The sequence below is a fragment of the Arvicanthis niloticus genome, chromosome 2 (assembly GCF_011762505.2).
Source record: "Arvicanthis niloticus isolate mArvNil1 chromosome 2, mArvNil1.pat.X, whole genome shotgun sequence".
NCBI lineage: Eukaryota > Metazoa > Chordata > Mammalia > Rodentia > Muridae > Arvicanthis > Arvicanthis niloticus.
In genome coordinates, this window is record NC_047659.1 from 132,088,720 (window position 1) to 132,211,511 (window position 122,792).

General features: G+C 46.4%; 3 protein-coding genes across 13 annotated transcripts; all 3 read left to right on the top strand.

Moving 5' to 3' along the window:
- Positions 1–42,678: 42,678 nt before the first annotated feature.
- Positions 42,679–46,145, top strand: Srsf6 (serine and arginine rich splicing factor 6). Its single transcript, XM_034494400.2, has 6 exons — positions 42,679–42,952; positions 43,153–43,301; positions 44,570–44,694; positions 44,799–45,007; positions 45,161–45,244; positions 45,342–46,145. The coding sequence occupies exons 1-6, from the start codon at positions 42,846–42,848 to the stop codon at positions 45,685–45,687; spliced, it is 1,020 nt and encodes a 339-aa protein (XP_034350291.1). The 5' UTR covers positions 42,679–42,845; the 3' UTR covers positions 45,688–46,145.
- Positions 46,146–46,434: 289 nt separating this feature from the next.
- Positions 46,435–83,556, top strand: L3mbtl1 (L3MBTL histone methyl-lysine binding protein 1). Of its 5 annotated transcripts, XM_034493722.2 has the most exons (23): positions 46,435–55,243; positions 56,097–56,261; positions 58,654–58,799; positions 59,150–59,364; positions 59,629–59,743; positions 59,934–60,081; positions 60,223–60,340; positions 60,893–60,974; positions 69,764–69,852; positions 70,329–70,433; positions 71,157–71,292; positions 71,641–71,732; positions 74,029–74,180; positions 74,583–74,659; positions 75,533–75,618; positions 75,785–75,895; positions 76,330–76,444; positions 76,861–76,960; positions 77,120–77,317; positions 77,427–77,476; positions 79,641–79,798; positions 80,290–80,352; positions 83,415–83,556. In XM_034493722.2, the coding sequence occupies exons 3-23, from the start codon at positions 58,664–58,666 to the stop codon at positions 83,547–83,549; spliced, it is 2,481 nt and encodes an 826-aa protein (XP_034349613.1). In that variant the 5' UTR covers positions 46,435–55,243; positions 56,097–56,261; positions 58,654–58,663; the 3' UTR covers positions 83,550–83,556. The 5 variants fall into 5 exon arrangements, with proteins under 5 accessions (XP_034349613.1, XP_076786293.1, XP_076786294.1 ...); XM_076930178.1 differs by lacking the exons at positions 46,435–55,243; positions 56,097–56,261 and having other exon boundaries at positions 57,487–58,799; XM_076930179.1 differs by lacking the exons at positions 46,435–55,243; positions 56,097–56,261 and having other exon boundaries at positions 57,487–58,799; positions 60,896–60,974.
- Positions 83,557–96,056: 12,500 nt separating this feature from the next.
- Positions 96,057–120,653, top strand: Sgk2 (serum/glucocorticoid regulated kinase 2). 7 transcript variants are annotated; one of them, XR_013108957.1, is made up of 15 exons: positions 96,057–96,189; positions 100,345–100,572; positions 101,802–101,861; positions 102,402–102,451; positions 102,962–103,019; positions 103,191–103,274; positions 104,234–104,365; positions 106,290–106,402; positions 106,685–106,721; positions 107,609–107,695; positions 111,597–111,692; positions 112,596–112,755; positions 115,104–115,193; positions 118,400–118,473; positions 119,458–119,580. XR_013108957.1 is itself a non-coding variant. In XM_076930183.1 (14 exons), exons 3-14 carry the CDS (start codon positions 101,826–101,828, stop codon positions 119,620–119,622), a joined length of 1,104 nt encoding a protein of 367 aa, XP_076786298.1. In that variant the 5' UTR covers positions 96,057–96,189; positions 100,345–100,572; positions 101,802–101,825; the 3' UTR covers positions 119,623–120,653. The 7 variants fall into 7 exon arrangements, 4 of the variants coding, with proteins under 4 accessions (XP_076786298.1, XP_034351197.1, XP_076786300.1 ...); XR_013108955.1 differs by having other exon boundaries at positions 112,596–112,751; XR_013108956.1 differs by lacking the exon at positions 118,400–118,473 and having other exon boundaries at positions 112,596–112,813.
- Positions 120,654–122,792: the final 2,139 nt, after the last annotated feature.

Here is a 122,792-nt window from a genome sequence, read left to right on the forward strand (position 1 = left end):
CAACCCACAAAGTCACTTCTCCCAAAGACACACACGCACACACATACACACACACACACACACTGGCTACCTTGACCTAGCACCTTATCCTGTATGCTCCCTGAACTTTGAGATTCTTGTTTATAAGTCATGCAATTGTCTTGCAAATCATTTGTTGAAAAAAACCTGGTCATTTGTCCTGATGTGTCCCACCATATAGATTTCATGGATTACATCTCTGTGATATAATAACAACAACAACAACAATAATAGATACGAGGTTGAGAACTGTAGGTAGATGTGGGATGTGTAGAGAGATGGAGGCTTAAAGCCAGGTCCTTGCTAACGTAGCCCAGTTTAGCCCCAAACTCAAGCTCCTCCTGCCTCCATCTCCTGAGTGCTGGAATTGAGGAAGTCCTACCCCATACAGCCTTAAAACACGGGGGGGGGTGGGGGGGGGAGGAGGACGAATTCAAGTTTGGAACCCAGTGTAAAGATCACAGCTTGAGATAGAAATCTGAGAGTCATCAGGATAATCCTAGTTCTTTTTCTCAACAGTCAGCTGGGGGGTGAGTATCCACAGAGAACAACACAGGGCACAGGTTAGCTTACCTAAGCCTAAACCTAGTCACAGACCCCAGGATGTGTGAGATGCAGACATGCAGCCTCTGACTAACGAGCTCGTGGAAGTCCTGTGTGTAAACCAGAGCAGCCAACAAGGACCATAACTGCCACCTTGTCCCCACCACTTTCCATGCCTGCTCATGGAGTCAGTTATCCAACATCTCGTGCCGGTGATATGACTGCCCTGTTACATGGGAAGGCAGAGGTTCAGTGAGGCTTGGTTACCCTGTCCAGCCAAAAGACTGTTGGCCCCCTTCTAAGAGCCGCCCTTGGGTTCAGAGTCCTATCACCCACATTAAACAAAGAAACAAACAAACAAAACATGCGCTGGCACACGTCTGTAATCACAGTGTGGGGGGCAGAGGTCCGAGGATCCCTGAGTGCTTGCTAGCCAATCAGTGAGCTCCAGGTTCAGTGGAAAATGTCTCCAAAAGCAAGATGGAGAGCTATCAAGGAAGACATTCAACGTAAACTCCTGGCTTCTATGTGCACGGATGCACACACCTGCATATATTTAACTTGCACATATATTTGTGTACATATATTTGTACACATACACTACACACACACACACATATGCATGCACGCACATTCACACACAAATTATACTAAAATTCTACAAAGGAAGACACGAAGAATACCATGCAAGATGCCCACCACGGGATTCAAGCCCCATTCAGTCAACCTCAGCAGGGTATCTGGGACACTCTGACTCTCAGCTTCCTTGCCTGGTCAGTGGGAGCTGCAACCCCCTATCCTGTGACCCACAGACCTGCAACAAGAGCTAACAGAAAGACAAAAATCTTTCACTGAAGTAGACGGATGTGTGCATGTTAGAACTGAGGGTACACACCTGAATCCTTTCACATGACCCCGGGGGTCCTGGAGGGTCCATCCAATCCTGCAGGCAAAATGACAGCCAGACTCCCAGAAACTTCTCCTTCTCAGTATTGCTCATATCCAGGAAAATCCCTTACACTTAAGGAAGCAGATTTAGAGACCCTTTCCTGACTTAGTTGTAAACGGGCCTCTTCCCAAACAGCCAGGAAGCTAAAGGGCCAAGAGCACATGCCTGCGAATACAGCCACACACCCCGAGATGAGGACCCAGAAACTCTCTGTCTAAATGCCCCTGAGTCTGCATACAGGCTTGCTAATCTCTAGTAATGTCTTTCCTGTCTGAGATGAGTGGGCTCCAGTGTGTGCACCCCTAGGCTCACGGGGCCAGAAGGAGGTCGGTCGTGGAGGGAAGACATGAAGGACACGGGGAAGGGAAGAAGCTATGAGATGTTGGGGCTGAAGAGGGAAGAAGACCCCAGCATAAGTAGTCACTTTCTGTTCTGTGCCCAAGATTTCTATGCCCTGTGTATTTTAAGGTTCCACAGACGTCATAACCCATATCACACCCCTCCCGTTCCCCTGGGAGGAGACAACAAAACCCAAGGAGCAGAGACAATCGTTGCTGGAGGCCTAATTATGGCGAGCAGCCTGGCGTGCTGGATATAGACTCTGCTTTGGGGGAAATGTGCTGATTTATGCAGTTTCCAGCATTTAAAGGTGGAAGGCAGACTGTGGCTGAATCAGATCAGTCTCTGGGACGAATCGGAAACCCCAGGAGGCTGAGCCAAATTTTTAAAAAGGCAAATTATTTCCTCTGCCCCCCCCATCACCCCAGAACTGCCACCAGCTGTACTTTGGGTCCCCTGGCCATTACCTGCTGCACAAAGCCCAAGTTAACCTGATAGCCACTGAGGCCCAAGTTAAATAAATATTTATGTCTGTGGCTCTAAGGAAACGGAGGCATTTCAAGCCAAGGCCTCAAGAAAACTGCAATCTAGTGGGGCATAAAGACACACAAGCAGGTCACCTTGTCCAACAGTTGTACAAGTGCCACCAAATCCTCTCTCCTCTCTGCTTTAGCTCCACTGTTGGCACCTGTTGAATTCTTTCCTCCCAGCTCCCACGTACATGCTTGGCTGAGTCATGTGATTTGTCTCAACCAATAGGATGTTAGAACCACATGCTCTCACGAAGGTTGGGAAAGGCCCTGGGCTCGGAAGGTGAGGGTCGAGGGTCGTTGTGTTTTGCAGCGCTTAAGTCGAAGGGAAAGAGTCCGAAACAGCTTACTAGAGGAAGGGAACCACTCAGAGACATGTAAAGAGAGACCCATCCCCCTCGGCTTAGATGGTGAATCCATCAAACAGCAGACAGCCCTCAGACCCACCAGAACCCTGCGGACCTGTGAGCAACCCCAGACGAGGCCCAAAAGACCACCCCGCTGAGCCCTCAGTGGAACTGCCAAACTATACAACTGCAATTTAAATTAATGGTTACATAAAGCCCGCCACAGCAAAGCAGAGGACAGAGCCATATCAGGGAGAGCAGGATTTAGCAAGTAGTCAAGGAAGAGAGAGCCAGACCTAGAGAACAGAATATGTACATACGCGGGTGGGCAAGGAAGGCCTTGCTCTTAGAGATGTGCGTGTCACGGTGATTAGAAAAGAAGGCCTCTGCAGAGACAGCGCCGCCGATGACTTAGTCGGAAGCCTTGCTGCAGACAGTGTGGATTCTGGGCTTTCTCCCCTGAGAGCAGTAGGCAGCAGAAGGCAGAAAAATGAAGCGAGCAGGAGATGCAAAGTGGCCAGGTGGGAGAGGGACCCCAAAGCAGCACTTGTGAGGTGTCCTTGCTGGAGGCAGGGACACCAGGCAAGTGCTCTGGTTCCTGGTCAGGATCCATCTGACATATGCTTGCTTGGAGGCCATACATGAGGACTTGGTGGGAACCGAGGGGAGGTTCCCGGACACCTGGTGGGGCCAACTGGACTGACCAGCTTATCCCCCTCTGCAGTCCTCGCCCCATTGTCTGTCACAGGCCTTTTAAAGAGCCCTGGACTAACACCTTGATGGTGCCCCCATCTCAGGACCTGCTATTGCCACACAGAAACTCTGCCTTCTTTATATATGGTCTCCTATCCGTGACTCTTTAATGAACCTTTTCTCTGAAACGCATCCTCCATAGCCCATGAATTCAAGATACCAGAACCCAAAGCCATCGAGCGTGGTGGTCCACATTTTAACCCCAGCACTCTGGAGGCAGAGGCAGGTGGAGGCCAGAGTTTGAGGCCAGCCTGGTCTACAGAACAACTTCCAGGACATACAGAGAAACCTTTTCTTGAAAAACAAAAACAAAAACAAAAACCACCGGCTCGATAGACGTTTTATGTGACCCTGAGCACGTGACATCCTAGATCCTGGGTTAAAGTCCACTTGAAGTGAGAGGAAAAGCTTCCTTCAAATGAAAAGTCACCCAAAATGGCCTGTATCAAAGGCAAGATGTGCATTGTAAAGATGTCCCTCTAGAAATTCAAAGGAGAGAGTCAGATGTCTCTGTCCACCCCGGCTACCCTTTCTCCTTAACCTTGACCTTGGCAGGAAGTCAAATTGAAATCTCAGGGCAAACACATTTACTGTAAATTCTAAGAATCATTTTCCAGAAAGTGTAAGCCTAAAACAACAGCAATGTCCCAAGAAGTGACAGGCACGGCCACAACCAAGTCGGTGACCAGTCAAGGGTGATTCAGTCAAGGACAGAAATGCGGCTTCATAAAGCCAACCCTTTGCAGACACTCAAGACCCAAGTGGCTTGGTCTTCTCTGATGTAGGTCTCTTTCTGACATTTCTGCAGTGACAGGAGGCTCAGCAGGTCCCTACCCCAAATGTGCCATCCCAGGCCAGCTCAACACAACTGTTCTGTCCATGGCAGCCTTCAGAGTTGGCAAGATGCCCATTGAAACCCACTCTATCATTTCCCCAGCTTAAGCATACAATTCTAGAAGGACTGATTTCCTTCTTTCCCCAAACCAACTTTCCAACAGTTGGATGGAGATATAGTTCAGTTAGTAAAGGGTTTGCCCAGCACACACAAGAACCAGAGAACCACATAAACCAGTCATGGTGGCTGACAGTTTTCTATAATCCCAGGCACTGGGAACATCAGAGCAACTACATCAGCCCTGACCCCTATCCCCCACCACCAGAAGCCTCTCTCCGGACCAGGCTGTGCTTGATACATCCTTCTTATACATCTGATTGGCTGTGACTTTCCCAGGTGATGAGAGACTTAAGAAAACAATCCCTAGAGCCACTTTGTCCATGTTCCTTCGCTATGAGGCCCAGTGTGTTAGATATCTGCTGGAAGAATGAACCTGTTTCTGACAGAGCCAGCACATGGTTGAGATGAGCATGCATCAGCTCAGAGTCTAGACTGCTCAGGCTCCAGTACTTGTTCCTTCCAACCAGTCATTCCCTAAGGACTTACAGTTTCCAAATGACATACCAAGACACCTGTTGCTCACTGTATGTTTGCCACCCCCCTCTTTTCCCAATCCCCCTGTTGCTACACCAGATCCCCCACCATCAATGTGATGATATTTAGAGATAGCCCTGGGGGAGGAGTTGTGACTAGACAGGGTCATGAGGGTGGGGCCTCTTGCCGAGGTCATGGCCTCATGAGAAAAGAAGGGGAAAAGAGATCATTCTGTCTCCATGTAAGAAATTCATAACAGAAAGTGGCTTTGTGCAAACCAGGAAGAAAGCCCTTACCAGAATGCACCCTTGCTGGTACAGGGGTCAGAATTTCTTCACTAGAAAAGAATAATTTATAATCCATTGTTTTGGGTTTTTATGTACGTGTATGCATGTGTGTTTGTGTGTGCATGAATGTGTGCCTATGTGTGGGTGTGTGTAGAGGCCAGAGTTTATGGAGAACAGAGTAAGGTGCCATCTTCCAGAACACCACCCACCTCTTTTAAGACAGGGTCTCTCCCTGGTCTTGAGCTCAGAAATTAAGCTAAGCTGGCTGGTCAGCGGGCTCCAGAGATCCTCCTGTCTCCACCTCCTCAGTGGTGGGATTACAAGTATATGCAACCATGCCTAGGTTCTCCCCTCCCCCGATTCTGGAGGTCAAACTCAGGTCTTGTTACTTACAAGGCAGGAGATTTGGCTGCCTGAGCCATCTCCCCAGACCCTAGTCTAAGCCACTCAGTCTAAGGTATTGTATTATGACAGCCCAAAACTTCAGACTGTTCAAGTAGTTGGGGTCCAAGAAACTCTGACCCAGTGAAACAAGCCCTGGACTGTCCAGCACACTCTCAGGAAGAAGGCACCAGGGCCATATTATATATTCCAGAGAAGCAGAGCAGTGTGTGCCGAGCATCCATGAACCTCAGCTCAGGGAGATCAGGGCTCTAGCCTCATTGGTGCGAGGCTGCTTTTGATGATGTCATATCTGTGCACAGAACTGGAAAGGAGGGGGGAGAGAGAGAGAGTGAGAGAGTGGGTAGTGGGTAGTCCCACACACAATGACTCTCACGACAGAAAGCCCAACAATTGTGATGGTTAGTTCACAAAGCTGATGTCTGCCATCTCATCCTGAGGCTGAAATCCAGGGAGATTCCTGAAAAGCTACTAGTTTTCAGTCTGCATTGGAATCCAGGATTAGGATTTAATATCGGCCACAGTGACAGGATCGTTGAACTTGCCAAGAAGAGTGAGGGCAAGCAGGCAAAAAGCAAAATTTCCTCCTTCTGTGTCTTTCTATGAAGGCTGCTACCAGAAAGTGTGGCCAGGACAGAGGAGGGGGTCTTCCTGCTACAAATAATCTGATTAAGAAAATCCCGAGTGCCTGGCAACTTGGGCTTACAGAGTCAACAGTCAAGTTGATAACCAAGATTAGCCATGACAGCAGTGTGAAACTGGGCGGCTAACGCTAAACTCTCAAGAGCTGCAAGGACACGCACAACCTATTGCTATGTGGCCCTAGTTATTAGACACGGAATGCAAATCTTTTTCAACTTAAAGGAGTTGATCTTTCAAATGACTGCTGGCTTTTTAGGACACAAATGCAAGCTATTTGGACCTAACTAGTTAATTTAAAAAAGAGAAAAACAAAAAACTATTTCAGGGTTAGAGGAATGGCTCAGCATCTGGGAGTGCTCACCACTCTTCCAGAGAACAGTAGTTCCGTTCCCAGCATCAACTAGCTTACAACTGTCTGTAACTCCAGCTCCAAGGGATCCAACACACATACACACAAACACACACAAACACAAAAACACACACAGAGACACACCACAAATAAATGAATAAATACCTTTAAAAAAAAAAAAAAACTTAGTAGGCCTTTGTGTTAGCCTTGGGAGCACCAAGAAAATTTTGCTAAGATGTTAAAGGTGTTGGGAAAAGAGAAACTATGGGAATGTCTAGTAGGAATTGTTACTTCCGGGCCACAGTTTCACTGTCCCATAGAAACTGGAAACAATGGTACATCATAAGACTGCTATGGGATTAACAAAAGAGTATACAGCAGTGCTAGGAATCTAGTGCATAACTTAAGAGACTGCCCTGCTTTGCTTCTCTCCTGCTATGATAAATACCACCAAAGGTGAGTTGGGGAGAAGAGGACTTGACTTATGGGTTATAGCATCAAGAGAAGTTACAGCTGGAGCTAAAGCAGGGAACCTGGGGGCAGAATGCATCTTACTGACCTGCTTCCTCTGACTTATTCAGCTACCTTTCTTCCACAGCCGAGGCCCATCTTCCTAGGGATGATACAGCCCACGATGAATTACATCAATCAGCAATCAAGAAAATACCCCTACAGACATCCCCCACAGAGCAGTCTGATGGTGGCAGTTCCCCAACTGCAATTCCTTTTCATGAATGTCTAAGTTTGTGTCAAGTTGACAGAAACTAACTATGACAGAGACCAGTCAATTCCTGGCATTGTTACAGGAAACAAATCTCAAATGCATCAGAGACTATTATATTAACAGTCTCTTCTAAAAAAAAAAGAAAAAGAAAAAAAGACTCTTCACTTATATTTGTGGGTTGTTTTGTTTTGGTTTGGTTTTTTTTTTTCTGCTTCTGGGATAGAACCCAAAGCCTCGTGAATACTAGGCAAATGCTCTAGACTGAACAGCACGCCCAACCTTTCTCACGTTTGTTGGAATGATTGTAAGGCAAGCACGTGGCCATACATTGAAAAGAGAACTAGTCATAATGACTTGTGTGAATATGTGTGTGCTAATGCATGTGTGCACACGTGTGTGCAGATGTAAGGACAGGAAGTTGTGGAAGACAGGTATCATCCTCGGGAACTGTCCGCCATCTTTGAAATGTGAGCCGGGATCTCACCAACAGGAGTCATAGAGAGCTATGCTCAGCCCTGAAACTTTGACCAAGGGCCCCCCAAGCCTCGGTCTCCACATCCATTCCTCAGCATAAGAGTATAGAGAGTATGCCAGGCGGTGGTGGCACACTTTAATCCCAGCACTTGGGAGGCAGAGGCAGGTGGATTTCTGAGTTCGAGGCCAGCCTGGTCTACAGAGTGAGTTCCAGGACAGCCAGGGCTACACAGAGAAACCCTGTCTCGAAAAACCAAAAAAAAAAAAAAAAAAAAGAGTAGAGAGAGTAAGTTTGTTTCATCCAATGTACAAACACCAGCAATGACCAGACAATGACAGAGAAGTGCACACACACCCCCATTGACAAACAGGACTGACATTAGGAGGTAGTATTTGATTCTGTGGAGCTGAAGATGATGACAAGCTTCCTTCTATCAGCTTGTCACGTGGCATCCCAGACTCTGGAGGTAAACCACTTTCTCAGCTTACTTTGTGTTGAAGGTAATGAAGCATGTCAGAGTTACATAACCATCTTTTAGAACTGACTCAGACCTTTTCACTAAATTGGACCGTCTCAGAATGTGTGGTAATAGGGAATCTTTGCTGGCTGTATAGTCAGTTTTACATTCCATGCCTTAAAGAGAGATTTGTTGATAAACCCGCCTACAGTTTTTTAAATGGAGTTTTGTGCTGGGAGTGTAAAAAATAAGAAAGCCTTTCTTTTAAATAAATAAATAATAAATAAACGGAAGGTCTGTTTCCATCAGATCAAATTTCCTTTGCCATTTGCCTCTAGGACTCCTTGAGATTCTGGGATTTTTTTTTTTTTTAATGCTGAATTTAGCCCTTTATTAGATAGTCATTGAAATCGACCTCATTCCCATAGAGAGGTGATTATGGATTCATTCCTCCTACAGAGCTGGTGGCTGGCAGAAAAGATTCTGCTGGTAGCTTCAGGGAAATGCTGTGTTCTATAAAATGAAGGCTGAAGTGGTTGTGAAGCTGGTTTTTGCATGTTTTCCTAAATTAAAAAAAGAGGGATAAGGGTGGCTAAGGTAGTGTGCTTGTCCAGAGTGCACAAAACCCTGGTTCAATCACCAACACTGCAGGAACTAGGTGTGGCGACACATACCTGTGATCCCAGCACTTACTAAAAAAACTTTAAAACTGACCTTTTTAATGCACTGGGTAAGTTTAACTTAAAAGAAAAAAAAAGAAAGGAAGGAAGGAAGGAAGGAAGGAAGGAAGGAAGGAAGGAAGGAAGGAAGGAAGGAAGGAAGAGTTGACAAGCTTAAAGACAGGGGGATAGAAATGACCCAATCTGGAGCCAGTGTGATGGCACACATAAAATCCCAGCACTTAGGAGGCTGAGACAGAAGATGGACAGTTCAAGGACAACCTGAGTTACATACCAAGCTCTAAGCCAGATATGAAGAGAGAGAGAGGGAGAGAGAGAGACAGAGAGAGACAGAGAGACAGAAAGAGGAGAAGGAAGGAGGAAACAGGAGTAGAAGGAGGAAGTTTTGCTCACTCTCAGGTTAGTTAAATCTTTGACTCACGCCCACTCCTCAGGAAGTCTTTAATATTTAAGCAACACTTGGTGAAAGTATGCTGAGCACAGTAGAACGGATCAGACTCTGTTTTTCACATCTTCTCCCACCCAGTTCCAGGCTGTTGCCTTTGAGACTCGGTTTCTGCAGAAAGCACTGCTTTGGGGCTCAAAACTTCTTAGACAATTAACCAGTGAGCAGCTCCAAGTAACAGTGAAAGTGGCCATTCCAGCAAAAAGCTGGTCTTTCCACATCTGCAGGACCTACGGGAGACTCTGGGGCCAGAGAGCAGAAAAGCTACTAACGTGGTCTGAGTGACCCACCAGCGAGTCTGTGCAGAGAGAGGAGCAGAAAGGCCTCCTGTGGGCTGACAGCCCCTCAAAAGCCATGGGTGCCAGCCTGTCTGGAATACATGGTATGGTAGAAACCATGAGAGACTCTGCCTTAAGAGGAAAAAAAAAGATGGAAGGGAAGAACCAACTCCCTAAAGTTATCTTTTATGCTACACACAAGTTCTGTGGCATATGCATGCCCAAACACACACACACACTGGGGATAATATCAACTATTATTATTATTATTATTATTATTATTATTATTATTATTATTATTATTATTATTATTATTAAAAAGAAAGTATGCCTTACCTTAATTAATGAGTAAGAGATTTCAGCTGATTGAAAATATAGAAAATAAACAACTGGACAATCTTAACTTTAAAAAAAAAACTCTTTAAAACTGACCTTTTTAGTGCACTGGGTAAGTTTAACAAGCACTTAAAAGAAAAGAAAAATAAAGAGTTGACAAGCTTGCCGGGCGGTGGTGGCGCACGCCTTTAATCCCAGCACTTGGGAGGCAGAGGCAGGCGGATTTCTGAGTTCGAGGCCAGCCTGGTCTACAAAGTGAGTTCCAGGACAGCCAGGATTACACAGAGAAACCCTGTCTCGGAAAAAAAAAAAAAAAAAAAAAAAGTTGACAAGCTTAAAGACAGGCCAATAGAAATGATCCAATTTGGAGCCAGTGTGATGGCACACATAGGAGGCTGAGTCAGAGGATTACCAGTTCAAAGCCAACCTGAGTTACATACCATAAAACAGATAAAACAGAATTTGGGGGGAAGGAGAGAGAGAGAGAGACAGACAGACAGACAGACAGACAGACAGACAGAAAAGGAGAAAGAGAATAAAGTCCCTCTTTGCAAACTCTTCTCTTTGGTAACTAGCACTCTGCACAGTAGGCATTAGGTATCAATCTAAAACCTGAGAATCAGGCAGTAAAGGACACCATCTCAGCAGAGGGGTGCCAAAGGAGGACAGGAGGGCAAGACAGGACAGACAGCACATGTTCACTGAACTGTAGCTTGACAGGACAGATCAACACTTAAATTTAAAATTAAAAACAAAAAAAAGATAGTAGGCTTTAAGAAGTTCCAAGGCCCATTGCACACATGCACATACACACAGAGAGAGAGAGAGAGAGAGAGAGAGAGAGACAGAGAGACAGAGAGAGAGAGAGAGACAGAGAGAGAGAGAGAGACACAGAGAGAGAGCTAAAGACAAGACCAAGACAATCATGCAATGATACAAAGATGCTGTTGTTGAGGCCTGAATCAGAAACCTGGAAGTATAACTATCTTAAAGCTCAGAGAAGAAAGATAATAAGATAAAAGTCATAAAGGAAAAGATGAGAGATTGAAAGGAAAGATCGGTAATCCTAACACACAGTGAACAGGTATTCCAGGTGGAGACAAAATAAAGTCAGAAGACAGACACTAATCAGACACACCACAGGAGAACAGTCCCTGAACTAAGGAACGATTTGAATAGTTCGTTAAGTCTGTGGAGAAAGGGCAGCTGCTTAGGTAAAACTCGCTCACACTGTAGATGGAGGAGAGACATTGTAGATGTGCGGGAACTCAAAGGTGAGCCTGTAGATAAGAGGCCTCATGTGAGCTACAAATGGTTTCCGCTTCACCTCTGCCCTCTGAATCTCCCACAAGAACTTCGCTTGCGGCTCGCTCCAACAAGAAATCTATAGGTAAGGCAACCCGTGCAATGTAGTTTAGCCTAGCTGAGTTCACGCATTTCAAAGCCACTGTGCCAGCAAAGGGGAAAGGGGTCCAACAGCTATTTTCAGCCCGGTTGTCTCTGGGTGACTTCAAGTCTCTGAGCAAGAGAGCAACATGGGAGCTGAGCCAATTCTGCAAGCCGGGGCCTTCCTTTACTGGGGACTGCAGCTCTGGGCTGCACCAGCAGTTGAGCAGGAGTCTTTAAATGTGTCATTATGCAGTGGCTCCTCCTGCCCCGCCCTGTTGTCACATTTCTTGGCACAGATGTCAATCTACAATAAGTCTTTTGTACCTTTCAACACATCTCTGCCTCTCTACATCTCAGAATTCTCACTGGCACAAAACAATTTTGAGGCAAATACCACATCGATTCACACTGATCTGAAAGAAAATATGGGTCAGCTAAGGGAGAAAAGGGGCTTGTTGCCCAAAGCTGACAGTCAGTGTTCGATCCCTGGAACCCACTTGAAAAGAGGAATCTGGCAGTTCAAATCTGTAATCCCAGCAATCCTCTAGTGATATGAGAGGCAAAGACAGGGGATTCGCCACGAAGCTTGATGGACATCTGGTCTAGGGCACACAGCATGGCCAAAACAAGACCCTGCTCAGAAACAATGTGGACGGAGGTAATGAACTCTTGAAAGTCCCCCTCGGATCCCAACATGGGCATGTGCATGTACACACACACACACACACACACACACACCACACACACACACACACACACACACACACACACACACACATACGTAACTAGTAAAAATAATAATTTTTTTTTTTTTTTTTTTTTTGGTTTTTGGTTTTTGGAGACAGGATTTCTCTGTACAGCTCAGGCTGTCCTGGAGCTCACTCTGTAGACCAGGCTGGCCTCGAACTCAGAAATCCGCCTGCCTCTGCCTCCCAAGTGCTAGGATTAAAGGCGTGCGCCACCACTGCCCGGCAAGAATAATAATCTTAAGAGCCTCAGGTAAGGGGACATTTTCAACTTCAAAAAATCCTCTAAAATTTAACATAATAAACAAAATTCTGTGAACACTCCTGTGATCACTGTTTCTAAGGGCTTATCAGGATGACCAAAATATCCGAGCCAACTTCCCTGTCCTAGCTCAAAGCCATTTTCATGTCTGAAGTCTACTTCCTTGTTCTAGCCTAATATTTAGATTCCTGCCTGAAATTACTTCTTTGTCCCAGCCTAATGTCAGATTCCTGTCAAGCAGCCCATTTCTTTGTCCTTGGCCCATGTCAGATTCTTGCCAAGCTGCCCCAAAGGCTCTCCCTGCCTTGCTTGTTCTTTGAGTATTTGTGTTTATTGTCTTGCTTGTTCCTTGACTATTTGCATCTATTGTATTGCTAGACCCTCAACCTAGAATTGACCTGAATACTTGCATGTAATTAAAATGGTATAAAAGCAAAAAGGAGGAGGAGGATGGGATAGGGGGTTCTACGGAGGGGAAATGGGGAAAAGGGATGACATCTGAAATGTAAATAAAATATCCAATGAAAAAAGGGAAATAAATAAATAAAATTTAACATAAGTTCTTTCCCAGATGTATATCTGTTCACTCTGAAAATCTCAAAGTTAAGATTGTGAACCTTATTTCCTGTGAAGGGTGTCTTCAGTCCCTCGTGAGCCTCTACCCTGTGGTCTTTGCTTTCATCTTTTCAACCTGCAGTCTGCATCCATTACACCTCAGAAACCACCCTAGGGTCAGATTTTTTAAAAAAGAAAGACAAGGATTGAAGAGATGGCTTGGAGATTAAAAGCTCTGTTTGCTCTTCCAGAGGACCTGTGGTCAATTCCTGAATTCACATGGCAACTCACAACTGTCTGTAACTCCAGTTCCAGGGTCTAACACACACACATGGTATACAGACACACATGTAGGCAGAACACTCGTTCACATAAAATTAAAATTAAAAAGCATTTGAATAAAATGGAAGAGAAAGGGGAACTAAAGAGATGGCTCAGCAGTTAAGAGCACCCACATTCAACTCCCAGCATCTACATGGTGATTCAAAACCATCTTTAACTCAGCTCAGGGGATCTGATGGCCTCTGTGGGTACTGCATGCCCTTGGTCCACAGATATACATACAGGCAAAACACCCCTACACATAAAGTAAAAATCAATCAATCAATCAAAGCGAAAGATAAAAGGGTGTTATTTGGAACCCTACAAATAATGTAATATCAGAAGCCACTGAACTTACCAAAGCTTAGTGGTATGTGTGTGCCTGCAGCCACAGCCACCAACCTCACCAAGGCTTGGTGGCACATGTGTCCCTGCAGTCCCAGCGCTAGTAAGGTAAAAGCAGAAGAATCAGTTCACGGCCATCCTGGGCTATAAAAAGTTTGAATCCAGCTTTGACTACATGAGAGTCAAAAAAAGGAAGGAAGGAAGGAAGGAAGGAAGGAAGGAAGGAAGGAAGGGAGGGAGGGAGGATTGGGAGGCAGATAGATGGCTCAGCAAAAGGCACTTGCCACTCAAGCCTTACAACCCAAGTCCTATCCTCAGAAACCACACAAAAGTGAACGAGTGAGCCAGCTCCATGAAGTTGTTCTCTGACCTCTGACCTCTGACTTCTGACCTCCGAATGTGTTGTGGCACATGCTACACACACACACACACACACACACACACACACATGCATGTGAAAGATTAAATACTGTTTAAACAGGAAGCAGCAGCCACCAAAGTACAGCTGTTGTCATGACTCTAGAGTGTCTTGGATGTGTACTGCTCTTTTCCTAAGTGCCCCCTCACTTAAAACCTCTGCTAAATCAAAAGTTTTGTGCCAGGGAGGTGGAGGGTGGACTCATTAATCCCACTCCTTGGGAGGCTGAGGCAGGAGGAGTACCAGCATAGGCCATACAGTCCAGTCCCCTGCACACATTAAAAACAGTTAATTAATTAAGTAAGTAAGTATATTTTGTGATAATCAGCTAGTTCATTTTAATCAGGAAGACATCAAAAAGTCTTAATTCTATCTAATAATAGATTTTCAAAATCAATGGAACCAAAACTGACAAATCGTAGGACACCTCTCTCAACAACTGACAAGATAAATAAATTTAACAAAATCATTAAAGATGTAGAAGATTAGACAATGTCATAAACCACTTCGATCTAATCTACACTTACAGACTAGTAACAGCAAAAATGCATATTTGCTTCAAAGATCTCATGACATATTCATCAAGAGGAACCATATTCTAGGCCATAAAAGCATTCTTGAGAAGTTCAATTGAAATAATGCAAATAATATGTTTTGATCACTATGGAACTAAACTGAAAATCAATAGCAAATAGTAGCAGGGGGATAGTTGAATAGTGTTTAAATGTGAACGGTTCCCCCCTCAGGTTCCAGCATTGACACAAGCTTTGTCAGTTGGTGATAGCATTTTGAGAGATACTGGAAACTGGAAGCTGGGGCTTAGTTGAAAGACATAGGTCACTGGGAGTGTGTCACTTGAGCTGAACCTTCCTGGCCAATGCTCTTCCTGCTTCCTGGCAGCCATAGTGTGAGCATGCCCAGTCCTCCACAGTACTGCTCTGTTCTCAGTGGCTCAAAAACAACAGCAAGCTGACCCAGGATGGGTACTTCTGGAACTGTGAACCAAATAAGCCCTTCCTCTCTTGAGCTGTTTCTCTCAGGTGTTTAGCATAACCACAAAAAGCCTGTCACTGATATTAAAAGACGAACATAAAAAAACCATTGAGTTGGTGTAGAGAAATCTCAAGGAAATTTTTGAGGCTGTGTATATGAATAGTAAAGACATAATGTATCGAGAATCTGTGGGATGCAGTGTTTTAGAGACTTCAGTTGTAAGAGTTCATAAAATGAACAATCTAACATCCCACCACAAAAAAAGCTAGAAAAAGAATAACGCTGATATAAAATCAAGAGAGTAGGAAGTATTAGACCAAGGGCAGAAACAACGCAGAGGATAAGACACAGGGGAAAGTTTACAAAGCCAGAGGTGGAGTCTTCAAAGAGATGAATAAAGATAATAGCTAGACCTAATGATACAACTCTTCCCAGAGACTCTGGAGGCTGAGGCAGGAGGATTGCAAGTTCAAGGCCTGCTGGGCAACAGAGAGTGAGTGTAAAGCTAGCCTGTGAAACTCAGTGGGACCCACCCGCACACCAGCTCCAAATGGGAGAAAAGAGGCTTAGGCTGTTGCTTGGGTGAGAACTGGCAGCCTGGGAGAGCGCCTTGGTTCAAGTCCCAGTTCTGTAACAACTAAATAACCTCTATTTCACCTGACCAAAAAGAGGAAAAACACCGATCAGCAACATCAGAAAGGCAGGAGAGCCTGCCTTGATTGGAATATGCTTTTGTTTCCCCTTTTCCCCAAGATTCGTGTGATCAAAACCCTGGGTCTGTAGGCTATACCTGGAGGTCGGAAAACCTTTAAGAGGTGGAGCATAGATTTAAAAAATAAATATAAGCCCAGCTGCACCAGGTCCCTTTGCTTACTGTATAGAGATCAGATCTGCTTTTACACACATACCTACCATTGTTATCCACCATGATGCCGTGTAGGTAAGGGCAACCCTCTCTGAGCCTGTGATACGCCATTTGAGCTCCCAAGCCGTGAGCTAAATAAACCTCTTTTCTTCATAAGCCACTCTTCTCAGGTATTTTACTATAGTGATGAGAATCTGACTTAAAACCCCATACCTATTAAAAGCATAAGGACAATAATTTAAATAAACACAAACAGAGCCAATTTCCCCCGAAGAGAACTCTATGTGGTTTCAACAGTGATTTTCATTAAGAAATAGTTAACACGCAAACTCACACAACGAAAAGAATGTCTCTCAACCCATTTCATGAGACTTAACATGTCTGGATGACAAGCCCAGCGGTGAAACTTTAAAAATAAATTTCTGAACCAATATTCTCTTTATAAACATCAGTGGAGCAAAAAAATCTCATTTAATCTGTCAAATAGAAAACAATAATATATATAAAGTCAAAATGCAGCATGACCAAGTCTGATATACTGTTAGATCTAAGGTGGACTTACCTGATAAAAAGCCAAAGTGATGTCATTAGCCATATTAACCGACTGAAGATCTGGAGGTGCAGCTCAGTGACAGAGTGTCTGCCTAGCACATGCAAAGGTCTTGAGTTCAGCCCCTAGGGATCAGGGGTTAAAAAAGAAACAAGCCTATATTGGCAGATAGAGGTTTTAAAGTCATATACTCACTGGACTGGAAGTAGGAAATCAGGGGCTGGAGAGCTGTCTCAATGTCTAAGAGCTGACACTGCTCTTGAGAGACCTAAGTTCCAATTCCCAGCACCCATGTCAGGTGGCTCACAACCACACCTGTCACCCCAGCTGCAAGGGCCCTAAACCCCCAAACGGTCACAGCCACCTGGTTAACACATTCGGAACTTTCCATGACCCTGACCAAAACAACTGCTAAACATAAAACCAAAATAAATGTTACAAGGTTCCCCTGACCCACACCCGAAGATGAGGCCACCAAGGGTGTTGCATTTGTAAATGCTGCATCCCCGAGATTCAGTATGAAAAGTTCTTTGTGACAGGAGCCTATTTATGGTTGCCACCTTTAAAAAAAAAAAAGATTCTTATTTGGCCTCATATTCATGGTGGCCTGTAACTTTCTCTCGTGGATTATTTTACAACAACCATTTTCCAGGCTACTTAGGAGGTTGAGGCAGGAGGATTGTTTGAGCCCAGGAATTTGAAGTTAACCTGAGTAAAATAATAAGACCCACCTAAAAATAAATAAATAAATAAATAAATAAATAAATAAATTTTAAAATTAAAAAAAAAAAAAAAAACCCTTCTACTAAGTCTAAATTAAAAGGGAACATTCTTGATCTGGTTAATGACATCATCAAAAGGCAGCGGTTAACATTATACTTAGAAGTTAAATATCAAAAGTTTTCCTGCTCTGCTCCCTCACCCCTCACCACCTGAGGCAGTCCAGAGAGCTGGCCTCCGATCATGACAGCAGTTGATCTGTCCCCTGCCCCTCACTAGCAGTAGCACCCAGGAGAGCAGGTCTTGCATTGCCTGAGCACCAAAGCAGAGCTGGCCCTTGTGATGGGGGTTGAGTGAGCCACCTTGTCACTCATCTGCCATGAGGTGGAGTGGGAGAGGGGATAATGCGCTCCTTGTCCTTCCCCCATCCCCCTATCATCCCTGAATACCTTCAGTAGTTGGGAGAGCTGGCCGCAAGACAGGAGAGCTATCTCTGCCTCTTACTGCCCCTCACTGGTAGCATTCAGAGAACGAGCCCTGAACCTCACCAGGGCAGCAGAGTGGAGCTGGCCCTGATGGTGAAGGCACTGGTGAGGCAGCCCCAAAGGGTGTGAGAGCAGGAGAGCTGGCCCAGCTCCTCACTGGCTGCAGCATTTGAGAGAGTGGGCCTTGGGAGGCTGGGCAGCACAGTGGAGTTGGTTCTGGAGGTGTGGGAATGGGTAAGCCAGACCCAAGAACATAAGAGCAAGAGAGCTGACCCTGACTCTTGCCAAGGGTGACATTGGGAAGCCTAGCTGGAGCAATGTTGGAGAATTGATCCTGGTAGTGTGGATGAGAGAGAGCCGTTGGGCTGACCAGCTCAGCTACCACCCAGGCCCAGATCCAGGGCTTTGAGTTGGCCCACCCCCAACATCTACATCATCTGTGAACTGTTGGAGCATGGGAAAGGGCCAGTCCTGCTGATCCAGAGCTGCAGGGCTTCCATGACACAGGGCAACAACAGGATAATCAAAAAGAGGTTGGTGAGAATCCAATATTGATGGTGCCACAGAAGCCAGAGATCTCAAACCAGATGAATGATTAATTACAAAGAACATCTGCAAGTAAAGATGTGTGGAGAGAGGGGTATACTGTGAAACACATTGTAACACACCACAGCTTCCACGGTGAGATGTTTTCTATGCTTAGTTTTGTTTATTTTGTTTTGGTTTTGTTTGTGTGTTATTCTCTTTTAAAGGGGAGGTTAGACGGGCAGATAGGAAGAGATGAGATGAGCGAAACTAGGGTGCATAATGTAAAACTCACAAAGGATCAATAAAAAAAATTTAAAAATAAAAAATAAAATGAAAAACATCCTGCTAAAACTTGAAATAAGGCAAGACTATCTATTTTTCCCAGTTCTGTTTATCGTTTCATCGAGATCTCAGCCACTGATGCAAGGAAAGAAAGGCGTAAATGGTGGGCGAATTAGGAGTGAAACGGTCTTTCTGCAGAGATAAAATGATCGTCCATACAGAAAATCTTAAGGAGGCTCTAAAACCATCTTTGAAAACTCATAAGTAAAAAAATAAAAAGAAAACGTGTAACTACAATAACAATATACCAAAACCAATCACATTTTATATTCTAATGGTGAAAAAAATTGGAACGTGAAATAAGAAAAACAATTTCATTTACTGTATTGTCAGAAACCATGCGATACTTAGAAATAAATATAACAAATGACATTCCCTCTATTGGAAATAAAAACTACATTAAAAACCACGAGATATTACAGAGAATTAAAGACTTGCCAAACAAATGGAGAGACATACCCAGCTCACTGACGGGAATAGTCAGGGTTTGTGATGTCACCTGCAGGTTTTAAAGCCCTCCAGCCATACTTAGCCCAACCATTTTGTAGGATTTTTCAAATTGGTTCTAAAATGTATAAAGAAATGCAGATCTACAAAATATCCTGTGGAAAGGACGCATTTGTGGGCTACCTCATCTGACACGGTCTGTGATGCTGCAGAGACTACAGCATTAGAAATGCAAGGATAGACTAGCACAGGACCCAGGCACAGACGCTGCCTCAAAGGGAGACTGATTTTTGACAAAGACAATCAATAAAGAAGAAGCTGTTCCCAACAAATGGTTCTGGAACAATTAGAGATCTGATATGGGGCTTGGGCAGGGGATTGACCCTCATCATCCTCTCTCTTCTCCTCCCCCTCTTCACCACACTCAGAAGTTAAAGTGGCTGGTGAGCTGGCTCAGCAGGTAAAGACACTTGCTACACGGGCTTAACAATACAAGTTCAAGCCCCAGAACCCACGTGAAGGCCAGAGAGCCAACTCCAGAAAAATACAACACATGCCATAGCTCAGGCACCGATCCTTGACACATACAAGGATACACACACGCATACACACACGCATACACACAGATGCACACACACATACACATATGCACTCAGATGCATACACTCACACAGAGATGCACACACGTGTACACAGATGCATAAACGTGCACGCACATATGCACACAGATGCATATGCATACGCATACTCACAAACACAGATGCATACACATACATATGCATACAGATGTGCACGCACACATATTCATATGCACACAGATGCATATACACACACAGATTCATACACGCACACAGATGCACACACATACATATGCTCACAGATGCGTACATACACAGATGCATACACACAGAGATGCACACACTCGTACACAGATGCATAAATGCACACCCACATATACACATAGATGCATATGCACACACACTCACACACAGATGCACACACATGCATATACATATGCACACAGATACAGACACACAGAGACACACAGACACACACACACACACAGCAGGGAGGGAGGTCTCTCAGCTTCCTGCTTTTACCACCATCCCTCTTGAACGAACTCTTCTCTGAGTTGCCTTAGGTCCTGGTATTGTATCAAAGCAACAGAAAAGTAAGGAATGCAATCAGCCTGGTCAAGAAGAAGGCTCTCTTAGAAGACTAAGACAAAGGAAACTGCCTCTCACCATCCTGAGCTGGCTAGAAACTTTTGTAAGGAAGAAGAAAGGAGAGTGAAGTTGTGGCTTGGGCTGAGGGCTCCCTCCTTTTGTGGGCCACGTCCCAGGAAGAGGCCAAGGACTGGAATAGGGTCACCTATGAGCCTTAAGTCCTGACCCTTCAGGTTATTCATTGTGCTACCTTGGGTATCAGACACTGTGGTGCTTGATATTATCAACTTGACAGGCTAGAGTCGCCCACAAGACAAGCCTGCCGCACATCTATGAGGAACTATGTAGATGAGGCTGGCCCAGGGCATGCCTATGAAGGAGGCATCTAGGTTGGGTTTAATTAAGGTAAGAAGACTCATCTTAACCACAGACAGAACATTCTAGGGCTGGGGTCCTGGGCTGAACAAAAAGAAAATGGAGCAACTAAGCAGCATTCCTCTCTGTCTCCTGACTGAGGACAAAAAGTGACCAGTCCCCTCCAGCTCCTACATGCTCCCAACCCCTACCTTCAACTCCCACCCTTTCCATACCTACCTCCCACCCACCCACCCCTGCCTCCCATCCCCAACCTACTCCGATGGCTGGCATGCTGGAACTAGGAACCCAAATAAATCCTTCCTTCCTTAAGCTACTTCTCATAGGATATTTTTGCTGTCAAAACTAGACAAAGTAGTGCAGTTTCCTCTTGGGTGGAGTCAAGGAAATACACCTTAGACTTGGCAGAGGGGTCTCGAGATTTCCAGAGCCCCTGTGTGGCCTGAAGATGCTTGATTCAAACTTTCCAGAAAGGTCCCAACTTGACTGTTTGCTAAAGAACAGAAGCCAAATCTCCTTCTTTGGTAACTTGCACATTTACATATAAATTGCTACCTAATGGCTCTGCCCTCCTTTATCTTAGCTCAGATTCTAATGAGCTGGAAAAATGTCCTATGCCAGGGAATAATGACACTTCCAGGCTAAGGGAGAGAGAGAATGTGGTTCCTCACTTGCTGTGCCTTGGGGAAGGTACGGGGAGGAGAACACAATGCTCCCTGCCCACTGGGACCCATGGCCTACTGTCTAAAAAGAAGAGAAAGAAAACATTTTTGTAACAGTTGAAGACGGGGTGGAAAAAAATCAGGCATGCAAGTGTGGAATCCTTGAGACCATTTGTGGAATGTGGATCATAATTCTGTTCGTCCTGCCCAGCGTACACACTGCAAATATTTCATCCAGACAAACTGAAAGTGAAGATGAGCCGGGGGCACCATCTGGGACGTCATCTGTCACCGACCTTAGCTGTTCAAAGGCAGAGCTCTCTGCAGACACTCAGAAATGCTGTAAGGGACCTTCTTCCCAAAGTTTGCATGGCAGAGGGGTGTCAAGCTGGTATATCACAGCACTTTGAACACATCTTTTGGGGTGTAGCCCAGTGGTAGAGCTGGTCTAGAATGCACCAGGCCCTGGACCCCTTAGTAAGTCAATATATCCCTTTATTTTATTCCCACCACAATAAGTGAGAATTTTAAGAGTTGAGGGAAAAGAAAAAAGAAAAAAAACCACTCGACCCCGTAAGTTACTTGGACTTGCAATCCAAGCAGTGACTATCTGATCTCCACATCAAATGTGTCCAGCAGCCCTCAAACAGGCTAGACAGGCACTGTAGCATTGTACCATGAACTGGATAGCCCAGCCCTCTTCTTACTTTTCTTTTCTCCGCCCCCCCCCAGTGGCCTTGAACTCACTCTGTAGCCCAAACAGGTTAAATTTACAATCCTCCTGCCTCACAGCTTGTCAAGTGAATTACAGATCTGCATCACCAGGATCAGATCAGAGCAGAAATTCTTCCTTAAGCTAATACTTTTTTTTTTCAGTTATTTGTTGGAGACAGGGAGCATGTGTGTGCACATGTGCCCCGGGGTATGTGTGGGGACCAGAGGGACAGCCTTTGTAATTTTCTTCTCTCCTTCCACCATGTAGATTGTAAGGACAGAACCTTTAACAAATGAGCCATCTTGCTGGTCCTCAGGACAAAATAAAATCTTACCTGAGGTTCATCAATAGAATTTTTGAGAGGGGTGGATCATAAAGTTTTTAAAACATTTCCTCACACTTCAACATGAAAGTCAGCATTTCCATCAAAGCTAAATGTGGGCAACAAACAGTGCCTGTGATGTAACGTGGCGTGACGTGGCATGGCGTGGCGTGATGTGTCTTCCAGCAGAAATCACAAATTCTGGTACTAGATCCCAGTTTGTTCTGTCTGGAAATGACCTATAATAGACACACCTTGGGATTTGAATGAGTGAGTTTATTAATCATGCATCAAGCAAAAGCAGAAAAGCAGATAACAAGCAGCAGAGAGAGCCGAAACCATCAAGACATCCAGCATCCAGCAGAAACAGCTAGGGAGCCCTGCAGAAACCATCATGCTAGAGTTCCCAGTGGGGAGGTTTCCAGGCAGTGTGTTCTCTCCACAGATGAGCTTCTGGCTTCTCTTCCCCCACTGTAGATGCTTTTATATCGTGGGAGAAACAATAGCAACCTCTGTTGTAAATGGTCTGTCTTCTAGCTGTTCTCAGGGGTGCGATGTCTTTAGTACCCATAGCTATCTGCTGTCCTCCTTTCTCTGAGGACACTTGAGGTAAATGTGCTTGAGTCTGAGACAAGGGGACCCATCTTGTCCTCTGAGTCAGCTTTTAACAAGCACAAACAGCACGTGACAATTTACAATTTCTATTGCATGCTGATGTCTGCACCTGTTATCATGTTTATCACTATTTCAAAATATGCCAGTAGTCAGTAGGTCTACCCCTACAGCCCATTATTCCAGGCACTAATTAGTACATCCGCCAGGCATGGCAGTGCACACCTGTGATCCCAGTACTCAGGAGGCTGAGGCAGGAGGATCAGGAATTCATGGCCAGCCTGATCTATATAAGGCTTGTCTCAAAAAAGAAAAGTAGAGAGACAGAGAGACAGAGAGACAGAGAGAGATACAGAGACAGAGAGAGACAGAGAGAGACAGAGAGAGAGAGACAGAGAGAGAGACAGAGAGACAGAGAGAGAGACAGAGAGAGACAGAGAGAGAGACAGAGAGAGAATGCAAGCACTAGCCAGGCAGCTTCTAAAACTACAGCTCTGCTCGCCGCCTTTGCCAACTCTCTGACTGTGAATAATCCTACATCGCTACTGCCAAGTTCAAGGACAGCTATGTTTAACAACTTGTTTGCATAGTTCCTGGGAACCATCAGAATCATCTAGAAGTGTGAACAAGGTAACTGCTGCACACCAATGGTACCAGAGTGGCTCCTCCTGGACTCTCACCTGTACCCCCGTGTGAACCCCACACACACCCCAAATCCCTGCAGCGTTCAGTGTGATAATACAAATAGCAGTAACAGATTTTATGCATGCAGCTTAAATCCCTAATATATTCCAACTGTAATCATGAGCACCTCACAGGCCTGTCTTACCCACACCACCAACAATGGTGTATGGCGGACACTTTCGGAGCTGCTTCCAGGAAGGGGTGAGGAAAGATGTCGCTTTGCCACCTGAAAACATTTGATGAAGTCTTAAGAGCTTTTGGTTGTCATAACTGGGTTTGCTACTGGCATCTAGTGGGTACATGTTGCCAAGCACCCTAGAACACACGGGATATTCACACTACCCAAGCCGGAATTATCCAGCCCCAAACACTCAAAGCGCATGACTGAAAACCCTGTGTTCCTGTTATTTCCACCAAAAATGAGAAGCTGTGACAAACATGACTGCAGAGATGACTCTGTGTGTATTCACTCGCACTCCAGTTCTGGGCGAAGACCAGAAGACCAGTCCTACATTATTAGCCCCTTTCCTTGGTGCTGTGACAAAATTCAGTAAGGAACAGTTGATTTGGGTTCACAGTTCAAGCAAGCAGTCTGTCACAGCAGGTAGTCCATGGTGACAGGAGCTTGAGGCAGCTGGTCACACTGCCCTGAGAAAGCAGAGAGTAATGCATGCAGCTGCTCAGCTGGCCTTCTCTTTTTTATTCAGCCCAGGACCGCAGCCCCTGGATGGTGCTGCCCATTGTTAAGGTGAGTCTTCCCCCCTCAGCCTAAACTAGACAGTCCCTTATCGGCATGGCCAGGATTAGCCTAATGTTGGTAGTTCACAGGCATGGTTGGAGGCTTGTCTACTAAGTGAGTCTAGATGTTGTCCAGTTGACAATCAGCATCGACCATCACAAGGTCCTACCCCTGATCCTCCACAGATATAGGAAGAATCATTCACCAAAAAGAAGAAAGAATGAGAGGAAGAAGAGGAGGAGGAGAAAGGAAGAGGAGGAAAGAGGAGGCCTCTGGAATTATCTTAGCCAAGGTATGAGTCCTCATTTCATAACCTGGAGTCTTTACATTTTGGAGATTCTAACCCCAGATGCTTCTAAAGACTGAGGAGCCACAGCCCCAGAAACTATTCCCAAAAGGGCTCAATCGGACAACTATTCCCAAGAGGACTCTTCTGCTGTCTGTGAACTTAATAGGAATCATAGAATACATGATATGCATGTACCAAAAAGCCACAATGAGACCTATCATGTGTACAGCCAACATATAGACCTATCATGCGTACAGCCACTATATGCTAGTAAATAATAAAATAGGGCTGGCAAGATGACTCAGTGGACAAAAGTGCTTGATGAGCAAGCCCGACAACCCAAAGTCAATCCCTACACCCACGGCAGAAGAAGAGAAAGCCCTAAAAGTTGTTCTCTGAGCACCACACAAGCATTGCGGAGTGTGCACCCATGTGCACTCACGCATTTGCACACATACGCAAATAACAGTAACAATAAGTTAAATGAAAAGAAGTGAACATCATGCTTTCCATAAATATTTATTAAGTATGTAATATACTCCAGCACTATTATAGGTTTGGGGGATAGAGTAATGAACAAAACAAAAAAATGGTTCTTATCTTGGAGAGCGTATAATCTGATAGAGAGGACAAAAAAATAAAGATGTGGATTAATCTTGGATGGGTGGTGCACACCTGTAATCCCAGCACTTAGGAGCACAACAGGAGGATCAGAGTTCAAACCCAACCTCAGCTACACGATAAATTTGAGGCTACAGTGAGCTCCATGAAACTTTATCTCAAAAATAAACAAACAGATAAAGAGTTAACATAATCACAATCTGTGATTATGTTATGAAGCAAGAGGGGTTTTATAATAAACATTTCCAGTAGGATTCTCTTCAGATAGGATACTCAGGGAAGACCTCTCTGAAGGTGGTCATGTGAGTTATCACCTGACCAATGAGAAGCTGGACACAAAGGAGGGGAGACGTCAGCTCAAAGGTGGAAGAGGTTGCTGGGTTTTAACCATCAAAAATGTCATTGTAGGGGTTGGGGAGATGGCTCAGTGGGTAATGAGTTCACTGTGCAAACTGAGTTCAGCACTGGGGAGGCAGAAACACAAGCTTCTTGGTCAGTCAGTCTACCAATCAGTGAACTCTAGGTTCAGAGAGAGACCCTGCCTCAAAAGACAAGGTGGAGAGTAACTGAAGAAGATGTCTAACATCAACCTCTGGCCGACATGCACATGCACACGCACAAAAATACACACATGTGTTCTCATATGTGTTCTCAGACACCTAAACACACACACTGTTGAGGTTTTGTCTGCTGCTATATATTGTAATGCTGAATTCTGTACCTGAAGGTCTAGGTCTACAAGTGAATTCTCGTGTTTACAAGCTTTTGTTATGCAAAGTTTGTTCCTTGATTTAAAACTATTTGTTAAATAAAATCACAGCCAAGTACTGGAGGGATTAGAAGTAGGTGGGTTTTGAGTTACCTGGTTGGGGGTGGAGAAGAGAAAGGAGAGAAGGAAGACCAGAAGGAGAAGGAGGAAGAACAAGAGGATAGAAGAAAGCCACCATGCGGGGAGATGGACCATAAGCATGTGGCCAGAAGAAATAGCAAGTATCTGGGTACACTGCTGGGGAGGTAGCCAGGCTAGCAGTTAGAAGAATAAATTAAGGGTTAGCCTCCCCCCAGTAATTGTCAAAGCCAAATAAACTAACCATAGTCTGAGTCTCACTTATTTGTAAGCTAGTTGGGGATATGCTTAAATTGGTTGCATTACAAGCACACACAAGAATGCATGTTCTCACACACATGTGGACATACACGCATGTGTTCATGCACACACACAATGGACACATGAGCGAATAGAGGGAAAAGGAGTGGCTGCAGGTACCTAGATGGACGTCTGGACTCTCCCCTGCTCCTGCCCAGCTCCCTAAACCCTTGTACTGAGCCAAGACTCCAAGATACCAGGAATCCAGGTGAACTTTGCTATACAGGTTGAGAAACAGCTCTACTCAGAGATCTTAGTTTGGGTTTCACTGCTGTGAAGAGACACCATAACCAAAGCAATTCTTATAAGGAACAACACTTCACTGGAGCTGGCTTACAGGCAGGAAACATGGCAGAGTCCAGGCAGAGATGGTGCTGGAGAAGGAGCTGAGATTTTTGACATCTTGATCAGAAAGCAGCCAGGAGAAGATTGTCTCTTCTGCACTGGGCCAAGCTTCAAAGCCCATCCCCACAGTGATGATAGACTTCCTCCAATAAGGCTACACCTCCAAACGGTACCACTCCCTATGGGCCAAGCGTATTTAAACCACCACATCAGGTATATTAGGGTTCTCTAGAGAAACAGAATTGATAGAACGAATATATTTATATATGGGGTTTATTAGAGTGACTTACAGGTTATGGTCTGACTGTTCTGATAATGGCTGTCTCTGAAGAATCCAGTAGTTGTTCAGTCCAGAGGGCTGGATGTCTGAGCTGGCCTGGTATACACCAGAATCCTGAGGAAGTAGGCTCCAATGCTAATGAAGGCATGAGCTTGCCAATGAGAGCAAGGACAGGCAGGCACAGAGCAAACTCTTCCTTCTCCCATGTCCTTTGCCACAAGACATGCCACCGAGGAGGAGGCCCAGATTTAAAGTGGGTCTTCCCACTTCAAATGATTCAATCAAGAGAAAAATCCAGTACTCAACCCCTTGGGTTTCAGTTAATTCCAGATGTAGTTAAGTTGACAACCAAGAATAGCCATCACATCTGGAAAACCAGAATTGCCCAAGACAAGGGTGGCATCTCGAAGGATAGAGCACAGGCCTCTGTCTGATACAGGAAAAGAATGTTACACAAAACTTACCAGAACTCTCCGGAAATAACAAATACTCTAGAGTGAGTGAGCACATTAGGGATTTGGGGATCCCTTTGACTGTCTAAGGAAATGGTGTTTGGGGGTTGCTTTATTTTAAGATTTTTTTTTTATTATGTATGTGAGGTGTGGTGATATGTAAATGTTCCCAAAGAGGTCAGAGGCGACAGAGTCCCCGGGAGCTGGAGTTATAGGAGGTTACAAGCTGCCTAGCATAGTACACTGTACCTTTGTCCTCTGCAAAAGCAGGGCACACACTTAAATGCTCAGCCATCAGTCCAGCACTGAGATATGCTCCTGAAACTGTCAAGCAGGTTCCCTCATTTTCTATCCCTGTGAGCTATCATGGTCTGTGTCCCTTCTCCTCACCAGCCCTTGCTCTGTTGAGTGTGTGTGTGTGCGCACACACACACACACACACACACACACACACATGCTTACAGTAGGTGTAGAGGCCAGAAGTCAATGTCAAATGTATTCTGCAATCGCTCTCCACCTTATTTTTTGAGACATGGTCTCTCACTGAACCCACAATTCACTGACTCAGCTAGACTGGCTGGTCCCAGTCCCAGGGATTCTCCTGGCCACCACCTGGCCAGAACTGGGATTGCAGGCACACATCCCCTAGACTCTTACTGTGGCCGCTGGGAACTGTCCTCAGGCCCTCAAGAATGTGCAGCAAGAACATTATCTTCCCCTGACTGCTTCCATGTTTAAGAGAAGTAAGTATAGGCAACCCCCTTAACATCAAGTGACTATGCAGACAGTCACTAACAGCACGGAGGCGCCTGCCAGATGGGGGCGCTGTGCTCTTGAAGTCAGTCTCCAGAACAGCCAACTAAATAGACCTCTATTCTTTGTGGATTGCCCAATCTGCGGGTAAATTTCATTTTAGGGGAAAAAAAATCAGACTAAGGCATGAGGATGTGGGAAGAGGTTACTAATCAAGACGCTCTAATGCAATAACTTTGTAAAACTTAGACTGTACATAACAATCCATCAGGCACGCAATCAGCAGAAGTGATTTTTCCTTTGCCTCAGGCTCCAATATGGTTCAGCTCAGCAAGGTCACTGAGCCTGTTGATTAAAACTTTTAATAGTTTGTTCATCATGGGGTGGTTTTTTTTTGTATTGTTTCTTTTCTTTTTTTCATATTGCATTAAAATCCATTTGATTGCTGGGTTGTTGGTGGGGTTTGTGTATTTGTTTTGATGCCTTCTTAAATTTTGCCCTGAGGTAAACTATTGAGTTAACCTATTCAGTCTCGGTGCTGAAGAATAGGTCTTGGGAGAGAGATCAACCAATATTCAGCCTCAGTTACACAGGCAGATAAAAAGACCACAGGTGCTCTGTGCCTGGACAAGAGCTGACCTTCAAGCCATGGTATGGGCACACCAGCCGTCAACAACACATTCCCTGTGTGTGGACTCTCTTGACCACCAAGTGACATCAATGGGAAGGAGGAGGTGATGAACATCCCTGAAACTGTCCTCAGCCAATCACACTTGGGAATATAGTCTATAAGTATCTCGTCTTCCTTGTCCCTCACATGGGACAATTATATATAATTTCAAGATTCATTTCCCAGAGTTCCCAGGTGAGATTTCAGTTACCTACAGTGTAAGTGGCTTGGTAACACACCAGCATGCTGGGGCCTTTCCCCATCTTACTGCTGTACCCTCCTACAGGTTTCTTGGGACACCTCCCAGATCTCCAAATGTGCTTGAATCCTCGTCTCAGTGTCTACTTCCAGAGCAATCCAGACCAAGACATGCATCTATCCTTTACTTTCCTGACCTTCTTCTCTCTCTGTGGAGGGGAAACAAAGGAATATACTGCCTCTTTCCAGGCACCCTAATTAACCTGACATCACCTTAAGTCCTGTTTGGTGATCACTAACACACTATCGTGATTTCCAAGCAGGGTTTAACAATGATAGAAGGAGGGGTAGGAGCTAGAAATACAGCTCCTTCCTTAAGACCATCCAACCTGTGGCTGCTTACCTGTTGGGGCAGATAGTGTGGGATCCCGACAGGTACAGCAGGTATGCATCTCCCTACAGGAAAGGCTTTGGTGCTCGTGGGGCAAGAATACCATTGTTCTGGTTACGTTCTTGTTGCTGTGACAGAATACCCTGACAAAAGCAACTCAAGGGAGAAAGGATTTGCCTCACAGTTGCAGCTTACAGTCCATCATGATGGGAAAATCACAGCAGCAGGAGCTTAAGGGAGCAGGTCGCACTGCATCTGCAGTCAGAAAGCAGAGAGGAATAAATGTGTACGTTCAGCTTAATTTCTCCTTTTTATGCTTTCAGAACCCAAGCAGAGGGAATGGTTCCACCCACAATGGTCTGGTCTTCCCACATCAGTTAATATGATCCTCACAGACGTTAATCCTTACAGATGTTCTCAGAAACTAACCTTAATCTTGATAACCAATGAGAAGTATGGCCAGAAGCTCATCTCCTGGGTGATCCTTTTTGTTGTTGTTGTTGTTGTTGTTGTTGTTGTTGTTGTTGTTTGGTTTTTCAAGACTGGGTTTCTCAGTGTAGCCCTGGCTGTCCTGGAGCTCACTCTGTAGACCAGGCTGACCTCAAACTCAGAAATCCACCTGCCTCTGCCCCGCAAGTGCTGGAATTAAAGGCGTGTGCCACCACTGCCCTGCATCCTGGGTAATCCTTGATCTTGTCAAATTTACTGTTGAGATTAACCATTGCAGCCATGCCAAACATTGCCAGCACAGAGAATCTGGAAAACAATCCAGCTCTGGAGAAATTGTTACCTTGTATCTAGGAGCAGGAGCGCATTTCTCCATCCCGGAGGACCTCACTGAAACAGGGGCATGCTGCTGGCCAATAAGGTGCCAACTGTTGTCTCCACACTGATGTCATTGCCCCATGTGAAGTCATTGTGTCAGCCCAGAACATTTGTGTGGGGCCCTAGAAGACCTCCCTCTTCCAGCCATTAGGCCACACCACTAACATCTTCAGGGATACAGCTGAGTGATGTACAGCTGATAAAGTTAGAGGCAAAGTGGGAAGCAGTGAGGCCAAGCTGGTGAATCCCCCTTCTCCTCCTGCCTCCGCATCCAACAGGTAGATCTTTGCCAATGGCAGTGTCTACAACTAGGAAGTGCTTGCTATCACAGAGGAAACAGCATTCTTGCTTCCTGGAGGCTGTCCATGGTGCTGGCAGTGCTTACACATTGGCTCCCTGACTCCTCCTTCCCGTGGGTACCAAAGGATCCTGTGACGACTGAGAACTTATTATTATTATTATTATTATTATTATTATTATTATTATTGGATATTTTATTTATTTACAATACAGATGTCATCCCATTTCCCCTCCCTAGAACCCCCTGTCATATACCCCTCTTCCTTTATGCTTTTATACCATTTTGATTACATGCATGTAATAAGGTCAGTTCTAGGTTGAGGGTCTAGCAATCTGAGTACATCTTCTAAGCTGGTGAAAAATCCAAAGCCTTCTTAGCTGAGCCATCTGCATTGGTGATTGCTATCCCTGAAATTTTGGTGACTATTGTCACCCTTGTAACTTCACTGCTACCACTGATGCTCTTGCTGCATCTATTCTGTAGCCCCAAATAATACTGAAGCCAGGGGAGTGTTGGAGGAGTCAGACCAGGACAGGGGATCTGGTCTCTCTGATGGACGACTAAAGAGTGACCAACCCAGTCAGCTTTATTTGAGAAACATGGAGACCTGCACACACATGGGCTCTGAGCATACCCTAACAGGAGGGATCCTGACTCCCAGCACTCTCCAGAGATGAATGTCTTCTGGGTGATTGCCAGCCAGAACCAGGAGCCAGCCTGGCTCTTAGATGGGCTCTACTGAATGTCTGTAATCCCTGCACCATGGGTGGAAAAACAATTGGCAGACAGCTTTCCTGGCCATTAATTCTTTACAGCCAACTTGGAACCCTTGGGGCAATGGCTGATTATTTGCAGTTACTGTCAGCCTGGCCCTGAATTCAGAACAGGGAGCGTAACTGCCCCCTTACCCTCTTTATACACTTCTCCTGATGCCCTCCCCTACCTCTTCCCAGGGGGGTCTGAGAGAGCTGCCTGTGCAGATTGGAGGAGATAAGAAATGGCCTTCTGTGAGGAGAAACCATGGTTTAAAGGCCATTGGGTTAAACAATCACAGAAGAAAGTGAATTGACTCATGCTTCTCTTCAGAAAGTATTTCTCAGCATGTGTTCTCTTTAACCGTGATCTCTATGAATGCCTGTACCACCTTACACAGTAAGTCTTATTATTAAGCCCAGAGGACAGATCGAGGGCACCGGGAGTAAATTCGGACTCCAGAACGATCCTCTTCCAATGTCACATGTTGCTATCTTCCTTCAGTAAACATTCCCTATTATATCCACGCTGTCACCAGAAGAGAATAAAAAGGAAGAGACGTTTCCTTCCCACCCCCCAACCCCACCCAAAGAGAGAAATGAAATCTTCCCAGGTCCATCCATCCTTGCTAGCCCATCAGTGCAAGCTCTCACAAGATTTATTCATCACGTGTTGTTGAGAGATTTCTCACAGGAGACATGAGAAATGTCTATTTGCCCCAGACAGAGCACCAATGGCTAACCAAAGAAACAACTCTACCCAGATCTAGCTTAGTTTACTTACAGAAGCATAGGTGAAGGCTTGCTTGCAAGACCATGTGTGATTCAATAGCAGCTCCGTTACCAGGAAAACTACCCCAGTAAGGGCGGTAAATCAAGCAAGTCGCATCCCCAGAGCTCCCTGCCCGACCTAGGCAGCTCCACCGGAGAGTGTCCTGTGTCCGGCAATTACTTACTACTTTTATAACCTTGGGAAAAGGCTTTGAAATGAGTGCTAAGAAGACAGGATGGTGCAGACAGCATGCGGCTGCCCCCTGGCCTGGTTAGCTTTACCTGTCAACTTGACACAGCCTAGACTCATCTGAGAAGGGAGTCTCAGTTGAGGAACTGCCCAGGGGATATGTCTGTGGGAGGTTGTCTTAACGGTTAATAAATTTAGTAGGGCCCAGCCCACTGTGGGAAACACCCTGCGTAGGTAGCCCTGAATTGTATAAGAAACTAGCCAGGCATGAGTCTGCATACCAGCTAGCAAGCAGCATCCTCCACTGGGCCTTCCTTAGCTGTGAAGACGGTTCCTGGATCAGAATAACGTGGGAACCAGAGATATGGCTCAGAGTGGAGGAAGACTTTTAGCCAGGCCTGGTGACTTGAGTTCCATCCCTGGAATCCACATGGTGGAAGGAAAGATCTGATTCCTGAGAGTTGTCCTCTGACTTTCCAACACACAGAGAATGGACAGACAGACAGACAGACACACACACACACACACACACACACACACACACACACACACTAAGAAATAATGTCGTATGGGAAGGCAAGGAAGCCTCTTTTGCATTCTTGCCTTGATTTCCCTCAATGATGAACTGTAACCCTTAAGGTGAAATTAACCCTTTCCTCCCTTAAGCCACTTTTGATTAGAGTGTTCTCATTTCTCTCATGCCTTCCTGGTCTTCCCTGAATAAGTGACCAACAAAGATTTTCTTCTTCAGCCTCTCTGTCAACTTGATATCCCCGAACCTGAACAACATTCCTGAGTCTACTACCCACAAGTTCCTGCTTCTAACCCTGCCACCTAATCAGCTTAACTTCTAAAAAAGAAGCTTCTGGGCTACAGTCAGCCACTCTGAGGACATCTTGATCCCTGTTTGGGTCACTGAACAAATGTTGGACCAAGTGAAGAATTTGACACCAGCCTCCACCTACACTGGTTAGTGGCTCAGAGTGGTGGACAATTTAGCTACGGCGAATGCAGTCACATGGTGTAGGGGAGTTGAGGTCTGAGGATCACATCGGAGATGCCATGCATCAGTGATAGCAGCCAAGGTGACAAATGGACTTAAGATCTTATCATAGGAGAAATAATTGGAGGACAGTGAGTATGAAAGGGTATTTAAAAGAGGGTCAGAATGCTGACCCCAAACATCTGGAAGGTTTATTTATGGGAAACAGATGTGGTATTTTATTTGCACAGCTTAGGGCACACAAGAACCCACAGAGGTCACAACTGGAGGCAGTACTTTATTTGCAAAAAGAATAATTTACGATGAAAGATGGGAAAATGAGCTTTCCAGTAATGGCGTGGACTCCTCAGGTACTATGAGATCTGACTTCCATTTCAGAACTTCAGAACTTTCTTTTTTATTATTATTATTATTGGATATTTTATTTATTTACGTTTCAGATGTTATCCCCTTTCCCCATTTCCCCACCCAGAAACTCCCATCCCATCCCCCCTCCTCCTTTTTGCTTTTATACCATTTTAATTACATGCAAGTATTAAGGTCAGTTCTAGATTGAGGAACTAGCAATAAAATAGACGCAAATAGTCAAGGAGCAAGCAAAACAATAAACACAAATAGTCAAAGAACAAGCAGGGCAATAAACAAAGTCAACCATGACCACTGTTTCTAAGGGCTTATCGGGATGACCAAAATGTCTGAGCCTACTTCCCTGTCCTAGCCCAAAGTTATTCTCATGCCTGAAGCCTACTTCTTTGTGACTCAGAGTTTCCTTGAAACCCTGTTAATTTCTCTACCACTGCAGTCACATATATAGCCACTTGGTGGCGACAAAGGCACGTGTTCAGAGCCAGTATTCGTGTCTGGAAATAGAAAAGGAAACCAAATGTTTGATTCAGGTAAATTGACATTAGTGAAGTGATCGCAGACACTATAAAGAAACGCCGCCAATAAGATTTGGTCCCCAGAACAACCCAAAGACCTGCAACACAAGTAATTGTGATCGTTTAGGTTTTTGGTTTTGTTTTGTTCCTAACAGTTTTACTCTGAGTCTAAGCTGCCTGAAACTCACTGTGTAGTCCAGGCTGGTCTCAAACTCCTGGGATGATCCTGACTCAGTCTCCTAAGAGTTGGGATCATAGGCACTAGCTACCACATCCAGACTGCAACTTTTTTTTGAGATTACATATTTTTTAAGTTTTCCATTAAACACACACACACACAATGCAAAATGCTTAGATCATAAGACCAAGTAACGGATGTCCATGAGCAGAACTGACTTGTGTAATCAGCACTCAGCTCATTCAGCCTCGACCAGGATCCCAGAAGCCCTCCAGGCCTCCTCTAGCCCCTCCTCCACCAAGGCGAAGGGGCTTCCCCACCTCCAGCACCCTGATCGGTCTGGCAGGTTTCATGTCCTTGTGTGAATATTCAGCAGTTCAATCCTCCATTGTATGGTGGGTGGAGGATGACATCTGCGTGGTTTCTAGCGTGAGGGGAGTTTACCCATAATGCAGTTCGGTATCCCCAGTACTTTCCCTTGCAAGCCTGTGAACTTATTTCTGTCGGGTGTAGAATGGCTTGGCCCATGGCATGGTCACTCCCAGATTGTAGTAGCAGAAGGCATTAGGTGCACTTTTCCAAAGTGACTGAAAAACATACACTCTCAGAAATGATGTCTGGGTGTTCCACGGCTTCTTCACCAAACATGAATTTTCTGTTCATGTGTGTTTTGATGGAAGGAAAAGGGGTGGAGAGAGGCTATTCCTGCAAACCCTTTCTGCTCCTTCCAGGATGATGCTTGCAATGAGTCCGGGCAGCAGCAACAGGTAACCACAGACAGAAGCTGGGAAATCTCCCCCCACTTCTATATGCCAAGGAACCCACGAACATGTGAAACTCTTCTACAGATCCCCACGTCCTGGGTTCTGAACAAGCCCAGAATGGCGTCCCACTCACTGAGAACTCACAGGGTGCCTCCGCACTCTTCTACTGGTCCTGGGAACAGAAAAAGAAAACAGTCACTGCTTGTGAAGGCACTGAGAAGCTCCCCAAGGAAGAAGAAGAAAACAGAAGAGAATACACAGCATGTGGTGGGGGAAGGGCATGGTCCGGGTTGGGGGGATGCAGAGTGCAGGGAGCACACATGGGTGGAAGAGGTTCCTCTGGTTAACTTGGAGCAGAAAGTAGGCGGCCAGGGAGCAGGCCATAAGAAAGAATGTTCCAGAAACAGAGAGCTGTTCAGTGAAAGGGGGCTATGGGTGTATGTATGTTTGACACATTCAAAAGAAAAGCTGATAGAATAAGGCAGGAAAGGGAGGCTGGGAGACCAATGGGATGTGGCTATATAGGAGCTGCCCAGCTACTGTTAAAAAGTAGTCAGGGGCCGAGTAGAGTGCTTGTCTAGCATGCTCAAGACCCTGAGGAAGTTGCATGCCCCCAATGCATATGCAAAACACACACACAGAGAGAGAGAGAGAAAGAGAGAGAGAGAGAGAGAGAGAGAGAGAGAGAGAGAGATACACACATAGAAGACAGAGACACACACAGACAAAGATACACACACACACACTTTAAAAAAGAAATCTTTAAAAAAATAACAATAAAGTGGGACTTGGTGATACACACACCTTTATTTCCAGCAACTGGGAAACAGAGGCAGGTGGAGCTCTAAAGTTAGCCTGATCTGCACAGCAAGTTCCAAGCCAGCCAGGGCTACATATTGAGATCCTGGTCCCAAATTGATTAGTTTAATTAAATAACGTTTTTAAGTTTTTTCAGATCAGACCATCTTTGTAGCAACTCATCAGTACAATAACTACTGTTATTTTTACATCTTGAGACAAGCTGTATTGGTTAGAGCTCTCTAGAGTCTCAGAACTTATGGAATGTCTCTATATATTTAGGGAATTTATTGAAATGACTTACAGTCTGCAGTCCAACTAACCCAACAATGGGCAGCTGTGAACGGGAAGTCCAAGAATCGAGTAGTTGCTCAGTCCCAGGAGGCTGGTTGTTTCAGCTGGTCTTCTGTATAAGCTGGAATCCTCAAGAAGTGGGTTCCAACAGATGTGCTGGCAAGTAAGTGCAAGCAGGTGAAGAAGAGTGAGTCTTCTCCTTTCAATGTCCTTATACAGGCCTCCAGCAGAAGGTTAAGTGTGTATACCACCATGCCTGGATTTGGAACTTTATCTGTGCCAGTCTGGCCTTGAACTCAGCTTGCCTCAGCTACCTAGGATTAAAGGTGTGTACTACCTTGCCTGGGCCTAAGTTTTTCATGGCCACCCAGCCTCAAAATCTAGATCAAAAGCATGTATCATCCCAAGTCAAGATCCAGGTCAGAAGCCTGTGTCTTCCAGTCTCAAGATCTGGATCACAGATGTGCCCTCCATTTCTGGATTGTAATTCATTCCAGATGTAGTCAAGTTGACAACCAGGAATAGCCATCACAGAAGCTATGTAAGTGAATGGATGTAGTTGCATGCCAATAAAGCTTTATTTACAAAATAAATAGAGGGCCAGTTGGGCTGAGGCCCTACTTTGCAGGGACATGTGCACAACTGAATCCTCCGAGCTGAAAATAGTTCACACAATCCCCAGTTGGTAAATGAATGAACTGTGTTCTCTTTAATGGAGAATATTCCAGAGCTGGACCAAGCATAGGCAGACTCTTTACTTGACACATAGATTTTTAGGTGTGAGGTTGCTGAGTGAAAGGTTTATGAATGTAGTTCCTTGAAATCCTTTCGATCTCTACCTTCTCTGACACTCATTCTTTTTTTGGGGGGTGGGGGGGAGTGGGTCGAGATAGGGTTTCTCCGTGTAGTCCTAGAACTCACTCTGTAGACCAGGCTGGCCTCAAACTCAGAAATCCACCTGCCTCTGCCTCCCAAGTGCTGGGATTAAAGGTGTGCTCCACCACTGCCTGGCTCTGACACTCATTCTTGATTGTCCTGTTGTTTTTCTACCTTCTTTTTTATTATTATTTTTTTTATGTAAACAGCGTTCTGCCTGCACATATACCTGCAGGTCAGAAGAGGGCACCAGATATCATTATAAGTGGTTGTAAGCTACCATGTGGTTGCTGGGAATTGAACTCGGGAAGTCTGCAAGAGCAAACAGTGCTCTTAACCTCTGAGCCATCTCTCCAGCCCCTGGTTTTACTACCTTCTCAACCACAATTCCCTAGGGTTATTTTTTCTCCTGAATTTGACTCAATTTCAGAGTTTCCATGGTAAGCAGAATGTTCCCTCCCTTAAAGATCCCTACATCCTAATCCCTAGAATGTGGGAATGTCACCCTCCATAGCAAAAGTTATTCTGAAGAGCGAGGCCTTTTAGCTTAGGCATCTTGAAGTAGGGAGCTTGTCCTGATTAACGCAGATGAGTCCAATGTCAGGGTCTACAGAGAAGCAGGAAGATAACTGGCTCAGACAGGGATATGTGGCAATGGACACATTGGAATTGGAGTCTGAGTGATTCATGGAACAGATCCCACCAAGTTAATGACTTTGAAAATGGCAGCAGCCTGGGGATGCAAATAACTCTACACACTGGAGAAGGAGAAAGTAATAGATTCTCTCCCTGGGGTCTCCAGAAGACAAGGTCTTACCGTCTCCTTTGTTTGTTCCCCCCCTCCCCCAGGAAACCATGGAGACTTCTGACCTTCATACCTGAAGATGACACATTTGTGATGTTTGTTTGTTTGTTTGTTTGTGACAGGGTTTCTCTGTGTAGCCCTGGCTGTCCTGGAACTCACTCTATAGACCAGGCTAGAACTCCGAAATCCACCTGCTTCTGCCTCCCAAGTGCTAGGATTAAAGGCGTGTGCCACCACTGCCTGGCTCATTTGTGAGGTTTTAAGCCACTGAATTGCTGTTACTTTGTTATAGTGCCTTAAGAAGTATACATAGTAAAGGGGGAAAGATTTATGCAATCTGAAGAGAGTTGTGATGGTGGAGCACTCAGGAGGCAGAGGCACGTGGATCTCTGCGTTCGAAGAAGCTCTTACAGAGTGAGTTCAAGGGTTAATGAAGGCTACATGGAAATACCCTGTCTTGGGAAGGAAAAAAAAACTGTACAAAGGAGTTGATGCTGAGTGTAGATCTTGGTGGAAGAGCATTTGCCTGGTATTGTGTCTTAGGGTTTCCATTGCTGTGAAGAGACACCATGACCAAGGCAACGCTTATAAAGGACAACATTTAACTGGGGCTGGCTCACAGGGTCAGCGGTGCAGTCCACTATCATCATGACAGGAAGCACAGCAGTCTCTAGTCAGGCGTGGCGCTGGAAGAACTCAGAGTTCAACGTCTTCATCCAAAGGAAGCTAGGAACGGACCGTCTTCAGGCAGCTAAGGTCTGAAAGTCCACCCTCACAGTGACACGCCTCTTCCAACAAGGCCATACCTCCTAATAGTGCCACTCCCTGGGCCAAGTATATTCAAACCACCACATATGGGTTCAGTCCCCAGAATCAGACAAATTGTATAGAAAACATTAATCTAATCCTCAGAACACGATGCTCAGGTCTGGTCTGCAGCACATCCTCTTGGGAGTTTTTGCCACCTTATAACAATACACAGACTTGTCTCTCTAGTCCCTCACACTTTCCTGTGTAGCACAGAATTTGTTTACAAGTTGATACTAGAAGCATATTTCCAAGGATGGGCTTGGGTACTGTAGGTCCAGATTTGTGTGTTTAGTATGACAACAATTGTTTGTTTACACTGTAACCATTAAATATCCTTGGCATATCACTCAGATAACATCAAATATTTAGCTGGTTCAACATATGCCTGCTCTTAGGGGCGACAACCTCAATGTCTAGTAACATCTCAGTGAAAACTCTGGTTAACCCTTAACCATACAAACACAAAGGGTGCAGGGCCAGTCCTCTCACATAAGGGCCAGTTCTCAAAAGAGGCAATTCTGTCTGTTGAGATTTGCTCTATTGCTGTGTATAATGATGCTAAATTCTATAGCTGAAGGCCTATGAGTGACTTCTCCTGTTTACAAGCTTTTGTTGTGCAAACCTTGTTCCTTGATTTACAACAATAGTTGTAAATAAAATTAAAAAAATAAAAATAAAAAATAGAAATTAAATAAAATTGGCTATCACCAGTTACTGGAGGGATTAGAGGTAGGTGGGTTTGGAGTGACCTGGTTAGAGGAGGAGAGACCAGGGGAGAAGAAGGAAGAACAGAAGAAAAGAAGCCGCCATGAGGGGAGAGGAACCATGCGCACATGGCCAGGAGAAACAACAAGTATCTGGGGCACATGGCTGGGGAGGTAGCCAGGCTTGCAGTCAAAAGAGCAGATCAGGGGTGGCCCCCCTCCCCCCAGTAATCGTCAAAGCCAATAAAATAATCATAGTCTGAGTCTCATTCATTTGTAAGCTAGTCAAGGATAAGCTTAAAGTGATTCTACTACAGGGTCCCTCAGCAGCAGCTGCCACTATCTGAAGGCTTGAGAGGTGTTTTGTTTTGTTTTGTTTTGTTTTGTTTTGTTTTGTTTTGTTTTGTTTTTCTTTCCAGTCACACTGGATATGGGACTGAATGGCATTTAAATGGGTGGAGCTCTGAGAGGCTGCTGAGTGTCCCATAGCACACCACGACAAAAAATGATCTGACCCAGAAGCCAGCAATGTGGAGACTGAGAGCCCAACTCTAAATGGATCTCATGCAAATGTTTTGAAAGTTTTATTTTATCCAGGGATATTTGTTTGAGACAGTATGTAGCCCAGGCTGGCCTTGAACTCACAGAGATCCCCCTACCTCTGCCTCCTAAGTTCTGAAGCAATTTGGAGATTTTTTTTTAAAATATATGTATTTTTAACTAAAAGTGTGTATGTGTTTAGAGGTATGTACTTGTGTGTGTAGAGGTCCACAAAAGCCAGAGGCATTGGATGCACCCTGGAGGTAAAGTTCTAGGTATTTGTGAGACATTTGGCTTTCATTCTAGGTACCAAGCTCAGGTCTTCTGCAAGATTAGTATGTGCTCCTAACCACTGAACCATATCCCCAGGACTTTGCTAAGTAGCCTGATCCTACTGGCACTGAAGGCACACACCGCCACATCTGGCTCAGATGATTTAAAACAAGGGTTTGGACTGACTTGTCAATGCTTACACAAATCTCCCACAGACAAGCATCAGAGATCTGACTGATGAGTCTTCCTCTGTCATGAATGGACACTTTCCAGTTCTGCCCAGAGCAGTCTCTGCTGCATTCCACACAAGTATTCTGAGGTGGCTGTGTTAGCTGGGATTTCACACAGTAACAGAAGCAGTGTGGGGAGATGTGGTGAGGGTACCGGTAAGAACTGGCTCCCATCATTATGGAGGCTCTGGAGTTCCAAACTAGGCTGTCCAAAGGCTGCAGAAATGGGAAACAGAGTAACAAGGCTCCATCCACCCGATTTTTATTTGGATATTTTTGTTTTGGTGTATGTGTGCAAAAGTATACATATGTGTGTACTTGTGTACATGTCCATCAAGTGTGGAGGCCAAGGGTCACCTCTCAGGTGTCATTCCACAGGAAGGGGTCAAGCTTCAGAAGCAAGCAGTTCCCAGCTGACCCCTCTCTTCCTTGTTTTTAAGACAATGTCTCAATCTTAGCCAACACTGATCTAGAACCCACAGCAATCCTACCTCAGCTCCCAAGTGCTGAGATGTCAGGCCTTGGCTACTGTACCTGGCTTATCTGGCTTTCCCCTCTCCCAGCTCGCATGCACACACACACACACACACACACACACACACACACACACACGCACAAGATAAGTTTTTATGCTGTACACTTGCCATTTCACCGTTATGTTGCTCTTACAAAGTACCAAGTTAGGTCAGCAACCAGACTCCCCACAGTGCTGCTGATCCAACTAGGTACTTTGAAAGATAAATGCTCTCATGGCTTTTCTTATATTTACATGTGTGTTTGTGAGTGTGCGTGTGTGTTTGTATGTGTAGAACATGAAAGTAGAAAGAGAACTATGTGAATAGAGCAAAGGTAGAGGAAGAGGGGAAAAAATATAGTAATAGGAGAAGGACAAATACTGGCTTTCTCTTCTCGTGTGGAATCCAGATGTGTTTACTGTTATGAATAATTTTAAAATGTGTTATCATCACATTTAGTTATTTATTTATTGAAGATATAGCATGCATGAGGTCAGAGGACAACTTGCAAGAATTGTTTTTGTTGTTTTTCCTTCTACCGTGTGAGTCCCTAGAATCAAACTTGGGTCCTCAGGCTTGGCAGCAAGCACCTGCTTCTCACCACTCACAAATTTTAACAAACTTTTAGAAACTGACAATTTAATAAAAGGAAATTGTTATGTGTTGAACTCATTCTGTGTTCCACGAATATTTTTAAAGCTGTCTACCTATAATTTTTATATTTCTAACTTAAGGAAGTTCTCTCCCCTCCACACAGTACTATTAACTCATCTCCACGTTGGCTACTATCAACATTGCTGGTCTGCCCCAGAGGACAGAATGGCCCCTTCCCGTCGTAACTGAAAAGCCCGAGGCTGCCCAGATTCTGGGCAGAAAACAAATGCCTCAAGAGCAGGTACTAGCTCAGTGACAGTCTTTTCTCCCAGCTTCTATCACACCATGCTCTCCTTTCAGTTTCCTTCCCTCTCTAGCCAAATCTTCGCCATACTTAACTTCTGAGTACTCCCAAGGCAAGAGTACTCCCAATAATTAATTTTATTCCGAGGCAGGGGGGGCTGTATTTTATCTAACTCTACAGCGTTAGATGTCACCCCTATAAACTCCTAAGTGTGTATTTCTGCTTCATAAATACTTTGCCTTCTGAGCCAACTAGGTTAAGGAGAGTATGGGCAGGAAAGGGACTCGGGGGTCTTGGAGGATCACCAGGTCTGAATCCAAGCTCCAAGCACCCGCCTGTTGGTGCATGGTGCCCAACCATGCTCCCTTTGTGAACAGCCTTGGCGAGCGCGGGATTCAGAGCTGTCAGAGCTCGGAGCGGAGTGACGGATGCCACCGAAACCCGGTACAGCACCTCCCCTGCAGGTCATTAAACCTCGGGGGGCAGATCCCGGGCCGCTGAGAAACTAAGGAACCGTAAGACTCCCAAGAGCGTGTACCCATCGAAAGCAGCGCGAGCGACCCGCTGAAAGGAAAGTGCAACCTCTTTTTCTTAGTAGGCCAATCCGAGACCAAGATGGCCTAGACTGACAGCCCGGACAACCAATGAGAAATAGGATCCTTTCTCCGCGTGCCTGGGCACAAGAACGGTTTATTAATAGGCACTAGTCCAAGGTCCCAGTCTTGGCTGTGTACGGAGATGGGTGCAGAGCGCCAGGGGAGATCACGGAAGCCGCGATCCGCTCGCACCAGCCCCTGCACGCGCTGCAGCCGCCCCAGCCCCTCTGGAGTAGACCGCGGCGCGGGAGAGAACGTGCTGCGCGCCGACGTCACGCGCCGCGCCGCGCCCCGCCCCCGGACTTATAGCGTAGGCCAGCGCGCGCGCGCGCACCATTGTGTGGCTGACTCGGCCGCAGCTGCGGTGTGAGGCGCGTGTTCGGGCCTTCGCCGTCCCCGCACCCGCACCGCAGCCCTGCCCCGCGGCCCGCCGCACCTCAGCTAGCCTCCGGGAGAACACCCACCACGGCCATGCCGCGCGTCTACATAGGACGCCTGAGCTACAACGTCCGCGAGAAGGACATCCAGCGCTTTTTCAGCGGCTACGGCCGCCTCCTCGAAATCGACCTCAAAAATGGGTGAGTCGGAGCTGGGAGGCCGCGCCCCGCGGCGGAGAGAGCCCCCAAGGACCGAGTCGGCCAAGGCCGCGGCGCCGCGTGGCAGGGCCTCTAAAATGGCGGCGGCGCCTCGAGCGCGCGCGGGGGGAGGTCGCGGGAGCGCGCGGCGCCGTCTAACGACACGCCCGCCGGTGCGCGGCTCGCGCTCCGCCCCTCCGCAGGTACGGGTTCGTGGAGTTCGAGGACTCCCGTGATGCGGACGACGCCGTTTACGAGCTGAACAGCAAGGAGCTGTGCGGCGAGCGCGTGATCGTAGAGCACGCCCGGGGACCGCGCCGCGACCGCGATGGCTACAGCTACGGAAGCCGCAGTGAGTCCTACCCCCGCGCGCTCCGCGTCCTGGGTACCTGGGGGGGGGGGGGCGGGTGCAGTCACTGGGGTGGGCAGGGTGGGACCTCCCCAGCCCGGGCAGGCGCGGAGGCCGGGGGTTGTCGGCCCTGGGTGTTCCTGGGCCCCTCTACCTCCACGCATGCCCGGATAGCCGTGGGACACCGGAGCGCGGGGATTGGGTCGGGTGGCCAGTTGACTTAAGTTTGGAAGGAGTGGCTTCAGTTGGCCCTCATTGGCACTGACGTGGGTTCTGCCTTTGAAAGCGAGGGCTGGCTGTATTTGTAGTATTCCCCCTTGCTTATCTTTATCTGTCAGTGCTTTTTTAGCTAGCATGAGGAAGTTTCGAGGGAGGCTGGGGTGGAGGTGGGGCAGGGGGCGGAGAAAGGGGAGGAGCTTGGAGCCTAAGTCTTAGGAGATGGGAGGGTGGGGGCAAAGAAATGCCATTTTAAACTTAAGTAATGTGGCATAGTACCACAAAGTAAATCTAAATAAGCTTTATGCTGTATATGAACTAGTTGGGGCATGTTACTGGGAGGGGGTTGGGGGGATTTTGGTTATGTGAAATGTTTAATGTTGAAATTGTTGCATGTTGAATTCAAACTTTTTAACAAGTCCTTGATGTTTCAATTTGAAAGTGACCAATGGGGCTGAGGCTGTGTCCACTGAGGCTAAGATGACTGCCTTTCCTGATTGGCCTTGGCTTTTCCATACATTGTGTGACCCTTGCCCTATGACCCTTTGGCTGACCTTACCGGAAGCCATGACGACAGCAGCCTTTTGCCATTAGACGCAGGGTGATGGTGAGGATTCCAAGGGTTAGACAAAACTGGTTAATCTGAACTAGGTGACTGTTACCTTGCGTGTTTTGTGGCCAAACCACCACCAAAAACCTCACACTGTGATGTAAGTACTTAGTGTAATTAGTAAACATTTTTGTAAAATGTAGAAATGCATGTAATCAGTTAAGTTTTATATTTTACAATGTTCTGTAAAATAAAACTTAGCGAGGTAAATTGAATAAAGGAGCAGTCACTCTCTAACAGATTGTAGGAGAGGTTTAGTTGGATTTAGTCTATTTGACTTGCCCTTAATTTAATTTGTGGCAAATCACAAATGTATCGAGGGTTTAGCAGTATAATAGCAAAGTCCTACTCCAGTAATAAACGTTGCTATGTTTGTACTAACTTTCAAAAAAAAATGCATCCCTGTCATTGCAACGCATCTAATTACTCCCTCCATGTGATAAAGGTGGTGGAGGTGGATACAGCAGTCGGAGAACTTCTGGCAGAGACAAATATGGACCACCTGTTCGTACAGAGTACAGGCTTATTGTAGAAAATCTGTCTAGTCGTTGCAGTTGGCAAGACTTAAAGGTATGTACCTGGGGTCTGACAGACAGAGGGCAGTTTCCTTAAGAGTTAGTGCTGTATGATCTTGCTTTAGAATTCTGGGGCTTATCAGTCTTTAACTGTTTTAGGATTTCATGCGGCAAGCAGGAGAAGTGACTTACGCAGATGCTCACAAAGAACGAACAAACGAGGGTGTGATTGAATTTAGATCCTACTCTGACATGAAGCGTGCTTTGGATAAACTGGATGGCACAGAAATAAATGGCAGAAATATTAGGCTTATTGAAGATAAGCCACGAACAAGCCATAGGCGCTCTTACTCTGGAAGTAGATCCAGGTAACAGGGACTGGGGGAGGCTTATAATTTTCAGTTGTTGCCCAATTGTATTTATAGTGTTGCTTGGTTGTAGTAAGCAGATATTCCAGCCATAGCTGAGTAGTTAAAACACATTCTTGAAAAGATTAAATCGTCACTGTCTCTTGTGTGTAGATCACGGTCTAGAAGAAGATCTCGGAGTAGGAGTCGCAGAAGCAGCCGCAGTAGATCTCGAAGTATCTCAAAAAGCCGCTCCCGGTAAATAATGCGGTGTTGGGTGTCTTATTGTATCACTTGTTGGAGTACAGGTGTTTTCTGACAAGATACTGAAAGAAATCTGGCTTTTCTTGTACAGATCTAGGTCTCGGAGCAAAGGTCGATCCCGATCCCGCTCAAAAGGCAGGAAATCCAGATCAAAGAGCAAATCTAAGCCCAAGTCTGATCGGGGTTCCCATTCACACTCAAGAAGCAGATCTAAGGATAAGTATGGGAAGTCACGAAGTAGGTCACGTTCTCGGTCCCCCAAAGAAAATGGAAAAGGAGATATAAAGTCAAAGTCCAGATCCCGGAGCCAATCTCGATCCCATTCGCCTCTGCCTGCTCCACCCTCAAAGGCTCGTTCCATGTCCCCTCCGCCAAAAAGAGCTTCAAGGTCCCGTTCTAGATCTCGTTCAAGGTCCAGATCAAGTTCCAGAGATTAACCCTGAACTCTACGTTCTTTGCACACTATAACGGAACACTTTCCTACTTGCTTAGGCAGTTACTCTTACGAGTTTGTACTCGGCCTCTTCTTCAAGAGGATTTCCTGAAAAGGGAACACAGGAATTTGATTTGTGGCCAAATTTAATGAGAAAAAGATGAGGTTCTAAAATGGTGGTATGAAGCCCTCTCCCTTCTTTGTAGAATTAAGATAATTTTGATTTTGTAGCCTTTGAGCTAAAATAACTTTTGTAAAGATTAAGCTCATTTAGATTTTTTTTAAAAGTATTGCAGCAGGGTCTGCTGCAGGGTTCTGTTGTTTTTGTTTTGCTTATTTTTAAATTAACTGTTCAAGCTTTGGATACTGCAGGCTTAAGAGGGAGAACCCAAATTTTCAATTATGTTGGCTTTTTATAAAGCTTGAGTTATGTAAGATTTAAATAAAAGTTTGCTACCAAGATGATTGCCTTATTGACTAGGTCACTACTAAGGCCCTTTAAGTGTTTGTTGATACCTGCCATTTGTGGAGACAGTGTAAATTCTACATGAGTGTAAAACAAGGCAAGCCTCAGACCAGCAATAAATTATTCAGTTTGGCTAACCTTATTTTGTGCTGTTAATCAAATCTACCAAAGTCTTTTGTCTACCCCTTTAATAAGTTGAGTTAAAAGTAAAAGGGACTTTGTAGTTAGTGCCACAAAATTAAGCAACTAAAGGATTACAATTTGAACTCTTCCAGAAGTAGGTCCTAGTACTTGGGATCTTGTTATCCTGTGCTCTGGACGTGTTCAGCGTGATTAGTGTTAGTGTATGGTTTGGTGGTCTTTAATGTTTTGAAAAACAGAAGTAGCCTTTCTTTAATTAGGAAGTTATTTTATTCAAAGTTGAAAAGCATATGTGCTGTATTTTCTGCTGAAAGATGGTTATATTTAACAGGTGCTTAGCAGAACTTATTTGATAAGATATTTGCTGGTTAAAATTCCAATTAGTCCCCTTGGTATTAGTGGGGCATTTGTGGTTAGTTTGAAAAACAATGACATGGCTAAACTAAAATGCTTCATACTTTATAAGTAAAGCATTATGAATGCTGTGGAGACCGAGTTAAGATAAATAGTGCAAATGTGTAGGAATAAATTTCCAGTTTCTGTACATCCAAAAGCCCAGTTAGTTGAGACTGCAATCAGTAATTACCTTACAACCTTTCCATTATTCAGACGTTTGTAAAGTCATTTCATCCCAATACTTAACCTCATTCTTTAGTAAAGGTATAGATGGTTTGGCTCAGGTTTAATTGACAGCCTCAGCTGTTATTAATCCAGCAAAAAATGGATTATAGATTATAATATAGAGTTGGTTTGTAGAACTAAATAATCAGGACAGGCAATAAAGCAAAGCTGAGTGGAAAAATAGGGTTCAAAGGCCTAGGTAGGTGTCAGTAACTGGGAATATTTGGGAACAGGGAAAGGGGAATGTTTTCAAGACATTTATCCTGTTACAAAAATATTAAAGACTAACTCTAGGAATATAGTGTCAAATAAACTGCTGCTTTAGTCATTTTTTCTTTGATGCTTTGTTTAGATGTTTATAAGAAATAAGTTTATTTTTCCAGTATAAATTTCAGAATTTAAAGAAAATTGTGTCTGGTTATAGTTTACTATTTTACCTACTTAAAAACAAATGTGATGGCTCTTTAAGAATTGGGTTTGACCAAAGTTCTCTTTGTTTTCAGGGAAAACTATTTAAAAGCTTTCTGAGCCACAGCCTTTTAAAGGGGGAAAGGCTAGTAGTAAAATTTGACTTTCTGACTGCATGCAACTTCAGCTGGGCTTGCCTTCTGTTAGTGTGGTAGTACATGACAGAAGCATTAGACTACTTTTTAGCTGCCCTAATAAGTATATAATAAATAGGTAAATGCTAATACCCATACAATTTTTCTAGTGGGGACAGAGGCCATTTTATTAAAAGTCTAGGCTTTCATACCTGGAGACCCTAGTTATTAAATGCACTAAACAAACAACTGCATTTAAAGCATTGGCCTTAGCAGAATTGACTGACTGAAAGTGTTTTAGTTTCTTGCTGATGAGTGAATTCGGTTCCCTACCAACTGATGCGCAGAATCTAGAGTCCCATCCTGCACACATTGGTTGGTACCCTGGGTAGAATATCAACAGCACCAACTGAGAAGAGCACAAGAGAAGTGGAGAACATCTTGAGTCCTGTTGGACGTGATAGTCTTTGTTGATATGTATGCCACAGTGCCTTTATGGCCAGTTGAGTCCTGCCTACTTCAGCCTTTATGTTCCCACTCCTCCTGTGTTAACTAACATTGCTTTATCTTGGATATTCTTTTTTTTTTTTTTTTTTCTACTTTGTTAACCTACTTTATGCTTTATCTCAATAAAATGCTTACCAAGGGAAAGACTTGTTCTGCATTTATTGTGTTGTCCCTTGGCACCAAATAGTTGCCAGGTAGGTTTTTTGAAGTGGAGTTACCATTAGCTATTAATGTGTTCTCTTGTTTTGGCTCTAGAAAGCAGGGTTTGGAAACTTAAAGTAGATGGTTCATTTTATTTTCATGTGTTTACTCATGTCCATTTTTATTTGTAGTTACATTATTCAACACAGTTTATCAGCTTAGGAAATTTTAAATACCTTAAATCCTTAACCTAGTATCCTTAATCCTGAATATAGGGCACTCTTAGGCTTTGCAAGTTTATCCATCAGTACCATTGTATTCCCATTGCTTAATCTTGTTCTCAGAATAAGAACAAGCTTTGCCTGTGGTTGATCTGATTTCAGATACGTGGCAGTGAAACCAAGTGTGGAGTTTCATTTTGTGTTTATAGGAATAATCTAGGGCTTCGTGTATGGCTCAGGTTGAGCCTGTGTTCTTCTGTGCACAGCCCTGGAGTTGATCTCATTGGTGTGCACTCTCCCTCACATACAGATAGGGGCTAATTGTAATATAGTACACACTCTTGACCTTAGCATGAAAAGCTAAAGCAGGATTGCTCTAGATTTGAGGCCAGCTAATGGTAATTAGCAAGAAACTTTGTCAGGGGAAGGGGAGACGTCTTGGAGTATAAAATAATTAAGTCTAATTACTGTAGTAGCCACTATTTACAGTTTCTATTTATATATCTTATGCTGGTATGTGTGTATATATATTCTCAATAATTATAGCTAAGGGTGACTTTGAACTTGATCTTTAGGCAGTATTACTGACAAGTACTATATCACAACCTAACTTGTCCCGTTTTTCTTAAGATAGGCACTAAGCATTCAGCCAACCTCCAACTCAATCCCATGTACCACCTTAGACTGAGTACTGGGATTATAGGCGTCAGCTACCACACCACATCTGTTTGTAACAGTTTGTTCACACTATGAGTAGTATGTAACTTGATTTTACTCAATACATGATAATAGAGAGTTCTGCCTTAAATGATGAGTAATCTGTTCAATAAATACTCTGTTAAATGAATACATTTCTCAAAATTCTAAGTTTTAGTAAAGTAATTGATACTAGTTTGACCAGGAAGGAATTTCAGTTTCAAAATAAAAGGAAGTGCAGCAAAATCCATCTTTGGTAAGCAGGACATAATAGTCTGTTACTTTTAGAGGCACTTCTTGACAGGATATCTGCAGAAGGGAGTTTCTAGGGTTTTGTCTTTGGGGAAAAGGTGAAAAGAATAGTAAAGTAAGCTACTTAGAAGCTCCAGTGGTCTGAAAAGAGAAATACAGCCCTTGCTCAGGGCCAGAATAGGATCTGGAGAGTTGTTTTGTGCAGGCGTGAGGAAATGGGCTATACAATGGGCTATCAGACACTATCAGTGTGCTTGCCTTAGTCTTTAGTAACTGCCTCAGAGTTGAGCCCTAGTTATCCTAGCCAGTTAAAAGTTGACAAAGGCAGAGATTTTGTTCATTCATAAATGGCCTTTGTGCACTAAATATATGTTGTATTTCATACTTTAAGACAGATGCTTGCCGGGCAGTGGTGGCGCACACCTTTAATCCCAGCACCTGGGAGGCAGAGGCAGGCCGATTTCTGAGGCCAGCCTGGTCTACAGAGTGAGTTCCAGGACAGCCAGGGCTACACAGAGAAACCCTGGGGGGAAAAAAAATAGTGGGATAAACCACTCTCTACTTAAGCATCTATCATTAACAATATATTATACCAGTGCACTTCCAATTTTGAAGGTAACCTTGGCATTTAATAATGCTAATATAGTACATAATTCTAGAGGGCATCTAAATAAGTCATGCCAGATGTGGTAGCAAAAGCCTGTAATTCAACACAAGGTTATTTTTGAGATCAGGGTCCAGGTGGGCTACTTGGGTAAGATTGTCCCAAAAGAGGGTTTCTAAATCCATTTTTTATTGTTCCCTATTGGTCAAAAATAGATCAGTGTTAGGTAGTTTCCCAGTTTTGGTTTTGCTAGTTAGAATCTCTCTTGCATTTGCTGTAAATGGGTAGATTTTAGAGTTATTTTTTCACCTAAACCACCACCTGGGGACTTGATGAAAATACAGCTTCTCAGGTCCTACCCTGAAAACACTGACCCAGAAATATTGACTGGATGGAATCCAGTCTTAACATGGCCCTAAAAAGCTCTCAAGAGGTTCTGGTGAAATTTTGAGAAGGGTGTTGTTTTGGAGTGCCCTGCGCTAGGCCCAGCAGAACAGTGGAATCCATGTAGACAGCAGAGTAATTTATCTGGTCTGAAGAAATTATCTGGGCAATAGCTAGATCCTACTGGGCAGAAAAGGAAGTCCTTTCTACTTTGACCTTTACAAGAAGAACAACACAAATAAAGGACCCTATTCTGTTCCTTCATTCTTCCTCTACCTAGGACACTTCGACACTCAGCAAATCGGAGCACTTGATTTCTAAAGTAGATGAAGCACAAAGGGTAGTTTTAGCTTTAAATTTATATTGTGATACAAATTATTTGTAGTTTCATGGTAGTTGTGATTATACTCAGTCCTGAGTTCCCTAACAGAAAGGTTCCCCAAAAAAGCTAATAGAGCACTTTTGTGCCTAGAATACACAACTGCGATCACGGACCATTGCCACATGCTCCATTCACTGCAGGTTCCATTGGCCCTGCCCTTGAGCTGAGTGTGGTAGTATGTACCTATGATTTCAGTACAATTGCGTCACTCGGGCCAGGAGTGTTACCAGCTGTAGTGTTGACAAAGCACATACAAGGCTCTAGGTTCTGTGCCTGCCACTGCAAAACAAGTCAAGAAAACAGCCACACCCGGTTTTTCAGGAAACTGCTGTTTAGCCATTGACAATCTGACTGATATGTATGGATGTGAGAGACTGCTTTCAGAAGTCCTGCCATGTGTGTCCTGGGAATTTGAATTCAAGTGACCAGAATTAGCAAAGTTTTTTTAGCCACTGAGCCATCTCTAGGCCTTGGTATTCTGATGAGGAATTGGAGTATTCCCTCAGCAGTACACATCATTTCTTCCCCTCCCAGTGTACTATCTGATGACTATAGTAGTGTGACTCTTTAAGGCATGAAGATGAAGCACACTCACTGTAGTAGAGTGTTAGGACCCTTAAGGCTTAAGTGGGTTCAGTGCTCAGCTCCGAAGTCAGAACTAACCGGTTCTCTCAATGAGTATAAAAGAAAAACCTCAAAGTTCCTAAACTAGGTCTTTATGTAATTGTACTATTATGTAAATAGTCCCTTTTGGACTATTTAGCCAGCTCCACGACAGGTCACATGTCCATGCTTACTGCTAGTCTGTGCAAACAGGATGGACAAAGGGAAGGAGAAGGAATGTCTTAGTCCATCCTTCCCTCGGAATATTTTACTGATAGTTTCACTGTAATCATTCCTGGACAAAATTGAAATAAAAAATTAGGTAAGATAGAAGTACTTAGAGAAGAAATAGGTTTTTCTTGACCTGTTTTGTGCCAGGTGCCATTGCAAAGGCAAATGAACTGAGTGCTTATGACCAAATATGAAGTAACAAGCAAGGGGGACTTTTAGCAGTAGGGCTTGAGGTTGCAGGGCTGGATTCCATTGTCACCTTGTCCTGTATTTGAATGCTTGACTCTGCTCAGCTGGATTACCTGTCTATAGCATCTGGAACCTTGTACATTTTTAAAGGACCTGGTCATATTGAATCATGGCTGCCCCATATTTCCCTCCTCTGCTCTTTATTCTGTACTACCACTAAGACATCCCAAATCCCAGGCTTCCATGGCCTGTGGGTTGGTTCAAAACCTGCTGCAGCATCTGCAGTCTAAGGGCAGGTTTGTGAGCCAAAATCAGGAGCTTCCCTTCCTATGGTGACTATCTTGGGAAAGCTTTCAGCCCATTGCTTTGGGTTGAGCTCAAGCACTATCCCCCTACTTCAATAATAATAACAACAACTAGACCAAAATGGGAGTCCAAGAGATGGCTCAACAGGTAACAGCACCTTGTCACCAAGCATGACATGACCTGGGTTTGATCCTTGAGACCCATATTGTGTAAAGAGAACTGCAAGCTGTCTTTTGGACACACGAGCATGTGTCACACAAAACTTAGAATGTGTAAATACAATAAACCAAACTAAAGTTATTCCTGGTACAGTTTTGTTACCAACACAAATTAAGCTATTTGGCTGACCTTCCAAGAAATCAGATGAAATCCAAATTTACAAACAGGCCTGTCTCCACAAGATGGTTTAGTAGTTGAAAGCACAGGCTTACCTTCAAGGTTCAAATCCTAGCACCTGCATGGTGGCTCAACAACTTCAATTCCAATCCCAGGGGATCCAGTCATACACAAGAACACAGACATAACTTGCAGGCAGAATACTCATATGCTTACAAAGTTGTCTGAAGGTAACCTAACAATACCAGAGCTGGGCTTAGTCATTCCTGCCTCAGCCTCCTGAGTCACCAGGACTACATGAGTATGTCTGTGTCCTGATATTCTCAAATTGTACTGATAATCCCACTGTGCATGCCACTCTCCCTACTGAACAGATCTGATGGTTAAATAGCACGTTCTTCCCATGACTATGGTGTTATCTCTCTGGACCAGTAGTGCATATAATTCTACAAGTGAATCACTTGCCCAGGAATAATTGTACATTACCTTTCTGGCTTCAGTATGACTGCCAAGAGGGTAGACCCAGAAAGCTAGTGTAGCAGGTAAAAGCTTTTGCTGTGCCAGGCAATGGTGGCGCAAGCCTTTAATCCCAGCATTTGGGAGGCAGAGGCAGGTGGATTTCTGAGTTCCAGGACAGCCCAGGCTATACAGAGAAACCTTGTCTCAGGGAAAAGAAAAAAGAAAAAAGAAAAAAAAAAAAAAAAAAAAAAAAAAAAGCTTTTGCTGCACAAACTTTGCATCCGTTTGATCCCTGCTGGAAGAAAAGAACTGATTTCCCAAAGTCTTAACTCTGACCTCCATTCATGAGCCATGGCACACGTATGCCTGCATTTACACATCATATCCACACAATACTTTGTAAAGGATGGGATAGACCTAGAGTTCCGGTGCATATGGGTATGAGCTTAGGGATTTGATCTCCATGGATGACTTGTCTCCACTAAGCGCTGAGCATCCAAGTAACACATGATTTCTCACACAGGCCGTACCTCAAATGGCCTGTGTGTTTAGCCCTCCATATAGTCTAGTAAGGTTATCACAGGCCTATTTCATGGTCCCCCAAAGACCAAATTTGGTAATCTGCCAGAGCAACAAGAGCTCTAAACCACTGAGCCTCCTCTCTAAGCCAAGTGGTATCTTTACATATCCCTTTTGGGTTTCTGTTAAGATTCCCACTTTGCACAGTCTGATGTGTCTATAGGAGCAAAAATGTTTTCACAGACGAAGAGCAAAACCCTTCTATTCTGAGATCCTTGAGCTACTGACAGTGACTTCAATTCTGATAGAAACAGGAAGTACTGACTGCTTCCAAACAACCGTTGCCTCCATGCTCCTGTATGGCAGCACCGTCTGGGCCCACTCTTAGGAAGAGGGTGGAATATGAAGGAAACATTGGACTTACTACTAAATGCAGGCTGGGAGCCCACAGGGTAAAATGAGCATAGAGGTCACATCAGCCTGGAAGGGTCTCCATCCCTGAGAGTGTTGGAATGAGCAAGTCAGGAATTAAGACCAGTGAATATGTAAATGAGCAAAAAGTAGCAACTGACATTTATATGAGCTGTTTCTGGGTCCCACCTGCTCAAATTCCATGCATCTGTTTGAATCACTAAAAAAGATTTGTAATTGAGAAACCATGTGTTCAAATAGGTTTACCACTTTAATACTTAACCATTTTTGGAATCTTTAAGTAGAGTCTGGATAGAGATAAAGTGTGTGTGTGTGTGTGTGTGTGTGTGTGTGTGTGTGTGTGTGTGTGTGTGTGTTGGTGTGTATAAAGAGCCCTCTATGGTTATAGTTATCTCCATCCTTTTCTGACCAATCTTGTTCCTAAAAATACAAAATGTGATTAAAACTGTGGAGGCAATTCAGAACACACATAAAGAACAGTTAAGATCTACATAAATTTAAACTGTTGATCACAGCAATTGGGAGAACATACCATTTAAATAAGAACTATTTTTCATATGGACTAAGTCTAAAAAAGATTTGGCTGATGGCTACCACCTAAGCCAAATAGACCTGTTTTCTTTTCTGCGGAATGACGGAGTAAAATAAAATCAGTGTATAAGAGGGAGCTGAGGCACTGAAGAGTTGACCTCTTTCACATGGATTAGTCAACAGAAGACATTTTTTAGTACCCACTCTGCTAGGAGCCGGGGATACTAAAAACTGGTGAGTTTCCTTCCTAGAGTGTGGGATCTCTTAAACTCCTGAGTTACTCAAGTTTCTGATGATTCAGACGTAGTGCCAGAGTAAGAACCAGTAAAAATAGCGGTCTGGTAGAGAGAGATTAATTACGGAAATGGAAAACACAAGAGGAGCAATGATTTGCTCAAATCAACACAAAAGGAACCATTCTCGAACTCTAGAATAGAGCATGATATTCTTCCAATGTTCAATGGAGGCGCGGGAGGTACAGTGATGTTCCAGAGCACATCATCAACCAGTGGCAGTGAATCATCCAAAGGCTAGTGCAGCCGGGGTTCTTGATGCCAAGCCAAGCCCAAGGCTTCCCTACTCTGGCTGTGCGTGCTCTTCACCCATCCTAGGAGTTCCCTGAAACTCCTGAAGTCCCCTTCTCCAGATGTGGAACTCGAATTAGTCAGGGTTGCAACCTTTGGGGGTACAGACCAGCTGGAGGGGATCCATCCGACTGGTTCTCCCGGCTCAGTGGTTCCCAGGATACTATAAAAATCTCCACCCACTTCTCCGGTGCAGCTAGCGGGTCTCACAGGGAAGAGGCAATTAAACCTGCACCCCCAACGCTCCGACCGAAAGCAAAAGTTGCAACCTGGGGCCGGGGCCATGGCCATGCAGACCCGCCAGCTAAGGAGCTCGCCGTCCGAGAACAGGCCCGCCCCCCTGTGTGCGCAGGCGCCTGCCGCACCAGGCTCCCACGGTCGCTCGGTGCGGGCGGCAACCGCTAGCCATGCAGGTAAGCAAGGGGCCGTGGTCTCGGGCTGGGTGCTCCCAGGACACCACACCCGGATCCCGGCCCGCACGGCGAGTGCTGGGGTCCCTCAGGCACCGCCCAAGGTCCTTTTCCAGCTTCTGCGGCAACCGCTGTGGGCTGGCGAGGTGGTTCCGCAGACCCAGAGCCATGGCGCTGCAGGTGGGGGCTGCTGGCTGCGGGCGAGCGAGCCCACCGGCACTATCTGCTTCCAGAGCGGTGGTGAGGGCAGAGCCTCCACCTTGCAGAGAGATTCAGTCAAGAGTTTCCATTAATGAGAGGGTGTGGAGGGCGAGTTTGGGCTATCCATAGGCCATTTGGCAAACTTTCCACCGTAATTGATTTTCAATATTTTTAGCAGAAAACAGGATTTAAAATTTTTTGGCTATAAAGCAGGAGGGAGTGGGTGAGGGGTGTCTAAAGAATTCCGCCATTTTAGTGTTTAAAAAAGTAACCCTTCTGCAGAGCGGACAGATCAATGACCACCCCGCCCATGACTGCATTAGTTCAAGGAGGTGGGTGGTGGTTTTGGATACCCCAGCCTCCGCAGGGCTGCTTGCAGGAGCTAGCTGCAGCAGGGAGCGGGCTGGGGGAATCCCCCTCCCCCAAGTGTGCTGTGTGCATCCAGCACTACCCTCTCTCCAGCACCTACCAGGGCTTTTTATCGGATGTCTGCTCTTTGCATGATGGTCTCAAAAGGGTGGGGAGGGAGAAAGAGCCAGAGAGAGACAGAGACTGTGTGTGTCCTCTGTCTAAAGCTTGACAGCAAGTGACAGCAACAGGCACATTCAGAAATTGTTTGCTGAGCATCTGCTGTGTGCAACCACTCTTGTTTCAGGTAGGATTCCCTGGAATCACAGACTAGGTCTATGAGAGTAGCCTTGTGAAACCAGCAGATTGGGCAGAAATGGTGAAACGCTGACCTAGTCCCAGCAGAGGCCTCAGCCTGGGGAGCAGGAAGCCCTGAACCTGAGATGGCCCTGCAGGGACCCCTCAAATGAAGGTAAAGGTGAGGGGTCTTCCTAGCCCTCGGTGAACTAATCATCTATGGCTGACCTAGATCGAGAGAGCACATGAGAGACACTTCCCCTGGCCAGTTCCAGAGAACCTTAGACTGATGGCTGACAGTTGTCATTATTCTCTAGAAAGCCCTCACTAAACACTTTTCTCTCATTTTCTCTCACTGTAATTATTTTGGTTCTCTAAGGCTCCACTCTTTCCCCTGTAGTCCCTCAAATACCATCTTCACACAATGTCTTTCAGATCTGTCCCCAACTCCAACTTCATCCTTTATCTTTAAAGTATAAGCCTCACAAGAGCCCTTTGTCTTGGTAGCACCTATGTCCCCAGAGTGCAGAGCAGTGCTGACATTTCATTGGTTCTCCTGGACTTGCTGAGACCAGGCATCAAGCTGGATCAGAAAGGACATCTTCTGCTTCTTCTCTGAGACACCTGCTACGCGAGACTGGTTTTTGAAACAGATTTCTTTGAATAAGCCACTACTCTTCTTCTTCTCCTTCTCCTTTTTTGTTTTGTTTTTTTGTTTGTTTGTTTCTTTTTGTTTTTTTGTGACAGGGTTTCTCTGTGTAGCCCTGGCTGTCCTGGAACTCACTCTGTAGATCAGGCTGGCCTCGAACTCAGAAATCCACCTGCCTCAGCCTCCCAAGTGCTGGGATTAAAGGCGTGCGCCACCACCGCCCGGCTGCCACCACTCTTCTTGATCTCCAGTATTTGAAACAAAAGATTTGTTTTATTTAAAAGAATGAAAAGTGATGCAAAGGTTGGGGTGGAAAGATGGCTCAGGGTTAAGAGCATGTGTCGCTCTTGCTTATGACCCAGGTTCAGTTCTCAGCACTCACGTGGTGTCTGACAATCATCTGGAACTGCAGTTGGAGGGTTTAAGGTGGGGGGAAATCAGAAGCCCTCTGGTGGCCTCAACAGGTACTGCGTGCACATTGCAAACGTACATTCCAAAAAAAGTAACCATACACATAAAAGTAAATATTTCTAAGTGGTACAAACTCTTCCGCTGTGAGAAGCAAAATAATTGGGACTGAAACTTGGGGGATTCTAGATTACAAGTTTTAAAAACTCACATTGTTTTGTTTGACCTTTTCCACCTGTTTATACCACAGCTTTATACTTCTAATGATAGATATCTATAATATATTCTGTCTTTTAGGGAGGAAAACCTAGGAAATAAATGAACATACAAGAACAGCAGGAGGGAGGGAGGGAGGGTGGATACAAGACAGCAGCCATTGCACCTGATTTTGCAAGTAGGCAAGGTCTATGTTACTGGTCAGAAGCTGCCAAGCTCCCTGGAGCTTCTGTCTGAAGGAAGAGAAAGGGTTGCTCTCTGTTGAGGACCTGTTGGTATCAATATGTCACATCCAGCACTTACCAAAGACCCCTGAGGTAGGTGCCATCACCATTTTTATTTTATTTTATACTTAAGAAACTGGGGCTCACAGTGAGAAAGTTACTTATCTGGAATCATGGGTAAATGTAAATGTGGAGAAGCTGAGAGTCTGATTCAAATCTCTGCCCTAAGCCGAGCCTCATACTCCTTCCTTATCGTACGTGCCAGACACCATTGCCAAGCGCTGCTAAGAAGCAGCTGAGTAGCAGTCATATTACAGAATACAGTTCCTTCTCTTCTCTTTCTCTCCATCCATCCCCCAACCTCTCTGCTGGATTTGAACACAGGGTTCATGCATGCTAGGCAAGTGCTTTGCTAGTAAGTCATAGCCCAGCTTTTGGATCTTGTGCTAACTAGGTTTCATATGCTACCCTTTTGCTATTCATGTGCGTGTATTTGTTCAACAGATCCTTCAGCGGAGGCTTTACAAGCCCCCTTTCGACCTAATCATTCATCCATGGCTGTACCTGGGTTTGGAGGGAGTGGTATATGGGGACACAGAAGGACAGGGTCAGGGAAGATGTCACCTTCCACAAGGACCAATCGTGTTTGGATAGTGTAGAATATGGTTCATGAAGACTCTGTGTTCTCAAAGATAGGGAATGGAAGTGGGGGACCAAGAAAGAAGTGAATTTGGACTTAGCCTGGCCTTTGTCACTGGCCAAAGCCAGATCTTGGCCTGAGTCATGTATCCAATAATCCATTTCCAGACACATAGTGTGCACGCTGTTGGGGGTACCTCACATACCACTATGCCCACCCTCACAAATAAAGGTCAGGGAAGAATGACCTGGCCACAGTTCTAGCATTAACCTAGGTAAATGTCAGGAGTTAGACCTTCTGCCAGAATCCTAAACCATCTACTCAAAGATGAAACCTTTCTAAGTTGCTGACTGAGGATGGCCAGTTTCTCCTCTAAGAACCCCCTTCCCTCCCTGTCCTCATCACTGTGGTGGCTGTGTTTGGTTCGTAGACACATCTGGATGGAGGGCCACACTGACATGGAGATACTAAGGACAGTGAAAGGGTCTTCCACAGGGGAGGTCAGCGTGCACCTGGTGGCCAGAGACAGCACAGGCTCCCATCCTCACCTGCCTACAACCGCCTTCATTATTCCTAGTAAGTCAGGGTCAGGGGTCTGGGGGTTCCATATTTTGCTCAAGGTGTGGATAGTGGGAAAGGGCGATGCTTTTCACTCTTTTTGTTATTGTTTTTTGGTTTCGTTTTGTTTTTTTGAGACAGGGTTTCTCTGTGTAGCCCTGGCTGTCCTCAAACTTGCTTTGTAAATCAGGCTGGCCTGAAACTCAGAGATTTCCCCGAAATCTGCCTCCCACATGCTGGGATTAAACACCACACCCAGCTTTTCACCCTTCTATAACTGTTCTTCACCTTTATACACGTGTGTGACAGGAGTGAGGCAGGGTTACCAGGCTCATCTATGCTTTCTCTGATCTATGTATTGTTTCTAGCCAGTTCAGCTACCATTGGTCTGCCTAGTTCTTCCCTGGATGTGTCCTATCCGCGGGAGCCAGTCCATGTGGGCGCCCTGGAGCGGGTGGCTGGCAGCGAACCCGTAACAGCCACTATTCTACCACAGCTAAGCACCGGACCAGGAACCAACAGCACAGTCAGGCTTCTGGATTGGACAGGGGTTTCCACACCTTTAGCTGGGAGCGGCATGCGGGTCAGTCTCCATAAAAACTGGCACTTGCAAGGAGGGGCCAGTGGGCTTGAAGGCGGGGCTTGAGGCGGAAAGACTTGAAGCGGGTAGAATCTGAGGCTTAGAGTGAGACATCTTGTGACTGGACTTGGTGGTGGTGGGGGCATGGTCAGAGTCTAGAGGCCTCTTAAAGCACGAGCTGGCAGAACTAAATATATAAAGCGTGGGTGACCCAAGGGGTGGAGAGCTGGAATAAGGTCCTAGTTCTCGGAATTTCCTATTTCCCAGTTCCGGATAAACGAGTACGCGCCACTGAACATGATAGGAGTGGAGCAACCACGAAGCCCGGAGCAGCGACATGAGGGTGGCACGTCTGGAAGAAATACGGGCATCCAGCACCCTGGTAGAATCCTGCTCCCTGGGGCAATGCGTGGGTGGGTGAGGCTTGGTTAGATGGGCTCGTGACCGGATGCCATCCTAAGTGGAGAAGGTTGGAGGATGCTGTCCAGTAGGAAATGGGCTGTAGGGGATGTGGGCGGAGCCTGAGTGTGCTGTGTTTGGGTTGGAAGACTGAGGCCAGCGGCCTCCCATAGATGTTCGCCAGGATCCTCAAGACATCACTCCTCTGGAACCTCCAGTAGACGCAAGCTCCTGCAAGTGCCAGGCTTGTGGGCCTCAACAAAATATTGGCCTAGAGGTTGGTTCATCGGGAGATCGATGCCCTCAGCCTTTCCAGAAGAGGTAAGAACAGGGGCGTGCAGCTTTTCTTGCCCTGTTTTTAGTTTTTAAAGCCTCCTTCCGGTTCCGGGCTTAGGAGACTGTGGATACTGGATGCTACTGAATGTATAGAATTTTTTTCTAATAAGACTGTTCCATTTGTAGGTCAGTCATAGTAGAGAACTCAGGCTGTACCATCGCTTCTGAGCTCCTAAAACCCATGAAAAAAAGGAAACATAAGGAGTATCAGAGCCCATCAGAAGAATCCGAGCCGGAGGCCATGGTAAAATGCGGGCCGCGGGAAAGAAATAATGGAGCTGGGACCTCAGTTTTGTATTCTTGTCAATCCAAGATAGGGGGCTGTGTCAAGAAGACTCCTGTTGCATTCTACTCCCATTTTTTTCAGATTCCATCTTGAATCAAGTTATAAACCTTATTAGAGGAAGGGAGGGAGGGAGAGAGGGAGGAGGAGAGAAAGCGAGAGAATGGAGACTAGAGCAGGAAGATTCTCTTGGCCAAGTAAATCAGCACAAAACAGAACTGTTCATATACTTAGTTTCCCCACTAGAAATGAGAATTGTAGTTTCGATTGTATAACGAGGACTTAGGTACTCACATGGATCACTACCTCCTAGTGGTACAGACCCAAGCAATGGATTGACTGCAGGAACTCTGAAAAGGATTGCACATACCCTAGAGGAAAAAAAAAAAACTCTTTCAGTTTCGGGCATAACATTGGACCAGAGAGCCAGTCAGGGACCAGGGATCAGAGGCTGAACTTGTATCCCAACCCATGAGGATAATAAGTTAGCATCATCAGACTTTCTCTTTACAGAAGCAAGGGGAAGGAAAAGACCCAGAGAGAGAGCCCACCCCCAGCACTCCAGAGAATGAAGACTGCAGCAGAACCCAGCTGGGTATGGTAGCCTGTATCTGTTTATGTGAAGTGTTTATATACTTCTGGAATTGTGAGATTGAAGGTGTGTGTGGGGCATGGTTGTGGTTGTATATGGTACATGTGAGAGTAGGTTAATGTATATGAAAGTAAGACCATTTGTAGTTTGTTCATGGCGATGTGTTTATTCTTGGGGTTGTTTATCTTGCGTTATACATCTGTGAGGAGGCCCTACTAGGAAGTCTGGGCTCAGTATCTCAAGACTTGAAGAGCCATATGGCATTACTTCCTTTTGGTGGGATTGGTAAACCCACACTCGTCATTGGCCTGACCTTCCTGTCATAGGCCACTTTTCTGGTCTTTAGGTTCTCAGGGATCCTTCAGAGTCAGCTTCTGCTCTCAGGACTCCTGCTAGTATTTCTGTTGTCCGAGATGACAGCTGCCAACTGGATCTAAGCAGAACTTATCATACTAGTCTTCAACGTAGCAATCTGTATGTCTTCCTCCCCTAACACTGAAATTCTATCAACACTGGGCCTGAATTTATTTCCAGTTTTATTACACTGAGCGGAGGTACATGTGCCTCAGGGCCTGTTGGGGGGTCAGAGGACAATTTTCCAGAGTCAGTTCTCTCCTTCCACCACATGAGTCTTGGGGAACCAATGACTGGACAGCAAGCTGAGCCATCTTGCCAGCCTGGAACCAAATCTGAGGTTGGCAGGATCACTGGTCTCAGCTGCTAAGCCTAGACCCTGGTATGGATTGGGTTCTCACTGGATGTTTGGTTGGTAGGTGAATTGATGGTGTGGGTGTGTGTGTTGGTGAGTCCTTGTGGATTGTACTTCAGTTGCATGAGTTTTTTCCCATCCTGGGGCGAACCAGAAGAGTGAGCTCAGAAAAAGCACCATGTGCCACCTTTTCTATATACTCATTTTAAGGACAATGACAGGTGGGGCTTGGTGTCCCACACCTTAAGTCCCAGCACTTGTGAGGCAGAGAAGTCTCTTTAAATTTGTACTGCTGCCCTAGTCTACATATGAAACTTCAGGCCAGCTATCTTAGTCATTGTTCTATTGCTATAAGGAGAAACTGTGACCAAGGCAATTCTTATCAGAGAGAGCCTTTCATTGTGGGGCCTGGCTTATAGTTTCGGAGGTTACTCCATTATTATCATGGTGGGGAGCCTGGAAGCAGAAAGGCAGGAGCTGGGGAAGTGGCACTAAGCTACATCCTGATTGGCAGACAGAAAGAGAGGGAGAGGGAGGAGGGAGGAGAGAGAGAGAGAGAGAGAGAGAGAGAGAGAGAGAGAGAGAGAGAGAGAGAGAAAATGGGCCTAGCATGGGATTTTGAAACCTTAAAGCCTTCCAACCCCTAATGACACATTTCCTCCAACAAGGCCACACCTATTCCAACAAGGCCACACCTCCTGATCCTTGTAATCCTTTCAAACAGTTCTACTTCCTGGTGACCAGGCGTTCAAATACAGGAGCCCATTGGGGTCATTCTTATTCAAATCACACCAATCTAGGCTATCTAGTGAGACCCAGTCTCAAAACAATAAAAACAGAACCAAGACAAGGGCAGTGTTAGTGAGCCTGCTCAGCAGTAAAAGCTCTCCCAGACAACCTGGAGTGAAGTGCCTGCAAGACACTCACAGGGTGACCCTGGATTGAAGTGCCACCACACACAGGGTGACTCAACCATTTAACTCCAGTTCAGAGGATCCAGCATGTTCTTCTGATGCCTATAGACACATGAGGGTTTTTTTAATTATTAATTTTTAAAAAGTGATACTTGAGAAGCTCACTCCACAGTGCTGGATATAGCTGCAGAGATGGCCAAGCGTTTGGGATTTGAGGACAAACCATGTCCAGGCTTTCATTCCGTACACATCCAGATCCATAATCTAGCGGCACTCCAGGATCGGCTAGTCATGGCCTTTTCAGATCCAGAGCATCTTTCTCTATTTCTTTATACTTACTTACTTTATTTATTTACTTACTTACTTATTTATTTTTAATTTTCTTATTGCTGGGGATAAAGTCTAGGAGTTCACAGGTGCTAGCAAATGGCCTCTGGGCTGTATACCCAGACACTTAATCTTATTTTAGACAAATGGCCTCTGGGCTGTATACCCAGACACTTATTCTTATTTTAGACAAATATAGTTTGGTCAGTTATCTTCTATTATTCATTTTTTGATATATTTGCTTTTGTTTTTATTTTTGGGTTTCATGACAGAATCTCTGCAACTGCCTGAGACTGGTGGTCTTCTTGCCTGGGTTTCCCAGATACTGGAATTCCACACCCATACGCTGCCATATCTAGCACCATTAAATTTTTTTTTTTTTTTTATCTTTGTAGCCCGTTTTTGTTTTTTTGTTTTTTTGTTTTTTTTTTTTAAGATTTGTCTTTGTCATATTTATGTGGGTTGGCTTGCCTGCGTGTATGTTTATGCATCACATATGTAGAATGCCCACAGGGACTAAGAGAAGGCATTAGATCCCCTGGGATTGGAGTTATCGATGGTTAGGAGCTGCCATGTAAGTGCAGGGAACCAAACCCAGACTGTCTGGAAGAGCAGCGAGCGTTCTTAACCTCTGAGCCACCTACCTCTCCAGTCATCTCTCGCCCATTAATTCTTTATGTACTCCAGATACAAGTCTTGTGTCAGAGGTAAATACAGATATTTTTTGCCTCGTCTTTTCTTTTTTAAGTGATGTCTTTAGGAAAACAAAGTTTTCAGTTGATTATATCCAGTTTATCTTTTGGGAGGATACTTGGGACAGGGTCTGTGTCACCTTGGCTGTCTTAGAGCTCACTCTGTAGACCAGGGCTGGCCTGGAACTCACAGAGATCCACCTGCCTTTGTGTCCCAAGTGTTGAACACCCAGTTAGTTCACCATTTTAACAGTTTAGGCATAGATGTTTATGAAGTGTAGGGTTTTAACAGCTTTATTCAGCTATGATTCACACAGACTACTGCCCATCTACTTGAAACATACAACTGTAGCATAGCATGTATGCAGAATCATGTAACTATCACCATAGTAGACTTTTAAACATTTCTCTCCAGAGAAGCCCCATACCCATCAGTGGCCATACCCAGAAGTCACCTTTATCCCCCCAGTAACCAGCAGTTTACCTTCTACATACATAGATTTGCCCGCTTGGGACATTTCATTCAGTGCCTCTGCTTGGATCATCATAGATGTGGTTCTTTGTGTCTGGTTTTATTCTCTTTAGCATGGTGGTATTAAGGTCTAGCCATAATTTAGTACACATGGGGACTTTATGCCCTTGGGTTAAGTAATATCTGTCCATCACCTGATGGACAGATTGCTTCTTTGCTGGACTGTTATGCTCTCTCGTCTGAATGTTGTACAAGTTTTTGTGTAGATACATGCATCAGTTTTTTGGGGGGCATATGCCTAGGAGTGAAGTTTTCTTCCACATAATGACTCTTGGACAAATTACAGGTGGGGTTTGGTGGCACACACCTTGAGTTTTCCAAAGTAGCTATACTGTAATCTTATATCCCAGGATGTACACGGATCTAGCTTATACCTGTCTGTCTTCAGCATTTGCTGCCATGTGTCTGGTTTTCCCTCTTAGCCAGCCTGTGGGCTGTGAGGTGGTTATCTCCCTGTTGTTTGGATATGTGTTCCCAGTGACTGCTGAGCGATATGTTGGACATCTCTTTATGCAATCTATTAGCCATTTATATATTTTCTTTGAAGAAATGCCTATTCAGAGCCTTGTAAACTTGTAAACTAGATGTAAGAAACTGATTCTATATTAAAATGCTATAGTGACGTATGGGGTTGGGGAGGAGCTGAGAGTCTGAGTGTAGTTCAGTAGAGACACCAGTCAGGATACCAACTACAGGGACCTAGCTTGCTTCTTGGTTTTTTCTCTTCCTCTCTTCCTCTTCCTCCCCCACCCCTTTCTTTCAAAATTCCCTTTGGCTTTTTAGGGCCTGATTTTTCTCTTTTGCTTTGAAACAAGATCTCGGAAACTTGCTACATAGACCAGACTGGCCTCAAACTCACATAGCTCCATCTACCTCTGCTTCCCTCATGCTGGGGTTAAAGATGTACACCAGCCATTGGCCTCAAAAGAACGACTCTCCTGCCTCAGCCACTGAGCTTCCGAGGCATGTACTACCCTGTCTGGTTTAGTGAGTTGTTTTTGTTTTTTGAGGTAAGGTCTCATCCTGTGGCTCCAGCTAATCTCCCATTCACAGTTTTCCTGCTTCACCTCTGCCGATCCCGAGTTATAGGCAGGAGCCACTCACCTGCCTTAGAAGCGATTTCTGATTTCCATTTGTTTTTTGAAACATGCTTTCATTCTGTAAGCCCAGGCTGGCCTGGAACTCACTGTGCATCTCTGGCTGGCCTTGCTTTTGCCTCTGTAGAGCTTAAGATTACAGGCACGCGCCGCAGTGCTCAGCTATATAAACACTTTCTTAACTCAAGATCCCAATCTAACGTTTGATGCAAAATTCTACAAACTCTTAATTTTGGGGTGAGAAGATGGTTCCCTGGCTTTCATTGCTTTTCAAAATAATCCCCCAATAGCAGCATGTTCATGAGGCAGTGCCTCCTGAACTAGTCTCTTCTCCCCACCCCACCCCTTTTTTAGACAGCATCTTACTATGTAGCCTTAGATGGCCCCTGAACATTGGCCTACTCTAGGTCTTGTCTACTGCGTATCAGGCACTGGCTAGGAGCTGAGCATTCAGAGTGAGCTAGACACCCCTCAAGGAGCTCACATTTGCAGAGATGGATAAGTAGCTATCACCTAACAGTATGATGTTTGATATATCATTTAACAGTATGTTATATATCATATAACAATATGACAGGCGTCACGTATGGGATATGTAAATACAAAGCTGTATCACAGGACAACTACCTCACGCAACCAGTCACTCCACGACTCCGTCCGTCCATCTGTCCTTTGTGTAGTCGCATAACAAACACCTTTTGAGCATCTGCTCCTGGTAAAGCCCTAGCCAAGTGCTGCAGCTGGGTCTGGATCTTAGAGGGTAAGGAAGGTTCGGAGGATGGAAGGAAGTTAGGTACAGGATACTCAAACCAGAGGGCTCAGCCTATGCAGAGCCACAGATAGAAAGGCGCAGAGGTTCTCATACAGTGTGAGCAGGAAGGAGTGGCTAGCTTACAGAGGCTTTGTGGGCTGTGGACAAGTGTATGGTTTTGTTCTTTAGGTGGAGATAAGATATTTGGGGACTTAAAAAAAAAAGTCCTTGCTGTGCCAGGGGTGATACCCAGGGAGGGACTTCCCCCTTCTCAGAGGGGGAAGAAGAAGGGGGAACTGGGAAAGGAGCCGTTGGGGTTGGATTATGGGGGAGGGGAACTGATATTGGAAAGTAAAGTGAACAAATAAATGAATGAAAGAAGTCTTTACTTTGGAGATATTTTGACAGTGTAATAAGTTTGGAACAGGAAGACCAAGAAGGGGGATCTTAGACTGGTTCAGAGCAAGGACTAATGAGGAGCAGTGGAGACAGACTCAGGAGCTGGAATCAGCCAGACTCGAGGACTCTGGGGAGTAGAGCAACATACAGACCGTACAGACCACTGCCAGCTTCCTAAGTGGATGAACGGATAGACGTGCCACTGTCTGCGACAAACAGCACCAAAGGGACCACAGGCTTTGGTGTAGTCATTTCCAGGTTAGCTTTGACCAGGCTGAACTTTTCAAGGGCGTGTGAGGAAGCAGGAACAAGCAAAGAAGTATCTCTGGAAGCTGGAGCACCTCTGGAAGTTGGAGCACCTCTAGAAACTGGAGCACCTCTGAAAACTGGAGCACCTCTGGAAGCTGGAGCACCCCTGGAAGCTGGAGCACCTCTGGAAGCTGGAGCACCCCTGGAAGCTGGAGTACCCCTGGAAGCTGGAGCACCTCTGGAAGCTGGAGCATCTCTGGAAGCTGGAGCACCCCTGGAAGCTGGAGCACCTCTGGAAGCTGGAGCACCTCTGGAAGCTGGAGGGCATCTGTTTTACAGATGACCTCTGTGATGCCTTCCTACAAGTCATATAAATGTGCCTCTTCTTAGTAGACCAATCAGAAGGGGGCTCTTTCTTTACTATAGATACCCACATGGCTTGGCAGGGAACCTAGCTTGGATGGCAGCCCCATGTAGCCTCTTGGCCAGGTAACAGTGTATAGCATTCAGATTGTGCAGCCACAGATGGGAGATTTGGGACATACTTGAGTTTGGAGATGAGACTAAACGTTCACTGGGGGGAAGGATGCAGGGAACTGGAGGAAACCAGGCCTGTCCACGGAAGGAATCCAGGTATTACGGGGAGATATGGGAACCAGGCCTCTTCTCAGTGGCTGATACGTGATACAAGATCTCTTTTCTCATCTATGAAAAGGGTACTACCAGCCTTTTCTATCTTCTCAAGGCATTGGGAGTTCTAAAGGAGATGGCGCATATGAAATCCCTGAAGCATCTCTGGACTCCCAGTTCCTGGCAGCAGACATGGCACGCAGGTGGCTCGGCTAAATGGTAGAAGGAATAGTTAAGATACAACAAGATGGTGTGTGATAGGAGACGGAGACCTGTTAACATGCCAATGAGAGCATCAAGTTAGCATTGGTGGGCACTGTCGGAGATGGCTCAATGATTAAGAGCACTGGTTGTAAGCCGGGCAGCGCTGGCATACATACATCTTTAATCCCAGCACTTGGGAGGCAGAGGCAGACAGATCTCTGAGTTCCACGACAGCTACACAGAGAAACCCGTCTTGAAAACAAACAACAAAATCCAAAGAGCACCAGCCGTTCTTCCAGAGAAACTCACGGTGACTCACAGCCTTTTGTAACTCCAGCTCCAGGGTGATCCGTCGTCCTCTTCTGGCCTCCATGGGCACGGTATGCACATGACGCACAGACAGACATGCATGTAAGACACCATGCACATTTAAAAAAAAAGTCAGTACTGGTGTAGGGGAGGAATTGGTGTGAGCTGATGATGTAAGAGCTGACAGATCAACATGATGCCTGTGAGAAGTGTCTGATGTTATGTGGCGTGGTGTGGGCTTCTTATAGCTTGGCTCTATTGGAAGATGGGTAGAGGGGAGTGAACTCAGGACTGGAGTACCTAGGAGCAACAGAGGTGCCCGAGGTAAGAATGTTGGCAAGTAATGAGCTACTGACTGAGCTTGTGTCGGGAGGGTAAGGCCAAGGGGATGTTACCTAGGAAGAAAGGCCTGGGTATTGTGAAGGGTTCGGTCATAGCGGTGGTCTGGATAAAATAAAGAATCAGACAGGATGTTGTGGTATCCTCGTGAGGATGGGGGTGGGGGAGACAGCACCATCGTGATTACCCTGGCATCCTGAGCTCTGAGCTTGTCTCTTCTTGCCCCTGTTCACTGAGTATAGATGAAGCTGTGTAGAGAGCAGATGTTCTGGAGGAACGCAGTAGGGGTCTTACTCCAGACAAAGGATACCCTGAGGAGATGCGCACTAGATTTGGCATTAGCAGCAACCTCTGGGAGAATTTGATAGCTCGATTAATCAGTTGATGAACAAAATACTTGTCTTAGCCCAGTGGGGTCAGGTCTTTGGGAGCTCAAGGTTTGGTGTGGCTAACTAAGGAATTTAAGGCAGCCGTAAAACAAACAAGTTCCACGGAGGAACAAACCTCTTCCTGAGCTAGCAAACCAGCACAAGCTTGAATGACCCGAGGCCAAGGGGACCAGAGCAAGGGGAACTAGGTCAGTGGGTCAGTCTTGGGCAAGACCAGGAAGGATTAGTAACATGACTCTAGTCTTCTTGGCAATTCATAAGGACCTCTTCTAGACCCTGTATTACAAAATCCTTACCAGCCCTCTAAGGCAGACAGCATCACAAAGCTGAGTCAATTTCCAGAAGAAATGAAAGCTTCCCCTCTCCCCCAAATACAGGCTGATTCTTATGTGTTGCTGAGTCTATGGTTGTCTGTGTCCTTCAGTGGAAGGCAGCTCAGCTGAAGTGGTCAGCCTACCTTCTGCTTAACTGGCTGTCATAGTCCTGTACATGGAAGCCAGGCGTCCACTAGCAGAAGACTCCCCCAAGACTCTTAAAACTCTGGGATATGAGCAGGACCTGAGCCGTGGGTTCTGGAAATCACACATGTGTATTTGTGTGTGCCTGTGTGTGCACATGTACGTGTATGTTTGCACACACTTGTGTCCATGAACACACGTACTCACGATACACATCTGTGCTCACCCTCAGCATGCACGTGTCTGGGAACTTTGTGGCTTTGATTCACAGGCTGTGGCACGCCAGGTTCACACCCACATTTGTATGTCTGTTCCTCTAAGTACTTAGGAGAACAATATTTAGAAAGGTTTCTTGTTTCTGTGGGTTTTCCCCTCCACTTCTTCCTCTCTGTTCTCTCCCACCCTCACCCCCCTTCTATATTGCTTCCTCTTCCCTTTATGAGCTTGGGTAGTAGCACTGTCATTAAGTCCCCTGGCTCAGGTCATCGCTAATCCTACCCTGTAAATTTCTAAGGACAGTCTGGCTGAGTCTTTGTGACCTTCCTTGCTGCCATAATCCAAGGGGCTTCTGCTGACAGTGGCTTGTGCGGGGAGTCGGGGAGGAGAAACAGATAATCCTATGACCTCACCTCAGGTCTGAGCCCCCTGTACCCGGCACTGTCCTAGCTGAGTCGGGCAAGAGGTACACGTGGGCAGTCAAAGGTTTGCTTGGAGGCTAAGCTAGAGCTCAGCCAGGACAAACAGGAAGCTGGTCCACACCTCAGGAGCCAACCCGCCTCTCTTGTCTCTGCAGTGTCCAGTGAGAAGAAGGAAGGCTGGTCCTGGGAGTCCTACCTGGAGGAGCAGAAGGCCATCACGGCCCCAGTTAGCCTCTTCCAGGACGTGAGTCCGGGCAGTGTCGGCCCAAGCAGAGTTTATCCTCTCAGTTCAGGGGCTCACCACTAAGAGCAAGCCTTCTGGTGTTTTCTACCAGACAATCCTTGATGCACTAACAGAATGAAGAAGTCCAGAGTTGAAAAGGGGGCACAGTAAGGAGGAAGGAGGAAATAGAGAGGTGGCCTCTAAGCTCACCCCTTGCCACCTGACTTGTGGATTCTAGGACCTTTGACCCAGTTCAGCACTGACTTCACCATGAGGCAGCTGAGAGAACCCTTAAGTCTAGCCCTGACCCAGCCCTTCAGAACAGTCCTGCAGCTCTCTCGTCCTCTGCTGACCCCTGCAGGACAGAGCTCCCCATAAGTCACCCTTTGAGATCAGCAAGGCAGATAGGGCCTAAAGACAGCTCCTTCACCCCCAGCCCACGAGGCAAGGATAAGGCTGGATGGAAGCTGGGTCCTCTCCACTCTGTGCATTGACAGTCCCAGGCCGTCACCCATAACAAGAATGGCTTCAAACTGGGCATGAAACTGGAAGGCATTGACCCCCAACACCCATCCATGTACTTCATCCTCACTGTGGCTGAGGTGAGCTGGAATACCCTCCCAATGTTTCAGTGTAGCATGATGGAGCCTTGGTGGGAGGGGGGCGAGGGGATGGAAGGGAGGCACTGCCCTGCCTTAGGAAGCCCAGACATCCGGGAGGCGGGGGGTGGTGTCCATTGGAATATAGGGAAATTGAAACGTGAATACTGGAGAGCAGATGAGAAGCCATGGGACACCACTGTTACTGAGTAGTATAAGTTGTCTATTCTGGAGATGGAGTGGGGCACATCAAAGATACAACACTAGGGATGCTGTCTCAGATCGAATAAGGCCCTGTCCTCTAGGAAGGGAATCTGTGAGATGGGCATAGCTGAGACACACCGTGGGCTTGCAGGTGAAGACATATTCCATTTGGCCCAAGGGGTAGGAAAGTCATAGAAAGGCCTACCTGCCACCGATCTGTGCTAGAGCAAGAAACCCCAAGCAGATGCAGCAGAGTGGACCCGGGGTACGAGATAGAGTGTGAAGGGAGCAGGGTGCATTGAGAGGGTCCAGTAAGAGGAGGTGGCAGAAAGAGAGACCTCAGAGGCACAGAGCAATCTGTAGTTCTTTCCATATCTGATCTGGGGTTTAGGGAGGCAGGGGGCTTAGAGAACCTGCTAACACTGAATCCCTGAGACTGCAGGCTGGACCGGGAGAGGTGAAGGCAGCAGAGGGAGGCACCTGCTGACATTGACCTGCCTCTGATTCTTTTTCACGGGCCAGGTGTGTGGCTACCGCCTACGCCTGCACTTTGATGGTTATTCTGAGTGCCATGACTTCTGGGTCAATGCCAACTCCCCTGACATTCATCCCGCTGGCTGGTTTGAGAAGACTGGACACAAGCTGCAGCTTCCCAAAGGTAAGATCTCCCTGGGTTGGTCCCTGGAAAGCAGCGAGTCCCAGACCCATGTCCTCCTCCCTTCAGGTCACCCTGCAATGCAACCCATTTGGGTTTTTGTTGTTGTTTTGTTTATATTTGTTTTTATCCTACATGTGCAGGGCAGTCTGTCTGTCCCATTCTGACACAGCTCCCCTCTGAGGCTCTTCTAAACCCTTTGAGTGTTCACCAGCTCTGTCTTCCTTTAGCAGAGGGTCTCTGAGGGGTTTGGGGACCTTAGACCTGCCTGTTTCTACTTCATTATTGGGGCCCTCCCTCACCATGGCCCAAGCCTCTGCAAGGTGCTCTGTTCCCCCTCGAGGGGCCCAGGTTACAAGGAAGAGGAGTTCAGCTGGAGCCAGTACCTGCGCAGCACAAAAGCTCAGGCCGCCCCCAAGCACCTGTTTGTAAGCCAGAGCCACGTGAGTATCTGAGTGAAAGTGAGCATCGCCCCTGAGGCCGAAGGCCCTGCAGCTGGCCAGGGGCAGCTAACTCTTGGAGTGACAAGAACTCAGCTCTGTTCTGGTCTCTGCTGGTTCAAGAGGCATGTCCCCAGAAAGACCAAAGCCAAAGTGGGGGTGTTGGCTACGTTCCCCCCACCCACTCCCTCCTTTGTCTTGTCTTCATCCATTTTTTTTTAATTACCTTTTTTTAAAAATTGTATTTTGCGTGTGGGATGCACATGCCGCATAGCACACCTAGAGGTCAGAGGACAGCTTGTGGGAGTGGGTTTGCTGTTTCCGTGTGTGGATCCAGGGATTCAGACTTAGATTGTGTGGCTTGAAGGCAGGCGCCTCCATGCCCTGAGCCATCTCACCAGCCCTCATCCATTTTGTGTTGCTGTAACAAAGTAATACAGAAAGACATGAGTCTTGTCCTGTTGCTTCAGAAGAGGAAAGTCTATGATTAGGTAGCCCTCTCTGTTGAGCCTCTGAGGCGGCTCCATGGCAGCTAACCCCACACTGTTGGAGATGTGTGGGAAGAAATCACAGGGGTCAGAGGTGTGGACACACAAGCTTGTTTGCTTTCCTTCTTTCTCCTTTCTCTCCCTAACTTCCTTCATTTCCTTTTTCTTCTTTTGGGTTTTTGTTTTGTTTGTTTGGGTTTTTTGTTTGTTTGTTTGTTTGTTTGTTTTGAGACAGGGTCTCTCTGTGTATGTAACCCTGGCTGTCCTGGAAAACTCCCTTTGTAGACCAGGCTGGCCTTGAACTCAGAGATCCAACTGCTTCTGCCTCCCAAGTGCTGGGATTAAAGGTGTGTACCTCCACTGCCCGGATCAAGCTTTAATTTTTCTTTTATGATGTATTTTATTTGTGTGTATGTGTGTGTCTGTGTGAGTCTGAGTCTCTGTGTGTGTGTGTCTGTGTCTGCGTGAGCCTGAGTCTCTGTGTGTGTGTCTGTGTGAGTCTGTGTGTGTGTTGTCTGTGCATATGCCAGTGCCTATGTGTGCACAGCCCAGAAGCGAGCATTGGAACCTGGAGCTGAAGTTACAAACATTTGCAGATCATGAGTGCTGGAATCTGAACTCAGGACTTATGATTGAGCAGCAAGCACTCCTAATCACCAGGCCATCTCTCCAGCTTGCTTCTCTCAGTGACCAGCCAGGGTCCTCCAGTCCCCTTCCAGCTCAGGACCCTTGAGGGGACACACCTAAGCCATAGCATTCTCTGCTGCAGAATTCTCCCCTGTACATACAGAGACCCTTGCTGGCTCCACAGCCTGGACACTGTCTTGTCTCTGCTCAGAAATCCTTCCTTTGGTCTGCTCTGCAGCTTATTGTGTGTGGTCAAAGTCTATCCTGGCAGCCGTCTCCGTTCATCTCTGACATTTCCGCTAGCTCACCTCCTGCTTTTAACCTGTTCAGAGGCAGGTGGCAGGTGGCAGGTGGTTTGTCAGCAGTTACGCATCACATGATCCCAAGCAAAGGGTCTGAGAGAGAGGGAGCCCCCACTGAAAATACTTCCATACTGGGGGCTGGATGTGCAGCTTAGGAGTAGAGTGGCCCTCAGATGACCATATAGGCCTGGCACTCCACTATGCTGCTCACAAGGACAGTTGCTCTCCCATTCTAGTCCAGCCCCTGTTGGAGGTAACAGGTGATTAATAGGGTCCCACCTCCTATCGTGACAGGAAGTGCAGATTTTTTTTTTAAGTTAAACTGTTTGAATTCTGGCCCTGCCATTAACTGGCATTGTGTCCTGGACCACAGATGTTACTCCCTTCTAAAGGAAGAAGATGTTTGTGTTGGACAGCTTGGAAGATGAGGAGGTGCAATTTTTTAAAGCTTTGGTCTGGTTGTGGTAACTCCCCAGCCAATACTAGTGTCTGTCCATTCCATGTATTCTTCAGGGATGGAGCATGTCAGTGCCTCCTCCCAGCCATTCCACTACTGCCCTAGCTATATGACTCAGGCAAGCATGGCAAGGCTTGTTCAGGTAGAGGAGACTTGTCCTCAGCCTGTTAGAACTTTTGGGTAAATTCATCATGACAGTCACTTACCTTCTCTCACAAGTCAGCTTGTGATGATCGTTGCCCTCGGAGGACAGGAAGTCCCTGAGTGGCCCAGAGCAACCCTCATTCCCGACCTGTTTCCCCCTTGTGTTGATTTCCCCCTCCCAGGCAATCCTTGTAGAGACCCTGCTCCTGGGTTTGCCAAGGGCTCTGGGATAGGTCCAGCCAGCCTGGCCCTGGTTGTGGCAACTCTCTGCTTGCTCCTAGAGTACTCCACCGGTGGGCTTCCAGGTGGGCATGAAGCTGGAAGCTGTGGACCGCATGAACCCCTCCCTCGTCTGTGTGGCCAGTGTGACAGATGTGGTAGACAGTCGCTTCCTGGTGCACTTTGACGACTGGGGCGATACTTACGACTACTGGTATGGGACATGCTGGGGAGGAGACACCAGGGGCGGGAGGCATCTTCTCTAGAACCTCAGATACCTAGTCCACTCCTGATATTTAGATCTTTTTCCAGATTGGGAGAAGATGGTAGGTAGTGAGCTGTCCCGTATATCTGAGTGTCATGGGATATATGGCTCAGTTTTTCCCATTTTATCAGAAAATACCTTGGTCCAGACATACATCCCTTCATAGATCTCCATGAGCTGTTGTGGTGTGCTATTTCAGTTAATGTGGTAGTGTTCTGACCCTGTGTTAGTCCCCCATCCCTCTCTCACACCAAGAAGGCAGATGCAGAAGTCCCCAATACCATGCTGTGAGGACACCAGGCTCAGCCCTCCCCATTTGTCCTGAGACAGTGATATACTCTTGGGTTTCAGGTGTGATCCCAGCAGCCCCTACATCCACCCAGTAGGCTGGTGCCAGAAGCAAGGAAAGCCCCTGACCCCTCCACAAGGTGAGGCTGCTGCCCAAGCATGCATCCTTCCCAGGCCTGGTCCTCTTTCCTTGTCTTTAACATGTTAGACTCGTTCCCTGTACCTTGTTTGCAGGCCCTTTAGGATCAGAGTAGGGAACAGATAAGGCCTGGAGCCTTGACTTTTTGTGGTTTTGGAAAAGAAATTTACATGACTACCTCAAGCATGCAGGGATCTCAACCAAAGAACATATGTCCTTCCTCCTAGGACTGCCACAGGCCCAAGTATAGCAGAGGTTTGGATAGGACTAACTAGGTGCAATAGGGTTGTAAGTGATGGAAGCTAGGATCCCAATAACTCTGAGCTCTTTGGGTTCTATGTGCTTTGTTCCCTCCGGGATCATTCTGCCCCAGGAGCCCCATGCAAACAGCTAACTGTAGTCACATGGGGGAAGTTTCTTCCCAAAGAATCTCCATCCCTTCTATATTCGTTTGGTTGTGGTGGTGGTGGTGGTGGTGGTGGTGGTGGTGGTGGTGGTGGTGGTGGTGGTGGTTGTTGAAGCAAGGTTTTTCTGTGTAGCCCTGGCTGTCCTGGAACTGACTTTGTAAACCAGGTTGAACTCAAAGAAATCCACCTGCCTCTGCCCCTGCCCCTGCCCCTGCCCCTGCCCCTGCCCCTGCCCCTGCCCCTGCCCCTGACCCCGATCCCGACCCCGACCCCGACCCCGACCCCGACCCCGACCCTGACCCTGACCCTGACCCTGACCCTGACTCTGACCCTGCCTACCAAGTGCTGGGATTAAAGGTGTGCACTACCATGCCAGGCTTCCCTCCATGTTCTTGATCCTTACTGGGGGCAGAGAGTTCCTTGAGTCATTTGGCTGGCTCAGATACTGTTCTCACTCTCTTCTCTAGACTACCCAGACCCTGACAGCTTCTGTTGGGAGAAATATCTAGAAGAAACTGGGACCTCAGCTGTGCCCACTTGGGCCTTCAAAGTGGTAAGTTGACTCTTGCCCTCTCCAGAACTGAACTTAGGAAAATGTGGTCCTGTCAGTCAGCCAGAAAGGGGCCTTGGCTAAGACACGGTCTCCCCTGTAGCTCTCTTCTCAGAGCCTCAGATCTTCCAAGCTGAGCCTTAGCCTGACAGCACTTGTCTCCCTATAGCGACCCCCTCACAGCTTCCTTGTCAACATGAAGCTGGAGGCTGTAGACCGCCGGAACCCAGCACTGATCCGGGTAGCCAGTGTGGAGGACGTGGAGGATCATCGGATAAAGGTGGCTCTGGGACCCTAGCCTGGGGACGGGGTGGACAGGTCAGTGGGACAGGAACTCTGTAGAATATTTAGAAACCAATCAAAGTCATAGCACGAGATAGGAAGCTGAAGACCCCAGATCTCATTCTTTCCTTATCTGTGATTCACTTTTGTGGGCTTGGATAGGTCCCTTTGCCTCTCCAAGCCAATGTTACCATCTGCAGAATGGGTCTAACAATTCTTGTCCTACATAAGGACTGGATGGAAATGATGACATTTTAACCAGTGAAGCGCTGAGAATACATGGCCAAAAGCAGTTGCTGTGTAGGTGGTCCTGCATTCTTCCTCTCCAAGGTCTTCACCTAGGCTTGGAGAGAACCTCTGAGCCCAGCCAGCCTCCTCACTGAGCTGGGCTCCCAGAGCCATACCTGACCCCCAAGGGCCTTTCTTCCTCAGCTCCACTTTGATGGCTGGAGTCACAACTATGATTTCTGGATTGATGCCGATCACCCAGACATCCACCCTGCAGGCTGGTGCGCCAAGACAGGACATCCCCTGGAGCCTCCTCTCCGTGTGTACCCCTAGGGCCCTCTTCTCTTTCCCATTCCATCAATCTCAGACAACCCTGCCAGGGCTCCAGTGCCCCCAGTGAGCCTGGGATGCCTATCCTCCTAACCAGCCCCCAGGACTTCCTGCTACACCAAACCAAGGCATGCCCACAGCCCTGCTACACCAAACCAAGGCATGCCCACAGCCCTGCTACACCAAACCAAAGCATGCCCACAGGCCCGCAAAGTATACAAGAGCCAAACCTTCCTTCCCCACTAACCACTGTTGCTCAGCGGCAGGAATGGTGCAGCTTGGCTCTGGGCCTGGTCTCCAGAGAACTAGTTCTGAATAATCTCCCCCTACATGGAACCGGTCACTTCCCTGTCCCACTCCCCTGTCTCCAGGACTCTGTGCCAACTTCTCTTTCTGCCTGTACAGGGCCCAGAGAGTCCAGCTCTGCCTCCCCTGGGGGATGCCCCCCTCTCAGCCACAGGAGCCCACCCCACACAAAGACTTCCAAATATAGCTTTCACCACCGGTAAGTGAAGTCATAGGTGAGGCCCAGAGCAAGCAGTTATTGTTCAGGGAGTGTCTTTTATAACTGCAGTGAGACCCATCAGGACCTGGACAGAGCCAAGGCTAGGGAGCCTCTGTGGAGACGCTTGGGTCCACCAAAGTAAAGCCTTCATCTCCCCAGGAAGTGCCCCACTCCTGGCTGTGATGGCTCTGGCCACGTCACTGGCAAATTCACAGCTCACCACTGCCTTTCTGGCTGTCCACTGGCCGAGAAAAACCAGAGCCGGCTGAAAGCGGAGCTGTCCGACTCGGAAACCGCAGCCAGGAAGAAGAACCCGTCTAATTTGTCCCCAAGGAAAAAGCCTCGCCATCAAGGCCGGTGCGGAGGCCAGGGAGTCAGGTCCTGGGCTTCACGGGTGTGGGGCCTCCTGTCTTCTTGAGGCAGCCACTGATCCCCTGCTGCGGCCCTGGTCCCTCTCTCTCCCCAGGATTGGACGCCCTCCAAAGTATCGCAAGATTCCAGAAGAAGACCTCCAAGGTGAGTAAGGTCTCCCCCCCCCCCGCCCTCCCCCCCCACTCAGGGTCTTGCAAGAGGGTGCATGGAATGCCCTGTGATTGATGGGAGGGCACCAGGGAGAGGGGAGCTGGGAAGGAGGCTCTAGGCTTCCTCCAGAGACTGTGGGTGTCAGCTGTGCGTCCAACAAGTTACCGGACATCTCAGAACCTCCCTTTCCTCACTTGAAAGCATGGCCGGATACTACCTTTGTAGCATCAGCGGCTGAAATGATGGTAGTTCCCACTGTTTACCGAGCCAGGCTTTACATTCGCCCTCTCTGGCTCTCCAGCCTCCTGTACTGTGTCTAACTAAGGAGGAGTGGGAGGTTCAGGGGCGGAATCATTTGCTCGGGGTCATTCACCTTGTGAGGGACTGAGGTGTCTCATTGTATATCCAGATTCCTTGAGCCTGACGTCATCAGTCAGATGCTGAGGATGATAAGAGTTCACTGTGTGGTGTGGTATATGGCTAAGGAGGTCTAGTTAAAGTGTTCAGCCCTCCTTAACAGGCTAGCCCAGGGGCAGGCTATGGCCCCTCTTCTGCCTGCCATGGTGCACCTAGTCAGCTTCCAACTGTAGTACTACATTCTAACCACTAGAGGGCGCATCCTGATCGCTGAATGTGGACAGTTCTTGGATTGGGGAGTGTGTGTGTGTGTGTGTGTGTGTGTGTGTGTGCGCGCGCGCGCTATGATTTGCACATGGAGGTCAGAGGTCACTTCATTGTGTCAGTTCTTTCTTTCTACATTTATATGGGTTTGAGGAATCCAGTTCAAATTCTCAGGTTTACACAGCAAGTGCTTGAAGTACCTTTACCTGCTAAGCCATCTTGCCAGGTCGGAAGTCAGTCTTTCCGATGGTTGTCACTGTAGCCTGAAGGAGAAGAAAGGGCTCAGGACTCACTGGAGCCCCTGAGGCATCTCAGGGACAGAACCTAGGTGTCTCACCTCCATAGAGGGCTCCCTGCTGCACCAGCAGGCCTTTAACCAAAAAGGGACACCCTGACCACGGCAAACCCTTCTCGAGGAGACTCCTCACACATCCATGGCAGACCTCAATATAGATGTACGTCTTTCACCTCTGTGAAAAAAACCTTTATGCTGTGTGGATAGGTGGTTTTTTAAAAATGCTATAAGTACTTAAAAGAATCTCGCTGTACTCTGAGGACTAAGGTAGGACCCAGGGCATCAAAAGGGGTTTCCATGAGAAGAAACCTAAGTTATGGCCGAGTAAGGGAGACATAGCCATTGGGTCATAGTAGGAGCTGGCTATCAGTCCCAGGGCACAGCCCCACAGTGCTGCTTAGGTGAGCAGTGCACAGGCTGAGATCCAAAGACTGGCGGGAATGACAGCCAGGCCATGGTCAAGTTCTAAAGGCCTGGGGTGGAAATATGAAGAGCCAAGAGGCTGAGGCTTAGGAGCGAGGCGGAAAGGGGTGGTCTATAGCAGGCAGGGGCTGCCACCGAGAATATGGCATCAGAAGCGTTGCATTCTGCACCCAGAGTTTAGTAGCAAACACTAAAAAAGAACAGTTATCATGAACTCTGGACCAAAGCACAGTAAAGCCTGCAGGAAAATGGCCAAGCTGCCTGAGGTCCCTGGACCAGCTGGAGAGGACGGGGTCAGGTGATCAGCCAATGGATTGTGTAGAATCCAAGGAATGAGTGGCAGGCCTGTTAAAGAGGAAGCCAAGCAGAGTAGCATCAGTCAGTCACCTGACCCATAGAGCCAGGGGTTCCTGAGCAGATCAGAAGGCAAGTGATAAGCAGCGCAGGGTTGGAGACCTGATAAGAATTCATTCTCCAGGGCCAGGATCACCTTAGGCTAAGAGAATTGATCAGAGTTCAAAAGGACTTCAGAAAGGACACACAGAACTCATCTCTGATGTAGGGGATGAGCTTGTCTGGACACTGGAGACTACTTGAGACCAGCAGCCCCAAGAGAACATCTTCATAAGTGTCACAGTGCTGGGGTCACTCTAGACAGTGGGTGCTGAAGTCTGGGAGCAAGCAACCCATTTGCCCAGCAGGAATAAGTACCAGATCACCCACGTGACTCTGCAGGCTTTCAGAAGGGGCCGTGTCCCCTGTGACACAGATGTGGGCTGTCCCTACTTCTGCCCATCATGCTCTGCTTCTGCCTTCTAGCCCTCCCTCCCAGTGTGGTACACCAGTCCCTCTTCATGTCCACCTTGCCAACCCACGCTGATCGCCCACTCTCTGTGAGCTGGGAGCAACACTGCAAGCTATTGCCCGGAGTGGCAGGCCTCTCAGCCTCCACAGTCTCCAAGTGGACCATTGAAGAGGTACAGAACCTTTCCTCAGCTGCTGCCTCCTCTTCCTCCTCCTCCTCCTCCTCCTCCTCCTCCTCCTCCTCCTCCTCCTCCTCCTCCTCCTCCTCCTCCTCCTCCTCCTCCTCTTCCTCCTCTTCTTCTTCCTACTCATCCTCCTCCTCTTCCTCTAAACCACACCTTAGCAGGAGTCTCAGGCCAGGGCCTGCTCAGATGGAGCTGCGTACTACTCCCGACCCAGTGTCATCTCTCCTAGCCACAGTCCCTTGCGCTGCCCAGCGAGGCTAACCAAAACAGGCCCCTTGTGGTGGATAGGGAGGGTACATTCTGTCAGCCATACTTTAAGGAACAAGGGACCTTCCCTCATGTGCCTTAAGACTTGAGGATCCCCTGAGGCTGATAAGAAAGATCCTGCTGGCACAGTTTAAGGGCACCAAGACCATGTAGTCTCAATCCCTTCCCTAGTTCTCATCCCCCTGCTCAATATATCTCCCTTGATTTCCAAGGTCTTTGGCTTCGTTCAGACCTTGACGGGTTCTGAGGACCAAGCTCGCCTCTTCAAAGACGAGGTAAGGTACAAGTGCAGAGGGACAGAGATGAAGTCACTGCCACTGAGCTGGCAAGAAACTGTCACCCTCACCAGCATTACCTGAGCCCGAGAGGGGCCTCTGACCAAATTCTGTGGAAGTCTTGTAGGGACTGTGGCCCAGCTTGGGGATACCGTGTTCAGATTCCCTTTGGGAAGGAACGAGTTTGCTCTTGTTCTCTCTGCCCAGGGTTGTTTGAATTGAAGCGTTTCATAGATGGGGTGCTGGGGAGAGAGCACAGCTTCAACCAGGCTGAGCAGCTACCCCATGACTGAGCCACATCCCTACCACTGAGCCCAAAGCAGATATCAGGTGGCATAGGTGTCGGTGTTTGCTGGACAGAGTCTAACTCACTCCAGCACCCCCAGAGCTTAGGAAGATGTGAAGCTGTGACTTACAGGGGAGAGAATGCCAGGTTTGTCAGACAGTCCGGGCCGGAATCCCAGCTCCATCTTGAGCATCTTGTCTCGGAGCACACGTTTTCCTGTGTTTGCGATAGAGGTAGAACAAGTACACTGAGGCTTGCCTTGCAAGTCATTGTGAACTTCGGAAAAAGGAGTTGAGTCTTCACAGCAGTAGATCTGGCAGGACCATATCCCTGGCACACGTGTACCTCTCTCCAGCAACATTACAGAGTCAAATAGAAACCCCATCACTGTACCAAAAGTCCAGTATGGGGGAGACCGCTATAAGTAGTAGTCTGACTTTTTGTGCACAGTTGTTCTTAAATAAAGAACTTTATTTGTGACTCTTTTAATTTGTACAGTTTGAAACTAGAAGGAGCCCTTGAGTGTATTTAAGGCCTCCTTCCAAAACAACAGAAGCATTCCCCTGCAGCAGCACAGTGTGGCCTCTGGTCTTGCCCCTGTATTGCCCATCTAATTTATTCTGTCTGGGTGTCCAGATGACTCCTATTTCTAGAACATTCTAACCAACATGGAGCAAATGCACTGAGCTTCGTCTCCCTGGGATGGCTTTCTCTTCTTTTCCCCCACTTTCATTTGCTTGGGATTTGGTTTGGTGCGATTCTGTTACTTGGAATTAGGCCCCACGCTTCTTGCATGCTAAGACTGTTCTTTACCACTGCTCAGTAGCGATGCGCCCACCCACCCACTCCAGATGACCGAGGTGAATAGCCAGTGCCACACGATTTATGAAACAAGTAAACTTGAGTCCGCTACCATCAAGATAGAACATTCCCATCATATCAGAAAGTCCTGCCTCAGCGCCTTCTGGTCAAGCCTCACCCCAAAACATAACCGCTGTAGACGGTCATATTTGTTTTAGCGCTGTGGATTTATAGCACTGTAGATTGGCTTTGCCTGTTCTTAAACTGTGTGGGCGGGATCAGACAGCAGGTGCTCTGTGGGTCTCCCTGTAGTGTGTGTGTGGGGGGGTGGGGATGGCACTGTGTAATCCTGCATACACTCATGGTTTTTCTCCATTTAATGCTCAAATGGCAGCTCTCCCATTCATGGACATTTAAATGTTTCCCCCTCTGAGTCCCTTGCCTCAAACAACCCCCTCCCCCTGCTTGCTTCAGTCCACTCCCTCCCCACAGCTGACTTTTCTCTTCCCTCACTTCTCAGCCTTTCACACACTTGCTCCATCTATCTGGGGATGAAGTTGTTTGAAGTAAATCACAGGCATCACAGTGTTTCACCCCTGACCCCTGCGACTCGTGATTTTTTTTATACGACGCTGTTATTGCGTCAGCAAACAATCAGTGCTAGCTCCTCCGACCGTCCACGCCCTGCCCATCCCCACATTTTCTGTCACCTCAGAACATTTTAAAAAGTCATTCTTGAGTCAAGTAAGGCCCACATAAATTATTTGATGTTTTGTAATCCTTCAGTATCTCCCATTCTGGGACAGTACTCTTTTTTTTTTTTTTTCCTTGTCTTTCTTTTTTCCTTGTGACATTTTTAAATGTTTAGGAGTCAGAACCAGCAAGTTGGCTGATAAGCAGGTAAAGGTGCTTGACACCAACCTTGAAGACCTGAGTTTGATCCCTGAGACTCCCATGATGGAGGGAGAGCGCTGACCCCCAGAAATTGCCCCCTGGCTCCCACATGCATGTAGTAACAGGCACACTCGTACATACACAAAATAAATAACTTTAATAGAAAAAAGTTAAAACTAGAAATCAGATCCAAAGGCTTGTTTACATTCAATTGTTCTACGGCTCTCTGATTTGGGGGCAGGAATAGGTCAGTGGTAACAACAAACCCCCATGCGATAGCCCTCAGGATCCAATGTCTGTCCACTGTTCGTAATACTGAGCTTGACAGGTGGTCCCCATGGGCTGCTGTGGGGTTTCTCTTGTCTTTGTTTTTGTTTGTCTTTGCTCTGGTTTGGCTTCAGGCATTTCACAAATGCTAGATCACAGGCATCGGTATGGAGGCTGTTGCCCAGGTTACGAAATAAGTCCAGGCAGCGGTTTTTTTTTGTTGTTGTTGTTGTTGTTGTTTTGAAGCTGATGACTAATGAATGAAGCTGCTCAGACCAGGAGCCAGGCTGGCTCCCAGGGCGAGCGCGTGACCTGTGCAGCGACATCCTGGGGCCCTGTGCTTAGAAGAACCTGGCAGTTGGCTTCGTGCTTGGCTGTCACTATTTTGAAATTCTTAGTAACTTTCAGACAAGGAGCTCCATGTTGTTGTTGGGTAGCAAGCCCCACAGCTGTGTCAGCAGCAACTGGTTTCTTGAAACTACTGTCTATAAAGGCTCCAAAGACGCTTTTTCCAGGGCAGATACTGACACAGACTAGTCAGCAGAAAGACAAAGAAAAACTGTATGTGTGTGATGCGGGGACCAGGCTGCTTGCTTTCCTTCTCCGTCCCCATTGTTGTCTACCTTCTCTCCTTTCTCCCTCCCTTGTCCTTTCTCTTTGCCCTCCCTCCTCCTCCTCTCCCCACCTGCCCTCTGCCCTTTCTTCCCTCCTCTCTGCCCCCACCTTCCTTTCACCTCACCCCCACCACACCTGACCTCCCCCACATATCTTTCCCCCCTCCTCCGATCCCCTCCTCACTCTCCCACCCCCTCAGATGATTGACGGCGAGGCCTTCCTTTTGCTGACACAGGCGGACATTGTGAAGATCATGAGTGTCAAGCTGGGCCCAGCCTTGAAGATCTATAACGCCATTCTCATGTTCAAAAACACTGACGATGCCTTTAAGTGACTGGCCGGGGGGGGGGGGGGGGGGGGGGGGGGGGGGGGTTCCTGCCATCCTCGCGGGGCTCCCTCTGCAGATGGTGCTTCTCTTCCAACTTGAGTTCTGCACCCCTGTCCTCACTGTTCTGGAACAGAGGAGCCTGGGGAAGGGAGCGGGTCTCAGCCCTTAGTCCTGGAGTTCATTTGTCTCTAGTTGCCCCAGGGAGGGTGTGACTAAACCAAGGCCTGACTGATGGAAAGGACCACAGGTGCCTCCCTGTCTGCTGTTGGCTGTGTACCGTTGCTCCCCATCCATGGTCCACCCAGGCCCCATGACTCTTCCTCTGTGGATGCTTAAGTCTCAGACATATGGGAGCTTCCTACTAGAAGCCTCTGGCTGCTTTTTCCCTTTTGCCTCTAGGCAGAGATTCAGAGCCAAGGCACCCTTCCTGAACACGTTAAGGTCAGGATCACTCAGCATTGAAGTGGGCAGTACAGAGTGAGCAGATGGTTAGAGCCCATGGCATAACAAGCAGGGCCTAAGTTCCCTGATGCTGTCTCTGTTGGGTGTGGGGGAGATGAAGTCTGACCTAACAAGCAGTCCAGGCTAGACCGTCAGACACAGTGGAGTCTTTGACCTGAAATGTGGCTCCAGAAAGCGTGATGGTGGCCTCATTCTGTGTCTGTGGATCTCAGCCAAGATATTACACATGAGGGAGAGGCCCTTCCCAGCCCAGCCTCCTGCCAGGAGGGTGTAGTACTGGCTAGCACGCAACCCCTGTGACATCACATTCACTCAGTCTCTTAAACATTGCTCGTTTTGCTCTCGAGTCTTAATGAAGGCTACTTACAGTAGAGAATTGTAAAGGTCCCCTCTCCTGTCTCTGAGCTCTCTGGCCCTTCTTGCCAATCTCCAACAGTCTCTCACTGCCAGCTAGATTCCCACTGGGGCTCTGGGACCTGGACCTTTCTGTCCAAGTGGAGGTTCATCTTCTACTCAATTACTGCCAAACCCACCCACCTCCCAGCCTGAGTGGGGAGTGCCAGAGCCGAGGGAGAGCCACCCCTCCAATAGGTGGGAGCCAGTGCCAAGCTTCATCTGGTGCTGAGATGGGCCCACAGGCTGAAGAGCAGGGTTGTCCCCCACTCCAGTATACTTAGAAGTCATGTGGGGTGTGTGTGTGTGTGTATACATGTTGGTCACTTAACAGTATCTGCCAGGTGCAGGTGTGAGGTGCAGTCCTGGGACTATGAAAGGCCACTGTTAAGCTATGAGGTTTTATTATTTCCTCAGAAATGGGAAGCCAAAAGTTCTATTGATTTTCTGTTTCAGTGCTTTGGGGACCTCCCCTCCCTAAGCCAGACAGCTTCTGAGGGACAGCCAAGTGTCACCCAGCTAGCCTGGCAGAGGCTCAGATTTCCTTTCCCTTTCAGCCCTCAGGGGTAACTTTCTGGGAGGACACTGGGCAAGGCTGGCCAAGTGGGGAGGGAGGGCTAGGTTGACTGATGTGACATCACTGCCCCTTTGTTGGAAATAAAGAGGAGCCAGTCTCTCTCAGTTGTCTGGGTTGCACTGGAAACTGCCACCTCCTGGCCTTTAGTCTGCCTTGCCACACACTGACTAGTCTGAGACAGCAGCAAATGTTCTGTGTTCTTATCTGGTGCTGTGAGACCACACAACTCCCAAGGAGAGGGACTGCACAGCCTTTGCCATGCAGCCCTGCCCTGATGGTTTCCTGTGGGAAAGACCAGATGGCCTTGGAGAAGAAGACTTGCAGCCTCCCAACTCTAGGCCACACCCCTTCTGCACTAATATCAGAAACCAAATCTTAAAAGTCAAAAGAAATCTACCTTCCATCCCCCAACCCATCCACCCCACTGAGTCCCCAGATAAGACCATTGCACCTTAACCTGGGAGTGCAGGCAGTGGGCGGTTGTTTCTGGCACTTGGACCCTGGACTCCGGCATCAGGAACTACGTATACTTTGTCCCCAATAGACTTGTCCAGCCTCTGCCCAGCCCTGTCCCAGGACAGAGATGGACTTTGTTTAATTTCTGAGGCAGAGATGATGGTCCCAGAGTCTGAAGATGAAACCTGTTTGCACTTTCATTCACACGCACTATGATGCTCTGTGTGTATGTTTCTCTGTGCGTGTCTGTCTGTGTATGTGTGTGTACTCTTGAGTGTACATTCTTAAAGAGAATCCTCTGGTTTAAACTAAAGTGACTCTTGAAAGAAGAAATGTCACAAAGAAAATATAGTGTGATTTGTCTGTGTATTGAAACAACATAAATAAATAAATGGTTGACCAGTCTGCAGCCAGAGTCTCTTTCTCTTTTTGTGGTGAAATGCCCAGAACACACAGGTGAACAGCAGTGCTGCTGTGTCTGAGGAGACTAATTCCTTCCCTCTGCTCCTAGGTAAAAGGCTTAGAGCAGTGGTTCTCAACCTATGAGTTGCAGCCCCTTTGTAGGTAGAACAACCCTCTCACAAGTTTAGCCTAAGACCACTGGAAACTAGATATATCTACATTACGATTCATGACAGTAGCAAAATTATAGTTATGAAGTAGCAACGAAAGTAGTGTTAAGGCTGGGAATCACCACAACGTGAGGAACTCTGTTGGGTCACAGCATTAGAAAGGTTGAGAACCACTGCCCTAGAGAATCTGAATTTTATACTTTAAAGGATCCAGTTTATAAAAATGCACATGTATTGAAAGGAGAAAGCCGAACTGAGACTACTGTGGAAGGGATTCCCTGCTTAGAAGCACCTGCCTAGGAACGTGTTCTCACAGTAGGCCACTGAGGTGCACAGAGGCTGTGGCAAAGTGAGCCAGACTATTCCTCAGGCTGACAGGGGAACTTGGCACTAATTTTGCAAGCAGAAGAGGTATAAGTGTGGTGGGGTCATGGAAACTTATTCCAAGGTTCCAGAAAGTTGCCAAAGCCAGGCAGTGTGCTGTAGGGCCAAGTTTTCCAGGAGGCCTTGAGTGGCCACTGTATGAATCGATAAGGATGAACCCCAAGTTATAATGAAGACATCAAGATTTTTGAGATGCCAGGACTTTGGGGTCTCCTCCAAGGAACGCTGCAGATCTGGAGTAGAACTAGGCTAAGACAGGTTATCTGGGTCCCAGGCAGCAGAGCTGGAGATGCAGGGTACCTAAGAGCCCAGGTAGTTCCACCAAGAGCTCCAGATGCCAGATGTGGAGTTTGGGGATTTGGTGTTAGCTGAGAGTGAGTTGTTTTGTAGAGTGCTTGCCTAGCACACAGGAAGCCTGGGATTGATCTCCAGCACCCAATGAACCAGGCATTGGGGATATACCTCCACAATCCCAGCACTGAGGCCATTTTGCTACATCATGAGTTTGAGGTTAGATCTCATGAAATGATATCTCTAAGAAGAAAAGAGAAAGAAAGAAAACTGTGCCCCAGTCCCATGGGGCATTGAACTGGGATCAGAAGACCTGGAAGAGAGAACTGGAGAGCAAGGGAACACGAAGAATGATGGCTTGTCTATAGGCTGATCAAACCGTAATTTTAATTTTTTCACACAGGGGCTATATATACATAGAGGCAGGATGTGGGGAGGGGGATGATGCAGGAGCATAGGTGTTCTCAGGGGGAGTACAGATATCTTCCAGAACAGGGTTTTGGCTGGATGAAGAAGCAGGGAACAGGTCACTATGACTCTGTCTATGATTCATTTGTTCTTATCCAAGCTGACACTTTCCACCAAGGCTACCTATCCACAAGGTCTATGACTATTTGTTCTTATCCAGGCTGGTAGTTTTCCACAAAGGCTGCCTGTTTACAAGATCTATAGCTATCTGTTCTAGGATCAGTGTTTTCCCACAGAGACCAAGACTTTGTGTTAGCAGGCATGTATGTCTGACTTAGGCCTGTGGTTGACTTTAGGCCTTCAGTGTATAAGCATTGCTCCCTATAAAACTGTATAATAACTACATACCTGCTTGTTTTAAATGTGTAATCCAGCCAGAAAGTGGTGGCACACGCCTTTAATCCTAGCACTTGGGAGGCAGAGGCAGGCATATTTCTGAGTTTGAGGCCAACCTGGTCTACAGAGTGAGTTCCGGGACAGCCAGAGGGACACAGAGAAACCCTGTCTCGAAAAACAAACAAAAAAACAAAGCAAAACAAAAAAAAAAGTGTAATCCAGAGAAAGGTCCTGAGTTTAATTCACAGAAACCACATGATGGCTCACAACCATCTGTAATGGGATCCAATGTCCTCTTCTGGTGTGTCTGAAGACAGCTACAGTGTACTCAAATATATAAAATAAATCTTTTTTTTTTTTTTTTTTAGAAAAGTATAATTAGCTGGGGCTGGAGAGATACCTCGGTGGTTAAGAACCTGACTGTTCTTGCAGAGAACCCATATTCAATTCCCAGCATGCACATGACAGCTCCCAACTGTCTATACCTCCAGGTCTAGGTGAGCTGACATCCTTTTCTAACCCTTCAGGCACCAGGCAGGCACTCACCGTACAGATATACATGCAAGAAAACCACATAAAATCACTACATGGCACAGAGATGTGTGTGCTCAATAAATATCTGTTGAGTAATTAAATCCACACTTTTAAAAATAGTATAAAAGACAGGGCTGGGAGATGACTCAGTCAATAAAGTACCTGCCTAGCAAGCTGAAGATCTAAGCTCAGATTCCTGGAAGCTTACTGGCCAGCTGGTCTAGCCTACTGGATGAGGACCTAAGGCCTCAGAACCGAAACAGGATTTTTCTTTGACCACCCATCCCATACACATACAAATAAGCACACACATACACACATTTTTTAAAAATTAAAACCATAAACAGTAAGAATTCCTGGGGTCTAATAATGGTATTTTATATAAATAGTCAAGGCCAGAGAATTCAATGGTGCCTCCAGTTTTAAAATTAGCACGAAGCTTTCTGGTGTTGAAATGACGACCGGGAGGGCTCGACTTTATGGTTACCAGTCATACACAGTCATTGTAACCGTCTCATCAAAATCTTTAATTCCTTTGCTCCACTGCCCTTCCAAACCACTTGACTAAGAATACCAACCATGGAGCTGTCCAAGAGCTCAACAGCCTCCTCTAAAGCAGGAATGTCCCAGAGTGGACAGATTAGCGACAAGGTGGACTGGTGGCCTCAGGCTTCTACAAATGGAACTCCCATGGCTATTGGGGATAGATGCACTTTAAGGGGCTTGGCCTCACTTCCCTTCATATGGTCCTCGAGCCTCCTCACCATGGCGTTTCCCATCATCTCCTGTATGGCCTCACTATTGATGTCACAGGAAACAGAGCTTGCACCTCCCTGCCACCCACATCTCTTTTCCTCCTCTTCTATCTCTGTGGAAAAGTTGATTCTTCTTCCTGGAAGCTAATCCTTGACCAGCTAGCTGCAATAAAAGAAACACTGACATATAAGGAAAGGCCCTGGGACATTCCAATGTGATTGCAGACATAAAATTTTAATTCACGGGTCGAAAGGTAAAGCAGAGGACACCTCCTAGAAAGAATATGGGGTGAGACGGTGGCTGCAATCCTGGTAACCAGTGATCCTCAACCCTCAGGAGGCAGAGGCAGGAAGATTGCACACGTTCAAGGATAGTCTGTCTCCAAGTGCACAAAAACAATGAGATGAAAATAGAAAAATTATTTGAAAATAGATGAGTCAAGCATTGAGTTATATTGATAAACAAACTTGGGGCTGGAGCGATGGATCAGCAGTTAAGACACAGAGGATCTATGTTCAAGCTCACAAGCATCTGTAACTCTTAGTTCCAGAGCATCTGACACCCTCTTCTGGCCTCCTTGGGGCACCAGGTATGCGTGTGCTACACAGACCTACATGCAGGCAAAACGTCCACACACATAAAAAGTAAAACTAAGGAAAAAAGGAACTATTCTAGAATTGAGATCTGCTAATGTCCAAACTGAGAAGTCACACTGAGTGTCAGGACAGGGAACAGTAGCATCCCGCAATACTGTAAAATATCAGGATTAAAGGAAGATATCCAAAAAGAAGATAGGAAAGCTTCCAGGGAGAATAAAACTAAGGAATAATGTGAATGACAATGTCATTGGGTTTCTCTCCAACAATTGCTGAAACAACAGTAGAACTGTATCTTGACTAGTTTAAAGGAGAAGATCATGGAGAAGTAGTTCATTGGTAGAGTACGTGCCTATCTCTCAGGCAAGAAGCCCCAGAACCAATTACCATCAAGGAAAAAGAAAAAAAAAGAGGAAAAAATATAGTTGAAGAGAAGAGGCTTGTGTACCCAAGATGAGGCTGTCAATCAATCACAAAGGCAGAAGAACACTGACAAGCATACATCTCTTCAGACTTTTACCTCCTGTGCACCTGCCCTCAGGATGATTCTCTTCATTAAAATTTGAAAGTAGCTGGCCATGGTGACACCTGCCTTTAATCCCAAGCACTTGGGAAGTAGAGGTAGGCAGAGCTCTGTGAAATTGAGGCCAGCCTGCTCTACCTAAAAAGTTTCATGCCTGCCAGAGTTACCTGGTGAGAACCTATCTCAAAGACTCCCCACCTCAAAAAAGAGAAAGAGAGAAAAAAAAATGTATAGTGTTTTTTTTTTTTTTTTTTTTTTTTTTTTTTTTTTTTTTTTTTTTTTTGAAACAGAGTTTCTCTGTGTAGTCCTGGCTGTCCTGGGACTCACTCTGTGGACCAGGCTGGCCTTGAACTCACAGAGATCCACCTGCCTCTGCCTTCAGAGTCTCAAAAAACCAAAAAGATAATCTAGGTGATGATACATTAATAAAACATGAGGGAAACAAGGAATAATCTCAAATGACACAAAAAAAGCATCTGACAAAATTCAACATTCTCCCATGAGAAAAGTGTTCAGAAAAACGTGAAAGTAAACTTATGCCATATAACAAAGGGCGTCTGCACAAAGTCCACAGCAAGTGCACACTCAGTGAGGAAAGCCAAACATTTCTGTCAAAGGTCAAGAACAAGACAAGGACTCCTGCTTTCTCCGCCGCTATTCTGCCTCATAGTAGATGTTTCAGCCAGAGAAACTAGATAAGAAAAAATAAATTTAAAAAAAATCCAAATCAGAAAAGAAGTAAAATTATGTTCAGAAATAATATGATCTTATCTCAAGAAAAGTCCCAGATCAATAGAACCCATTAGGCTGCAGAACTATCAAGCTAGCGCATCGGAGAAGGAAGATCAACATGCAAAAAAGCAGTTGTATTTTTATCCACCTGCAATGACCAACCCAAAAATGTGTCAGCATCCCACTGCTCTACTAATTATCCCACAGCAAAGCACAGAGGGAGTTCTCTTTTCAAAGTCAGCGGCTTTAATGCCACTCAATTGCACATTAGGGATGGCTAGAATGGTAAATGTCACCTAATATGTATTTACTACTGTAAAGCCCAACCAACTCCATTTTTGAGAAGAAGCTCCATTTTGTGCAAAGGAGCTAAACTCCAAGTTCAGGAAGAAAACTACAAAGTCTACTTGAGCAAACATCCTATGGCAACCTCCTCCCTCTCTTAGCAACACCCAGTCAGGCTACAGCAGCAGGGCCAAGGTACATAGAGATAACCTAAGACATCCCACAGAGAATAGATAACCTAGCCATCCTGTGTGTCAAGTGAGTTTGCCCCCGTGTTTGGTTCCTACAGATTACACCAGAAATGCAGCTTTTAAAAATATTAACTTGCTGACCCATATGGAAATTCCCCAAGCTTGCTGTAGCCACAATAAATACCCTGCACCTCTAGACTCAGACCTCCTACCCACTGTGAAGATGATGGTGAGAGTCCTTGCTCATAATAAAGACCCTTTTGCGTTTGCTTCAGTGGTCGTTGGGTTCCCTGCGACTTGGGCATAACATCCACAATAAAGTAATTTGTGTATGTGAGTGTAGGCATGCACATACCTCTTGGAGTGCGTGTTCGAAGGTCAGAGGACAGTCCTGGATGTCCTCTGACCTTCACCTTCCACCGTGTTTGAGACAGGATATCTCTTGTTCACAACTTCGTACACTGAACTAGCCGGTCTGGGAGCTTCTGGTTATCCAGTCTCCAGTTCAGCTCCTAGTAGGTAGGGCCTCATTGGGATGACAGAAACTTGAGTTACTTTGCCCAGCTTTTACTTAGTTTGGGAGACCAAACCTGACTCCACAGGCTTATCTAGCCATCATCTCACCCATGGAGCTGTCTCCCTGGTTCACAATAAAATAATTGGTAAGGGGAGTGCATAAGGCTCCATTGAGCAGGCCTTATGTAGGGGAATGCATAGGCTCCATTGAGCAGGCTGTTAAACAAGAGAGATACAGTGGTGGGAAAGGAAGAGCCAGGATGATACCAGACACTGTGTGTGACAAACAGGAGAATGAAAAGGACCAGAAAGGATGGGAAAGGTCTGAATAAATTGACTGACATATTTTTATTAGAATTATGTATGGTAATGCATAATTCTGGGTAAGGATGTTCAATATGTAGTCATGCACCACACAGTGCTATCATGGTCAATAATTCTACCATAACTAGGACAATTGATCGTCTAACATTAAGTCTAGTAACAAATACTATGTCTGTCTTAGTTTATGGAGGATACTCTATGATCCTCATATAAGAACATCTAATAACACACATCTCAGATCATATACCCATCATCAAACAATCTGAGATATATGTATGTTCTCTACATATACTGACCATATTGTATATTCTGCACACATAGGCAATTTTCAAGCCATTTATCTCAAAATTTCTCCTCCTCCTCCTCCTCCTCCTTCCTCTTCATCCTCCTCTTCCTCTTCCTTCCTACTCTTTTTCCTCTTCCTCCTCCTCTTCCTCCTTTTCCTCCTCTTCTTTTTTTGGTTTTTCAAGACAGGGTTTCTCTGTGTAGCCCTGGCTGTCCTAGAACTCACGCTGTAGATCAGAATGCTCCAGAACTCGAAATTTGCCCACCGAAAGTAACTTGGGAAGGAGAGACATTTCATCTTATACTTCCAGATAACAGTCCATCACTGAGGGAAGTCAGGGCAGGAATTGAAGCAGAGGCCATGAAGGAACACTCCTTTCTGGCTTGCTGCCCGTGGCTTCTGCAGTCTTTTTACTTATAACATTCAGGACCACTAGCTCGGTGGTGGCACCACCCCCAACGAGCTAGACCTTCCTACATCAACCACTAGTCAAGACAATACCCAGAGACTTGCCTAGAGGCCAAATTTATAGAGGCATTTTATTAGTTAAAATGTCCCCTTTTTAGATACATGTAGGTTTGTATCCAATTGATAAAAGAACAGCCAGCAGCTGAAGCAACCATAGGTTAATTTGTAGAAAGAATCAGAATATATGTTTGGATGGAGAAAACCTAAACATTCATTCTCAGGAGCTGAGAGGAAACCACCTGACGACATACCAAACTAAAAGACAGAAGGAAAAAAATATGCCGATTATTTTGACGCATGGAAGTGACCACTGCATGAGGTATGAGAAAGGAAGATATACTTCATTATTTCCCTAATAGGCCTATTTGATTTTTTTTTTTTGTTTCCAAAACAGGGTTTCTCTGTGTAGCCCTGGATGTTCTGGAAGTCACTCTGTAGTCATTCTAGACTCAGAGATCCATCTGTCTCTGCCTCCCAAGTGCCAGGATTAAAGGTGTGCACCACCACTGCCTGGCAGACCTATTTGATTTTTAACTTTGTAGATCTTTTATTTGTTGTTTGTTTGTTCTCAAAACAGAAAAATGTCCTTTCTTACTGTGTGTAAGTCTGCTCTCAAGAATTCTGTTTCCAGCTCACGTGGGTCACAGTTTTCTGGGCTGACTGGGTAGAAGTTTTCTGGACTGAGTGTGAACATATGATTCACTCTGCCTGTGGATGAGTGTGCAAGTGGCCATAGTAGAGGGTGGAGAAGTCAAGCCAAAGGCCCAAGTATGTCAAGTTAGGGAGAGTATGCATGGAGATACATCTGCACTGGTTCAGTGTCTTGTGTCCTCATCTTTGTCCCCAAGACCATATCCTTTTGTTAAATTTATTTTCACTCTATTCATGGGCGTGTTTTGCATGTATGTTAAGTGCACCAAGAAGAAGGTGTCCTCCAGAACTGAAGTTGCAGATATTTGAAGCTGCCACATGGGTGCTGGGAATGGATCTTAGGTCTCTGCCAGAGCAGCCAGGACTTTTAACCACTGAGCCATCCAGCCCCAAGAATGTATCTTTGACCTTTGTACCTACACAACAGAGTTCATGCAAGAAGGAGGGAAGGGAAAGGAAGAAGGAAGAAAGCTGGGAGAAGGTATGTATGGCAACACAGGAGACATCTTGGCTGTTTTTGCAGGTCACAGAGAAAAGACAAGTTCGACCATGGCAGGGAGCCATGTTGATTGTTATAGTAAGCTGGTAGATGGGTTAATAATTCCCAGTTATAGGACATATAGAACTGTTAGTACAGGACCACAGCTGTTCTCTGGGGGTCTTATTTAAAGTATCATAAAATTAGTAACAGCACAAATGCTTAATGACAAAGAACTGAGACTAGGAACCATGAAAGCAATCCTACACTACAGAGAGTGCTGCAGCTGATAGGAAAAGAAAAAGTTGGGCTGGCAAGATGGCACAGTGGGTGAAGCCACTTGTCTCACAACCTGATGACCTCAGGTTGGTCCCCAGAAGCCATATAAAAGTAGAAGGAGAGAGCCAACTCCCAGAAGTTGCCTTCTGACCCTCAATTTTAAGGGCTGGCGTCATGATGGTCACTGAAGAGCAGAGGACCCAGGTTTGGTTTCCATCCTGCCCCAACATTAGGCAGCAGCACAGTACCAGGGGACCAGATGCCCTCTTCCGTCCTTCTCAGATACCTGATACATGAAGTACAAATACACTCAGGCACACATATACAGAAGATACTTTAATAAGAAAAAGAAAAGAAAATTGAACTTGTGTTGACATGGAAAGATATACACGAGAAAGATAAATCAGTTCCTGAAAAGCGATGGTTGAGCAGTGGGTGTAGAATTCGTCAGTTTTGCATGCAGATATGTCCACTAGGGCACATACCAAAGTCTGGAGGAGCTGTCACCATTAAATTAACAACACATATCTCTGGAAATATGAGGGATGCCAGGTGTGGAGGGATCTTTCACTTTCAATTTAACATTCTTCTGTAAGCTGAAATTCTTGTGTATGGTCTGTACAATCGATGCCACTGTGTGTGAGTGCCTTTTTTTTTTTTTTTTTTTTTTTTGGACAGCTCTGAAAATAAGGGGAGGAGCTTGGCAGAGCTGCGGTAATGAAAGAGGCAGAGCCCTGGCCAGAGTCCTGATTTGCTCTGTACACTCAGGCCAGCTGCCTCCCCTCTCTGGGCCAGGGCCAGACATGTGCTGGTGTGTGTGTTGGAAAAGGTGGTGAACTGAGGCCACCCGAGAGCTCTGCAGAGCATGGGAGCTGTAGTTTTTATAAGGCACTAAGCTTGACCATTGAGTCGTTGGTGTTTGTTTTGTTTTGTTTGCTTTTTAAACAGAGTCAGTGGTGACCAGCTGTGGAAGTAGCTTGTACAGAGTACTCCCTTAGCTTATGCAGAGTGCTGGCTTTGATCCCCAGAATCACATAAATTCTGGGCATGATGGTACCACCGGTAATCCCAGTATTTGAGAAGTGAAGTGGGGGAACCAGAAGTTCAAAATTGATCTCAGTTTTATAGAGAGTTCCAGGCCAGCCTAGAACACATGGCACACCATTTTAAACAGAGTGAAATCAAACTCTAAACACTGAAATCAAAATCAAACACTGCAGAGAGGTCACTTGGAATATCTTGTTCCCACCTGCCCAGTTGCCTGACCCTGCCCGCTCCCTGAGTCAGAATGCCTGGCCTGGCAGCTTCTAATCATTCACAGAAAATTCCTTCAGTTCAAGCTGAGCCCGGTGTGGTGCCTGACACTCAGGTTCCCAACATTCAGAGCAGGATCTCGACTCCATTAGCATTCCTCTCCTAAAATAGTGTCAGGGTGGGTGAACCCTGGGTGGTTAGGCAGCAGCTCAATGCAAGAGAGAATGAGAGATGTCTGGCAATCTCTGCATGCAGAGGCAGGCAGCCCTCCTCAGGGAAACGGTGTGAGGGAGTTGGAGGAAACAGGTCTTTTTATTGACCGTTCTCCATGTTCCAGGAGAAGGAGGAAGTGACTCAGATAGTGGCATCTGGGAGGGTTAAGGGGACAAGCCTAACTTCAGCTGGACTATGGAAAGGAGGTGAATTCAAGAATGAAGATGTTACAGTGTCTGGAGAGACTTAGGGGAGACTTCGTGGAGGCTCAGGAAGTCACGTAAGGCTCTGGGAGCTGGAGTCATTTGCCCAAGGTCACACAGCTTAAGTTTGCAGTTTTTAACAGTTCGGAGGGTCCCCAGGGCACAGCTGTCCGGGAGCCAGTGGTGCAGTAACCATGGTGATTCAATCCAGCAGTTAATTAGTAACCAGAAGGTCCTGAAGCTGGCGGGGCTGGGAGGCTGAACCTGTGCTGGTTTGAGAGTCAGCTGAGTGAGTGACAGGTCACTCCTACTTGGGAAGGTTGTAGAGTGAGTCAGGATTGAGTTTCAGGTCAGAAGGACGGTGCAGTGGGAGAGAGCATAATTCTTCGGGACCTGCGCTGGAACCCGGGGTTTCCAGGTGAGGAGCTTCCCTGTGAACAGGGCACCTGCCTTACTCTCAGTTTACAGCAGGATCTGATTTATTCCACCCTAGGCTAGATTCTTTCCAAACTACACACTTTTTTCATACCCTTCTCCCCCCTTTCCTCCCTAACTTCGTCTCTCTCTTCCTTCTTTTCTTCTATCCAAGTTGTCTTCCTCCCGAACGCCTCTCCCCTTTCTGAAGTGAGAATTTTGGTTTCTTTAAAAACACAGAAATACTGTAAGGGTGTGTTTTCATTTTAATCCTGGGTGTGGGATGAGACTGTCCACAGCAGCTGACTATGATTTGCCTCATGCTCTAGCAGGGGCATGGTTTTGCCAGCTGCAGAGTTTCTTTTGTGACTGTGTGTTGTTTGGAATTCTGGGGACTTTTCCGAGGATGTGTAAATGCTAGGGCCCGGGAAGCTGTGTGCGTTGTTGGTTGGTTCCTGTTGCTTGCTGCAGTTTGTCAAGTGGTTGTGCACCAAGAAGAAACAACAAGAAGAAATTAGATATCCTGACTGTGAAGATCAAACTTACCCCCAAAGAACTCAATGCCCCTAATCAGCAGGAAGTAGTCTACAGAAAATGTCACCCCCTTTTTCCTTCTATCCTTTTTTCTCTTCTATCAAGTGTTGGGGTTGAAACGGTGGAAGAAGAGGGGTGGAAAAGGGTGGAAGAGAAAAGAACCTACAAAGTAGCGAAAGTCTCTTCCCAGCTGACTTCCTGATTTCTTCTTTCTTGATGAACCAGCCCATCCCAGACTCACCTCCTCTCCACTTTCATGTATTTCCATTTCTAACTGTCAACGCTTCTGGAGATTCTAGGCTGTGGGTTTTGAGGTCAGCTTGCCTGGGTTCAAATCCAATTTATTTCATTTATTAACATGGTATCTCACTCACGTCATTTCTCTTCGCCATGCCTTGGTTTCCTCATTTAAACAGGGATAATAGGGCTGGGGGTGGAGCTTAGAGGTAGAGAACTTGGTTAGCAGTGCTAGATTCAATCTTCAGCAATGCGCGCGCGCGCACACACACACACACACACACACACACACACACACACACACAGAGCGTGGATGGTGATAGCTCCTATTCTATGGGGTTTATGAGAACAAAAGAAGGCCAAGCTAGCCCTTGAGCTAAGAAGGCAGGTAAATGACAGTCCAATGGAGTGAAGGCAGGTTCAATGACAGAAGCAGATAGGAGGAGGGACACTGTACAAAGTTTCTAGAGTGACAAATACGAACCACAAGTGGGTTAGGCAGGCAGGCCATGTGGGTTAGGGGATGTTCTCAAGAGACAGAACTGTTGTTGTTCTGACCTAGCCCATCATGCAGGTCTAGGGATATTGAAGCAAGCCTACCGAACATGGCCAGAGGAAGGCAAGTCTAAGCAGCAGCAGGTGATGGGAGGGTTCATATTTAGGGCTCATGAATAAGAGAAGGCCTGGTGAGATTACTCCCTGGGTAAAGACACTTGCCACCAAGCCTGATGACCTGAGTTCGATCTCAGGGACCCTGGTGGGGTGGGAAAAGAGAATTGACTACTGCAAATTGTCCTCTAAAATACAGAGAGAGAGAGAGAGAGAGAGAGAGAGAGAGAGAGAGAGAGAGAGAGAGAGAGAGAGAGATTCCAATTTGGGTCAGGTTGTATCACAAGACAGTAATGCAGGATCAACTCAGCAGGGGTGGGATAGGGTGGGTCTTAGTCAAGGGGACAGGGAGAGTGGGCAGTGAACATTCTGAAGGACTGCTGAGGCTTGGTACTTTAGTAACTAAACTGACACTATGAGAAATTTTCTGCAATAGTTCAATAGTTCGAGGCTTCCTGCTTCTGTTCTAGTTATCTATGCAAATGCCTGTTGTCTTTTTTTTCACTTTAATAAAATGATTGCCCCAGTGCACCCACTATTCTTAAAATTTGTTTTCTCCTCAAAAATTGTATCAGCTGTGTGCCCCCATTTTGATCCCTGTAGGCATCTATAGGCAGAGGTTTGGGTGATGTAATTTTTCATTTTCTATATGTACCACGATCCATTGTTCCATTCCTTGACTTCATGAGTCAAATGTGTCATGAAAACTGCCTATATCTCAGGCCTGTTCTAGATGTAAAAGAATTCAATACCAGAAGAGTCTGCCTTCATGAGCAGATCCTCTAGTTTGAGCGCTTGACCAGTGACACAGTTGGAGAGCAAGAGCGACAAGGAAACAAAGCCAGAGGACAGGACAGCTACCGTGGAGGGCTAGGGGTTTGCTCAGGTCTGCAGAGGCTCCGCAACGGAAGCCCTAAACCCCAGATAGACCAAGACAACCCGTCACTTAACATCAGTCAGCACAGGTACCTAGAGGTGCCTCTGAGATGGAGGCCTCTGCCATGTTATTAGAAGTCAGCCGTGTGATGTCTGGGGCCATTGAACTGGTTATGGGTGTAGGAAATGAGTGGAGACCCAAGGACTGAGCCAGGGTAGGAGGAGAAGAGGAGGAGAGTTCAATCAGAGGACTGAGACAGAAGGGACATCAGAACATCTCAGAGTAGAGTGGGTAAAGGGAGAGTGACAGGTAGGTTGTCAAAGCCTCAGCTGGCTAAACAATGAGGACACTGGTGTCACCACCGGCACACGAGTGGACAGTCATCCACTGTCCACTGATCCCTAAGGATTCTAGGATGAAACCTGAGATGGGTACAGGATCAGAACAGAAAAGAAGTGAGTTGAGGAAGGCAGACAACTCTTTAGAGGAGTTTAATGCAGAAAGAAATAAAAACAGGTGGTAAACCAGGATGCAAAGTGAGGAGCAGAGCCAACATGGCTTGGGGTGTTCCTAAGTGCCAGGTGGGGATACCTAAGCTGTCCTTGGCTTCTGCCCAGTGAAGACCCCATGGGGTTCTTGTTATTGAAATGTCCTTGGAAGGACATGTGTTTTGTCAACACATCACCTTGCAGACTTGTGTATTGGTTCAACATTTCTACTGGTGGGAAAACGAAAGGCTTTGATACTGTTTACTGCAGTATTCTTGGGTCAACACCTCCAGGTTCCTTGAAGTGTAGAGTCTCTAAGAATGCCTGACCCACCCACTCTCTGTTCTGTTCCCTCCCCTAAACTGATTGAATAGCCACAGAAAGCCCTAGAAGACAGTGTTGACACCACCCATTCCTTCCTTCCTCAGAATGCCTGTCCACCCGTCCCGATCCCATGTGAGGATCAGGACCCTGTGGGAACTTAATGGTCACACCTAACAGCAATACCTTTGTGAGCTCCTGACATGTGAGCCCTTACACAGCAAAAGAGCTGTGAGCCAGCCAGGCCTGCTTTAAGGACAGTGGGCCAGAGCTCTTGAAGAGCCCATGGGGAAGACCTAGGTGGTCAAGGGCTCAGTAGTCCAAAACCAAGAGAGCCAGCTCCAGCTTTCCTGAAGCATCAACAGGTTTTTGTCAGGTGGGTTGTTCTCCATGACCATAGCTCAGACAGGTCGCTGGACCTCTCCTCTAGATCACATAGTCTTAGATATGATGCCCGGATAGACACCTGGTTCTAACAGATGGGAGATATATATGCACATATTTGCACACACACACACACACACACAGAGAGAGAGAGAGAGAGAGAGAGAGAGAGAGAGAGAGAGAGAGAGAGAGAGAGAATAAGGGAGAGAGCAAGATTATGCAACACACATCAATATGGACACAGACGCAGAGTGATGGACCTATACATACATTTGGTTACATAGTCAATGTGCACATATTACTAGACACATTTCTTGTCTGAAGACAGACACACAGACACTCAAAAGCAGACTCACACAAACATAGTAAATAGACTATATATACATATAAAAATAGATGCTGAGACATACTGTACAGTGACACACTAAATGTCGGGATATTTTATCCACTGCACACACAGCAAAACAATGATGAACTCAGCATAGGTGCACACACTCACATGTACACACACACACACACACACACACACACACACAAATATCTGAGTTCCGGTGCCACAATGACACACTAGACACAACAAAGCACATCTCTGCACGAAACTCTTGCAGAGAGCACATACCCTGACCTACACAGTCACACATACATTTTTTACAGTCCTTAGTGGTCCCCAGGTTCTCCTGTGACTTCTGTGTAATCCTTCATTTCTTAGGGAGAAATGGTGACCCTGGGGGGACAGAGGTCTCCCATCCCAACCTAAGAGCTGCTGGATCCTGTGTGACATCACCAGTTCCCTCATTTGCCACTGCTAGAAGCTCTGAGATCTGTGCTGGGGGCACCAGGCACTGACACTTGGCTCTTGTTGGGAGAACAGAGAGAGCCTGTGCTCGCCTCCAACTGCTGCATCTCCCAGAGGCTCTACTCTACTCAGGCTGCATAGGTATGTGGGGCCTGGGGAGTCAGGGCCAGGCACAGGACCCATGGGGGACCACCTGGGGAGGGGTGGAGGTGTCACAGCCTGGTGTGCATCAGAGAGGCCGGAATGCACTCCCTCTGCTGGAATTAATTCTACAACTGTGCAGTTTGGCGGTGCTGAACCTCTAGATCTGCCTAGCTGGGGAATACCCTGCCTCCCCCGAAGCTATTTTCTGTGCTGGTGGTGGTCTCCGACCTGATGGAAGTTTCTGGCCACAAGAATGGGTTTCAGTGTCCCGCCCAGCTATAAGAGTAGTGCCTCTAAGACCTTCCCTAGAAAGCCAGTGATCTAAGAGATGCCAGGCTATATAACCCAGGCCCCACAGCAACCAAAATTGGGGTCTTTTAGATGAACAATTTGCTCCTACCCCTGTGGGAGGGGTAGGCTCTACGAGGTTCCGAGGCCCTGAACCAAATCCTAGGCAGTCAGCTACTTCCACTGTGCTGCCCACTGCTTCTACCATTTGACTTCATGTAGACACTGGCTACTTGGGGAATTCCATGACTCTGGTCCAAAGTCCCCAGTGCAGCTGCTGTTACTGGACACTGGAGAAAGTACAGGGGCCAGAAGGTTGTCTTCAACACAGAGCTCAGCCTGGGAGTACCCACAAGAATTCAGGCTTGCCAACATGCTTAGCTGGGGGTCTGGAAAGCCCAGTCTACCCACAAAAGGTGGGACCCTAGAAAGACATTTTCTAAATCAAGTGTGGTAACCCATTTCTGCACTCTCACCATCTGGGAGGCCAAGGCAGTTCTAGGCCAGCCTAGGATATATAGCAAACTCAAGACCAGCATGGGCTCCAGAGGAAGACTCTGTCTAAAACAATAGAAAAACAAAACTACATAAGGCCTTTTAAAAGATTTTGGCTTCCTCACTGAGAAGTACAGAGAAGTACTCAGCTTTAGGCTTGCAAGGGTCCTTCCTGCTCTGGCCACCTTGAAGTTCTGGAACTTCTATGAACCACAAGGGTCTTCCTGTCCTCGGTGTCCCCAACCTTTGCAGAGACCCCATCAGGCAGGAGCCACCCTATCTGTTCCTGTCCACCCCACTGAATTGTTTTGGTGAGAAAGGCTGGGCTGGCAAATGTTGTTTGTCCTGCGCATCCGTGGACTGCTGGCCTTTGGGGTGAGAGCTACTAAGGCTGTATTAGAAGGGCAAGCTCCTTCATCCCTGTTCTTCCCTGTGCCCCCCAGAGCCTACTTGATCACAGCTACAGAATGGCCTCTAGCCCACCTGGAGTTCCTAGCCCACAGGTAAGTGGTCCTCCTCCCTATACCCAGCACCCTGCACCGGGGACTCACTTTCTCCCAAGGCTGAGGAAATCTGTAGAGATCCTGGCCAGCCCCATGGCCTTTCAACCAGAACTTGGACCTTTCAGGTTACTGTGAGTTCACTGGGATGGCCACTTGCAAGGAAAATTAAAGAGAGATTTAGCTGGGGGTTATAAAAAGTAGATTTGGTAAGGAAAAAAAAAAAAAACCTATGGCATTGTTTTTGAAAATATATAGGTTCAAGTCCCACCCTGGGTGCCTGTAAGGCCTTGAGCAACAACTCTCTGACTTCAGTTTTCTTTCTTTACAATTGTCATGATTTGTTAGGAGAAGAAAGTTTGATGTGAGTGATTAGATGGAAGAGTGGGTGGGCACAAGGGACAAAAACCAAAAGAGGAATAGGGGGATGGGGAGGGTGGGGGAAGGGATAAGCTAGTACTGATGTTGGCAGAACCAGGGCCTAGGTCAAAAGAAGGAGAGGGAGCTTGCCAATCTTCATTGCTTTTTTCTTTATGTCTTCAGCCCTCTAGGGCCAATGGGAACATCAACCTGGGGCCATCAGCCAACCCAAAGTGAGTTCTGGTTTTGAAGACAAAATTCCTACCTAGCTGTCCCGCGGCTGGTTCTCTTTAGAAATAAAATCTAAGGTTTCCGGTGCCCTCAAAACCTTTGCCAGCTAGCCCAGAATCCCTCTTCCCCCACGTCCACTCAGCTTCATCTCTCATTAACTTCCCTGCTTTGACCCAGATTGAGCCTTCTGCCTAGAATGACCCCAAACAACTGCACTGTCAGCAACTCTCCAGGCCCCTTCTCCTACTCTCATGGTGGGGAGGAGGGTGGGTGGGCAGACTGCCTTGTGTACCATGTATCTGATTTGTCTCTCCTGATATTAACTGGTCTGTGAGCTGGGTAGGTGTAGGGGGAGGTGTGTAAGGCTGAGTTTTTTTAAATTGCTCTGGGTTGTGAAACATGTTCTTTAGTGGCAAGGCCATGAGGCTCCTTTTCCAGGAGCCTTTTCCAGGTTAACCAGAGTCCCGGCTTCCTGAGCTTCCAAATACTAATCCTGGCTCTTCTGTCTACAGTGCCCGACCCACAGACTTTGATTTCCTTAAAATCATTGGCAAAGGGAACTATGGGAGGGTAAGTAAGCCCCAGGGGGAGGCTGGGGTCTCTCCCCCTGCAGCCTTCCCCCTGCTGTCTCCATTACTATATGTAAGCAAAGGCTCACATGCCATGCACCTGAAGAATGGGTGTGGGGACTGCCAGGGGAACCCCAACATCCCTGAAGTCTTGTGTCTTTCCTTTTTTCAGGTCCTACTGGCCAAGCGCAAGTCAGACGGAGCCTTCTATGCAGTGAAGGTCCTGCAAAAGAAATCCATCTTAAAGAACAAAGAGGTACCAGAGCTTAGGAAAGCTCACTTCCCTTCCTGCTTCCTCATCTCCAGCCTAGGGAGGCTTCCCAAGACGGTCCCAACTCCGAGAGGTCTGGTGGGAACAGCTCAGAAAGTCCAGCAGCACACAGGACCCTAACCTTTCTAGAGGAAGGCAGGCAGGCCAAGCGATCTCCCTAGGAGCCCCAGGAGGATGAGAAGGCCCGTTGTTAAGAGGATCCTCTGATGGACCAACTCTCTGCCCTCTCTAGGTATCAGGCTCCCAAGTACACACTGTGGGCTCACACCATGCCCTCTTCAAAGGTCCCTTCAGCCTGGCCAGCTTGCAAAGAAGGTCTTCCTGAATAGATGGCCTTGAATGGACCCTGACAGTAAATAGCACTCTGATAGTTTGAGAAATAAAGGTGGCGTGTCCAAGGGCTAGGGAGATGGCTAAGGCAATGAAATGCTCTCTGTGCAAGCACAAGGACCCAAGTATGATCCCCTTGGACGCGCATAAAAAGCTAAGCATGGTAGCATGTCTCTCTAATCCCAGTACTGCGGAGATAGGTCCAGTGAGACCCTGTCTCAAAGAATATGGTGGAGAGGGGCAGAGGGAGGCAGCTGTCATCCATGTCTTATAGATGGTCTTGAACACACACAAACACAGAGTGGGGAGGAGGGAGGGAGGCAGAGAGGCTGGGTTTTACAGATGGATAAAATAGCAGGATCAAAGTCATGAGTCTATGCTTTGCTTGTCACTCCAGGGCAGGGGTTTCTGGAGTTACACTAGTCTGAAGTGGCTGGGGTTGAGGCCCAAGACACTGACTTCTAAGTACGAGACAAGGAGGCTGGGGACAATCGAGAGCCCATGTGGGCATTTAAACCAAGGCAAGGAGAAAGTCTTGGGCAGGACACCTCCATAAGCAAGGTCACCTGGAATGTACCGGACTGTGACATGGACCCCTGTTTGTGACTCCACAGCAGAACCACATCATGGCAGAACGCAGCGTGCTGCTGAAGAATGTGCGGCACCCCTTCCTCGTGGGCCTGCGCTACTCCTTCCAGACCCCAGAGAAGCTCTACTTTGTGCTTGACTATGTCAACGGGGGAGAGGTGAGTGGACGGACAGTGGGGAGCTGTCCTCACACATGCCCACTGTGTACCCCACTGCACCCCTACAACAGACCCACTTGCTAGCCCAAGAAACAGAGGCTCAGCTCAGTAAGTTGCTTCTCAAACTCACTCTCATAGATTCCAGGAAAGGTCACTGCCAAGAGAAGTGTGTGGTCATTATTTCCAATACTGCCATTTCCCACACGCAGGCCACAGGGTAGAGATAACCGTCACTATCATTTCTTTAAAAATCTTACTTAGCTGGGCAATAGGGGCACATGCTTTTAATCCCAGTACTTGGGAGGCAGAGGCAGGTGGATTTCTATGAGTTTGAGGCCAGCCTGGTCTACAGAGTGAGTTCTAGGATAACCAAGGCTACACAGAGAGACCTTGTCTTGAAAAAACAAAGGGGAGAAAAAAGGAAAAATCTTATTTATTTCCATGCATATGTATTGTATATGTACATTTTTATGTGCAGGGCAAACATGAAAGTGTGTGTGTGCATTTGCACATAGAGGCCAGAGACTGATGTCAAAAGTCATTCCCAGGTTCTCTTCCATTTTTTTTTCATCAAGTCAAGGTCTTTTAAGCAAACCCAGAGCTTGACATTGTAGCTGGTCTTTCAGTTTGTTCTGATGTCCCTTTGTCTCCATCTTTTAAGGCTGGGATCACAGATAGGCAGTCACAGCCATATGACATTTAAATTGGTTTCTGGGGATCTGGACTTGGATCCTGTCTTAGGGTTTTACTGCTGTGAGCAGACACCATGACCAAGGCAACTCTTATAAGGACATTTAATTGGGGCTGGCTTACGAGTTCAGAGGTTCAGTCCATTATCATCAAGGCAGGAGCATGGCAGCACCCAGGCAGGCATGGTGCAGGAGGAGCTGAGAGTTCTACACCTTCATCTGGAGGCTGCTAGCAGAATACTGGCTTCCAGGCAGCTAGGATGAAGGTCTTATAACCCACACCCACAGTGACACACCCACTCCAACAGGGCCACACACCTTCTAATCGTGCCACTCCCTGGGCCAAGCACATACAAACCATCTCAGGTCCTCATATTTGCATGGCAAGCACTTTAACCACGGAAACATCCCTCTATCCTGATGTCACTGCCTAAGTAGAGACCTGAGCCACCTGCTAACCCCAAAACAGGGGAGGGACAAGCTGGGCACAATCTTGGTCTTTACTTTGTCTCCCTGAACAAAGGGCAAGATTTAGTGGGGTTCTTGGTTGCACCAAATTTCACCTGTAAGCAAATGTTCTTCAGCCTGAGTCCAGCAGGGGTGGCTTCATCCTGCGCATCCCAAAATGATGGCTTTGCAATGCACAAAGCAGACAAAACAGGGACATCTAAGCGTGGGTGGGAGAAAAGCACATTTTTTTTTTTTTTTTTTTTTTTGCCAAGCATGGTGCCTCACACCTGTAATCCCAACATGTGGGATACAGAGGTAGGAGGATTGTGAGTTCATGGCCGGTCTGGGTTACATAGAGTCTAACCCCTGTCCTAACAGCTGCCCCACCCCACAACACACACACACAAAGTATGTCTTGAACTACCTGGTTTCAAGTCCCTGCTCTGCCAACTCTGAACTGTGGGACTTTAGACAAATCACTCAACCCCTCCTCCTCTGACACAAGCATCACAGTAGGGATCTTGAAGACGGTCATGAGGATTAAATAAGAGGCGTGAAGGGGCCTGACTTGTAGCCTGGAACACAGTAGCTGATTAATTATGCTGACTGGAGCCATGGAGAGCCCAAGTGCCCGGAAGGGTGGAGTTAGCATGCAAGCTCTTGGTTCAAGTCACTGCAGTTTAGAATAGGGCGAGTAGCCTGCACAGAGGAGAGAGTCTTGATGGCCCCTGTCTCGTGGACTGGGAGCTGGAATCCAGCCACCATCTCTCTCTCCTCTCTCCTAGCTCTTCTTCCATCTACAGCGGGAACGCAGGTTCCTGGAGCCCCGGGCCCGGTTCTACACTGCAGAGGTGGCGAGCGCCATTGGTTACCTTCACTCTCTCAACATCATCTACAGGTGAAGCCTGCTCTTGGCTCATGTCAGTCCCAGAACCTTCTTGTTCCACCAGACAGGGATTGTGTGGGCCGTGAGGTTTCGGTGAACTTGGTCCTTTAATGGAGGAGGACTCTCCTCCTTTTTGGAAGCTTTTCCGAGACTGTCCTCTGTTTTTAGAGTCGAGCCAGCCTCCTTGGGTTTCCCTTATTCTCCTGTGGAAGCTTCCATGAGTCGTTCTCCTGCTAGGACCAGAGTCCCCAATTCACTCAGTTAAATGGCTGTTTTTTTTCTTATTTCCTGCAGAGACCTGAAGCCAGAAAACATTCTCTTGGACTGCCAGGTGTGTGAGGTGTGTGTGTGTGTGTGTGTGTGTGTGTGTGTTTATACATGAAGTTCAAATCTGTGTTCTCTAAACATGGTCTGTGTATATTGGAACTTATGTATCACGTATGTATGCATATAGTAGCATTTATTTTTGTGTGTGTACGTGTACATATGTGACCTTGTACATATGTATGTATAGACTCATGTGTACTGGAGTCTATGTGCATGTGCACATATCAGTGCAGATATATACATATATACATACCTTACACATACACATATACATGATATATATATATATATATATATATATATATATATATATATATATATCACACACACACAGAACTGGCACACTGTGGTTGCAAGAGAGGCCTCAACAAACCTCACAGGATTGGGGCCTAAGCAGAGATTGCTTTTTAGGATGGGAATAAATTGAGACAAAGAGATTTGGGCCTCCATGACCCTCAGCGCTCAGTTGCTAGATGTGGATTGTCCTCTAGGGGGCAGCATAATGTTGGAAAAGAGAACAGTCCCAGCGGTGCAGTGAAGATTAAGCATGGCAGCTCTGGGAGTCTGCTAAGAGTCCCTCAATATCTCTCTGCCTTCTCCATCCTCATACCCAGCTAGCGCTGGTGGGCATGTCAGACTCCAGCCCTCCATCAAGAGGACTGTTATCCAGCGAGAACATCCTGGAGTTGCCATTGTTGTAGGTACGGGCCCGAGTCATGACAAACTAGGGACAATCGCAGACTGCCATGTCCCCGGCCTGTGCCATGAGGTCTCCTGGCATCCAGGCCACAGACTCTGAGTCTGCATAAAGCACACAGCTTATGTGTGCTTCACCATACTCTACAGCCACTGCTGTGAAGTTTGAGTTTTGGCCACATCTCTCACCCACAGGGTCACGTGGTACTGACAGATTTTGGCCTTTGCAAGGAATGTGTAGAACCCGAGGAGACCACATCCACCTTCTGCGGCACCCCTGAGGTATGTGGAAGATCTGTGGAGAAAGCAGAGTATGGATGGCTGAGGACACAGACACTAAATACAACCACCAAGCTCCAGCAGAGGGGCTTTATTTCATTCTCCTAAGCGCTTGCCTGAGTCAGCCCTATTCTTCATTTCCTCGTGAGTATCAGGGAACCAGCTTTTGGGGACCCAGCTATCTCTGGTGAATTCAGCTGCTGCCCAACAGAAATAGGTCAACTAGAGCTGGATGTGGGCTTGCACGCCTGCAATCCCAACACTTGGGAAGTGGGGACAGGCAGATCTAGAGTTTGAAGCCAGCCTCAATTATATAGTACGTTCCAAGGTAGCTGGGAATTTCATGAAGCCAAAAACAAATACATGTAAACCTTATTTATTTATCATGATGTTAGGGGTTGAACACAGAGCCTCAGGCATGCTAGGAAACTATATATATTTAAAAAGTAAAATCATGTGCTGGAGAGAGATGGCTCCGTGGTTAAGAACAGTGGTTACTCTTTCCAAAGAACCTGGGTTCGGTTCCCAGCATCCGCACAGCAATTGTCTATAACTCCAGGTCCAAAGGGTTTAATGCCCTCTTCTGGACTCCATGGGTATTGCATGTAAGTGGTGCATGCAGAACACCCATACATACAAAATTGAAATAAATAAATCATATGTATGTATGTATGTATGTATGTATGTATGTATGTATGTATAAAGACAGGGGTGGAGAGATGTCTCAGCAGTTAAGAGCATTTGTTGCTCTTGCAAAGGATCAGGAATTGGGTCTTAGCAGCACCGTGGCAGCTCACAGCCATCTGTAACTTCAGTTCCAGATGATATGACACCCTCTTTTGGCCTTTGTGGGCAGTACACATACATGTGGCACACAGACATACATGTAGGCAAAACACCTATGCACATAAAATAAAATTTAATAAATCTTTAAGAAAAGAAAAAAGACAGGAACAGTGTGTGACTTGATGGTAGAGCACCCGTCAGGGCCCTGGGTCAGATCCCCAGCACCACACACACACAGAGGAAAAAAAGACAGGTAATGCTGGGGCATGTTGGCACATGCTGTTAATCCCAGCGTTTGAAAGGTGAGGCAGGTGGATCTCTGTGAATTTGAGACCAGCCTGGACAACATAAGAAGTTCCAGGCTAGCCAGGTTGCATAGTTACGACTTGTCTTGGTGTGTGTTTTGTGTAAGGAGAAATTGGTGAAACTAATTTTAATAATATATTTTATTTCACTCAATATATCTCAAATATTTTCATTTTAATAAATACTCAGTATAAATTTGTTAAATAGGGCTATCAAGATGGCTTAACATGTAAGGGCACTTTTTGCCAAGCATAAGGACCTGAGTTCAATGCCCAGAACCCACATGGTAGGTCAGAACTGATTTTTCTTTTCTTTTCTTTTTTTTTGTTTTTTTTTTGTTTTTGTTTTGTTTTGTTTTGTTTTGTTTTTTTGTTTGTTTGTTTTTCGAGACAGGGTTTCTCTGTATAGCCTTGGCTGTCCTGGAACTCACTCGGTAGACCAGACTGGCCTCGAACTCAGAAATCCACCTGCCTCTGCCTCCCAAGTGCTAGGATTAAAGGCGTGCGCCACCACTGCCTGGCAGAACTGATTTTTCTAAGTTGGTCCTCTGACCTTTCTATATATGTGTATGCAAACACACACAATGTAAAAAATGTTGAAATAATGATTTTTTTCTGTCTTACAATTATCTAGCATCTGAGAATAGTTTAGATTTATATTCCATCTCAGCTGTGATTGGTCACATTTCAATAGACACAGATCTTGGTCCTCTGAAGAAGCAACTGTTTGATAGCCACATGTGACTAGTGGCTACTGTATTGGACCGCACCTCTCCATAGGCCCAAGTCCTTGACCATGAGAGCCTGGCTTGAGAGTTAAGGTCAGGGTTTGGAAGTATTAAACATAAATCTACCTACTTTCAGAGATCCTAAGTGGTTAAAATGTGTGGATTTCTGTAATCCCCACCCTCACCCTCATTGAGAAGGTGAGGCAGGGGGATTGTAAGACACTACCTCAAGATAATAATTAGGGCTGCCTGGCATGCATGAGGCCTTGAGTTCAACCTCCAGGATCACAATCAATCAGTCAGTCAGTCAGTCAATCGGTAAATATTGCATGTCTGAGCAGGAATTCACATGTCTACCAAGCTTGCCTTGGGTTTAAAACCTTTCCTTGAATATCCAACAGTCTTGGATGTTGAGCCTTGAACCAGGAGGGTCCCTGCAGCTTGAGCAGGCATCAGAAGGAGCAGAGGGTTCAGGCTGCAAAGCGGAGCTGCTCCCCTCTGTTCACCCTGGGGCAGGAATTTAGAGCCTTCCTGTTTGTCTCCATCAGCCTGCAGAGTTGTTCTGGACCTTCGGATGGGGTCCTCCAGCTGGTACTCAGGGAGCTGATGGTCAGGCCACCTCTCCCAGCAGGGACCATTACCTATGCTTGCACATGGGTACCTACTTGATGAAGCTGACGCCTCCAAAGCCTGACAACAGTCAGTCCTTTCTTGGGTACAACTAGCAATAGGGGGTGGGGGGAATATGGAATTGTAACTCATGTAGGAGATATTCCTTCTTCTAGAAATGTCACTGCTGAAGTCTCAGGCACACAGACAAGAATTTCTACCTTTGTTCCTGTGTCCCCAATAGAGACTCCATGTCCCTTTCTCTCTCTCTCTCTCTCTCTCTCTCTCTCTCTCTCTCTATATATATATATATATATATATATATATATATATATGTGTGTGTGTGTGTGTGTGTGTGTGTGTGTGTGTGTGTGTGTGTGTGTAGGTGTGTAGTATGCACACATATTCATATGGATATGGACAGATTCATGTGCACCTGTGTATAGTTGATGTCAGGTGTCTTCCCTAATCACTCTCCATATTATGGTTTTTTTTTTTTTTTTTTGAGACAATGTCCCAGACTGAACCTGGAGTCCATCCATTTGGCTAGGCTAGCTGGCCAACAATCCAGGGATCTGCTTGTCTCTACCCCGACCCTATGCCATGTCACTGGAGCCATCTCACCTGGCTTGCATGTGGCTACTGGGGACTTGGATACAAGTCTTCACGCTTATATACCAAGCATATCTCCAGCTTACCACTTTGATCATGTCTCCATTTAAGGATAAAGAAGCCGAAGGTCTGACAGGTCAATTGCTTTCTAGACCCATACACTGAAGACAGTGTAGGGCTGTATGGTTCTCTTCCCTTCCATAGACCCAAATAGTCCTTCAGGGTAGCTGTTTCTGTTGCTGGGACTCTGTTCCTTGGCAGTAAAGAACCCCAGGCTAAGAGGTCAACGAGCCCTTGGGATGGGCAGAAACACAGCACTGCCTCAGTTTCTTTCCCTGTGCCAGGCATGGCTCCCTGGCATGATCCCATCAGTGTGGCCTGGAATGCACCCCTTTCTGCCCCTTCCCCTGGCATTAAGGTTTCCAGAACAAGGGTGTGCCACATTCCTTTAGCTTTGTTTCTGTCCTCTAGATGCATTACGAGGTGCTGCCAGGGCTTTCCCAGGCTTAGGACACTGGTATCCTATAGGTGACCACATACAAATAAGAAGACATGGCTGCTTCTGAACTGCAGATCTGGCTTGGCGAGTAGATCACAGACAGGTTGTTGTTCCCTTTACCCTTTTGGCTGATACTCTTGTGAGAGGTACAACATGCATAACCATGCAGGGCAGTCTTGTCTGCTTTCCGGTATGCCCCAGTGCACTGCAAAGAGCCCATCACCAACCAGACCTCTAGTGAGCGAATACTGATGAGTGCAGGAGAAGCTCTGACAACCCCTGCTGAGGTTCTCCTTTGAGTGCTTTGTTTATAGATAGAGAAACTGAGACTAGGGGGTCCTCGAATAACTACACTTCTTCAACAGTACTTGGCTCCAGAAGTTCTTCGTAAAGAGCCTTACGACCGAGCAGTGGACTGGTGGTGCTTAGGAGCGGTACTCTATGAGATGCTGCATGGCCTGGTGAGTGGACAGAGACGTCTACAGGGCACGCGTGGCTTGGGGAAGCTGAGGGCGGTCCCCGGTTTATGTAGCTTACTCTAGCTTTGCATGGAGAATTTAATGAGCTATCCATCCACTCTGGGGAGTAAATATAAAGATGAAATATAATATAAATAAAATATAAGAAATATATATACATATACATATATATACATATATATCTATATATATTCATATATGTATACATATATGTATATGTGTGTATAATGTGATTTTAGCAGCTTCCATTTATAACACACCCTTTTTGCAGAGTATAGTTACTTTTATTGTACCAAAAGGGAAACTGATGCTGAAAGATCACAATGCTGATAGATTGGGAGCCACCCTGGACTGTATGCTTAGGTGGAAGGAAGCCTGTGATACCTTCCCGGGGCTGGCTTTCCTCTGGGCTGCGTTCTCCAGCACAGAGTCAGCTCTGAGTACATAGAAGGACTAGTGAGTGGGTGGAGGAGCTGGAGGAAGAGCCAGGAGGGCTAGACTCTGAAGGTAGAACTCTGCTCTGTTCTCAGCTCTATGGTTTAATAGTTGCCAGCCTCATCTTCTCTGATCTGGCAATTTGTAGCCTCAGGCAGAAGATGGCTGTCAGGCCAGGCAGAAATGAGGGAGGTGAGAGTAGAATACTTAGTGCACTCACGGACCTGCATGAGCCTCCAATGGATGGGGAGACCCTGTGACTTTCTCAGCAATCCTTTGTCTTGCTCTGAAGCCTGGAGGTCCTTTCTCTCCCTACCTGCCCCATGATCTGTGGCCCTGAACACAGGCCTGGACAGATCCTCCGGGCTATCCAGCTTGCTCTAACACTCCATGAGACCTGTTTCCACGGCTTTCTGGCTGAGCCTCCAGCTTTTCTCCCGTCTCTCCCAGCCCCCCTTCTTCAACACAGACGTGGCCCAGATGTATGAGAACATTTTGCATCAGCCGCTACAGATCCCTGGAGGCCGGACAGTGGCTGCCTGTGACCTTCTGCAAGGTCTTCTCCACAAGGACCAGAGGCAGCGGCTGGGCTCCAAGGAAGACTTTGTAGGTGACCAAGCAGAAGAGCACTGGTCCCTTCCTGCAGAGACAGCTCAGAAGCATCTGGGGTGGGGTTGTCTTCTGCTGCTCTGTAGTTCATTTGCCTAGAAATTACCTTTCTGTCAGTTGAATACATGTACTCTCTCTGTCTCTGTCTATGTCTCTCTGTCTTTGTCTCTGTCTCTGTCTCTCTGTCTCTCTCTGTCTCTCTGTCTCTCTGTCTCTCTGTCTCTCTCTCTGTGTCTGTGTGTGTGTGTGTGTGTGTGTGTGTGTGTGTGTGTGTGTGTGTGTGTGTGTGTTTAGGGCAGAGGTTGATGTCAAATGTCTTCTCCAATTGTCTACTTTATTTCTTGGGACAGGGTTTCTTACTGAACCTTAGTTCACTAATTGGCTATACTGACTGCCCAGTGACCGCGGGGAGCCTCCTGTCTTTGCCTCCTCAGCTCTGAGATTAGAGAATACGCCCTAATTCTCAGCCTTTACCTAAATGCTAGCAATCCAGACTTAGGTCCTCAGGCACTTTATTTACCAACTGAGCCATATCTCTAGCCCCTAACCACGTTTTTAAAAATACAGGATTTTATTTTTAGCCAACCAATATTTGCTGAGCCCTTGTTTTGCACCAGCACTGAGCTAGGTGCTAGGGACTTAGTAGCCTGAGTCTCTGAATGGTTAATCTTGAAGGTAGAAGAAGACTGACAAAAAACAACTCTGTGCAATCATCACCAAGTGTGACAAAATTTCAGAAAGAAAATGAACACTGAGCAAAAATAGACAATAAGAGTGTATGGGAATCGTGCCGTTTCACACTGCCATGGCCAGACGTCCTCTCTAAAGAGGTGACAAGCTGAACTTGGAATGTGAGGAGCCATGTAAAGAACCAGAAGTAGGCTTCCCAGCCACAGGCACAGCATGTGCAAGAGTCCTGTGGTATGAACAAGGAGGAGGATGGCAAGAAGCAGAGTATGTTTGTTGAGTAGAGGAGTGGTGTGATCTAAGTTTTCTAGAAACTTCCTTCTGCTTCCGTATGGAGAGACTGCACAGATATCTTGCTTTTCACAAATACCTGGGCAATTCACATTGCCAGACACCCGTTGGACACTTAACATATGGAGACAAATAATTCACTGATTCATAATCTGTTCCCTTGACTCATGCATCTTTCTTTCTTTCTTTCTTTCTTTCTTTCTTTCTTTCTTTCTTTCTTTCTGTCTTTCTTTCTTTTTTAAGACTAAGGCATCACTTTAAAGACAATCTTATTCGTTACTCAGTGTAAGATCATTTCGGGGCCAGCAAGATAGTTTGGGTGTAAGGTGTCTGCTATCAAGCCTGGCACCCTGAGTTCAATCCCTAAGATCCAGATGGTAGCAGAAGAGAACTAATTCCCCAAAGTTGTTCTCTGACCTCCACATGTGGCAAAGGCAGGGTGATCTAAAAAGTGAGGTCCAGGCTGACCATGGCTGCATAGTAAGACCTGTCTCAAACGAGGAGGAAGTAACTGCAGTCCCAGCAGACCCACTATTTAAAGACTAGGTTCCAGGACTGCCCCCCCATGGATAGCACAGCTTTTGACCCATGTCTGACATAGAACATGGGTTTGTAAACATTATATGCACTAAACGATCTCCATGCCAGGTACTGTGACATGTGAGAACACTTTGGCTATTTGCCTGTTCATTCCCGCAGACAACTTAAAGATCCAGACTTCCGGGAAGACTGATCCCTTCCTTCCAAAGAGGAGTTTGCATCTTAGAACAAGCCCATGACTCTTTAGATAAACTCGGCTGTGTCCACATAAATCAAACCTCTGGAAGGCCATACTGACAGGAGTTACAGAACTGTTCAGTGAAGTAGACAGAGGGAGGACCCTGCTGGAAGAAGTGGAGACTCACGCCCAGGATTCACTCCTCACTTCTGGGTCTCTGGAAATCTGCTGTTCTTCTTGGGCCTTTAGTCCTCATGTCTTTGTTAGTGAGTGGGTTTGTTCTATTTCTCTGGGTTGCATTCTGAAGAATCAAGATGTAGTAATGTACATGGAAGCGGGAGGCTGTCTTCAAGCGCCCCCTGCTGGGCCTAGCCCTCTATAACCAGTTCCACAGCCTTGCTCACAGAAATGCCCCCAGAGCCTGGAACAGTATGGATGGGTCCTGAGATCTAGCTGTGGAAGGCACCTGTGTTGTAGGGAAGAATTTGGGTTCAGATGATGTGGGAGGTGGGACGTCTGTTGACAGAATGCTCTCTTGGCTGAGCAGATTAGCCTAGAGCTGCAGAGGTCTATCTAGTGGGTGGCCAATAGTGGGTGCCAGTTTGGCGCAGCTATGGCAAGGACGGCTTCTGACTAGTGTCTTCTTCCTGCAGCTCGACATAAAGAACCACGTGTTCTTCAGTCCCATAAACTGGGATGATCTGTACCACAAGAGGCTGACCCCACCCTTCAACCCAAATGTGGTAAGCAATCACAGGGTTCACTCCAGATTTTGGCTTCTGAATTCCCAGATTCTAGGCCAACTCTCTGTATATAGCTGGTAATGCTAAGGGTTGGAGAGTCTCAGTGATTCACACAAGGCAGCAAGAATCAGAACTGGTGCTGGGCAGTGGTGGCGCACGCCTTTAATCCCAGCACTTGGGAGGCAGAGGCAGACAGATTTCTGAGTTCGAGGCCAGCCTGGTCTACAGAGTGAGTTCCAGGACAGCCAGGGCTACACAGAGAAACCCTGTTTCGAACCCTCCTTCCCCCCCCCCCAAAAAAAATCAGAACTGGCTCTAGCTGCCCTGGCCCCTGGCTGCTAGGTCAGCCTTAGAAAATGAGCCATGGACTGCTCCTTCATCTTTTATCTCCAGCACCATAACTCCACAAAGCTGATATAATGTTTATTTTTGAGACTTGGTAGCCCAGGCTAGCCTTCAGTTTAAGATTCTCCTATGCAGCTTTCTGAATGCTGGGATTACCGGCACCTGTCACCCCCACCCAGTGCCTGTACAGATTTTTATAGTGTTCTGCGTCACAATAGTATGCCCAGGCAGAGACATAGCTTTAGATCTTTTCCTATTGATAAAAGTTATGTGTATTTCTTGTATGAAGTGTGTATAATGAAGTTGAAAGCAGCAATGGGGAAATGGGTAGGTATCTCACCAGACAACAGAAGCCACTGTGGGCAGACTTCCTTCTACACCTGAACACCACCAGAATCCATTCACTGTTTACATTTTTCCTTTAGAGAGTCCTGCCCATGAATGTGACACTAGATTTATTTTTTTCCTTATTCTTCCTGGAGTCTAGATACTATCTCATCATCCCTGTATCCCTGACTGGTTTCAAACCAAGTACCATGGCCAGCTAGCACCAGTTTTGTGAGTGTGTACAATTACATACATACATACACACATGCATACATACAAACACACACACACACACACACACACACACACACACACACTTTTCGAGATGGGGATTCTGTATGTAGCCTTGGCTCTCCTGAAATTTACTATGTGCACCAGGCTAGCATCAAAGTCAGAGATCCACCTGCCTCTGTCTCCCAAGCGCCGGGATTAAAGGTGTGCGGCACCGCTCCGTGCGTGTGATTATATTTAATTTAATGCTGCATCAGAAATGAACATGAATTTAAGGAGCTGCAAAAGCAGACAACCTCATGAAGATGTCAGAGCAGTTGAGGGTGCCCATATAGGCTAAAGTTGGCTTGCCCTGAAAGAGGAAGGACTACATATGCCAAGACCAACAATGGTGAGATTCTTGACAGTGGGATTTACATACCACTGGGGTGTTTGAAAGCAACGGCTACTGCTGCCCTTGGCCTGGCAAGCAGTATAGGTGGGAATCCATGAGCACGTGCCTAAAATCTCAACAAATACCATTTCCACCTACAAGCCTAGAACCAGCCCCCCCCCCCAGGCTTGCTCTTGGGACAAGTTCATCATCATTTGATGATGTCTGGATGCTTTCTCCCCCTGTAGTTTTCTTTGCTGGGCTGTTTTCTTCTCTTTGATACTCAGTTTTGAAGTGTCAGCCTTGTCCACTTCTGACAAGTCTGGCTCATTACTCATTCTGACTAACAGAAAGACTGCAGACTCCATGGCTCACACGAGGTCACCAGTCTGAGACACTGCTTGTTGGGGACTAAGTTCCAGCACCAGGTTCTTGATAAAAATGGTCAGATAAGACATATAGTACAGGGTCCTGAGATGTTACTTCCTTTTTGAATTTTGTCTTGGGAATGGAACTGAGCCTCACATCCTAGGTAAGTACTTTGTCACTCAGTTACACCCCAGTTTTTTGTTCTTAGGGCTTAAAATGACAGTAATAGTATGGTGACAGTTTCATAAACATTTTATAATAAGAGATCAAAGAAAGTGATAAATCAAGGCACTCTTCAGATATTCTGGTGGATTACAACAAAATGGAGATGTCTCTGCCATAGGCCTTAGTGCTCCCTAAAGACATTCTTATGGCCTTTTATACATTCCAAAGATTTTATCTGTTAGCCACAGGATGCTAGGTCAGACACTGAGGTGGGTAAGTAATGCTGATAAGGGAGAGTGGCTAATGATAGCCCATGGTAAATTGTAATTAGGCTCTAGACCTGCAACATTCCAACTTTCCCATAATTACTGAAGTTTTAATCAGTTAATCAGACTGATGGCAGGTACAGTTCCTTTCAGGAACATTGGTTCACAAGAGGGAATGCTCACAGAATCCTAGGAAGAGATACAGGAAAATACGGTGGTACATCAGCCTTCAAGCAAGACACTCGGGAGGACTCTTGGTCCTGCTCTTACTAATGAGACCTTGTACACATTGCTTTAGTACCAGGTTCTTCATTTGTAGAAACTGGAAAATAATTGGTTGTCAGGAGCTATGTAGCTAATGTTAGCCAAGGAAGATGAGAGGAGTTCACATTCTGGTTCAGGAACTCTGAGCCTGGGCTGGACCACTGCACCCTGTGGCTCTTCTGAGAAGCTGGAAGCCATGGCTTCCTCAGTCCAAGACCTGCAAGCTAAAGCAGATCTTCAGACCCTTCCACCACTTGCTCACCTGCTTATGTCATAAACCCCAGGGGCAGTGTCTCCTCTATAGGAACACTAGTATTGCTTTGCTCCTGCACTCTAAATGACAATCTTTTTAAAGATTTTATTTATTTATTTTGATTGAGTACATATGTAGGTGGGTATGTGCAGGCCGGTATGGTGTAGGGACCAGAGGAGGCCAGGAGAGGGCATCAGATCCCATGGGGTTGGAGTTACAGGTGGTTGTGTAGCTTTCGAGAGGGTGCTGGAAACCAAATTTAACTCCTCTGCAAGAGCATCAACTCAACTGCTGAGCCATCTCTCCGGGCCCTGAACAAGCTTCTATCTGGTGTCTATAGGTTTTTCAGAGTATACCAGGCCAACATTTCTCTGTGGAGCTTCAATCTGTGGTTAGTAGTGAAACGGTTGTCACCGATGGTCTGGAATTTCTCACTTGTGATTTTTTCCTGTTCTGAGTTTGTGTGTATGGTGGCCTCAGAGTACCAAGAGAGATACCAAGATGCCCTTTTCAAGCCTGATTGGGCAGTCACATGACTAGCCCATGTTTAAAAGATAGAGATATAGGGGCTAGAGAGATGGCTCAGCAGTTAAGAGCACTGCTTTTCTTTCAGAGGTCCTGAGTTCAGTTCCCACCAACCACATGGTGGCTCACAACCATCTGTAATGGATCTGATGCCCTCTTCTGGTGAGTCTGAAGAGAGCAATGAATATATATATATATATATATATTTCTATCCCTGGAGTGGAAATGGAAAATCTATTATCTTTTTTTTGTTTGTTTGTTTTTGTTTTTTCGAGACAGGGTTTCTCTGTGTAGCACTGGCTGTCCTAGAACTCACTCTGTAGACCAGGGTGGCCTCGAACTCAGAAATCCGACTGCCTCTGCCTCCCAAGTGCTGGGATTAAAGGCGTGCACCACCATCGCCCGGCTCTTTTTTTTTTTTTTTTTTTTTGAGACAGGGTCTGACTATGTATCCCTGTCCCTGGATGTCCTAGAATTCTTTATGTAGGTAGACCAGTAGACCAGGCTGGCCTGAAACTCATAGAGAACCATCTGTCTCTGTCTCCCTAGTCCTAGGATTAAGGGGATTAACCACTATGGCCAGCATTGTATCTTTTTAAAGACAGGCTCTTAGATACACCTGAATAACCTCAAACTTACCTTGTAGCCAAGGATAACCCAGAAGTTCTGATTCCTCTGTCTCCCCTTCCCAAGAACTAGGATTTTAAATGTGCACCACCATGCTTAGTTTGTTTGCAATCATTTTTTTTTTTTTTGCCATTTCCTATATAGATCTCTCTCCAATATAGCCTAGCAGCCACAGTGTCTCTACCATATTATCTTATTTGGTCTCTATTATCTAGGAATTTATCAGTCTCTTAAATGATCCTCCTGTCTCTCCTCTGTCATATGTGGTCCTTGAAAGTAGAGGTTCCCTCTGCTTTGTCGTCCATTTTTCCCAGTGCTATGAGCTGAGCATATGGTAAGCATTTAGGAGGTATATACATGACTAATGGCTTGTCTGAGGATTGGTATGGAGCATGAGACACTTACTGTTAAATATGAAGGACCAGAAGGCACTGGGACCGGAAGGCCTGACAGCCCTCCCAGTTCTGGGATCCGTAGCTTACTCTGATCCCTGCCCCCCTTCTCATTCTTGACTGACAGGAAGGACCTGCTGACTTGAAACACTTTGACCCAGAGTTCACCCAGGAAGCTGTGTCCAAGTCCATTGGTTGCACCCCTGACACCATGGCCAGCAGTTCTGGGGCCTCAAGTGCATTCCTCGGATTTTCCTATGCACAGGATGATGATGACATCTTGGACTCTTGAGAGACAAGCACTTAGGAAGCCACCAAGCCCAGCTGGCACCTGCGGGAACTACCTTCTGCTGCACTAAGACACAATGAGTCCCAAAGCAGTAAGACACAGTGACTCAGAGAAGAGTTTTCCATCACTCGAAAGAACAGTTCAGGGCTCAGGCTGGCTGGATAGGCTCCTAAGTACCCAGCCTGCGGTTCTGACTTGCCTTGGTTTTTCATTTTTGTTTTGTTTGTTGTTGCTGAGGCAGTGACGAACTATGCAAGAAAAGTAAAGAACATCTATTTGGGCTCACAATTTCAGGAAGTAAAGGCCCATACTTGGGTCATCCATTGCTGTGATCTTCAGCCAGAGCTGAGTCATCTTGCTGGAAGGAGTAGCTTACCTTATGCCTACCAGGAAGCAGAAACTGAAGTCTGGACTGGGAATAAGATTCCTTCAGATAAGATACTCCCAAGTGACCTACTTCCTTCAAGCAGGGCCTACCTCCTAGTTATCACCTCTCCATGCTATAAAATTACAAATCTATGAATGAACTAAATTGCTGAGGAACCCTGAGCCCCTCACTGGATAGTGATCCAATCATTGACTAAAGGCTCCATCAGTTGAACACAAGAACCTTCAGAAAACACTTCAGATCAGAACCGTGATAGCTTTGAATATTGACTTTCCAGGTCACAAAGTGGTTACTGGCCACAGAAGTGGGTTGCCCAGAAGCCCTGTCTGGTAGCTTCCTTTAGTGTGTCATAAATCCTCCAGCTCTCCTGGAATGGAGCCTGGGCACAAGCTACCTCTCTTTACAAAAGGGTTCAAACGCTGAAGGAAAGGGGAGAATGCTGTGTAGGTGACCAGCGCCTCTTGGTATCTGAATTTTTATTTCAGTGCATAAATTGATGAAATGTAGTAAGCCTGCCATGTGTTGCCTTCAGTTTCACATTGCTGTATATGGAGGGTGTCTTTGTTTCAGGTAGTATTAAACCCACTGGATATTTGTTACTGGGTATGGTTGCCTCCACACCTTTCAATATTCAAAGAATTCCCTACTTTTTGAGCCTCTGTTGGAGGGGTGAGGGGGGGTGACAACCCTCGTTTAGAATCCCAGGAAATGATAGATTCTGACTTCCTCATCCTCCTCTTAGATCAAGTGAGACATTTGGTCCAGAGATGCATCTGTGCCATACCTGGGCCCAAGGATGGGTCTGTGAACTCTGAGTTCCTCCCAGAGACAGGTCTACAGTGCAGACTGTAGCAGCCAGTCCTTAGAAGCCTCCAGCTTTCCTTTGAAGATTTCAAAGTCTTTGACACACTCCCTTCTTACTTAGTTGTCCAAAGTCAGCCTCAGAGCATGTCTCTTGGGCAAGTCATATCTATTAACGATTTTTATCCAAACGACCCTAAGGTCATAATTACTCCCTCTTCTTTTGCCAATGAAGAGACAAGGTCAGAGAAACTTCAACTGTGCTTAAAGGCCACACTACTAACACAGGCTGGGATGTTGAACTATATTTGACCTAGGGCTCTACTTTGAAATCTTGGGGCAGGTCTACTCCTCTCTCGGGCTGTTAGGGCCAAGAAATAAGTCAGCATTTCTCATGAGAGATGGGAATAGTGCACGTGCCTTGAAAACCAGAGAGGCCAATATGTGTGGATCTGTGAGTTCCAGGGCAGCCTGGTCTACAGAGTGAGTTCCAGGGCAGCCTGGTCTACAAAGTGAGTTCCAGGCAGTCAGGGAGACACAATGAGCCCATATCTCATTTAAAAAGGAAGGAAGGAAAGAAGGAAGGAAGGAAGGAAGGAAGGAAGGAAGGAAGGAAGGAAGAAAGAAAGAAAGAGACAAAGAAAGAAAGGAAGGAAGGAAGGAAGGAAGGAAGGAAGGAAGGAAATCTCTTAGAATAAAGCAAGAATTGGCTAGAATGAACCAGAGAGTAATAAAGAAGGGTCTTGAAGAGACCCTCACTCCTGATCTAGGCCTGATTATCAAGTTCATGTGCTTTATCTTAAGGTCAAAGCTGATTTTGGAGGCCAATATCCTGGCTAGCTACTAAGCTGTAGGTGTTCAAAATTCATCATTTCAGAAGGTGTTTCTGACTAGCCAGACTTGGGCATGTGGTGTATGTTCAGGACACTTTCCATGTGGGGTGAGTTATTCTGTTTTATTTCAGTTTCTTTTCCACTAACTCTTGGCACATACTTCAAGGGTAGCCTCATTAGCTGGCTGGATTGGGGACAACAGGAGGACCTTCTTTGAATCAGTGTATGCTGGTGATTTTTACTGACTTTTCCTCTATACTTGGTCCCACTCCTTTCCTCTCAGGTTTGTTGCCTTTGTGCCCTGCCCTAGGAATTAAGAGGGTAGGCAAGGCTGGGACACACAAAAACAAAAGAAAACATGAGTAACCCTGTTCTATTGGCGATCAAAGCTCAGTCAAGAATTACTATCAAGCTTTGATATGGAAAGGAACTGATTCTTATGTTACCTAGTATGGGTTAACTGCTAGAGGTGAGACACAAGGAGAGGACAAATCTCTCTTACAGGAGTGTGACTGTCCAAAACCTCAACATGCCATCAAAAGTCCACAGTCAGCTATTCTAAGATTGTTAAGTCGCAGAATGCTTCACCAGGATAGAAAATGAAAATGAACTAGTATGCCATGAAATAGTGTCTGTGTGTGTGTGTGTGTGTGTGTGTGTGTGTGTGTGTGTGTGTGTGTGAATATGTGAATATCCCATTTTAAATTTGTATTTGTGGGGGTAGAAGAGATGGCTCAGAGGTTAAAAGTACTGGCTGTTCTTCCAGAGGTCCTGAGTTCAATTCCCAGTAACCACATGGTGGCTCATAACAATGTATAATGAACTTTGGTGCCCTCTTCTGGTGTGCAGTCATACAGATAGGCAGAGGACTGTATACATAGTAAATAAATCCTCTTTAAAATTGTATTCGTATGTATGTGTGCATAAACATGCCATAGAGTACTTGCAGAGGACAGAGGACAATCTACAGGAATCGGTTCTCTACTTCCATTATGTGGGACTCAGGGATTTAACTTGGGGTGTCTGGCTTAGCCTTTTTTACCTGCTGAGCCATCTCAATTCCCCATCGAAATTCCATCTATATTCCTCATAATAAACCTTTAGAATCTATTCTCAATTGGCGTGTAGAAAATACTCGGATTAAGCAGCAA

Coding starts and splice junctions, on each gene's coding strand:
- Srsf6 (XM_034494400.2), top strand. CDS start 42,846: ATGCCGCGCGTCTACATAGGACGCCTGAGCTACAACGTCCGCGAGAAG. Junction 43,302..44,569: donor CTACAGCTACGGAAGCCGCA/GTGAGTCCTACC, acceptor CATGTGATAAAG/GTGGTGGAGGTGGATACAGC. Junction 45,245..45,341: donor ATCTCAAAAAGCCGCTCCCG/GTAAATAATGCG, acceptor TTTCTTGTACAG/ATCTAGGTCTCGGAGCAAAG.
- L3mbtl1 (XM_076930178.1), top strand. CDS start 58,580: ATGGCCAGTTTCTCCTCTAAGAACCCCCTTCCCTCCCTGTCCTCATCA. Junction 60,975..69,763: donor CTGCAGCAGAACCCAGCTGG/GTATGGTAGCCT, acceptor TTGTCTCTGCAG/TGTCCAGTGAGAAGAAGGAA. Junction 77,477..79,640: donor TCCAGAAGAAGACCTCCAAG/GTGAGTAAGGTC, acceptor TCTGCCTTCTAG/CCCTCCCTCCCAGTGTGGTA.
- Sgk2 (XM_076930183.1), top strand. CDS start 101,826: ATGGCCTCTAGCCCACCTGGAGTTCCTAGCCCACAG. Junction 104,366..106,289: donor ACTATGTCAACGGGGGAGAG/GTGAGTGGACGG, acceptor CCTCTCTCCTAG/CTCTTCTTCCATCTACAGCG. Junction 106,722..107,608: donor ACATTCTCTTGGACTGCCAG/GTGTGTGAGGTG, acceptor TCTCACCCACAG/GGTCACGTGGTACTGACAGA.